At 41.7% G+C, this 144,179-nt stretch overlaps 1 protein-coding gene across 2 annotated transcripts; it reads left to right on the forward strand.

Moving 5' to 3' along the window:
* The first annotated feature begins 4,703 nt into the window (after positions 1 to 4,703).
* On the forward strand, positions 4,704 to 119,957 carry LOC147718253 (nicotinamide N-methyltransferase-like). 2 transcript variants are annotated; one of them, XM_086966658.1, is made up of 3 exons: positions 4,704 to 4,861; positions 15,453 to 15,660; positions 119,354 to 119,957. In XM_086966658.1, the coding sequence occupies exons 1-3, from the start codon at positions 4,714 to 4,716 to the stop codon at positions 119,823 to 119,825; spliced, it is 828 nt and encodes a 275-aa protein (XP_086822784.1). In that variant the 5' UTR covers positions 4,704 to 4,713; the 3' UTR covers positions 119,826 to 119,957. The 2 variants fall into 2 exon arrangements, with proteins under 2 accessions (XP_086822784.1, XP_086822785.1); XM_086966659.1 differs by having other exon boundaries at positions 119,372 to 119,957.
* Positions 119,958 to 144,179: the final 24,222 nt, after the last annotated feature.

Genomic DNA, 144,179 nt, shown 5'->3' on the forward strand with positions numbered 1-144,179 from the left:
TTGTAACAAGTCTTCGTTTGTGCTCATTTAATCACTAATAAGTAGTGACTTAAGGCAACAATCACAAAGTTAGTTTGGGGTTGCAAATGGCCCTATTTGCAGAATTTGGGCATTTGAGACTGCATCAATGCATTTGGGGATGCACAAAACGCAAACTGGTCACCAAATAGCAATTTGAGTTTTGCAATTCAGTTTTAGGAAGAGGCATGTTGAGGGCGTTCCTTCTTAATAATGAATTAGAATGCTATATTTGAATGTTTTGCGACTGAAATGTGTTCACAAAATATTCACAACTTACCACCAATTTAAAGGTGGTGGTAACCCATTCCCAAATGTAAAGGTGCTCTTCCCAGTTTGAGAATGGTTTGAAAAATATTTTTTAAGGGAAGGCAATAGTCCAACAGACCATTGCATATCCATAAAATCATCTGTTGCCTTTCAGGAAATCACTATTCATTACTTTAGTACATCAACCCAATGTTGCACTACTGTCCACTTTCAGGAAGTAGAGGCCCAATCAAAACTATTTTAACTAGTGTGGCACCTATTCTGAATAAACTGTGGTGCACCCCTGCTGTAATGTTACAAGGTACCACGCTCTTTAAAATGGTTGACGTTTTTCTTGCCTAAATGTCAAGTGGTACCTAAGTGGCACCTATTCTGAATAAAGTGTGGTGCACCCCTGCTGTAATGTTACAGGGTACCACGCTCTTTAAAATGGTTGACGTGTTTCTTGCCTAAATGTCAATTAGATGGCAATTCATCAGGACCAAAATGAATTCTGTCTACCCACGTGTAATAAGAATTGTGATAAGCCCCCCACTGGGGTCAATGGCTTGTAACAACGATTCCTGAAATGTGTTGACACTGTGAGGTGCAGTGTCCTAAGGCAGAATGAGGGGGAAAACTGATGTTAAAACAACCAGTGAGGTGCACCCAGCCAATTGATGCCCCCTCCTGAAACACAGCTCACAGCTTATCGCATTCAGGGGGCAGGTATCTCAGCCGCACTGGGAGATGTACTTCAGCTCCAACCCCTGTGTTGGATAGTGGTCGCCTTCTTGGAGTGATGAACAGATCCCACAAACAGGGTTCAATAATTACCATGGAGCCCAGTAAAGGTGACAGCCACCATAGGATGTGCGAATGTCAGTAGCCTAAACTTTTGTCATTGAAGATATCAGTGTTGTAAATACAATCATAATCAAAAGCCAACGTAGTGCATCAACATATCCTGAACTGACATGATGGATAAAGACAGCCCATGTGTGCCTAAAAGCTAAAATACATATTAATGGTCACTGATGCGGATGTGGGGCTAGGTGTCGATCCCACTGTTGGTGATGGTATCAGACCCAATACCAAAGGTAGTGTCCCAGTGGGGTGTTAGCTCATCTGATCCTTTATGTTCAGTCACCGCCGATCCCAGGGTATATACGTGGGGGGTACCAGAGTAGGGATTCTATCTATACAGTAGAATTCAAGGAATATTTTCAGTGAGTTCCTCTTTGTCGGAGGCCATCCTCAGCACCCACCTCTAATCAGTATGGAATAATTTGCCCTTGCTCATTTTGGGGTGTGCTTCCAGAATGACCCAGCAAAGTGCACCTGGTCGGTGTTCCAGGAGTTCAAAATGTGTGGTCATCTTGGTGTGGGTTTTGTGGCACCTGATGTTACTCCTGTGCTCGGTGATACATGTCTTTAAAGGCTTAGTAGTCATTCATAAGTAGCAGAGTCCACATGGACAGGTGATCATATGTATCAATGTTCTGTATTGCCGTTGGTGTGCTTCTTTAAATGCCACCTAAGTTCAGCAGAAAATACGATTTCTTTGGTTGGTTTAGTGAGAGGGCAGACGGTGCAGGCACCACATGGGTAGTGTCCCACAACTGGTGGAGGGTCCCAAAGGGGTCTCTGTGAGGTTATGTTTTAAACTCTTGACCTGGTGTGTATCGTATATCTTTGAGATTGCTGGTGAGCTTGGATGCAAACCTCGGGGTAGGCAGGTTGAGTGTGCCGGTGCTCAGGATGCCCCAATGTTTCCGTATAATTGTTCTAATCCTAATGGAATCTGGGTTATACGTGGTGACACACATGAGGCCCTCAGAACGATCTTTTCACCATGTTTCAAGTAAAGACTCGATTGTTGTTTCGGCCCCTTTTTAATGACAGTGCAATGTTGGGTCTAGGATATTCCCTTTTGCATAGGTTATCTGCTAGGATGGCTGCCTCTGACTTAATTCCTATAAGGTTTTATTTTAGGTCCATATCCCCTGTATTTTACCAGAGATGGTCGCAGTATTAGTGGTTGGCCGTTGGTAGTGATGAATAGGGGTTGATTGAACTTGCGGAGTTTCATTGCATGGAATTCTGAGGAGGTAAATTAAAACTCAGTGAGATTCTGTGGAGATCTACAAATGGTGAAAATCACCATGTTGCTCTGCAAAAATGATTTGTGAACAAAAAGGTACAGCCATCAAAATACATTAGGTATTTTTCAGTTGTTTTCCTTAAATTCAGTACTCACAAAATGCACTTTTGTAGTAAGTTCAGTACTGGGGTAGGAGATAAATGTAATACAGTGTTGTGCCTCCTAGAATGATTTTCATGGGCGGTTGTGACAATTCAAGGTGAGAAAACTGCCAATCAAGTAGAAAATCTACCAGGGTAACAATAAAGAAGCAACGCCCTCTGGCATGCCATGAGATGCCGCTTGCACTGATTTTGTAACCCAGAACAAGCTCCTGGTGCAAATCATTTTTTTCCAACTTCCTAAATTGGTTTGGGAATTTCAGTATGTTCTGTACTTTACTTTACTGCTTGAACTTAACACACACTTAGTTGTGGATTGCGTGCTGCTTGTGGCATAGCTAACAGGGATTTAACAGAAATTCACTTTGTGTTGTATTTTGACCTAACCAGAGTGAGTTTATGAGTTGGTTGGGATGTTGTCATCTCAAATTAATTAACCAATTTCAGATATTATTATTCAGAGGTTGGGAGAGAGGAGTGTCCAGCAATTATCATCCAAATTTCAAATTTCGGAACTTAAACATTTGATTTTTGGATTGAAAAATATCATGTTGACCTTATTACAAGTAACATTTATCCTGTAATAGTTGAAATAAGGCGACTGGAATATCTGTCACATTTGTGATCGGGTAACATGTCCTCTAAACTTTAAGCCTGAGCCCTTAGTCATTGTTTTAATTTCTGAAAGGTTCGGGAAGTTGCTAAAGTGTACCCATGGAGGTCACACTGAAGGTTGGCAAGAATTCCAGGTTCATACTGCTCAGCACTTTTTGCTCCAATCAAAATGGGTGCAGTGTGACATCATGTCAAAGGTGTGCAGCATTGCAGAGCTCTGCTCAGCCTTGCTCTGCCAGATGATTGCTGCTTCCAAAAAAGGAACTAAGTCCAAAGATAAAACCTCGAATGAGGGAAAGGCAATAATATTTTTTGCCAGGTGAAAAACTCTCCAGCGATGGCAACATGCAGGTTGCTTCCACTTAGAGCAGTTGCTGACAAAATCAGATGATCCAGCACATCTTGATGAATTTGCATAAAACTTTGAAGGAGCCCAATGGACCTTGTGAAAAGGTAAAAAGGTTGACTGTTTTTATTTTTTGATTTAAAGTTTTTGGTGCCGCTTCAACAAAGCACATATTTCATATAAGCCTGATGGCTGCTTGTGCTATAACTGCCAGGGGCTTTTTGAAAATGCTCTCAGATTGTTGTTTTGATATACCCAAAGAGTGTTTTTTGGGTTTGGATATAAGTACCCCCTCCCAATTGATAACCCTATCTTTTAAAGAAATATTCACAATGTTGCAATTCCCTACATTGGAACATTTATCAGATTTTGTGTGAATCTGATATCATGCACATGGTTATACTTTATAGGGGTGATAAATATGTCAGGCAGGGGAGTTTCACTCTGCTTCTGAAGGACGGACAGAACAGTAAACCCAAAATGACAGTGGAGCCAGACTTGGCTCTGCTGTTGGGATTACAATGTCACTTTGCACCTGCCCTTTCATGGCCCTCTGCTATGGGGTCTGGGAAACACCATACATCCTTGCAGCATATGGCAGGCACCGCATGGTTCATAGTATAAATGTGTATATTTTGTATTGAGGCTGGTGCTGCATCCGGCAGCACAGTCCTAAAAAAAATATATACTCTCCAATCAGCGTGAAGGCGGCCGCATCATAATAGTGGAAGTAGGACTTCCAACTCCTTGTCAGGCAGTCCCGTTTCCAATACGACTCATGTCCGACTGACATCATAATTAGGGCCTAAGTTTTGTGTATTTGTGTGATATCAATAATTTCATTGTACAATAAAAAAACACTAAAAACTAAAAGCCCAAGACCAAGCTTGTTAAAGAATGAATAGCAAGTGCATATTTTAAAGGACTGTTCCAAAAAAACTATTCACTATAGATGCAGAAATTGCATTGCTGTATCTGTTTCAATTAAGGTGATGGAACATGTGGCTCACTTTATAGCATTGTGCTTTGCAAACAGGATTCTAAATATGTATATGCTTACTCAGCTGACATCAAAGAAGAATAGAATTTGGAATGAGATTTGGAGCGCACACTAATGAAAAGTGATTTATGTTCATCAATAATTTGCAATTTAAATTATTTAATATAAGAATAGGTGCACACACAGAAGAAGTAAAGTTTGAAAGTTTTCATCATTGAACATGGATTCCTTTTCTAAGCTACAAGAGCTCCATGATAAACACTTGGATGCGACTGCGCCGGTGACTGCATTTATGGCAAAGGATTCTGCCTTCCATGATGATGCGATTACACGGATGTTACCTTCTTTCAACAAAATCTTCTCCTCAGGTCTGTTTTTAATAATAAATGTATTCTTATTTTATGTTGCTAGTATAATCAAAAGCAGGGATGAAGAATTGACATGAATGATCAAATGTAAATTTCTGTGCTTAGGGCAAAAACACATTGATAATGAAAAGTAAATTGTAAAATATATAAATATTTACCACTCATCCATAGTGTTGTTTACACTGTGTATTAAAAAGCAAGATGGACTAAAAAGAATGTCACTTATTTTCCCTGATGTTGCACAAATATTGTACGTTTTGAGAATATAGAATTGTAATAAAACACAGGAGGCTGTTTCTGCAGCTCAATACATAGAATGCACCAGAGACTGAGAAGCGACAATTTGTATTAAAGATCTGGTCCCCATAAATATTAGTGACATTAAAATTCTGATGATTCATGAATGCAATATACAAAAATATCACCCTAGTTGTTTTAATAAATCTTTTTGATCTCACTATTTCATGATAACACAGTTATACCTTAGTATATGTGTACACTTGTAGGTATTTTACCTTAGATTATGTAAATAGACTCAATATCACATTGGTCATAAAACCTAGACCCCCATGACCTTTAGCTTGCCGAGAGTGCACGTTCAAGGGCTGCATTCAAAGGTATATCTATGAGCCTGCAACATTTATGGAGGTGGCAGTGGTTTCCCTTGCCACATATTTAAATGTTGTGTTATATTGGGATAGTGTGTTAGATTGTGCATTAAATCACTTCTAAGTTGAATGAAAGTTAAACGTGTTGAGCTAATGTAAGCAGTACCATCAAATTACCACACAAAATGAGTTTGAGATGACACCTCATAACATAAATTGTGTCGCAACTAATATGCAGGGCTCCAGAATGAGGCCCCTGTAGAAATAGCCCTCATTAACAATTTGACTTTCAGTGCCCATGCAAAGACCCACCTCATGCACCAATAAAGCTATCCATGTCAAATAACTGGAAACAGGAAGCCCGTCCTATGAAGAAAGTCAGGCTTAGCAACCTTCAAGCAGGAGGGCCAGGCGATCATTGTTTAAGCATTGTCCTGCCCTTTGAATTCTATTTTTCTGGCGGTCAGGAGATATATCAGCAGAGACAAACCAGACGGCACCTCTGATCCAGATCCGTTGCCAGGGGAACCCTCCACCAGGATCTAGCACGACAGATCCACACTAATGTAAAGAGAACCTGCACACACGACTTGGACAGTGATGTCATCAGCATGCATGATGGGGAATCACATATAGCATAGTAAGTTTGTTGTTAGAGAGCATTGCATGTTACCAACACCAATAGGGGAACCATGCTGACTAGTTATCTCCATGTAGTTGATCAAGTTGTTGACAAGAAACCTTACTGTCTGTTAGGTTCCTGAACCTTTTCAAAATAGGAACCAGACACTAAAACTTTAAGGTATCATTACGTCCCCATGCTAACTTTATGAAATAAAAGATAAAGCTTTTCCTCAACCTCTAGATCAAATTCCCCTCCTGTTTCAGGTCCAATCACCATGCAGGACTCAATGACCAGACCGGCACAGGGAACAAGAAATTAGCTAGACACACTGAACAAGACGGTGACAAAGCATCTAGCAAAACCGTAGTTCCCCTACCAACCATTAAGATCAAGAGGAATTAACTCCACACATTTCAAAGGATTTCTTTACTTCGGGACAAGTCCACTTTCTCTATTTGTCCACATGACGTTTCAGTATCTTCTGCTGAAAGTGTTTCTTCTACTCCCATATCCACATTTTTATAGGAGTCATTTGTTTTTTGTCAGATATACACTCGCTTTTTGCACTAATTCCTGCCAGATTTTCTTACTCTTAGTAGGCATGCCATTAAGTAGAATAACTAGTGGTTAATTTTCTACACACTCTACACCAGTAGTTTCAACATTTTTCTTTAAATCTAGAGGTAAATATGCAACTCTTCCTTTTAATCCTCTCTCTGAATCTGAAGGAGGGAATTTACCTGTTTTAGGCTCCACACAGACCTGATATGGGTGCACACACTGAATAAGAATAGACTCATAGGTATTTAAATCTAACAGTTCTGGAGGAATAGTTACCAACTCAAGATTATTATGTACAGCTCTAGGAAGCATTTTATTCTCATCTAATTTATTTTAACAATATTTACAAATATGGTGATCAGAAACCTAATCAAAAACATTCTCTACCATCAAATATGTTGCAAATTCCTTCCACTTATCATTATTTTTTCTTTCACTTTTTAAATACAGATCAACTGTTTTAGTCTGATTTTTAAAGTGAGTTCGCTGACAAGAAATACAGGAATAATTTGGTCTTTCACCTGAAAACATCTTAAACTTTGTAATTTGTTCCTCAACGTTTTTTGTAGTAGTATGTTGCACATTCTCTTCAACATATTCTTCTGTTAATGTCTCAGTTTCTACACTCTATTGTTCAGGGCAAAAGTAAGAAAACTTAATTTCGTCACAAAACTTCACATCTGAAACTGACCCAAGGAAAAGAGCACTGTTCAACTCAATTAACTTTAGTGCTGGACTTTTTGCATAATACAATCTTCTGACTAACTTCCGCATTTGAGAATGATGTAGTGCTAACATCCTGAAATTATGAAAAACACTTTGACTTACTTTACTAGAAAGACAAGCCAGAGAATGACCTTGCAAACCAGTATTTTTCTCACTCTGCAAGGGTCTAGTCCCTGCAACATCTTCGTCTTTTGTTTAATACTTTTTTTACTGTATTCTCGTAAGAAATTCCATAAAATTGCAATAGATTCTTGTTGTACACTACAAATAATACTACAATCCCAAGTCTAAACTGGGGCTTTAGGACGTCTCCCTAGAACTTTCTAATCATCATATGCTCGACCATTGGTATCAACTGCATGCAATAAATCATTTGTGTAAAAATAACTCTTTTCAATAAAGAAAGGCTCTGAACTTGAACTGTGTTTCCATTCATTCCAAAAAAACATCACAAAAATGAGTTCTGTTAATTAGTCTCTTCCTCTTACTTTTGGCCTTCATTAAATGGATTGGTGTATTTAGTAATCAAATTCTGTTTAAAACTAAAATGAATAGTTTTCATTTGACTTCAAAAGCCTTTTGAAAAATAGATTCAATATGCTTCTTTTTATAAAATAGTGCTCTTTGTCTATATTTTTCACCTCTTTCAGCAAGTTGTGTACCACTCTATTATAATTTAATTTTTTTAACGTATTTCTTTAAACTGATTTGGTCTTCTTTTACCATACGTTCTATCTTTAGGTCTATATTTTCATTATTTTTTCTAGCTGAATCATTCTCAGTTGTTTACACATTCTGCACACCATTTGTGGGCTTAGAAAGTTTTTAAATAAATTTCTTAGTTGTCTTAGCGGGAGATGGTTTCTTTTTACCCACATGATGTTGGTCATCCAATGCTTGTTGAGTTTTCTTCAAGTAATTCTTCTTTAGCTGTTTTTTTCTCCTTCCTAATTTTTCAGGCATGATAACTTTATTTTAATGATGATAAACAATATCTGTAAAAAATAAACATAAATAAATGTATTTTAATAAATATACAAATTATACTTCTCAATTACTATACAAACACATTCAATATAAAACATCATTTAACCACTTTCTTTCTCTTATCACTAATTGAAATTGTAATTTAAGGTGTATAAATAACTGTATAGGAATGCAAAGGGAGTAACAGGATGTTTGCAGCAGTGTATGGATACTGACTGGGGAATTGTTGGCCTGAAACATAATTATGTACTTGGTTAGAGCGCTACATGCATAGTGCATAGGAGTTTGAAGCAGTCCATGTCATAAAGCCTGTCTCGCTGCATGAGTACTTGGACACTGCTGAATGATTAGAGTAGTACGAGGAGGGACACTGGGTGAGTTTATAATTTTTTGAGTTTTATTTTAGTGAATGTATTCGTACATGGTGGTGAAAGGGTCACCAGAGGAGCACAAGGGGAGTAACCGTGTATTTGCAGCAGTGTATGGATACTGACTGGGGAATTCTAGGCCTGAAACAGAATGATATTATTGGTTACTGCACTACATGCATAGTGCATAGGAGATTGAAGCAGTCCATGTCCTAAATCCTGGCTCGCTGCATGAGTACATTGATACTGACTGAATGATTGGAGTAGCATAAGGAGAGACACTCGGTGAATTTATAATTGCTTACATTTTCCTTCAGTGAATGAATTAATACATGGTGCTGAAAGGGTCAGTAGAGGAGTGCAAAGGGAGTAACACAGTATCTGTTGGACTGTATGGATACTGACTGCGGAAATGTAGGCTTGAAACACGTGTGATCGTAGTTAGAACACTACATGCTTAGTGCATGGGAGTTTGAAGCAGTACATGTGCTAAGGACCTGAATCGCTGCATGAGTACTTGGATAATGACTGAATGAATACAGTAGTACAAGGACACATGAAGTTACCAAATGCTTCTCTCCCAATGCTTCACAAATGCACACTCACTCACAGTATGATTCTAGACAAGCCACACTATTCACTAATCTAGAAGAGTTAAGTTAACTGAACACATTCCACATATTTCAATACTGCACTTTAGAGTAGAAGCCTGACACATTTTTAAATACCTAAGCAATGCCTGCTTTCAAATTCTACCAAAACTTGTCAACAGGATAGGTTTGTAACCAGTTATGTATCTGCAAACACATTAAGTACCCAAAGGCTTCTCTCACAACGGTTCCCAAATGTACACATCTCACAGAGTGATTCTAGACAAGCAAGGCTATCCCTTGGACTTTATCAAAACACATTTACTGGTCTAGAAGAAGTAAGGTGACTGCACACAATCCACATATTTCAGTACTGTATTTTAGTGACAAAGCCTAACTCATTTTGCAAATACATAAGCAAAGACTATTTTCTAATTCTACCAAAACTTGACAACAAGATAGGTTTTTAGAAGTTATGTGTCTGTAAACACATGAAGCACCCAAATATTTCTCTCACAATTTTCCCAAATGCACACAGACTCACAGTGTGATTCTAGACAAATAACAGTATCCCTTGGACTCTACCAAAAAACATTAACTAGTCTGGAGCAGGTCAGATGACTGCACACTTTCCACAAATTTTAGAACTGCAGTGTACTGTGGAAGCCTAACTAATTGTGCAAATACATGAGCAATGGCTGGCTTCTAATTATACCAAAAATTGTGAACAGGATGGGTTTTTGAGCAGTTATATGCCTTCAAAATCATGAAGTACCCAAATGCTTCTGTCACAATGTTTCCCAGATGCACACAGACTCACAGTGTGATTCTAGACAAGCAACTGTATCCTTTGGACTTTACCAAAACATATTTACTAGCCTGGAAGAGGTAAGATGACTGCACACATTCCACAAATTTTAGAACTCCACTTTACTGTGGAAGCCTAAATCATGTTTCAAATACATAAGAAATAGCTGGTTTCTGCAAACACATGAAGTACCCGAATACTTATCTCACAATGATTCCCAAATGAACACAATCTCACAATTTGATTATAGACAAGCAAGACTACTCCCTGGACTTTACCAGGAGAAACACATTAATCTTATTAAAAACACATTGCATACAACCCCTCACTTAATAATAACTCACCTTTCAAATTGATTTTTAGATTAAGAAGTATGTTAGTCACACACCAGAATTTCTTATACAGAATCTCTGTACTGTACTGTTCTTAAGAAAAATAAAAAATGGCAAACTTCCCCTCAAATTCTGCACACATATACATGTAAATATCAAATCACATTGCTTCCCACAGTGATTCAAAAGCTAACACACATTTCTATTGGCTACACATTTCAGCCCTTTCCAATTGACATACGTTTAAACTGTACCCCCAATCTGCTTACAATAGAAACAGGTCATGGAACACTCAACTGAGCACACAGGTCACAAGTTCAGCACACAATGTTGCTAGTCCAAACAGCAAGTGTGCTTGACTTTTCAAAATATCACCTTATCCTATGTAATGTTCCTTTCAAATAAGCATGGGCGAATTTTGCGAATCTCGCGTTCGCGAATTTTGCGGATTTGCGAACTCGCAATCCGCAAAATTCGCGAATTCTCGCGAATTTGCGGATTTTTTTTTTTAGTGATCTTTTGCACTTGCTAAGTGCTTTCATTGTTGCAAAATTAGTTACAACACCTGCCCTGCCCCAACTGACAATAATGAATTAGGGGCTGATTAATGTGTCACTGGATTTGAACTTCCAGCCTGGCTCCTGCTTGTCTCCCTTAGCTGTAATTCAGGACCTTTGTGGCATATGTGTAACTATTCTGAGGGTCAGAGCAGGGTCTCATAATAGTTGCAAGTAGGCAACTGAACTCTGGAGGGGCCCCTCAGGAAGCACAACAGGAAATGGCTACTAATGATGAGCTTGAACTTCTGAACCTGGTAAGTAGTTTCAGTTTTGCTAAGATCGTATTTCTGCAATTTAGCGCTTATTCGCGGGGCGCGAAGTTGAACTGGGAAGCCGCGAACTCACACGAACAGTGCGAGCAAGCCATAAAATCCGCTGCTCGCGGATTTGCGGATTTTGCGGGAACTTCGCGAATCTCGCGGATTGCGAATTTACCGAAAATCCGCAAAATCCGCGAGCGGAACGGATTTTCCGCCCATACTTACTTTCAAACAGTTTTTCTTAACCATTAGGAAACATGCTTTTAAAAAACAGAAACACACAGCCAACTTTTCAGTCTAGAATGTTGTCAAACAGCCAATCACTTCTTTTATTTTTTCAAAAGTGCATCTTATCCACCATGTGAAAATCTAACTTCTAAAACTGCCATTTCACATACAGACACCTTCTGAGTGCATCCAGACCTCCCTTCAAGATTCTTAGAGTGTGGATTGTGGGACACAGCTATATTTTCTGGAGCTAAAGGTATGCAGAAAATAGAGGCATTGACAAAGACCTAGTTTTGCCAAATGCAGACATTAAATGGATTGGACAGAGAGCGTTAAAGTGGCACCAATTGATCTCATTGGTTAAATCCTTTTTGCATTTCCAACACCCTGACCTCATAATTGTACACTGTGGTTGCAATGACCTAGGGACTTTGACTGGGGTAGGTCTGGAAATGCTTATGAAGGACACCTTTAGAGAGTTGATGTCACTTTTCCCCCAAACTGCCTTTATCTATTCTCCCATAAGCCAAAGGCAGAAATGGAACTGGTCCAATCAATGTTGTCACAGATTGGGAAAGCTAGGAAACATGCCAATACATCTGTTTCTGCTTTTCTCCGAGATTATAGGATGGGGTCCATTTACCACAACAATTTGCGTTTCAATATGGATGGCATCTATAGGAGAGATGGTGTAAATTTTACAGATGAGGGTAACAGAGTCTTCCTTATCAACTTTAGACTCTGCATAGGTATTTACTTGTAGGTGCGAAAATCTCTCAATAAACACAACGGCTCTTTTTAGAGCCACCCAAGATCTAAACACATAAGCTTGATGTATATCTGAAAAATATTACTTTTATTGCTTGGAGTTGTCCATTGGGTACTATATCAGAAATGATGTTCATCCTACTCCCACAGGCTCATGAGCTGACTAACAGTTTGGGACCTGCCCAGTTCCTGAGTTCTTTTGACCTTACCTCATGGTACTGGCAGATTTCCCAAACTGAAGAAGTCAAAGAGAGGTCAGACTCAAAAGGCCACTACCAACTTCAAATGATGCCCTTTGTGCTCAAAACTGCCCATGCCACCTTCCAGATGTCTATGAACCATGTTTGGGATGGAATGGACACCTTTAGGAAGTGCTGTTTTCAAGTATGGTACAGATGTCTTCAGCAACAAATGGAAGGACCACCTCTTTCACTTGCAAGAAATGCTGCAGAAACCTGCAAAATGCATATCCAACTATCAAGGTCAGGAAGTGCCAGATATGGCAGTGGTCTGTGGTACACTTGGGACACCGTGTGTGCGGGGGTAAGGTGCATCTTTTCCAGGCTAAAATAAAAACCATCAATACTTGGAAACTCTAAAAAGATTCAAACAGTGGCAAGAACCTTACTAGACCTAACAGGATATTGCAGGAAGTTTATTTCGGGACATGTCATTATTGTTGCTCTCTTGACTGAGCTGAATTTGAAGATGGTGATCTTGACAGAAACATGCCTGGAAGCACTTGGCTCACTAAAGCAGGCCATGTGCATAGCAACTATGCTCAAGATTCATGACTTTTCGAAGGAATTCATTATTGGAAGTGATGCCTCAGAGCATTTCATTTGACATAACTTTCACAAGTTAATGATGAGGGTCTAGACCAACCAGTAGCTTTTATCTCTAGGAAGTTACTCCCCAGGGAATAGAGGTGGAGTGCTACCGAAAGAGAAGCCTTTGCTATGGTCTGCACACTCATGACATTATTAATCACTCACTGATTCAGATAGACCATAGGCCCCCAGGTGGCTAATGCAAATGAGGGGTGAGAATCCACAATTATTGAGGTGGTCCTTCTTCTTATACGGAATGGGCTTTATGGGGGAACATACACCTGGGACACTAGTGCTGATGGTTATTTTGCCTTAGTGATGAGAACTCACAAGAGGATGGGTAGATCTACCCACTTTGAGCAGAGGAGACATGTGTTAAACCTGTTATCAGTATGGTGATGTACCCAAAATCTTTTGTCTGCTTGTCTCCAATTCTTTTTTGTTTTATAGGCTATAGGACTATGGACACTTTACCACTGTTAACCAGTGTTACCATGCATATGCTCTCTCCCTAAATATGGTTTAATTCACATATCCACAATTGGCATATTTATTTTACTGATATATCCCTAGGAATGTGCACTGCATGTGCCAGGCACCTGTAGATTAAATGCCACTAGTGAGCATTCAACACTAATTGTACCACCCACTTAAGTAGCCCTTTAAAACTTATCTCAAGCCCGCAAATGCAGAGCCTATGTAGGCTGTTTAAACTGTCATATGGATTTTGCATTTAGAACCCCTTGCCAAGTCTTAAACTCCCATTTTATTATTTTTAAGACAGCCCTAATGTAGACCTTAGATAGCCCATAAGTTATAAATGTTCTGGTAGTGAAAAACTCCCCTATTCGTTTTTCACTACTGTGAAGCCTACCCCTAGTAAAGGTTAACATAGAGCATTCCTTGTTATATCTAACAAGTGAATTTTCTATGTGAAAGGCAGTAGAACTCTCATATTTAGTACCAATGGAATTGTAAAGCTAAGTTCACTTTAATGGTAAAGTAAAATGTATCATTACAACTCTAAAAGTGAAACCTTTAGAAATAAGTTACTTTTTCTGCTTAGCTATGTGTGCCTCTCGCATTTCTCCAATGCATGTCTGGGATGCGTGATAGCTGGGGTTTGTGCATTCCTTCTGTACAGCTACACACAAAGGTAGCTTAGTTGTGACTTCATGGGGTAGTCTCATACTTATGCTTGAATACCCTGTGTTATGTCCCTACACAAAGGATTGCTTAACCCACTGCAGCGAGTCTTGAGCAAGGGCAAGAAGGGAGGACCTCTGTGCACCTCACACCCCTCTTTGATGTCTCCCCCACTGCAAAGACACCACTGGGTAAATGAACTGGGCTTCTGACCTTCCCAAGTGAGAATATTTCTTGACCTGTGGATAGACTGGCACGAGGAGGGACAGATGTGCTGCTCAAGGACTATAACTCTGCTGGTCTGCTGCTCTAGAATACATACTTGCGTTTCTGTTGTATTAATCTGCTGCCTGCTGCCTTCCTTGCCTGGGTGAGAAGGATTGAACACAGAACCAAAGAGACTCCAAGGGCTTGCTGGGTCATATCCTGGTCTGAAGTCTCGGGGACATCAAAGACTCCCAACCAGCCTGCAGCAGCACCTGCAATCTACCATCTGTGAGTCGGCCCTGCCAAGTGGTGCCAACCCAGTCCTGGACCCTTGGAAATTGGCCTGAGGTGCTGCTCCAATAGATTCTGTGCATAGCCATTGACTCAGAAGCTCAGAACCAGTGTACGCCTGCAACATCAGATGCATCACCGCCAATGAGAGGATTGATCGTGATGCCTCACTGACTCTGCAGCTCAGTGGCTACATTTCTGATGCATCTTCCACTTTTTGCTGCCCTTTGTTTCTTGTATTTCTGCCCCATCAACAATGCACTTAAGGAACTTTCAAACGGGTCAATCCTGATCCCTGTATCTGGACGAGGCTCCATTGTGGTTGGCCTAAACTTTAGTAGCTGTTCCAGTGAAGCATGACGAGATAGCCCCGGTTGGCGATTATGCTTTTAGGCACTACATTTCAATGTATTCTTTAAAAATTCATGACTCAAGTTCTACTTTTTGGATTGTTGTAGCTGTAGTCTAGTTTGTTCATGAAATTTCTCGCTTTTTTCCCAACCAATTGTGGTATCTTCTTGCGTGGTGTTTTCACTGTTTTACTGTTTGAGGTCCTGCACAAATACTTCACATGCTGCCTCTGAAAATAAACCTGATTGATATGTGCCAAGTTACTGGGGGGAGCAGAGAATATTATGATTTAATTACTTCAAAAATCCTAATCAATAATCTATTTCTTTTCATTTTTCTTACCAGGTGCTGTAAAAGGGGAGCTGCTGATTGAGCTGTCCTATGCTCCTTTCTTCCATTGGACCTTTCCTGCCTGCGACTATTTTTCAGACATCGTTCTTGGTGGCTCCACTGATCAGTGTGTTACAGAGATTGAGAAGTGGAGGAGAAATGAACCTGGAGCTGTGGACTGGAGTCATGCAGCAAAAGCACTTTGTGAGCTTCAGGGCAACAGGTATGTATTCTGCACCTGATGATGTATTACAAATGCCTACCTTTGCTTACCTTGCCAGCAATCCTAACGCCGAGGGCAGCAGATTTACTTTCATGAAATAAATTAAAAAAATTCCAGAGGTGAGCAGCAGGTTCATGCCACTTTTACTTTGTTGATACGAGAGATTTGTAAGGCGCTCATCAAACTGCTTTCCATCTTTGAACATGTAAGTGAGCAAGCATGTCAAATCTATCACTCACCATTTCTTAAAATGCAATTCTTTGGTGATTGTGATTTGGTATTTCGTTTTGTATCACAAAAAGTTATCAACTCATTCTGAATCACAAGTAGGAGAAGTCATGCATAGGGCATCTCCGTTGTCTTTAGGATTAGCATCGAGGTGTGTCCCTGGTTTGTTATTGCAATTGTGCTCATAAAAGTAAAAAAAAAAATACTTAATTCTAAAAGGAGTTGATAAAACATTCGAAGAGGGATGCTGTTCCATTACACAGTTTCCTCTCCAGGAAGTTCGTTGGGGTGCCTGCTTCTACAAATGATGTTCTCAAATGGGATTTAGTTTATAACAGTAGTATGCTGTTCCCTTTAACCCCTTCAGTGCTGATGACAAAGCCAGCTCGTCATGGGTGTTACCTGCGCTGTGTTTATGACGAGCTGGCTTTGTCATGAACAATGGGAATCCAGGAGCTTCAGCACCCAGCGGGAAAACCCATAGCAGCCAAGGTGATAATCATTCATCCTTGTGTTTGGAGCACGTCGATGGGAGTCACAAAAAGTGTCCTGCCTATTTAATATGCCTTAGCTCAGCTTTTTTTGACACTGGACGTAACTTGAAATCTCGCAATGCAACTATATCAATATATAGATTGTATTGCAGATAGTTCAAAAGAGCGTGGTGACCAACTCCCAACCCCTAGCTGTTTCTACACCATGCCCTTAGCTTAGTAGATGAAATGTCAACATTTTGTTGTCAAATAGTAAGAGAACCTTAAAAATGGAAACACTTCACACATTTCTAACCTATGTTATCATTGTACAATTGCAGCCATATCAAATCAAGAGCACATTTTAAGATAACAAATCTAAATAAATATTTAGGAACATATTCAACAAATGTTTTTGTAGTATGTTTAGGTCTACTTCAGTAGTACTTCTATCATAATATAAAAATGCTATTCACAAACCTTCATGTGGTGGTTCCACCTGTGCCACCCACATCTTTATCTTGTGCAGAGATCATCACCGGAGTCTCCACACGTATAAGAATGCATTTGAGTTGCAAATATGGGAGAGACAGGGAGGATTTACTACACTGGGGAATACTAACTGCTGAAGGGGAGGGGTTAAGGAAGTAGCATAGAGAATTTAAGGGAGGGTTAGATAGGGGTATTCACCCATCTACAAAAGAGTAAACCTTTCCCTAGCTGCACTTCTAAAGTTATTACAATTAAAAAAATGGATATGTACTCCTCATCAGAGGTAGTGTAAGCCCAACACCACACATGGCTAACAGCTGATAATGTAAACCCCCCCCATAGAATATATTTGGGGTAATAACTTTAATTAAACCCCCATGGAAAATAAAATGAAATGGAACTAAATATTTAAATGATTTGAAAATTGGAACACATTTATTTTAAATGTTTTAAAAAGTACATATATTTTTATCAAATATGAATATATTGCAATAGAGCTTTTTTTGAAATGAGATATAAATGTAACATCATTAAGTTTGGTAAACTTATAATCCAATATATAATTTTTTTATTAATTCTATACATAATGTGAAAAATACACTTAAGGACATTTATTAAACAACAATGAGTCTAAATACTAAGTCGGCTATCGCAGTTCAGAATCTCACAGTTTCAAAGAAAGGGCAATTCTATGACTTAGAATCTGATTTAGACTTTGGTGGATGAATATTCTTTCACACATATGACAGAGTATACTTTCCCTATTATCGCAGTATATTATATCATGGGTCACTTGTAATATGGCAAACATTATATTTCACCTAACAATCTCTAAGCAGACCCTGAGTACTAATATCAGACTAATTATTGGTCAGGAGAAGATTAACGAAAGCTGATTTCTTATTAACCAAGCTAAATGCTAGAAGAGAGAGACAGTCAAGAATACAATATCTATTATGTAGGTAATTAAAACCATTACAATATTCCATAACATAAAATATATTACATATTGCCTTCGCGGACTATTAAAAAAGATCAAATGTAAACGATTAATATTAAGTTTAAGAAACATTTAGCAATTTTACAAATTCCGCTAGTGTTGCTACATTATTCTTTCTTCACTTTCTTAAAATGGGTTAAAAATGTGATTATATAGCAAATTAATTGTGGGTCCTTTAAATTCATACTCATTAATATTGCCGATCTGCAGGTACAAATGCATTTTTCATTAAACTTTCTCTTAAGCAAATCCTGGCGGCTGCGCCCTAGGCCTGGGCAGATGCATATCAGGTCATTAAATTGTGTACTGCTTCTCCACATAAATCGCAATCTTTTCGGCCTGGGGTCCTCCAGATCGGTTGATCGGCATTGGACGGCATTTTCCCCATGCACAGCTCCAAATACTTAGTTTTCAGATGCGGCAGGAATGTTAAGGCCAGATATGCTGCTGGCTCAGACCTAGTGTATGCTTGTACGACCATCATGCGTGTGCACGTCGGCTTAAGATTGATTTATCTTCAATTAATGAGTGAGCTTTTGCCGCTTTTTTTATAATCATCTGAAAGGATGACAATGGCAACTTCCTTTGCCAGAGGACCTCCATCTTAGTTATTTTCAGTGAGAAATTAAAGTACCTTGCATAGTATGATTTTGAATCACTTTGCAGAGCTTACCAGAGTACAGAGTTAATATCTAGATCCCGATTCAGCCATATTTTATACCATTATTTGATTGTCTCATACCTTTAGTGTATTTCTTGTTGTTGTAATCCAAACTCAAGGCGTACTTGGGCTGGCGAGGCATTACATGGCGATGGAATACTCTTTTGTAGACTTGTGTTTGTATTTTGTCTAATAATGGCGCACTTTTCTCATGATGCACCACACTTCCATATGCAATAGTTGGTAGTAGTTTTGCTTTCATGACAGCAAGAAGTGGGACGAACGATGGGCCTTTTAGTCATTTCAGAATACTGCAAAAAGCAAACAGTAGAGCAGTTCCCTTCTGTTCAATTGTTTCCTGCTGCGTAGCAAAAGAAAACCTTTGGTCCAAATACATACCCAAATATTTGTAGTTATCAACTACTTCCAACTTGGGGTTGTCAATTATAAATGTTGGATGTTTCTGTCGACAATTTGGTATAATCATGACCTTTGTTTTTTTTATATTCATTTTCATTAGGTTTGCTTTGGTGTAAACGGCTAACTCATAAATTGATTGTTGCAATCCAACTCGCGTATGGCTTAGAAATACAACATCATCTGCATAGGACAAGTGTGTTGGTGGTAGTGTACCCAACCGCGGTGGGTGAGAATTGACCCTGTCTAACCTTGGTGTTAAGTCAGCCATAAATAAGTTGAAAAGGTGCGGGGCCAATACACAGACTTGTTTAAGCCCTTCGTTAGTGTAGATCCTCTGTGTGAGCCTCTGACCATCGGCAATCTTAACCTGCATCCAGGTGTTAGTGTAGAGATCAATGTTTGGGTTTAGAAGCATGTCCAGTAAGCCCTGATTCTTAAGTTTGGCCCATAATGTGTGTCGATTAACGCGGTCAAAGGCCGCTTTAAAATCCACAAAGCATAGGTGGAGTGCCTGTCGCTGACTTAGTCTTTTATCGGCATTTAGCCCTATCACTGATATATTTGATATTGTACCTGTGCCGCGTCCAAAGCCCGACTGATTCATGGGAATTTTCTTGTTTTCATCGGACCATTTTATCAAGTCTGTTAGAATCAGGGATGCATAATATTTAGCCTCTGCAATCTATCAACGCAATCAGGCGATAATTTGCAGGATCTGTGCAATCTCCAGATTTATATATTGGGTTAATATTCGCACCTCTCCAGCTTTCTGGGATTCTACTAGGGGTGCTGATCATCTGGAACAGACTACCCATCTTGCGTGCCCTGAAGTTGGGGTCCTGTTGATAGATTGCCTGTGGCACACCATTCGGACCCAGTGCACTATCAAGCCGACTTTTTTTTATGATCTGTAGAATTTCTGTTTCAGCATTGGGTGCTGTCAACTGAGATGCTTCTACTCTCTGCTTTTCATTTATCTTCGTCACGACTGTGGGCGGATGGTTTAGAATATTCATTGAGAATGTTGAAATTAAATGCTGTACCCATGCTTACTTAGTAACGCAGGACATGTTGATAATTTTAGAATTTCAGTCAGGAATATAATGGCAGACATATCATATTCGCAAATACAAAAAGCAAACCCATAATTTAGACATTCAAATTTCTTCTAAAAACAATATGCTAGGCAAAAAATACAAGGTCGACCTCAATTTCTTCAAATATTTCATAATTGGTGCAGGTTTTTGTACGCATACTTCCTTAGGCTTATTTTTGAATAAATGTAAACATCAGTAGTATCTTATTCCAAATGTCAAATGCAGGATTGTGGGTACCTGGGCCTTGATACAGTGTCAAGATATCGAGATAAAGTGTCAATTTATGCTATTTTATTTAGATTGCACTAACACATTGAAAACGATGAGTAAGATAGATTACAAGTAGGTGCTAAAAAAAGAAGAATTACTGATTACAAAGTAAAGAGCCTGATTTATATGTTGGTGGGGCAGGATCTCTATTGTAAAGGTGACAGAGTTCCCACCCCACCAACTTTGTGTTCTAGCAGTGATTATACCATGACTGCCATGACCAAATATCTCCAATTGCCGAAAGAAGTAAGTGTTGGTGGAGAATTGGCTATATGTCCATCTACCCAATTAGGATTGATGGACATATAACATTTTTTTACTGTCTGTCACTGCTAGACACGCCCTGGTGGTGAGGGAAAAAGAAAATCTTCCCACCACTTTGGAAATAACTCCCATGGAGCCATTATTTTTTTAATTGCAAAGGATGTTTTTAATAAAAACAAAAATAAAAAAGAAAATAACTCGTTGGTCATGTTGCACTCTGCACTTAACATCTGAAGACTGATAGAAACTGCTAGGACTGTGATTGCTGCCAATGCTTTATGAATGACCACCTGTTGGTGGACAATTATGAATCTTTAGTGCAGTACCTCCACCAGGGCGATAGATGAATGCATTCCATCCCTCTAGTGCTAAAATCAGCTGTCCGTTGGATTCTAAATCAGGCCGAAGTATATATTACTTTCCTAAAGATATCTAAGTTGCACTGTGGGTCAATAGGAGAGAATTACACAGTTTTGCTGCAGCAATAGAGAAGGACCTGTCCCCAAAAGTAGCTGTTTTGGCTCAAGACAAGTAAGCAAGAACTGGTTGGCTGAATACAAGGACCAATTTGGAGCATAGGATATAGATTTGCAAGTCAGTAACTGCAATGATGTAAAATCTGATATACGGGCTTTGAGTAAAACTCTGGAGCAGATAGGCATCCAATGAAGAGAACTGATGACAGAGATTGGCCATGGTAACATCACTTGCATACTTAACCCTAAACTATAATAAAAGAATGGCCATGGGTACATGCGAGGTAGCTCTGTTGCATGAAATATAAATGATGCCCCTGTTCTTCTAGTGAGTCAAGTGAGAGTTTAGAATAAACATAAATGTCCAGGTTTTGTATGACCCTTGCTGTAGTGGACGGGGGTAAACAGATTAAGCCCCACAAGAAGAAGGAGTGTGCAAACCCCCATCTCAGGCTTTTTGGACTAACAAGTTAAAATGTGTGGACTTCCACCAAGGTGGGAAAGCAAGGCAGAGTGAGAACATTTTTGCTTGCTGCTCTGAGGAATGCATCCTCTACTTCTAGACAAGTCAAATATGAATGTAGGGCCATATTTATCTTTTTTCACTCAGCTAGCCACCTTGCTGTTCTGCATGAAAGGGCAGGAAGGGCAGGAATTCACCACATTTAACATTATATGGCGCAATCCTGTCCTTTCCTAGCACTGTTGCAATTTTGACTGTCTAGTGAGAAATAGGGCACCTTTCCATCACAAGTGCCTCCATCGTAGGCAGAAATATTTTTGTGCAGAAAGGGACACCTTGTACCCTATCAATTCCTTTACTTTCTCCTACCCAAGAACTGTGTCCTAATTAACAAAATTGCAGTTGCAACTTTCCTCTCAGATTGCAGACAACTAATCACAGCATTTGTGTGGGAGCGTGGTTCCATGGATACACTGCAGTGGATCTGTGTCTCTACATATACGTAAATCAGGGTTCTGCACACCCTAGAAAACATTAGAAAAAAATAACACAATTTTTGTTTTTTAAAATGAAGTTAAGTTAATTAATGTTTGTATCCATTATTGTTTTTTAAACTATTTGTACATTAGAATATATATATATATATATATATATATATATATATATATATATATATATATATATATATATATATATATATATATTCACTGAAAAAACCATAGGTTATAGGCCATATATAGTTAGGAATTTGCATTTACAAAACCTTGAAAATTCAATGAAAAAACCATTGGTTATAGAACATATATAGTTAGGAATTTGCATTTACAAAACCTTATTTTACTCGCATAAAACCATTGAAATTCCATATATAGTTAGATGCGCTAACTATATATCGCGCACCCGCAATCCACTGCTGATGATGTCACATATTACATCATTCATGACATGGTCAGTGACATCACTGATGACATCACTGATGACATCTCAAATGACATCACTGATGACAACATCCAGTGACTGTATGTTTCTGTAAAGTTAAAATATGTCTTACATATTGAAGAATGAGTGGATGTATAAATGTCTGAATGAAGGATTTAGTAGGTGCATGACTGATTGTATGAGGGAGTGATTAAATGTGTCTCACTGAGTGTATGGGTTAGTGATTAAACTGTATTAATTTGTGCATCATTATATCTGTTGTTCTGTAAACTGCTGCATGTGTTGATCAGTAGCTATATGAGTAACTATATGGGTTATTGATTAGTTGCCCAAGTATTTGTATGGGAGACTGAGTATGTGTGTGAGTGGCTGGCAGGTGTGTGACTCTGTGCATAGATGTGTGAACAGCTGATTCACTAGATGTATGGGTTCAAAATTGCATGTGGAAACAGCTGTATGGGTGGTTGACTGTGTGCATGAGTGTATTGGTGAGTGAATGGATATCTCAGTGCTACATGTCAAAGTAAGTACATATGTAAAACACAGTACATGTGAGAGTTGACATATATAAATAACTGTATAAGAACTAGTGAATGTGTCAGTGGTTGCATGGATCATTGACAACTTGTATCAGTGATTGTATAAGAGAGAAAATATGTCTTAGTATATGTTTGAATAAGTAAAGTTTGTATAACTGTATACTAGAGGAAATGGAGGTGTGATTGATTGTTTGCATGACTGACTAGTTGTGTGAGTAACTCCATGAATGAGTGACAGTCTGTGAGTGTCTGTTTACACTGATTGTATCTAAGGTTATATTAGAGTCTGAAGAGGTTCATCGTATTATCACATGAATGATATCATCAGTGATGTCATTTGATATGTCATCAGTGATGTCATCAGTGATGTCATTTGAGATGTCATCATTGATGTCATCAGTGATGTCACTGACCATGTCATGAATGATGTAATATGTGACATCATCAGCAGTGGATTGCGGGTGCGCGATATATAGTTAGCGCATCTAACTATATATGGAATTTCAATGGTTTTATGCGAGTAAAATAAGGTTTTGTAAATGCAAATTCCTAACTATATATGTTCTATAACCAATGGTTTTTTCATTGAATTTTCAAGGTTTTGTAAATGCAAATTCCTAACTATATATGGCCTATAACCTATGGTTTTTTCAGTGAATTTCATTGGTTTTTTAATAGCAAATATCAAAAGCTGTAAAATGTCAAGTACGTGATAGGTAAAAACGTTTTCGTGTTTATGCACGCTGATGTGCTTTGAACGCTGCCCCCCTCCCCTCTTTTCTCTTAGTAGTACTCTCTCTTTGCAGATAGTGAAGAGTAGTTAACGCAGGCCTTTACCCCCGTTGTAATCTGTCGTGCCTGCTTGTCTCTCCATTTGATTGATTGTTATCCAAGCATTTACTGTTTTACAATTGATTCTCTTTGGTTCATTCTCTATTTACAAACAAGCACAAAGTCGCAATACTCTGTTTAGTCTTTGCAGATAGTGAAAAATCGTGAAAAATCGTGTAAAAAAATAAAAGTAATCGAGCAAAATCAGTAGGCCACTAATTGGATCTCTTTTTGACCTCGCTAAAATAGAAATATTAGGAACAACCCTTCATGAGAAATACGAAAATAGTGAGATGAACTGAGCTCCACACCATGAGGGCTGCAAGACAGCTCGGCTCCGTCACCCACCCCGCCCAAAATAACGACAAACCCGATGCAAATATTAAAAATATAGACAACACACCAGCAAAGAAACAGGGTAAAACATTTTATTAAATAACTATTTACATAACTATTTTATACTTTTTATTGCCCGATCCGGCTAGCTCAATCGATCGAGCATGAAACTCATGCACTCTGATAGCAAGCATTGCTACTGATGCTATGCAGACCAAAACTGGTTTTCAGTTTGTACATTTTTCTAGATTTTTCCATCCAAGGTTGGTTGACTTTGTAGAACGATGGCTTCAGATTTTCAACATACGGTGTGGTGGCGCGGACTGGGAGGGGGCGCTTCGCTCCTGCCCCCTCCCCAAGTAAGATTTTCATACGTGAAAGTACGTTAATGGTTTTGGTCCCTGAGTTGCTTCAATGTCACTGCCATTCTCAAATGGCATAAGTTCTGGATGTTGGGTGCCATAGTTCCGAGTTCTGAGCAGCGCTTGTAACACTGTCTGAAGCTTATTTCCACCTACTGCAGCTTCACTATTCTCAAAGTAAGTGAGTGTCGTTTGTGGACCTGACTGCATTTGAAAACAATGTGATATGTTACCTTCCTAAACCGCTTGACGGAGGCCCCCGAGGGGCGGTGTGATGGCCATGGACTCGGAGAAGACGCTTGGCTCCGACCTCCTCCCCAAGTCTTATAGCACCGGTGTAGCCTGAGATCGCCCCCGACATACGCGGCCGGCTCCCGGGGTCTGGCGGAACTTTTTGCCTTTTGATGACTCTGGATCACTTCCGGGTGCGCTAACGCGGCGTGTCATATAACGCATTACGCGACAACGTAGGTCAAGAATATAGTCAAAATGTCTCCACCAACCAGCGTTCGGAACACAACCCCTTTCAGCAGTCCAAAAAGTTCTGTAAAATGACAACAGAGGGGACAGGCAACAAGAACCGTCAGTCAAAGAGGGGAGGGCAAGTTCTTCTCTACCGGGTCATGTTGGGGCGCTACCGGAACTGATCGAATTGGTAGTCTACAGTGTTTCTGGATGTTTCAGACTAAAGCTGGCGTCAGCATGAGAGCACTACCATCTCGTAGGTCCGTCGTGGCCATTCCACGAGAAAACATGGCAGTGCTCCCCACCAGAAGCCTGCGGGAGTCGGGGGCCCCCAAGACTTTTGTAGAATCTTCACGGCTGAGGGGACGCTTTCGAGAATGGGACCCAAGCCCTATCAGGGAAGCGTCCGAGTTCCAAGGTGTCCCAGGGCCATTTTAGTGGACCAGGCCCAAAACCGAAGAGCCGTCCGCCATTTTAAGAGTCATGTGGCAGCCGCCCATCGCTGCACTGCAAGAGTGGGAGCAACTCAACAACATGGTGAGCGAGACGCTGTAGCCGCAAGAGCGGGCGCAACTCAGCTGGATGGCCGCCACCTGGGGAGGCCCGTTCACGCCGCCTCCCCCACGACCCCCCCGGGCCGCCCCACGCCAATTTTCGGAGCAGCATTGTAGGATACCAAAACCAGTGCAGCAGTTTACTGGACATCACCTGGGTGCCATCAACATCTCAGCGCGTTCTGCTGCCTTGGAACTATTCGCACAACAGACTGACGAGGCCTCCTCCGCACCACCCAGGACGCCCCACGTTGTTTTTCTTTGCTGCATTGTAGGATCCCAAAAACCAGTGCGGCACCCAGGTGACATCACCTGGGTGCCGTCCAGAACTCAGCACGTTGTGCTGCCTTGGGACTATTCGCACAAAAGACAGCTTCTGACCATTGTTGCTTTTTTTGTCAAAAATGTTTAAATGTTTGTTACAGTTTTTGTTCCGTTCGTTATATTTAAAAGTTAATAAAGTTTTATAATCCCACTTTGTTGGAGTGCTATATATTTTTAAAAAATCGGGTGAATGGGGCCTTGAATCGGGTTATTGTCATGTGTGGGCTTTGCAAGTGTACTGCTACAGGATCGGACATTTCAAACTCAAATGCACGTTCTTTTTCTTACCTTTCCGAAGCATGGAGCGCAATAGCAGGCAGAGAAAGGGTGATGCAAGTGTTGAACACTGCCTGGCCTGGAAGTTGCTGGCAGTGCCCCCCCCCCCCGCCCGCTCCTGAAAGAGGACACACACACACTGCCGCCCCGAGTACTTCACAGATCATTAAAAAACCATGCGCTTGTTCATGAGGCTTAAATGGTTTATCACCCCTTCTAGAACCCCTGCATCGACCCTCTGACGTTTCCTGGAAAAATTACCACGTAACACAATACCAAGCCCTGTCAGCTGAAACCCCCGAGGAATCGTGGGGCATATTATCAAGGGGGTTTATCTCCGCTTTTTTGGCTTTAAAAGCCAAGAAAGCGGAGATAAAATTATCTCCCTATTACCAAGCTGTCGCTAACACCAGTTAGTGACAGCTAAAAGGAGATAGCGACCATCTTGGGCCCCGCTTTGCATGTCAGTGATATTTATCACTAATGACATGCAAAGAGGGCGTGCCAAGATGTTACCGACTGGAAACAGTCCCTAACATCGCTATCTCCTATTACCAACTTTTGGAGATATTCGCGCTAAGCGCGAATATCTCCAAAAGCTAACACCTGACCTGAGCAGTTCTTAGCCATGTTATCCAATGGGAGGTGGATAACATGGCTAAGAGCATTTGCTCGATAATGCATGAATATCGCTGACTTTTCAGCGATATTCATGCATTGCGGCCGTTTTTTATCGCATTTGCGATAAACCTTGCTAATAGCAAGGTTTATCTGCGATAAAAATCGCCGATGTGCGGCGATAATTTTTGTCTCTAAACAAGTTAGAGACAAAAATTATCGCTAGTTGTTGGTAATATGCCCCCGGGTTTTTGCTTGCAGAAATCGGGAGGCGGGAGACTAGCACTGAAATCAGTAGTCTCACGCCTGAATCGGGAGGGTTGGTATGTCTGGATTCTCTACAGCTGGGGCCATAAACTACATCCGCAGGGCTAGGTGATAGCCTGGGTCCGGCCTGGACAATCGGACACAGAGGAAGAGGAGTGTCAGAGGGTGCGGTAGTGAATAGGGTGAAAGGGAGGTGTCGGGCGGGCACAGGGTGTGATTCTCAGGGAAGAGCAGCGCAGATGGGGAGAAGTATATGGCCCATGCATGAGAGAGAGAGCGGGGGTGACCAGTGCGTGGGGGAGATGCTTGCGAGGGTGGGGAGCCGTGCTGAGAATCGACAGCGTGCAGAGAGTGGGTCTGGTCAAGGCATCTAAAATGGCTGCCGTGCACGACAAAAGTGTGGCATTGGAAAAAAAGCAAGATGGCGCATACAATGTTTATCAATACGAATTAATTTATAACAATTATTTTTAACAATATATTTACTCGCAGTTTCAAAATGGCGGTCAACACTTTCTGATTTCCATCAAATCGAACGTTAACAGACGTCACACAGCAAAAAAAAAAAAAAAAAGCTCACGCACAGCCGCTGGAAGACATGTATCAACATATATGAGCCTCCTCAGCCACCCTCAGAAAACATAAGGGGTCAGGATACGTCTCCCGCATCCCCTTATACCTAGTAATTTAATTAAAACGAAACACAAAATGGCGAATTCCCGTTTCGCTACCAGTTTGCGGCCCAGTTCGCGGCCCGGGAAGCGCTTCTACCGTGAAAAATATATATTTTTTTATTTTCCCCACGGGACCCTTTAATAACCCCAACATCATTCCTAGGGGGTCAAGAGAGGTATACCTTGCCCCCTTTCATTAAATTCCCCCTTCGTTTTTCACCTGTTCTTCTCTCTCGATCCTACCGAGAGATAAGATGGCGGCCGCTCCGGACTGTTTAGAATGTTGACAGACACCGGAGAGCCAATCAGCTTTCTGCGCGCAAAGTTCCGTTTCGCGAAAAGTAAGCGGACCGGAGCGCAGCCCGGAGCGCTGTTACAGATATATATCTTGTTTTGAACGTTAATTTCTCAAAATCCACTGGAGCACATATATTGAGACCTAGCAAAGGCACATCGGGCTAACAGTCCCTACAATTTTGCCAAGTTTCGTGCAAATCCATTCAGCCGTTCGAGCTAAAAGTGAGGCCAAAGGCCCTATGGAAATTAACATGGGAAAAACGCGTTTTGGGACCCCCCTTTTTTCTCGGCCCCCCCTTGACGAAACCCCCCCAAATTTTCGGGGGCTACTCAGAAACAAAATGTGCCATTTTCCTGAAAATTTCAGCCGATTCCGTCCACAAACGCCAAAGTTATTAGACATAGAATTTTCAAAAGTTCCCTAGACAAATAATCCTAAGAATTTTCAAAAATCCCATAGGAAAAAAATCCTAACTATATATACCTACTGGCTATCGCCAGTAGGTAATATATATATATATATATATATATATATATTACCTACTGGCGGTCGCCAGTAGGTATATATAGTTAGGATTTTTTCCCTATGGGATTTCTGAAAATTCTATGCCTAATAACTTTTGCGTTCGTGGACGGAATTGGCTGAAATTTTCAGGAAAATGGCACATTTTGTTTCTGAGCAGACCTTGAAAATTTGGGGGGGTTTTGTGGAGGGGGGGCCGAGAAAAAAGGGGGGTCCCAAAACGCCTTTTTCCCATGTTAATTTCCATAGGGCGGTTGGACTCACTTTTAGCCCGAACGGCTGAATGGATTTTCACGAAACTTGGCAAAATTGTAGGGACTGTTAGCCCGATGTGCCTTTGCTAGGTCTCAATATATGTGCTTCAGTGGATTTTGAGAAATTAACGTTTAAATCAAGATATATATCTGTAACAGCGCTCCGGGCAGCGATCCGGTTCGCGAACCTTTCGCGTAACGGAACTTTGCGATGAGAAGCTGATTGGCCCTCCGGTGTCTGTCAACATTCTAAACAGTCCGGAGCGGCCGCCATCTTGTCTCTCGGTAGGATCGAGAGACAAGAGGAGGCCAAAACAAAGGGGGAAATTACCATAAGGGGGCATAGTAGATCCTCGTTGACCCCCTAGGTTTCATGTGGAGGTTTTAAAAGGGCCTAGGAGGGTCCAAAAAAAAAAATTTTTTTTTGCGTGGTAAGCGCCAAGTTCGCGAACCGGATAGCTTTCTGGGCAGCGAACTTTATGGATAAAAGAATGAAAGACTTTTCTAATACTGTATGTTAATTGTTTGTTGTTTTTCTTGTTTTTTTTTGTTTTCTTTATTTATTTATTTTTTTTATTATGATTGTGTTTCATACTTTATTAAATTTTCTAACATTTCATTGTCAGAAATGTCATAATTTATTATAGGGTGTAATTGTTTTTCATTTTGAAGCAAGTTGTCTACTGCTTCAACACATTGTAGAAGTTCGTGGTCTCTACTGTCATCCATAAAGTCATCAAGTTTGTCTTGGCTGCTCTCCTTCAGTTCAATCGAAAATGAAACTTGCTGCTCGCCTTCCATTTTGCCTGAAATTTGGATTAAAAAAATATATATTAGTAGAGATAGGGCACTGTTGGGATTAATTTTAGATAGGCAGTTTTTATCAGTGAATTTATCTTTTGGCAGTGTATAGTATGAGAGTGGAAATAGGACTAAAAAAAAGTGTATGTGATTTAACCAAGACACTACTACTACAGAGGGATAGTGTATATGTAGCAGAAAAAGTCTACTATATTAAGTCATAGTGCACAATATATTAAATTATAACTTACCTTCACAAAGAAGTTGAAGTTTTTTGAAGCTTTTGAAATAGGAGGTACAACAAGAAGTAGTAGTCAAAATGGCTGTGTTTCCTTCTCTCCCTTTATATATATACAGGTATATAACCAATCAAATGTCAGGTAATAAAAGTAGAAAATGAAAGTAACATTTTCATTGGTTGTCAATTCCAACAATTCAGATGTGTTTTGTGAAGTAATTTACCTCACGGTACTTGGAGAGGTCTACAGGCTAAATGGCTAAATGGAATTTCAATGAAATTTGTGAGAATGGAAGGGATTGTTATGTAGTATGAGCTAATCTATATTTGGTGAGAGTGTTTCTAGTCGTTATTCTGTAAATTACTTTCCCGCCTTTTTTTAGGACCGCTTTCCGGGAAGCTGCCCGGTTAGCGAACCTTAAGCGTCACGGGAGTCCACCATTTTGTGTTTCGTTCGCATTAAGATACAAGATGGAGGGCAAATAATGTTTAGAATGGGTAGAAGGGGTCATGGTAGACTTATCTTGACCCCCTAGGTTTTCTGAGCGTGGCTGAGGAGGCTTATATGTGCGGAAAAAAAATTTTTTTTAAAAAAATTCCGCGAGGTTAGCTTTCGGTTAGCGAACCGGGTAGCGCTCCGGGGAGCGAATTTTGTGGAAAATTAGTGAAAAAAGTTAGAGAAAAATAATAATTGTGAGTGATCAGATGTAGGGTAGCTCTGAGAAGAGCTTTTGGGTTTATGGTACATTTAGGTACTTATAAGTAGGTACCAATGCAGAGTCTTAAATTCAGAATGAAAATTCTGTTGCCCTCATCTGAGAAGTGAACTCCATCTCCTCTGTAGATATCTTGCATGTAGTAACGCAAGTTATTGTTGTACAGAGAGCCCATTCCATGGTCTCTCATGTAAGCTGAAACAGATTTGTTTACATGCTTCCTCGCTTTCTCAATTTGTGGACAAAATTGGTTGGACCACCTCCATTTCTGTCTTTGGCATATATTGGAATATACCAAGGCAGTTTGAGGAAAAAGTGCCATTAATTGCTCCAAGGTGTCCTTTAAAAGCATTTCCAGACCTACCCCTGTCAAAGTGCCCAAATCATTACCTCCACAGTGCACTATTAACAGGTCAGGTTTTGGCAAATGCATAAAGGTTTTCACCAATGGTATCAATTGGTGACATTTTAATCCTCTTTGGCCCAACCACTTAATTTCCACATCTTGTAAATTGAGGTTGTGTAAATTTCTGCTCTCAGCATACCTTTGAGCCCAGTGGATGTAACTATGTCCAACAATCCAGACGTTAAACATGGTGGAAGAAGGTTGTTCTGCAGTCAGATGAAGTGTGGTAATGAAAGGGCAGTTGAAACAGTAGGAGTTTCTAAAGAAAAAAAACTGTGGATTTACAATGCTAATGATTCATTAGCAGTGATTGGTGCATTTCCATTTCTGAAAACAGAAAGTTAGGGTGCATGGATGTGTTCTTTGAAAGATGTAATTTGAATGGTCAAGGAAGAAACATTTAATGAAAGATTGCACTGGATACGCAGGTGCACTGAGAGTTCAGAGTTCAATTGAAACATTGTTGTGTGAATTTGCAAACATGAGAGGTCTTCCAGGAGGTGGTTGCTATGGAAACAAGGCAGACAGGGCAGAGGGGGGAAGGGTTTTGATTTGAAAAAAGTGAGGGAAGAGGTATGATTGGCTAATATGAGAGATATGTGAAAAGAATATCTGTATTTCTGTGCTTTCAATAGCTGCAGCCTTTGGAGTGCATCCTTTTTCTTCTGCTGAAGACAATTTGGTGTATTTCTGAGACTGTTTTCAAAACTCAAAAAATATTTGCTAAGGTGAGAAAAGATTTATTTAATTTAGATAGAGAATAGTATGATTTAAGGAGAAAATGATGAAGAAAGCTGTGTTTTTAAAATGTGGTTTTGTCTCTAGTGATATACTAATAGAATTAGTTTCAAAGAGAAATTATAATTGCATATTTGGTGTAACATTCTGGCATGCAGTTACACAAGATATTGTAATACATGGAGGCCATTTCATGGTCTGTTATGTAAGCTGAAACAGATATGTTGCTTTTAAAAACGATTTAAGAAATCAATTACATTTCTAGATATGTACTGCTAGAGCTTCATAGGTTGTTTTGGGCCATATTTATAAGGTATTTGAGTGTCTAAGATGTTGTGTTCGCCTTTTAAAATGTAAAGTGTTCCTCATGGGACAAGTGTCTTGTAAATACGCTCCCACTTGTGCTTGGCAAATTTAGATTTTGATTATGGGAGTTACCTAGCCATGTTAATAGTGTCCCAAAAATGGTGCTAGGGCATTCCAGAAAACACTTTCATGTGTCTCAAGGACATTTTTAGTCATTTCTTCATGAATGCAGGTATACAATTGATTTATATGCTGTGTTTAAAAACGAATTTTGAAATGAATTAAATTTCAGGATATGTACTGTTAGAGCTTCATAGGTTGTTTGGGGTCATATTTAGAAGGCATTTTAGTGTCTTTGAAGTTATTTTTCCCTTTTTAAATGGAAAGCGTTCCTCATGGGGCCCTGAGCAGTTCTTAGCCATGTTATTTAATTGGAAGTGGATAACATGGCTAAGAGCATTTGCTGGAAAATGCATGAATATCGCTGATTTTTCTGCTATATTCATGCATTGTGGCCGTTTTTTTCACATTGCTTCATAGGTTGTTTGGGTTCATATTTAGAAGGCATTTTAGTGTCTTTGATGTTATTTTTCCCTTTTTAAATGGAAAGCGTTCCTCATGGTGCCCTGAGCAGTTCTTAGCCATGTTATTTAATAGGAAGTGGATAACATGGCTAAGAGCATTTGTTGGAAAATGCATGAATATCGCTGATTTTTCTGCTATATTCATGCATTGCGGCAGTTTTTTTTCACATTGCTTCATAGGTTGTTTGGGTTCATATTTAGAAGGCATTTTAGTGTCTTTGATGTTATTTTTCCCTTTTTAAATGGAAAGCGTTCCTCATGGTGCCCTGAGCAGTTCTTAGCCATGTTATTTAATTGGAAGTGGATAACATGGCTAAGAGCATTTGCTGGAAAATGCATGAATATCGCTGATTTTTCTGCTATATTCATGCATTGTGGCCGTTTTTTTCACATTGCTTCATAGGTTGTTTGGGTTCATATTTAGAAGGTATTTTAGTGTCTTTGATGTTATTTTTCCCTTTTTAAATGGAAAGCGTTCCTCATGGGGCCCTGAGCAGTTCTTAGCCATGTTATTTAATTGGAAGTGGATAACATGGCTAAGAGCATTTGCTGGAAAATGCATGAATATCGCTGATTTTTCTGCTATATTCATGCATTGTGGCCGTTTTTTTCACATTGCTTCATAGGTTGTTTGGGTTCATATTTAGAAGGTATTTTAGTGTCTTTGATGTTATTTTTCCCTTTTTAAATGGAAAGCGTTCCTCATGGGGCCCTGAGCAGTTCTTAGCCATGTTATTTAATTGGAAGTGGATAACATGGCTAAGAGCATTTGCTGGAAAATGCATGAATATCGCTGATTTTTCTGCTATATTCATGCATTGTGGCCGTTTTTTTCACATTGCTTCATAGGTTGTTTGGGTTCATATTTAGAAGGTATTTTAGTGTCTTTGATGTTATTTTTCCCTTTTTAAATGGAAAGCGTTCCTCATGGGGCCCTGAGCAGTTCTTAGCCATGTTATTTAATTGGAAGTGGATAACATGGCTAAGAGCATTTGCTGGAAAATGCATGAATATCGCTGATTTTTCTGCTATATTCATGCATTGTGGCCGTTTTTTTCACATTGCTTCATAGGTTGTTTGGGTTCATATTTAGAAGGTATTTTAGTGTCTTTGATGTTATTTTTCCCTTTTTAAATGGAAAGCGTTCCTCATGGGGCCCTGAGCAGTTCTTAGCCATGTTATTTAATAGGAAGTGGATAACATGGCTAAGAGCATTTGCTGGAAAATGCATGAATATCGCTGATTTTTCTGCTATATTCATGCATTGTGGCCGTTTTTTTCACATTGCTTCATAGGTTGTTTGGGTTCATATTTAGAAGGCATTTTAGTGTCTTTGATGTTATTTTTCCCTTTTTAAATGGAAAGCGTTCCTCATGGGGCCCTGAGCAGTTCTTAGCCATGTTATTTAATAGGAAGTGGATAACATGGCTAAGAGCATTTGTTGGAAAATGCATGAATATCGCTGATTTTTCTGCGTTATTCATGCATTGCAGGCCTTTTTTTATCACATTTGCAAGCATTTCTTAGCCATGTTATCCAATGGGAGGTGGATAACATGGCTAAGAGCATTTGCTTCAAAGGTTGTTTGGGGTTATATACCATTTTTGGGAAATTATTAACATGCCTATCTAACTCCCATAATCAAAATCTAAATTTGCCAACCGCAGGTGGGAGCGTATTTACAATAAATTTGCACCATGAAGAATGTAAAATAGCATACTAGATACTCAAATAACTTATAAATATGATCCAAAACATCTTATGAAGCACTAGTAGTGCATATTTCCAGAAATGTATTGGTTTTCATTTAATGATTTACTTCATTGGTAGGCCTTCACATGTTTTTTTACCTTGGTTTTTTTTCAGTGAAAATCTTATCTGCAACCATGTGTTGGCCTCACCTCAAATAAACAAAACAGGTGATGGACTGAATGTGGATCAATGACACACATTCACCCCAGTCCAAAGATCTGGGCCTAAACAAACCTTTAGATAGGCTACATCTTATCGTCATCCTGAATTAATGATTTAAAATATTAGGGAGTGATTTATGAGTGTTGTATGCCTGTTTTGTACCATTGAGTGTCATTTTTGTGATGCAGTGCTGGTGGAAAATATTTGCTATGTTAAATAATTAGTACAGCATTAAGTTTTAGATGACTGTTATTTATTTACTGTTTGGTAATAGTGGTTAATAACATTTTATATTATATTTTTTCACAGATTCAACTGCAGATTCTTTCATAGTTTGGAAAATGCCTTCCAGAAGTCGAATACGAAAGGCTAGAAAACGTCAAAGACAGCAGGATGATGTTTTATTGCAGCAGTCCTCTTCCCCAAATACTTGTCAAAACACCAAGAAAGGTCCGGGTAAGAGCACGAAATCATTCTTAAGAAATATTTGTAGTAAAAAAAATTTTGCTCAAAAAAATGTGTCTCTTAACAAAAAGAGAAGTAATTTAAATGGAAAGGAGAGACCCATCACAAATGTTACTGGTAGAGGAAGAGATAACTCTGTGCATGATAGTAGAAGGAAACAACAGTTTAGGGACATTCGACAACGAATGTTCCGTAATAGGATATTAGTTAATTTATTGAAAAATATTAAAAAGAAAGGCCAACAGAAAGCGGCATTTTATAGGAAGAAGAAAAATGTAGAGAAAATTATTGATCATGCTTTTGAAATCAAGCGAAAGTTGTTTATTTTGGTAATCAATAGAATTAGGAAACTAAGCAAGGTAATTTCTGATTTCAAAACAAAAAGTAGATGGAAGAGAGTAGTAAATCGTACTAACTTTTGTGAAGTTTTTTCTGGAGAATGGATGCATAGTTCAAGTTCTGAGGCATTTTTTAATGAGGAGACTTATTTTCAGGATAATGATTTGGTGCATGCAGTTGACATCAGTGGTCGAGCTTATGAAGTGAAGGATGGTTGTCCAGTTGAAAAAGAACTACTTGTGACAACAGAGACAGAAGAGGCGCTAAGTGATGAGGTTTTAGGAAGACGTCCTAAGGGTCCTGTGTACATTTGGAAGTGTAGTTCTATTTGCAGTGTGCGACAGGTTTCCATCAATTTGCTATGTGATTTTATACGGACATTTAATAAGAAAAGTTTGAAGCAGAAAATGAAGTTGTTGCAAGATTTAGATCCTTGCAGAGTGAGACAAATGACAGGTTTGCGTGGTCATTCACTGGCTTGTCTTTCCAGGAGAGTATGCCAGAGTGTTTTTCATCATTTCAGGATGCTAGCAGTGCATCATAATAAAGTGAGAAAATTAGTGAGAATGTTGTATTATGCTAAGAGTCCAGCAATTATGCTTAAACAGTTATGTGCTGCTCTTTTGCATGGTTCTGAAATAGATGTGAAGAATCTTTGTGAAGAAATTGAGTTTTGTTACTTTGGTAGTAAAGATGAGAATGTTCAAATTGACCCTGAAGTAGAGGGTAATGTGGAAGATAATGTACAGGTTTCCAGTACAGATAATTTTCAGAAGGAAATTGCCACGTTTCAGGTGAAATCAAGTGAGAGGCCTAATTTCACTTGTGTATGTTGTCGACGCACTTATTATAAGAATCAGACTAAGGTAGTGGATTTATATGCAAAAAGTGAAAGGGAAAATAATAGTGAATGGAAGGATTTAGCCACATACTTGATGGTAGAAAATTATTTTGATTTGGGATCGGATCAACGTGTGTGTACTTATTGTTGTAATAAATTAAACCAAAACCAGATGCCTGCTAGGGCAGTTCATAATAATCTGGAATTGGTTGAGATTCCTTCTGAATTGAAGGATTTAAATACTTATGAATCTATTTTGATTCAAAGTATCCATCCCTTTCAGGCTATTGTAAGAATGGAGCCAAAGACAGGGAAATTGCCTCCAGCAGATTTACAGAGAGGATTAAAGGGAAGAGTTGTTTATTTGCCTCTAGATTTGAACAAAAACATTAACACAATTGGAATAGAAAAAGTGGAAGAGGAACCTCTGGTTATCTTGGTTAATGGGGTTCCGACAAAGAATAAGAAAATATGGCAAGATTTAGTGGATGTTAGGAAAGTCAAAAAGGCAACAGTGTATTTGAAGAAAAATAATAAGTACTATAAGAATGTATATGTTGCAGAAGAGGAAGTAAGTGATGAAGAGGATAGCGATTTGTGTGCTGGCCAAATTGAGAAAGTAGAGGCCTCTAAAAGTGAAGAAATATATGAACATTATAGTGTTCATCCTTTGCATTCCAAGGAAGTGATGGGGAATGCTATTGAGTTGTTTCAAATGAAACAAGCCAAAGGGAGTCCCATTAGTGTTTGGGAGGAAAGTTTGGAAGCTCGGTGTTTCCCACAGCTATTTCCCACAGGTCAAGGAGGAAGATATGATGAGCGACCTCGTGAAATTCCTGCGTCTGAATACCGGACTTTACGATTGTATGCAGAAGATCCTAGGTTTCGGCAATGCATTCCCTATTTGTTTCATCTCCTGTTTGAAAGCGATCTGTCTGGACTGTCATATGCAGTGAACCACATCTTAAAAAGTGGTATACAGATGCGAAACATCTCGGCAAGTGACTTTATGCATAAAGTCAATGTCCAAGACAGTATTTTGGATTCTCACTTAATTAATCTCATGGCGTGTCAGCGTGGTACTAATGAGTACTGGTACCGTCGTCATGGTGACTTAAAATGTATGCTGAGGAACTTAGGAACTCCGACATGGTTCCTCACTCTGAGCTGTGCCGAGTATGGCTGGGATGACTTACTTGAATTTCTACGAGAGGCAAATGGAAATATTGAAAACATTGAATTCAAGACACCTGGAGAACTGTGTTCTTTGGATCCTGTGAATGTATGCAGGTACTTCAATCATAGATTTGAAGCTATGATGTCTTTCATCACAAATAAAAAGAATCCACCTCTTGGAGAGGTGTTGGATTTCTTCTGGAGAAAGGAGTACCAAGCAAGAGGTGCCCCTCATATACATATGTTGCTGTGGATCAAGGATGCACCTAAATTTGGAACAGATCCGGATGACTTAGTGATGAATTTCATCGAACAGTATTCTACGTGTGCTGTTCCAAACGCAACGGAGAAGAAAAGTCTAAGAGAACAAGTTCTACGTTTCCAAAGCCATCGTTGTGGAAAGTACTGTCGTCGTAAATTCAGAAACAAGGACAAGTTCTACACCAAATGTCGTTTCAACTTTCCACGACCGGTGATTTCTAAAGGAAGAGTGAACAGTTTGATGTCTTCGCTGCGACATAATGTGACGAGGAAATCACCCAAGAATACATACAATTTGAAAAGGAACGAAGAGTCCAAGTACATCAATGACTACAACCCAGTGATTTTGTCCATGTGGAATGCCAACATGGATATACAGTTTGTGGCTGACAACTGTATGGCTGTGGCTCGGTATGTGACATCTTACATCACCAAAAAAGAAAAGACCGAACTGAAGGATATGTGGGAGGACATTTCCCATGAAAAGAGCCTCAGCAAGAAGTTGTACAGTTTCAGTCTGAAGATGTTGTCGCATCGAGAAATCGGAGCTTACGAATGTTCTGATCGATTGTCTTCAGCAAGTCTCTATGCCAAATCCAGGAGTCTCGTTTGGGCGAGTCTTGGTCTTGCTGCAACGCGAAATCGAGTTCTTAAACCTGTTCGGGAAATTGAGTATTTGGCAGAAAAGGAACCAAACAGTACCGACATTTTGAAGACCAACATGTTGGATACATATTATCCAAATCGAAGCAGTCACCTTGAGAATATTTGTCTATATGAGGTTCTCCAAAATTATATATTCAAGAGGAACATCAAAGAAGATATTGAGAAAGGAGTGTATGCTGTAATTGGAAGTGAGGGATGCCTGGTCAAGCAAAGAAAATGCCAATTAGTAAACCATCGAAAATTAAGTGGCGAATCTCCAGAAAAAAAGGAGTTTTTCTATTTAGCACTTTTGCAACTTTTCAAGCCTTGGCGTGCAGAAGAGGAACTGCTTGGAGATTTCCTCTGTTACGAAGACTCTTTCAATGCAGCCAAGGAGTCCATAGAATGTCCTGCTTTTTCTAAATATCAAGAAATGCTAACTTTGGAAATTGAGCAGGAAGCAACGATTGCAGCCGAGATTGCCAGAGACAGTTCTCAGGACAGTCAGAGTTCTGTTTCATTGAGTCAAGATCCACTTGGAGGACCTATTATCGAAAATGAAGCTGCCACTGCTATGAATGAAGTAGAAAGAGCCATGGCACATGCTCAGGAGGATTCAGTTAACTTACAAGACTTGGAAAAACAACTCAACGTTGAGCAGAGGAAAATATATGATGAAGTTACCAAGGAAATTGAGCACGGATTAAGTCATGAGAAGAAAGAGTGCTCGTGTACGTCGTTGAAGCCTGTCCGACTGTACGTGAGTGGAGAAGCGGGAACTGGAAAAAGTTTCCTCATTAAAGCAATCTCTTGTTATTTGCAGGAAAGGACTGAGTCATCGCTGTCTTGTGTTGTCACCGCTCCTACTGGACTGGCAGCACATAATATTAAAGGTATTACTTTGCATCGTCTATTGATGCTGCCGGTGGAGCATGACAACAAATTACAATACAACAAGTTATCTGGAGATGCTTGCTGTGAAGTTTCAAGAGTTTTGAGGAAAATGAAACTACTTATCATTGACGAAGTAAGCATGGTTTCCAATGTCATGCTTGCCTTTGTGCATTTGAGAATGCAAGAAGTACTTAAAACTGAATATGATGTCTTATTTGGTGGGAAACACATTATTGTTTTCGGAGATCTTCTACAGCTGACACCAGTAAAAGGTCAACCTGTGTTCAAAATACTCACGCATGAAGATACCAGGAAGTGCCTAGGGAGCATTGGCAACGTCAATATATGGTTAAACTTCAATTATGCAGAACTGCATCAAAATATGCGTCAGGCAAAGGATGAAGATTACAAGAATATTCTACAAGATATTAGAATTGGAAAAGTGACCGAGCATGGGAAAGAAGCTTTAAATGCACGGTTACTGTCAAATTTGTATCCCAAACAAGATATTGTGCCTGAGAATATTTTTCAGAAAATTACTGAGAAGAAATCCGGGATATGTCTCATGCCAACTCTTGCAGAATGTGCCATCTTCAACAACAAAATGTTGAATTTAGAAAAGCAAGAGATTGTGAAACTTGAAGCTATCGACAAATTAGAGCATATGGGATCAACAATTATTTTGTCAGACAATTTGAAATCAAAATTGGATTCATTAGAGAAGACTATATCTAAAACAGCGGGTTTTGAAAAGACTTTGAATGTGTGTTTAAATTGCCGAATTATTTTGAGAAGGAATTTACATGTAGAAAGAGGTCTGGTAAATGGATCAATGGGTAATGTTGTTGATTTTGAGAAATACAGAAATAGAGATGGAATAGAATTTTTAAAAATTAAATTTGATGGCATTGAGGAAGTACAGCAAATTGGTCGTTGTTCTGCTAGGTTTTTGCTTGTTAAAGATTTATATGTTCGCCGTAAACAGTTTCCTGTTTGCTTGGCATATGCGGTGACAATCCATAAATCGCAAGGTTTAAGTGTAGACTGTGCATTGGTGAATATTGGCAGTTCTGTGTTCAAGGAGGGTATGGCATATGTGGCATTGTCACGAGTTAGAACTTTATCGGGATTGTACTTGATTGACTGTGATGTCACAAACATTTGTGCGGATCTAGATTGTGTTAAGGAATACAATAGGTTAAGAAGAGAGTATGCGCCACATTTGCCTCAATATCCTTTGTTTGAGAAACGTGTGGTAGGCCGCAAACGTAGAAATAGCAGTAATAGTAGGGAGGTTGTTGCAAAAAGACTAAAAGTCAATGAACCGAAAATTGTTAGCAGAAAGAAAGTGGATTCTGTTGAAGATGTTGTCGGTTTTCAATTTGAAAACAGTTCTGGTGTCAACTGCTATGCAAATGTAGTGGTTAATGTTCTCTTTTCACTAGAGAGTTTAAAAGAACAGATTCTGTTGAATTCTGAACAAATTTTATGCTGTTTGTTGAATTCTGTTTTCGAGAAATGTAGCAGTGATCGAACAAAAGTAGAAAGTGTGTCTGAAGTTCGTTATCTGTTAGATGAATGTTCAGGTCAAACAGACTTCTCTGAAAATAATCAGCAAGATTGTCAGGAGTTTTTAATGTATATGCTTGATATATTGCAAGTTGAGGGTGTAGATGTAGATCACCTGTTTGGGCTTTCTTATCAATGGCAGCATGACTGCGAGAACTGTATGGTATCAAGTACTACTAGTGTAGACTCAGAAAGATTTATATATTTAACTTTGCCAGACAGTAAATCAGTCTCCTTTAATAAGCTAGTAAATGCAGCGGATCACAACATGGAGTGTAGCCAATGTAAATGTGATATGATGTCAACATTATTTATACGTAGATATGGCCAGTATGTCATTTTAATGATGCAACGATGTAGGCCTGATGGAACAAAATTGTCAACTTTAATAAAAAATTTTGTGGCTTCTCAGCTGTCAATATCAGGGAGGACTTTTGTTACTGTAGCAATTATCTATCACGATGGTCCATCAACAACATCAGGACATTATACAGCTTACTTAAAGTCTGGAAACGGCTGGTCATTCTGTAATGATTCTGTTGTAACGTTCAAAAAAAAATTGCCGTTTGACCTTAAAAATTCTTACCTGGTGTTTTTAAAACCAAAATTTTAAGTAGAGGGAATGTAAGTCTGCAATGCTGTCTCGATTAAAAATTCAACTATATAAACCTAATGCAAGTAAGTCTGCTTCATAGTAAGCAGTATCAGTGTCATAGGAAAAGGAGAACATGACTGACAAAGAAGAGTAAGATATTAGTAGTCCAGGATTGTGAAAATAATCTCAAATATTTTATTTTTGAAAGTTGCGAAAATAGAAAATGTCGGGATTTGATTGGAAGAATTACAAGATTTGCGAATCGCGGCAACATGATTTGGCCTAGTGGAAACATGTGATATAATGAGAGAAGTTTTTTTTCTATGTAACATATTTCACGTATCGATGGAGGTTTTCTTTCAGAAAGTGGCGGGCTGAAAATATTTAAAGCACAACAGAGTGGATGCTGTTTATAGGAGATCCTTCGACGTCATTGAAAGTAAGTTAATTTTAAGAAGTTTTGAAATCAGATTTCTTAGGTTGTATGGGTTTTTTAAACACAGTCATTTTGATTGTGTTTTTTTTTCCCCGCTGTTACATGATGAATACCTTCAAGTCACTGATTTAAGTGAAATTTGATACATTCTGAGAACAGCAAAAATAAACCATTTAACATGTATAATTAATGTTATGCTTTTTGTCCTTATGATATACATTTAGAAATGTGTGGTACATATGGGTAAGGTGAGTTCTGTAAATATCAATTTTAATGCTTAGAGTGCTGTACTTCTGGGTAGTGTTTTTTTTTTATAAAAAAAAGAGGCCTCACCTCAAAGAAAGCTCTTGAAAGCACACATCTTATTTGCATCCTAAAACAATCATTTACAATGTTAGACACAATTTTATTATGACTTTACATCTTTTTTGCGCTGCTATTGCATCACTATTGTGAGACATTAGCAGTGCAAGAAAAACATCATGTTTCAAAATAGGCCTCAGTTCAGCAATATCAAGATACAGTTTCTTTCGAATATATATCTTTAGGATTGTGTAGGGAACGTAGAGAAGCAGAGACTTCTGTAAATGTCAAAGTTGTTGAAAAACTGTTTGTTTTTGAACCTTTTCCCTTGTCTTTTCTAATTTTTAAATACATGTTTTAATATTTTTTGAAATGTTTGTTCTTTGTTTTACAGATTGAAAGTATGAAAAAATATTTAAAAAAGGTAACAAGAATTATAAGGTAAATGTTTTCCACTCTTTTTACCCGCAATGCACTGCTGATGATGTCATTGACAGTATCTCTCATTTACTCTCTCTAGCTGTCTTTCTTTTTACATTATTCTCTGTTTACTTCCCTTATACTAACTCTTCTTTTTTTTTTAAAAAATATTTTTTTTAGTTCGCTTAAAGTTCGCGAACCGGTCAGCGAACTTGAAGCGAACCAAAAGAAATAGAGCTTGCCAGAGTGATAAACATTCTAGCAATTTTGTTTGAAAGGGGAGGTAGTTCTGAAAAGAACTGTTTTTTTTTGTTTTTGTTGTTTTATGTTTTTTTTGTAATTTTTTGAACATTTTTTGATTTTTTTGTATTTTTAGAACTGTTTTATGTTTTTTTTGTGTTTTTTAAGGAGGGGAGACAACAAAAAACAGGCTTTCAAAACGGCTCAACTGGAGCAAAAAAAAAGAAAATTACTTTTTGGGTGCATTAGGGCACTTATGATTTTCATATGCAATGTTCATGAGGTTGACACTCATGTTGCCATATGACAGCATAGCACCACAGTAAATACAAGACACCTTCATGTGCTGGAAGTTACGTTGGATGTTTGGCACAGTCTCTTGTGCCTCTCTTCCCGTCAAAGACAATGTGGATGTAGATCTTGCCACAGGAGTTGCCGTCGGATTGTCTACAAGATCCCTTAACTCAGCCCGGCTGTAGTTCAAGGGATGCCACCTGCTCATGTGACGGTGCATTGTATAGTTCCCCATACTGTACTTCTTTTCTGTGCCTCTCGACAATCTGTGGTCACAGATGAGGCAGGTGGCATATTTTGCATTCACTTTCTTGGTTCCAGGAGGGATGGTGAAAAACTGCCAGATGAAACTGGTTTTTCGTTTAGAAACCCGGGGCAACTCATCAACAAATTGTTGTCCCTCTCTCTCCTCTTCTTCTTCTTCCTCATCTTCCTCCTCTCTGTTAGTCATAATTTGACTGGGTGGTCCTCTCTTCTTATGGGGAGGTGGAGGTGGTGGTGGGGGTGCACCAGCTGCAGCAACAATGGAAGCCATTGTGGATCTTCAGATAAATGGTCTTTCTCTCACCAAGATGAAAGTCAGAGTGAGGAAATAAGGAGGGGTTTACTTGATTTGGGGAAAACAAAAGTTCTGAGCCAATGAAAAGTGTTATTTTTAGGTCACATGACCTAGTCATACATCATTTGGAAACCAAAAGTGAAATGAACCAATGAGAAGTTTGATAAACAAGTCACATGACCTGTTCCGCTTACGTTACGCGGCGCGCGCCGCGTCCCAGATCGCTTCCGGTTCGCGGTCCGGAGCACTTCCGGGAGCGCTAACGCGGCGCGTCATTAGACGCATTACGCGATAACGTGATACGTCGCGCTTCCGCGGCGCGTCACTGTTCCGCTAACGTAACGTTGACCGGTTCGCGGACTAGATCGCGGCATCAAGATGAGCTAACGGAAAGCTTCCCGGTTCGCGAACTAGAAGCGAAGAAAAAAAATATTAAAAAAAAAATTATCAATAAACATCTAAATATATTTTGGGATTTAAAGAATAATACATTTTACAGCTACAGATGTTAGCTTTTAAAAAACCAATGAAATTCACTGAAAAAACCATAGGTTATAGACCATATATAGTTAGAAATTTGCATTTAAAAAACCATTGAAATTCAATGAAAAAACCATAGGTTATAGACCATATATAGTTAGGAATTCGCATTTACAAAACCTTATTTTACTCGCATAAAACCATTGAAATTCCATATATAGTTAGTTGCGCTAACTATATATCGCGCACCCGCAATCCACTGCTGATGATGTCACATATTACATCATTCATGACATGGTCAGTGACATCACTGATGACATCACTGATGACATCTCAAATGACATCACTGATGACAACATCCAGTGACTGTATGTTTCTGTGAAGTTAAAATATGTCTTACATATTGAAGAATGAGTGGATGTATAAGTGTCTGGATGAAGGATTTAGTAGGTGCATGACTGACTGTATGAGTGAGTGATTAAATGTGTCTCACTGAGTGCATGGGTTAGTGACTAAACTGTCTTAATTTGTGCATCATTATGTCTGTTGTTCTGTAAACTGTTGCATGTGTTGATAAGTAGCTATATGAGTAACTATATGGGTTATTGATTGGTTACCTTAGTATTTGTATGGGAGACTGAGTGTGTGTGTGGGTGGCTGGGAGGTGTATGACTCTGTGCATAGATGTGTGAGCAGTTGATTCACTAGATGTATGGTTTCAAAAGTGCATGTGGAAACAGCTGTATGGGCAGTTGACTGTGTGCATGAGTGTATTGGTGAGTGAATGGATATCTCAGTGCTACATGTCAAAGTAAGTACATATGTAAAACACAGTACATGTGAGAGTTGACATATATAAATAACTGTGCATAAGAGCCAGTGAATGTGTGAGTGGCTGTATGGATCATTGTGAACTTGTATCAGGGATTGTATAAGAGAGTAAATATGTGTTAGTATATGTTTGAATAAGTAAAGTTTGCATAACTGTATAGTTGAGGAAATGGAGGTGTGATTGATTCTTTGCATGACTGACTAGGTGTGTGAGTAACTCCATGGATGAGTGACAGTCTGTGAGTGTCTGTTTACACTGATTGTATCTAAGGTTATATTAGAGTCTGAAGAGGTTCATCGTATTATCACATGAATGATAAAATCAGTGATGTGATCAGTAATGTCAAATGAGATGTCATCAGTGATGTCATCAGTGATGTCATTTGAGATGTCATCAGTGATGTCATTTGAGATGTCATCAGTGATGTCATTTGAGATGTCATCAGTGATGTCATCAGTGATGTCATTTGAGATGTCATCAGTGATGTCATCAGTGATGTCACTGACCATGTCATGAATGATGTAATATGTGACATCATCAGCAGTGGATTGCGGGTGCGCGATATATAGTTAGCGCAACTAACTATATATGGAATTTCAATGGTTTTATGCGAGTAAAATAAGGTTTTGTAAATGCGAATTCCTAACTATATATGGTCTATAACCTATGGTTTTTTCATTGAATATATATATATATATATATATTACCTACTGGCGGTCGCCAGTAGGTATATATAGTTAGGATTTTTTCTCTATGGGATTTTTGAAAATTCTATGTCTAATAACTTTGGCGTTTGTGGACGGAATTGGCTGAAATTTTCAGGAAAATGGAACGTTTTGTTTTTGAGCAGCACCTGACAATTTGGGAGTGTTTCATCAAGGGGGGGCCGAGAAAAAAGGGGGGTCCCAAAACGAGTTTTTCCCATGTTAATTTCCATAGGGCGGTTGGCCTCACTTTTAGCTCGAACGGCTGAATGGATTTGCACGAAACTTGGCAAAATTGTAGGAACTGTTAGCCCGATGTGCCTTTGCTAGGTCTCAATATATGTGCTCCAGTGGATTTTGAGTAATTTAGGTTCAAAAAAAGATATATATCTGGGCGGAGCCTAACCACACATCTGATCTGATTGGCTGTCAGCACTTCATCCAAGAAGTGTTGGCAGCCATCTTGGGACCAACATACATGATAGCACCTCATTAAAAAGCATTGTAGTTAATAGAGGGTTTTAGGACTTTAGTTACATTATAAATCATTTGTTGATGGTACCATACTCGTTTTAGGAATTGTGGTGGGTTCTAAGGTGATTTTACCATGTGAAAAAACCTTCTGCTGTGATATCATGAATATTGTTTGAAATAAAACTAATATCTCATGATTTTCCCGCAGTGGTTTGGAAGGGGATCTATAAGCTAAACTGAAAGCATATTTTCTGTAAATTCACATTATCTTTCTCAGTCATGTGAAAATGAAGTCTGACATTCTCAGTAAAACATGTACATCCAACAAGGACAGAGACTGTCAGTTGATTCCTTTGTGTTCTACTGCAGCCTCCTAGAGTGTTCTAAAGAACAACTAGAGCGCTAACAGTCCTACTTATTACAAAGGTATGGCACACCTGAAGCCATCTTGATTGGAATAAAGTGGTAACTCTTAAAACATTTAATTTAAAAAGAAACAACATGAGGGGGTATATTTTGCCATAGAAAGTATGATTAGTGCTGCAGAATGAAAAATTAGGGCACATTTTGAGTGACTTCTCAAATCCTTTTCTATTTCATTAAAACATTCTGACATGCAGTCTCCCAAAATGGCCACCAGAGACAAAAGAGCCCAAATGTAGCCCAAATATCACCCAGATGTAGCCCAAGTATAGCCCAATGACAGAATGTCCCAGAGTGTTCTAAAGAACAACTAGAGCGCTAACAGTCCTACTTATTACAAAGGTATGGCACACCTGAAGCCATCTTGATTGGAATAAAGTGGTAACTCTTAAAACATTTACTTTAAAAAGAAACAACATGAGGGGGTATATTTTGCCATAGAAAGTATGATTAGTGCTGCAGAATGAAAAATTAGGGCACATTTTGAGTGACTTCTCAAATCCTTTTCTATTTCATTAAAACATTCTGACATGCAGTCTCCCAAAATGGCCACCAGAGACAAAAGAGCCCAAATGTAGCCCAAATATCACCCAGATGTAGCCCAAGTATAGCCCAATGACAGAATGTCCCAGAGTGTTCTAAAGAACAACTAGAGCGCTAACAGTCCTACTTATTACAAAGGTATAGCTCACCTGGAGCCATCATGATGGGAATAAAGTGGTAACTCCTAAAACATTTAATTTAAAAAGGAACAAAATGAGGGGGTATATTATGCAATAGAAGGTATTATTAGTGCTGCAGAAAGAAAAATTAGGGCACATTTTGAGTGACTTTTCAAATCCTCTTCTATTTCATTAAAACATTCTGACATGCAGTCTCCCAAAATGGCCACCAGAGACAAAAGAGCCCAAATATCACCCAGATGTAGCCCAAGTATAGCCCATATACAGAATGTCCCAGAGTGTTCTAAAGAACAACTAGAGCGCTAACAGTCCTACCTATTACAAAGGTATGGCACACCTGAAGCCATCTTGATTGGAATAAAGTGGTAACTCTTAAAACATTTAATTTAAAAAGGAACAAAATGAGGGGGTATATTTTGCCATATGAATTATGATTAGTGCTGCAGAAAGAAAAATTAGGGCACATTTTGAGTGACTTCTCAAACCCTCTTCAATTTCATTAAAAAATTCTGACATACAGTCTCCCAAGATGGCCACCAGAGACAAAAGAGCCTAAATGTAGCCCAAATATCACCCAGATGTACCCCAAGTGTAGCCCAATGACAGAATGTCCCAGAGTGTTCTAAAGAACAACTAGAGCGCTAACAGTCTTACTTATGACAAAAGTATGGCACACCAGAAGCCATCTTGATTGGAATGAAGTGGTAAGTCTGAAAACACTCAATTTAAAAAGGAACAACATGAGGGGGTTAATTTTGCCATAGAAAGTATGATTAGTGCTTCAGAAAGAAAAATTAGGGATCATTTTGAGTGACTTCTCAAATCCTCTTCTATTTCATTAAAAAAATTCTGACATGCAGACTGAAACATGCACTTTGAATACCAGCAGCAGACGTCCCTGGTGAGCAGTAGCTTTACTACAGTGATCTAATGTGCAACTAGAGTGCTAACATTCAGAATTTATGGCAAATGTGTGACACATCTGAATGCCTTCTTGATGGAACCAAAGTAAACAAGCATTGAAAATGCAATAGATCTCGCCCTCGTTTAAGTTAAAGCCATTCTGTTTGTAATGAGGTGGCTTTTTAGCTTTGCTTTTATTAGTGTTTTTTCAACTTTCATGTAAATAACATGCATCTGTATGCATATAAGTATATGTATGCATGCATTTATGTTTGTATTTATATAGATATACAGATGATATATGTTTATATATGTATGTATATATATATATTCACTGAAAAAACCATAGGCTATAGACCATATATAGTTAGGAATTAGCATTTACAAAACCTTGAAAATTCACTGAAAAAACCATAGGTTATAGACCATATATAGTTAGGAATTCGCATTTACAAAACCTTATTTTACTCACACAAAACCATTGAAATTCCATATATAGTTAGTTGCACTAACTATATATCGCGCACCCGCAATCCACTGCTGATGATGTCACATATTACATCATTCATGACATGGTCAGTGACATCTCAAATGACATCACTGATGACATCTCAAATGACATCACTGATGACATCTCATTTGACATTACTGATCACATCACTGATGATATCATTCATGTGATAATACGATGAACCTCTTCAGACTCTAATATAACCTTAGATACAATCAGTGTAAACAGACACTCACAGACTGTCACTCCTCCATGGAGTTACTCACACACCTAGTCAGTCATGCAAAGAATCAATCACACCTCCATTTCCTCAACTATACAGTTATACAAACTTTACTTATTCAAACATATACTAACACATATTTACTCTCTTATACAATCCCTGATACAAGTTCACAATGATCCATACAGCCACTCACACATTCACTGGCTCTTATGCACAGTTATTTATATATGTCAACTCTCACATGTACTGTGTTTTACATATGTACTTACTTTGACATGTAGCACTGAGATATCCATTCACTCACCAATACACTCATGCACACAGTACACCGCCCATACAGCTGTTTCCACATGCACTTTTGAAACCATACATCTAGTGAATCAACTGCTCACACATCTATGCACAGAGTCATACACCTCCCAGCCACCCACACACACACTCAGTCTCCCATACAAATACTTGGGCAACCAATCAATAACCCATATAGTTACTCATATAGCTACTTATCAACACATGCAACAGTTTACAGAACAACAGACATAATGATGCACAAATTAAGACAGTTTAGTCACTAACCCATGCACGCAGTGAGACACATTTAATCACTCACTCATACAGTCAGTCATGCACCTACTAAATCCTTCATCCAGACACTTATACATCCACTCATTCTTCAATATGTAAGACATATTTTAACTTTACAGAAACATACAGTCACTGGATGTTGTCATCAGTGATGTCATCAGTGATGTCATTTGAGATGTCATCAGTGATGTCATCAGTGATGTCACTGACCATGTCATGAATGATGTAATATGTGACATCATCAGCAGTGGATTGCGGGTGCGCGATATATAGTTAGTGCAACTAACTATATATGGAATTTCAATGGTTTTGTGTGAGTAAAATAAGGTTTTGTAAATGCGAATTCCTAACTATATATGGTCTATAACCTATGGTTTTTTCAGTGAATATATATATATATATATATATTACCTACTGGCGGTCGCCAGTAGGTAGTTATAGTTAGGATTTTTTTCAATGTTAAATCTGAAAATTCTATTTGGAATAACTTTGGCGCCGGTTGACGAATCTGCCTGAAAATTTCCTCAAAATGGCCTCGCGGCGTTCCGGTCCTTCCCTGAAAGTTTGGGGGGGATTCGTCAAGCGGGGGCCGAGATAAAAGGGGGGTCCCAAAACGCGTTTTCCCCATGTTAATTTCCATAGGGCGGTCGATTTTACTTTTAGCCCGAACGGCTGAATGGATTTCCACCAAACTTGGCAAAATTGTAGGGACTGGTAGCCCGATGTGCCTTTGCTATGTCTCAAGATATGTGCTCCAGTGGATTTTGAGTAATTAAGGTTCAAAAAAATATATATATCTATAGCCGCGCTCCGGTACGCGCACCGGTACGCGCACCGGGCGCTTACCGCGACTTGCGTGCAGAAAGCTGATTGGCTCTGGGATGTCTGTAAACATTCTAAACAGTCCGGAGCGGCCGCCATCTTGTGTCTCGGTAGGATCGAGACACGAGAGGTGGCCAAAACAAAGAGGGAAATGACCATAGGGGGGCAGAGTAGACCCCCCTTGACCCCCTAGGTTTGATGTGGGGGCCATAAAAGGGCCCCGTGGAGCAAAAAAAAAATTTAAAAAAATTTTGATTTTCGCGGGGTGAGCGCCCGGTACGCGCACCGGTACGCGCACCGGTAAGCGTACCGGGGAGCATACCATGGGGAAAAAGAATGACAGTTTTAAAAGTAGCTGTTTAAAAAAAAAAATGTTTTGTTGTTTTTTTTTATACATACACATACATATATATATAAATGCATATGCATATATATATATGCATATATGTGTATATGTGTGCGTGTAGAGAGAGGTAGAGAGGTAGAGGTGTAGAGGTAGAGAGGTAGAGAGGTAGCGGTAGAGAGGTAGAGATTAGTAGAGAGAGAAGAAGAGAGAGGTAGAGAGGTAGAGAGTAGAGAGTGAGTAATAGAGAGTAGAGAGTGAGTAGTAGAGAGTAGTAGAGAGCAGTAGAGAGAGTAGCAGAGAGTGAGTAGTAGAGAGTAGTAGAGTGAATAGTAGAGTGAGTAGTAGAGAGTAGTAGAGAGTGAGTAGTAGAGAGTGAGTAGTAGACAGTAGTAGAGAGTAAGTAGTAGAGTGAGTAGTAGAGAGCAGTAGAAAGTGAGTAGTAGAGAGTAGTAAAGAGTGAGTAGTAGAGAGTGAGTAGTAGAGAGTGAGTAGTAGAGAGTAGTAGAGAATGAGTAGCAGAGAGAATAGTAGTGAGTAGTAGAGAGTGAGTAGTAGAGTGAGTAGTAGAGACTAGTAGAGAGAGAGTAGTAGAGAGTGAGTAGTAGACAGTAGTAGAGAGTGAGAAGTAGAGAGTGAGTAGTAGAGAGTAGTAGTGAGTAGTAAAGAGTGAGTAGTAGAGAGAGAGTAGTAGAGAGTGAGTAGTAGAGAGTAGTAGATAGTGAGTAGTAGGGAGTAGTGAGTAGCGAGTAGTAGGGAGTGAGTAGTAGAGAGAGAGTAGTAGAGAGTAGTAGAGTAGTAGAGAATGAGTAGTAGACAGTGAGTATTTGAGAGTTGTGGAGTAGGAGAAAGTAAGTAGTAGAGAGTAGTGGAGAATATTCCAAAGTTTGGCACAGCACCACTTTCACAATGAGTCCAATTAAATCATATCACTTAGAGTCCTTATTGAAGCGCTGAATCTTGGTGTATATTCAAATGCTTTTATTTTCCTTAAGTTTATGTACCACAGCCAGCCGAAAGGTTTCGTTCTGTACAACAGAACTTCTTCAGGGCGTTCTTATTTCCTTCAAGTTATGTCGGTATCCAGTTGTCATATAACTAGATATTTCTTCCAAATGTTAGACGAGACATAAGTATATTCTTATTCAAAGTGACTAGGTATCAATTTTACCCACACAATTCGGGCAGACTTGAGTAATTTATAGCATCCTCAAAGTCAGTCTTTCAAAAATTCCAAAGTATAGGACATGATAATCCAAATCCAAATGTTTCTCAAGAAAAGTAATTTACAATCGTTCGGAATATCGGTGTTTGGGCAGATATGATCCAGGGACCCCCAGTATGCAAGGGGAATTAGTCCCCCCTCTACAAACGCGCCAGTGGCCTGCATTGCAGAGAGGTGTAACAAGGGTGTGGCCTCATTACACTTCTCTGCAATGCAGCTCCCTCGCGCATACTGGAGGCTCCTGGTGGACCAGTTGACCCCAGGGACCCCCAGTATGCAAGGGGAATTAGTTCCCCCTCTGCAAACGTGGCAGTGGGCTGCGTTGCAGAGAGGTGTAACAAGGGGCATAGTCTCATTACACCTCTGCAATGCAGCCCCTGGCGCATACTGGAGGTTCCAGGTGGGCTAATTGGCCCCCAGGGGCCCCCAGTATGCAAGGGGAATTAGTTCCCCCTCTTCAAACATGCACGGGGGCTGCGTTGCAGAGAGGTGTAAAAAGGGTTGTGGCTTCATTACACCTCTCTGCAATGCAGTCCCCTGGCGCATACTGGAGATTCCTGGTGGGCTTTCAGGTCTTATATAGTTAGGAATTAGCATTAAAAAAACCTTTGAAATTCACTGAAAAAACCATAGGTTTCACACCAGTTATAGTTAGGAATTAGCATTTAAAAAACCTTTGAAATTCACTGAAAAAACGATAGGTTTCACACCAGTTATAGTTAGGAATTAGCATTTAAAAAACCTATTAAATTCACTGACAAAACCATAGATTTCACACCATTTATAGTTAGCTGGAAATTTTACTGACATAAAACCATTGAAATTCCCACGTTATAGTTAGTTGGACTCACTATAACTTGCGCGCCTGTAATGCACTGCTGATGACGTCACATATTACATCACTCATGACATGGTCAGTGACATCACTCATGACATCACTGATGACACCATCCTTGTGACAGAGTGACAGACCTAATTTCAGTGTAATGTAACGCTTGAAACACATATTCAAAAATAGAAACAAACATTTTCAAAAAAATGGAGATACCCAAACCAGTAACAACAACCAATTCAGTAATTCCACCATCTATATACACATCCACTCATTCACCAACAGTTCTATATAGTCACTCATATATATACTCACTCATCATATGTAGTGATACACCTATACATCCTGTTACACATCAGCAGTCATCCAAAAGTTACTCACACACATACTCACACATGCAAATAAACTATTGAACATCCATTTATTTGCATATACATTTATACACACACTACCACCTTACTTCTAAGGAAACTTACCCATACTTACTCTCTTAAACAATCACTTATAGAAACACATACTTATTTAAACAGGAACTCCTACAATCTCTCACTATATATACTATACTCACTTATATACATCAATACTCACATATACTAGATTAAAACATATGTCGTTACTAATGAAGACACTAGTGAGACAGTCATTCACTCACTAACACACACATATACACACTCATCCACCCATACAGTCCTGCACATATGCTGTCTTCAAAACACATACAAACAGTGAGTCAGTCACCAACCCCTGCAGCCACTTATACACAAAGAGAAACACTGATACAAACATTTAAATATTTAAACAATACTCGCTAATATATGTATTCACTAAGATACACGTAATAAGCCAGTTACCCAACCAATTTTTTTTTTTTTAAATCCATTTACACACTTATTTAAACATTTATTCTTCCATCGACCTTTACAAATACATATATAAAACAAATTTATTTTTCAGAAAGACACACATTCACTGGATGGTGTCATCAGTGATGTCATGAGTGATGTCACTGACCATGTCATGAGTGATGTAATATGTGACGTCATCAGCAGTGCATTACAGGCGCGCAAGTTATAGTGAGTCCAACTAACTATAACGTGGGAATTTCAATGGTTTTATGTCAGTAAAATTTCCAGCTAACTATAAATGGTGTGAAATCTATGGTTTTGTCAGTGAATTTAATAGGTTTTTTAAATGCTAATTCCTAACTATAACTGGTGTGAAACCTATGGTTTTTTCAGTGAATATATATATATATTCAGTGAAAAAACCATAGGTTATAGACCATATATAGTTAGGAATTACCATTTACAAAACCTTATTTTACTCACACAAAACCATTGAAATTTGCATATATAGTTAGTTGCACTAACAATATATCGCGCACCCGCAATCCACTGCTGATGATGTCACATATTACATCATTCATGACATGGTCAGTGACATCACTGATGACATCACTGATGACATCACTGATGACATCATCCAGTGATTGTATGTTTCTGTAAAATATGTCTTACATATTGAAGAATGAGTGGATGTATAAGTGTCTGGATGAAGGATTTAGTAGTTGCATGACTGACTGTATGAGAGAGTGATTATATGGCTGAGATACCCGCCACCCCCTCTCAACACAATCCCCAAGAATTGGGAAACCGGAAACAGTTCTGAACTTTTGGAAGGCGGGAGGGAGTTACCCTCCCGGCCGTATTTATTAAAATATGAAACAAAATTAAAACATTAAAATAACAGTTTCATATCATGTACAATTTCATATCCACATTACGATGTGTGGCTAACCTTAACATATTTCTAATACAAAGGTTCTCCTAGCCGATACTAACATCCTGACAAATGCATTCCAATTTGAAATTGTACATCCTAACGTTAAGGGCCAACAGCAAGGTCGTAACCGGTGTCAGATCCCTAAACCAGAACTCCCCCCTCACTTGTGAGGGGCGGCCGCACAGAGGACTGCACCTCATGTGCCATACCAATTTCCCTTGTCTTCACGGGGGCCCCTGTTAACTCGACGCCATCTACGTGGTCGTCCGAGGACTCGTGTGAGGTGTCTAGAAGGTAGCGTAGACCCCCCTCCCCACCCCACACAACTTACCACATCTGCCGTCGCAGATGTCCTGGCCCCGGGAAATTCCTAGGAGGGGCCCGTAGCCCCTCCTATCCAGGGAGGGGCCTTGACCGCCTTCCCTTTCCTTTAGGCGTCCCGTCCTTTAGAAGGGACCGCCTCCCGGTTGAGGGGCCAATGGCCACCTCCCCCCGGGCGCTCCCATCCATAATGGGTGACGCCCCCCCCTAGGGATCTTCAAATGACTGCTCACCGATAATGACCTTACCGCCCGACCAAATAATAAATACGACAAGATTAATTACTAAAGAAAGAAAGGACATTTAAACTTTAAGCAGATCAAGTCTAAATTCTCTAAAACATTACTGATCATACTGATGCAAGTCTTTAATAAAGCATACCGTGAAGAATAATCCACTTTATTGCGACCGAATCACAAACTTTATTCAAAACAACCTGTAAGAAAACAATTACTACGTCAAATGACTTTTATTCCAAAACAACTTGCTGTCTTCAGGGGCTGGTGGGTGGGTAAAAATTGGCTCTTCGTTCCGTCTCGAGCTCACGTGCAGCGAGGAGGTGCAGCTTCAGAGCACAGGAACAAGAGGATGCTTCCGTGGGCTATCGCTCCTTTTATTCTTCTTTGGGCGGGCGTAAACCCGCCTCCTCCTGCCTCCGGGGGCGTGGCTGACGGCTTCAGTGTCTAGGACAACCCACTCTTGGGCGGGAAAAAACGCGCCCCGGCTACACCGCTTTGGGCATACCAGCCGAGACGCGCCTCCCGCCCAAAATGGTTTCCCGGGGGGATCGGGGTACTCCACCATACGTTCGGGGGGACCGAGTGGTCGCCCCTTTCCATATGGCTGAGATACCCGCCACCCCCTCTCAACACAATCCCCAAGAATTGGGAAACCGGAAACAGTTCTGAACTTTTGGAAGGCGGGAGGGAGTTACCCTCCCGGCCGTATTTATTAAAATATGAAACAAAATTAAAACATTAAAATAACAGTTTCATATCATGTACAATTTCATATCCACATTACGATGTTTGGCTAACCTTAACATATTTCAAATACAAAGGTTCTCCTAGCCGATACTAACATCCTGACAAATGCATTCCAATTTGAAATTGTACATCCTAACGTTAAGGGCCAACGGCAAGGTCGTAACCGGTGTCAGATCCCTAAACCAGAACTCCCCCCTCACTTGTGAGGGGCGGCCGCACAGAGGACTGCACCTCATGTGCCATACCAATTTCCCTTGTCTTGACGGGGGCCCCTGTTAACTCAACGCCATCTACGTGGACGTCCGAGGACTCGTGTGAGGTGTCTAGAAGGTAGTGTAGACCCCCCTCCCCACCCCACACAACTTACCACATCTGCCGTCGCAGATGTCCTGGCCCCGGGAAATTCCCAGGAGGGGCCCGTAGCCCCTCCTATCCAGGGAGGGGCCTTGACTGCCTTCCCTTTCCTTTAGGCTCCCCGTCCTTTAGAAGGGACCGCCTCCCCGTTGAGGGGCCAATGGCCACCTCCCCCCGGGCGCTCCCATCCATAATGGGTGACGCCCCCCCCTAGGGATCTTCCAATGACTGCTCCCCGATCATGACCTTACCGCCACAGGCCGGATAGTTGACCGGCTATCCGGACCCCCCACAAAACTCCTACTTAAAGGTCATGTTGCAAACTCCTTAACCAGGCTACGAGGTCTCCTATGAGTAAAGAATTCCCCACCCGGGACAAATGGACCCCATCCTCTAGATACATATTGTCCCCCCTGATACAACCATGAGGAATCGAATGCAATGTACTGGTACGGAACAGTCTACCAAGCTTGTTATTAATCTTTTTCACAGAATGATTTAGAGCAGACACTGAATTAGCCCCCCGCCACACCTTTCGTGGAATCATATGGGACCATGCAATCGTGCACCCTGGAACCCTCCTCGCCAACCAACTTACTGTGGATAGTATCGCCTCGAGAAGTAGTCGTCTACCAGTGGTCACCAAATCATTGCCCCCGAGATGTACTATGATTATAGATGGCGGTGACCTTGTCCGCCCTAACAATCCCTCCAGAAAAGGTTGAAACTGGTCAATACAGAGCCCTCCCCTTCCGTAGAAGGTCACCCTGTACCCGTATTCCCCAGCTGTGTGAATCATGTCACCTGCTTTGAATACGTTCCCGGCACGCCTCATGTATGAGTGGCCCACGACCCACACCACTCTTTCCTCAGCCGGTGATCTCTGACCGCTGGTTCCCAGGTGTCGGGCCGACTGCACAGTCCGCCCGCCTCGTAGGTTTGCGAAACTGTAACCAAACAAAAACAAGAAGCGTGAGTACATGATATCAGCTTCACAACATGTGCAACCGCACATACCTTTTGTAACAGTTCGAGGACCAACGCCCCAACTGTTTCACTTTTTCCACACTCAGACCCCTGGCTGTAGCCTCAGTAGCAGCCCCTATCCGAAAGGAATGAGTCCCAAACTTGCCCGGGTTCAGGCCCGCGGCCGAAATTGCCATTGCAAGCACCCGCTGGAACTGAAACTTCGTCAGTGGGGTGGCATCTGCATGCCTCAGCAAGGTCCCTCCCCATGATGCCGCCCTCTGCGCCAAATACTCCTCAACGCATGCAACCGGGCACATGGGAGATCCAGGAATCCGCTGGACTACTACACTGTCCCCGATCGCGCCTTGATCGGTTTTGGACCTGACAAACGAGACAATCATCGTCTCCCCCTTTACTTGAATGTGCTCTCGGCACAGTCCACCCCCCGTATCCTGCTTATTTTTTGCCACCAGTTCGCTTACCCGCATAGCCCCATGAAATGCTAATGCAAAAGCGGCCCGGAATAAAACTGTTTCCGACTGGGATGAACATGTAGCAGGGAGTACGGACAGTAACAGGGCCAACCTATCCAGACCTATCGGGTGCCTTTCATCTACTCTGCGACCCTCAAGGCGTTGCCACCCACGCAGCGCTTTCTGTACCACAAAAGACGCTGTAGGGTCCTGGATACCATGAGCCCGCGCCATGAAGGAAATGGCGGCCCGATGCCTCTGGGCCGTGGCCACCGATTTGCCTGCCCTGCGTAATGACAGTAAAAACTTTATGACAAATTCTTCCTGGCCCCAAAGCTCTCCCCTAGCAGAACCCAAAAAGGACCAATAGGAACGGAACGCCCCTTCATATGCCTTCCTTGTCCTGGGTGCTAAACTCTCTCCCACGAGGTTTTGTAGTTCGGGGCACCGAGAGACCAGAGAGCTTCGGGAAATGGTGCCGCCACCGGGTCCGCTGTGGGCAGAAAACCCCAGAAGGCCTGCATACGGAAACGAGAAAGCGCATCAGCAGCCTGATTCAGCACCCCTGGCACATGCCTCGCTCTAAAGAGCACGTTCAATTGCATACATAGTAAAACAATTTCTTTGAGCAACCTCAGAATCCATTTGCATCGTGCTGCCTGACTATTGATACACTCAACCACGGTCATGTTATCAGACCAGAACACCACAGAGTGATCCCTAAACCCCTCAGGCCATGTTTTCAAAGCCACCAGAATAGGGAACAGTTCGAGAAAGGCAATGTTACTTGTTAGCCCACCCTCGTGCCACCATGACGGCCACGTTTGAGCCGACCAGTGATTGCCAAATATGGCGCCAAAGCCTATACTCCCCGCCGAATCTGTCCACAGCCCCAACTCATCGGAGGACACCGCCGGCTTCGTCCAGACAACCCGACCATTGAAGTCCACCAGGAATGCCAACCAAATGCGCATGTCCTGGCGAATCTCGGCCGAGAGCCTCGTGCGGTGATGCCCCTCTTTAAGACCGACCATGGCTTGTGCAATCGAGCGGGAAAAGGGGCGGGCCATTGGCATTATCCTAAGGGCAAAATTCAACTGCCCCACAGTCTGCTGCAATTGATGCAAGTTCACCTTAGTTTCTCTAATACATGCTTCAAGCGAAGCCCTGAATTTCCGCACTTTTTCTACTGGCAAACGGAAGCAACCTTCTTCGGAATCGAGCTCTATTCCAAGAAACTCGAGTGAAGTTGAGGGCCCCACAGTCTTACCTGGCACCAGTGGCACACCAAACTGACTCATCAAATCACAAAATTCTTTTAGAGCCTGTGCACAATCTGTGTCCCCGGCTGCCCCCAGAAACAGAAAATCGTCTAGATAATGCATGACATGCTGAAAACCCGTAATCCTTGTGAATGCCCATTGCAGAAAACAACTAAATTTTTCAAAATAAGCACACGATATGGAACAGCCCATTGGCATACATTTATCCATGTAATAGCGCCCCTGAAACATGAAGCCCAGGAGACGCTGATCGTCTGGGTGTACCGGGAGCAACCGGAACGCGGACTCAATGTCAGATTTGGCCATCAGCGCTCCGGGCCCCAGGCGATTCAACATGGCGACCGCATCATCGAAGGATGCGTACCGCACCGAACAAAGCTCTGGGTCTATTGCATCATTAACTGACAAATCCCTCGGGGCTGACAAATTATGTATCAGTCTAAACTCACCCGGGTCCTTCTTGGGGACCACTCCCAATGGCGAACAAACAAAATTAGGAACTGGTGGCGTGTTGAATGGTCCCGCCACCCGACCCCGGGCTACTTCTTTCCCAATCTTCGCTTGCACCACTGCCGTATTATGCAGGACCGAGAGTTGGTTCTTACACTGTGCTTTACCCTGAAAATTCCCCACCGGGATGCGGAAACCGTAAGAAAAACCGTCTCGCAACACCCCAGCGGAGACATGATCAGGGTATTCGCTGAGCCAAGGAATCATTGCCATGGTATCAACCGGTGTAGGTAAAGCCGCCCCTCGGACTATGTCATACCTGTTTGGCGCTTGCCCTACTACCCTTATCACCTATTTTGGCTCTGCACATGGTCTCGGGATGCGAAGACTGTCCACACCCCCCACATTCATGCATAAACTTGCATGACCCCTGGGGCCTCATACACTTTCCCCTGTTAAAGTTCCAGCATAACCCTTTTTTACCTGTATTGCCGTTCGGCCTTGGGTGATGCTCATTACTTGCCCCTGACCGAAAGGGCGCCCCGGATGGTTGGCGGGAAAGTTCACCCCGCCCCCCCCAACAATGGCGCCTTTAACATGCCTGATTTTTCCATTTTTTGCCACGAGATGGAGTCGTAACAATCCCACGTCAGGCACGTATCGAACTCTTTAGCCTTACGAAAAATATTATCATAACAAAACCATTCATTGCCAACATATGTCTGAGAATATTCCATAATACGTGACTGGTACACAGGTAACTCGGTCAACAAATCAGGTCTCCGTTCCCCCATAATCGAAGTGAATATGCCAAATGCTCTACCCCAGTTACCTATCGTCTCATCGACTCTAAAGGCGGCCATTTTTGCGCGCCAAACACTCGGATGCATGAGTTCCTTCTGAACTTTCACATGCTCAATCTCGTAATGGTCAGTTAGTAAGGAGAACATGTTTACGTATTTCTCAGCCCATATCCGTTCATTGACCTCCATCGGGATATGCTGAGCCAATTTCTCCCTTCTCGAGGGTACAGACCCCTTCCCCGCAATCGGCATTAGCTGCTTACCTGAGCCAGAAGCTGTAACCGCCATTGCCGCCGAACTCGTGCCAGCTGCGGGTTGCTCTACTGGAGCCTGCGGGGAAACAAACGGACAAGGAGGTTTCGCGGCCTCTCGAGACTGCCGCAACTGCCTCATTAATTGCTTGGCCTCCTCGGCCGTGTCCCCCGGAGCCACGGAACGCCCGCTGCTATTACCCAGCCATGCCGCCAACTGGGCGGCCAACTCCGGGGGCATGTCCCCTTCGTCCACTGGGGTAACCACAACGGGGATCCGCTGGCCCTCGGCAGGAGCCGGCGCGGGAATCTCCGCTGGTCTAGGAGGGCTCGCCGGGGGAGCCTCCGGAACTGGAACCTCGTCCTCGTTTGACCCATTCCTGGCCCTCTTCCTTCTTCCGACCGGGGCCTCCGTCGGGTTGGGTCTTTTTGGCCTTCCCGCACCGTCCCTGGCCGCCATTTTTCTCTTCATCTCTGCCATGTCTTTCACCAACATCCGGAGCATCTGGTCGGTGCTGACCTTTTTTGCGACTCTTGCCCGGCATTTTCCCACGTAGGTGAAAGGTCCTGACCCGATTTGTAATGCTGAAAGAGAAAAGAGAAAATTACTAAATTCAAAATTGGCTCTTCGTTTCGTCTCGAGCTCACGTGCAGCGAGGAGGTGCAGCTTCAGAGCACAGAAACAAGAGGATGCTTCCGTGGGCTATCGCTCCTTTTATTCTTCTTTGGGCGGGCGTAAACCCGCCTCCTCCCGCCTCCGGGGGCGTGGCTGACGGCTTCAGTGTCTAGGACAACCCACTCTTGGGCGGGAAAAAACGCGCCCCGGCTACGCCGCTTTGGGCATACCAGCCGAGACGCGCCTCCCGCCCAAAATGGTTTCCCGGGGGGATCGGGGTACTCCACCATACGTTCGGGGGGACTGAGTGGTCGCCCCTTTCCAAATGTGTCTCACTGAGTGCATGGGTTAGTGACTAAACTGTCTTAATTTGTGCATCATCATAACTGTTGTTCTGTAAACTGCTGCATGTGTTGATCAGTAGCTATATGAGTAACTATATGGGTTATTGATTGGTTGCCCAAGTATTTGTATGGGGGAGTGAGTGTGTGTGTGTGGGTGGCTGGGAGGTGTGTGACTCTGCATAGATGTGTGAACAGTTGATTCACTAGATGTATGGGTTCAAAACTGCATGTGGAAACAGCTGTATGGGTGGTTGACTGTGTGCATGAGTGTATTGGTAAGTGAATGGATATCTCAGTGCTACATGTCAAAGTAAGTACATTTGTAAAACACAGTACATGTGAGAGTTGACATATATAAATTACTGTGTATAAAAGCCAGTGAATGTGTGAGTGGCTGCATGGATCATTGAAAACTTGTAACAGTAAATATGTGTTAGAATATGTTTGAATAAGTAAGGTGTGTATAACTGTATAGTTGAGAAAATGGAGGTGTGATTGATTCTTTGCATGGCTGACTAGGTGTATGAGTAACTCCATGGATGAGTGACAATCTGTGAGTGTCGGTTTACACTGAGTGTATCTAAGGTTATATTAGAGTCTAAAGAGGTTCATCGTATTATCACATGAATGATGTCATCAGTGATGTTGTCAGTGATGTCATTTGAGTTGTCATCAGTGATGACATGACCATGTCATGAATGACGTAATATGTGACATCATCAGCAGTGGATTGCGGGTGTGCGATATATAGTTAGTGCAACTAACTATATATGCGAATTTCAATGGTTTTGTGTCAGTAAAATAAGGTTTTGTAAATGCTAATTCCTAACTATATATGGTCTATAACCTATGGTTTTTTCAGTGAATTTTCAAGGTTTTGTAAATGCTAATTCCTAACTATATATGGTCTATAACCTATGTTTTTTTCTGTGAATTTCAATGGTTTTTTAATAGCAAATATCAAAAGCTGTAAAATGTATTCTTCTTTTAAAGGAAAAATATATTTTATATGTTTTTAATATAATTTTTGTATGTTCATATATTTTTTTTTATAATTTTTTTTTGTTTCCCGTTAGCTCAATTTGGTGCCGCGACCCGGTCCGCGCACCGGGAAACGTTCCGTTAGCGCAACTGCCGCGTTCGAAAACAACATTGTGGCGCGTCGCGTAAGCGCGACGTTTCGCGTTGCCGCGTAATGCGTCTTATGATGCGCCGCGTTAGCGCACTCGGAAGTGCTCCGGAGCACGAACCGAGGCGCGATGCGCAGCACCCCGGAAGCGCTCCGGGTGCGTAGCGGGGCGCGTAACGTAAGCGTAAAAGGTCATGTGACCTGAAAATAACACTTTTCATTGGTTTAGAACATTTTGTTTTCCCAAATGATGAAAGCCCCCACCTTTTTTCCTCACTCTGACTTTCAACTTTGTGAGAGGAAGACCTGTTTCTCATTATTCAGTGATGGCATCAGTAGTAGCTGCAGCTGGTGGACCTCCACCACCATCACAACCACCTAGGAAGGAAGGACCACCTACACAGTTCCTTCGAAACCCAGAGGAAGAGGAAGAAGAAGAGGCAGAGGAGGTACAGCAGAGACAATTCTTGCCTTAACAGCCCCGGCATTCCCACCACAAAGACAATTTTATTTGGCAATTTTTTTCTTTCCCTCAAGGCCAAAAAAAGGTCAATGCCCGACATGTAACATGCCTCATTTGCAAAGGAATTCTGTCCCGAGGCACAGACAAAAAGTATAGTTTCGGAAACTATACTATGCACCGCCACATGCAGAGGTGGCATCCAATTAATTACAGTGTAGCTGAGGTGCGTCACCTCCAAGAAAACCCACCAACTCCTGTGGCCAGCACCTCGACACTGGAAAGTCTATCGGGACCAGAGGCGAAGGAGACGGTCCCCAGTATTCAGAACAATTTTGCACACATAAAGCTAGTGTGTATTTATTGTGGGGCACTACTTTGTTATGGGGAGAGGAGTGTCAATTTAATGAACAGAGCATATGAAAACCACAAGTGCTCAAAATGCCTCAAAAAGTAAATTTTTTTTTTTGCTCCTGTTGAGCCCTTTCTAATGCCTGTTTTTCGTTGTTCCCCCTCAAAAAAAACTAAAAAAATTTAAAATTTTTCAAAAAATACAAAAAAATAAAATGTTCAGAAAAATAATAAAAAAAATATAAAACAACAAAAACAAGAAAAAAAAGTTCTGGCAATCTCTTTTTTTTTGGTTCGCTTCCTGGTTCGCGCGCCGGTGCGCGAACCGGAAGCGAACCAAAAAAAAAATGAAAAAAAAATAAAGAGTGAATAGAAGGGAAGGAGACAGAGAGAATAATGTTAAAAGAAAGACAGCTAGAGGGAGTAACACAGAGATACTGTATAATAGATAATTATTCAAAGAAAAGATGTAAGAGGAAAAAATGGAGAAAAAGAAAATAGAAAAGGAAGTGAAAGAAAAAAGAGAGTTGAAGAATAATAAACAAGAGTTACTTGGAGAATGTGAATGAATCTTCAAATTAAAAAGAAAGAGAGTAACGGATGTGAGTAAGAGGTAGGGATAGAACCGGACTAAAACAACAACCCTGAGGGAAGGTGTTAAAAAAATAGTGAGTGAAAGTAAATAGGATTAAAACAAGGTGTATGATAGTGAATACGGTTAAAACATGTGGAATGACAGAGAGAAAAAACAGAAAGAAGAAAAGAAGAAGTGATAAAAAAAGAATAATTGAAGCAGCAAAAAAAATGTAAATAAGATAGTGTGCTTGAACTACAGGGAGAAAGCATAATGAACAACTAGTAAAAGAGTGAAGAGACAGAGACAGTGAGAGTAAGAGAGACGGACTGAGTAAAAAGGAGTGAGGAACTGTGAGAACAGAGGAACTGACAAAAGGAGTGGAAGGAGTGGAGTAAGTAAGTAATTGAAAAGGAATGAGGGAAAAAGCAAAGGAAGGAACCTGAGGGTTAAGGAAATAAAGCAGTGGAAGTAATAGAAGTTGAATGTGATAGAGATGTAAGGGAAAAAGTACTAAATACTTAGTTTATAGTTGTTGTTAACTCCATCACTTATAATTTTTTTACTATCAATCTGTGAAAGAAAGAACAAAAATTTGAAAAATATTAAAACATGTATTTAAAAAATAGAAAAGACAAGGCATAAGGTTGAAAATCATACAATTTTACAAAGAAATAAAGTTAGAGATAAACATTCAGAAAGGAAAATAAAGTAACGGTGAAAGACAGACAGAGTCAAAAAGAAATAGAAATAGAGTAAATTACTAAGAGAATAAAAAGGAGGATAGATTCAGTGACAGAAAAGAAGGATAGAAGAGAAAAATAAACTGAAGATGTGTAAGATACTAAAAGAATATGAGTAAGGTAAACTAAATAAGGAAAGGGTGAATAAGGAAAAGAGAGTGAGGGAGAGAGGGGATGGAGAAAGTGAAAGAAAGAGTGTCAGATACAGACTGAGTGAAGCAACAAAGAAAGATAAATGAGTGAAGGTGAGTTATACTAACTGATTGCAACAAAAAAGGAGAACCCCAAAAATTTAATTTCGAAAACAAAGGGAGGAAAGATGGAAAAGAGAAGCGAAGCAGAGGGTCTAAAAGCTAGAAAATGGTGCATGAGAGAAAAGAAAAAAAAGCAGAGTTGGAATAAGGAAACAAAGGTTAAAAGATAAGTGGAGTTAGAGAACAAGGGTGAAAGAGAATAAAACAAAAGGCAATGTGAGTATGTAAAGAGAATTGATATAAGGTAGTAAAAGACAAGTGAGCATGAGACACAATGAGTACAAATAAAAAATCACAATACAAAATATAGAATTAATTATACATGTTAAATGGTTTATTTTTGCTGTTCTCAGAATATATCAAATTTCACTAAAAACAGTGAGTTGAAGGTATTCATCATATAACAGCGGGGCAAAAAAAAACACAATCAAAATGTTTGTGTTTAAAATACCCATATAATATAACAAATCAGAAATCAGAACTCATCAAAAGTACACTTACTTTCCATGACGTCGAATGATATGTTATGAACAGCTTATACTCTGTTGTGCTCTAAAAAATCCGTGCCTACCACTTTCTGAAAGAAAAGCTCTTTCTTTTTGAGTAGTATGTTAGAAACAATAAATGACTTTTCGCTCTCTACCACATTTCTCCTCAAGGCCAAATCGTCTAAGAGCCATTTTAAACTCTTCGAATTCCTCAAAGCAAATCCCGTCATTTTCTTTTTCCCTAACTTTCAGAAAGAAAACGCCCAAAATCACTTTCACAATCTTGTACTAATAATATCTCCCCTTCTAGTTTACTCATGTTTCACATTTCCTATAACATTGATACCACTTACTATGAGGTACACTTACACTACCTCTATGACTTTTCCAATTTTTTCATTCTCTTGATCTCAGTTACTAACAAAGCAATTTAAAACAACAGAGTAAATCATATCAACTCTTTGAATCATTATAGGCCAGTTTTGTACCTCTATGACTACTTTACATTTCTATTTATTATGTTCACTCTAATTCACAAAGCAATTTAAAACAGCAGACTAAAATTTATCAACTGCTCCAATCTTCGTAGGCCACTTTCCTTCCCTAAAATTTTGGTTGTAAAAACACTAGGTAAGAATTTTTTAAGTCAAATGGTAAACGTTTTTTGAAAGTTAAAACAGAATCATTGCAGAATGACCAGCCATTTCCAGATTTTAAATAAGCTGTGTAATGTCCTGAAGTTGTTGAAGGACCGTCATGATATATAATTGCTGCAGTTACAAAAGTCCTTCCTGATATTGACAACTGCGAAGCCGCAACATTTTTAATTAAAGTTGTCAATTTAGTTCCATCAGACCTACATCGTTGGAACATTAAAATGACATACTGGCCATAACTTCGTATAAATAATGTGGACAGCATTGCAGACTTACATTGGCTACAATCCATGTTTTGATCGGCTGCTTTTACTAGCTTATTAAAGGATACTGATTTACTGTCAGGCGAAGTTAAATATATAAATCTTTCTGAGTCTACACTAGTAGTACTTGATAGCCTACAGTTCTCGCAGTCATGCTGCCATTGATAAGAAAGGCCAGACAGATAATCTACACCTACACCTTCATCTTGCAATACATCAAGCATATACATTAAAAACTCCTGACAATCCTGCTGAATATTTTGAGACAATTGTGTTTGACCTGAACATTTGTCTAAGAGATTTCGAATTTCAGAGACACTTTCTAATTTTCTTCTATCAGTGCTACATTTCTCTAACACAGAATTTAACAAACAGCAAAATCTTTGATCCGCATTGACCACAATCTGTTCTTTTAATGTTTCTAGAGAAAAGACAACATTAACCACTACATTAGCATAGCAGTTGACACCAGAACTATTTTCAAATTGAAAACCAACAACATCTTGAACAGCATCCATTTTCTTTCTGCTTACAATTTCGGGTTCATTGACTTTTCGTGTTTTTGCTACAACCTCCCTACTATTGGTTACATTTCTTCGTTTCCGGCCTACCACACGTTTTTCAAACAAAGGATATTGAGGCTAATGTGGCGCATACTCTCTTCTTAACCTATTGTATTCCTTAACACAATCTAGATCTGCACAAATGTTTGTCTCATCACACTCAATCAAGTACAATCCAGATAAAGTTCTGACTCGGGATAATGCCACATAAGCCATACCCTCCTTGAACACAGAACTGCCAATATTCACCAAAGCACTGTCTACACTTAAACCTTGTGATTTATGGATTGTCACCGCATATGCCAAGCAAACAGGAAACTGCTTACGGCGAACATACAAGTCTTTAACAAGCAAAAACCTAGCAGAGCAACAACCAATTTGCTGTACATCCTCAATGCCATCAAATTTAATTTTTATAAATTCAATTCCATCTCTATTTCTGTATTTCTCAAAATCAACAACATTACCCATTGATCCATTTACCAGACATCTTTCAACATTTAAATTCCTTCTCATAATGATACGGCAATTTAAGCACACATTCAGAGTCTTTTCAAAACCCGCAGTTTTAGATATAGTCTTCTCTAATGAATCCAATTTAGATTTCAAATTTTCAGACAAAATAATTGTTGCTCCCATATGCTCAATTCTGTCAATAGCTTCCAGTTTCACTATGTCTTGGTTTTCAAAATTCAACATTTTGTTGTTGAAGATGGAACATTCTTGCAGAGTTGGCATCAAACATATCCCAGATTTCTTCTCAGTAATTTTCTGAAAAATATTCTCTGGCAGAATGTCTTCATCTGGATACAAATTTGACAATATTCATGCATGTAAAGCTTCCTTCCCATGCTCGGTCACTTTTCCGATTCTAACATTAGTAGAATATTCTTATAATCTTCATCCTTCGCCTGATGCATATTTTCATGCAGTTCAGCATAATTGAAGTTTAACCATATATTAACGTTGCCAATGCTCCCTAGGCACTTCCTGGTATCTTCATGCATAAGTAGTTTAAACACGGGTTGTCCTTTCACTGGTGTCAGCTGCAGAAGATCACCGAAAACAATGATGTGTTTGCCACCAAATAACACATCATACTCTGTTTTAGGAACTTCTTGCATTCTCAAATGCACAAAGGCAAGCATGACATTGGAAACCATGCTTACTTCGTCAATGATAAGAAGTTTCATCTTCTTTAGGACTCTTGAAACTTCACAACAAGCATCTCCAGATAACTTGTGGTATTGTAATTTGTTATCATGCTCCACTGGCAGCATCAGTAGACGATGCAAAGTAATACCTTTAATGTTATGTGCTGCCAGTCCAGTTGGAGCGGTGACAACAGAAGACAGCGATGACTCAGTCCTTTTCTGCAAATAACATGAAATTGCTTTAATGAGAAAACTTTTTCCAGTTCCTGCTTCTCCACTCACGTACAGTCGGACAGGCTTCAACGACGTACATGAGCACTCTTTCTTCTCATGACTTAATCCATGATCAATTTGGTTGTTAACTTCGTCATATATTTTCCTCTGCTCAACGTTGAGTTGTCTTTCCAAATCTTCTCAGTTAACCTCATCCTCCTGAGCATGTGCCATTGCTTTTTCCACTTCAATCATGGCAGTGGCAGCATCATTTTCGATAACTGGTCCTCCTAGTGGATCCTGACTCAATGAAGTGGAACTCTGACTGTCCTGAGAACTGTCTCTAGCAATCTCGGCTGCAATTGTTGCTTCCTGCTCGATTTCTGCATTCAACATTTCTAGATATTTTGGAAAAACAGGACATTCTATGGACTCCTTGGTTGCATTGAAAGAATCTTCATAACAGAGGCAATCACCAAGCAGTTCCTCTTCTGCACGCCAAGGCTTGAAAAGTTGCAAAAGAGCTAAATAGAAAAACTATTTTCTTTCAGGAGATTCACAACTCAATTTTCGATGATTTACCAATTGGCATTTTCTTTGCTTGACCAGACATCCCTCACTTCCAATTACAGCATGCACTCCTTTATCAATATCTTCTTTGATATTCCTCTTGACTATGTAATTTTGTAGAACCTCATACAGACAAACATTCTCGAGGTGACTGCTTCTATTTGGATAATACGTATCCAACATGTTGGTCTTCCAAATATCTGTACTGTTTGGCTCCTTCTCCGCCAAATATTCAATTTCCCATACAGGTTTCAGAACTCGAATACGTGTTGCAGCAAGACCAAGACTCACCCAAATAATACTCCTAGATTTGGCATAGAGACTACTGAAGATAACCGATCAGAACATTCGTATGCTCCGATTTCTCGATGCGACAACATCTTTAGACTGAAACTGTATAACTTCTTACTGAGGCTCTTTTCATGTGAAATGTCATCCCACATATCCTTCAGTTCTGTCTTTTCGTTTTTTTGTGATATAAGACGTCACATACCGAGCCACAGTCATACAGTTGTCAGCCACAAACTGTATATCCATGTTAGCATTCCACTTGGACAAAATTACTGGGTTGTAGTCGTTGATGTACTTGGACTCTTCGTTTCTTTTTAAATTGTATGTATTTTTGGGTGATTTCCTCGTCACATTATGTCACAGCGAAGACATCAAATTGTTCACTCTTCCTTTAGATATCACTGATCGTGGAAACCCAAAACGGCATTTTGTATAGAACTTGTTCTTGTTTCTGAATTTACGACGACAATACTTTCCACAACGATGGTTTTGAAAGCGTAAAACTTGTTCTCTTAAACTTTTATCTTCCTTTGTGTTTGGAAAAGAACATGCAGAATACTGTTCTATGAAACTCATCACTAAGTCATCCGGATCTGTTCCAAATTGGGTGCATCTTTGATCCATAGCAGCATATGTATATGAGGAGCACCTCTTGCTTGATACTCCTTTCTCCAGAAGAAATCCATTTGCCTCTCGTAGAAATTCAAGTAAGTCTTCCCAGCCATACTCAGCACAGCTGAGAGTGAGGAACCATGTGGGAGTTCCTAAGTTCCTCAACATACATTTTAAGTCACCATGATGACGGTATCAATACTCATTAGTACCACGCTGACATGCCATGAGATTAATCAGGTGAGAATCCAAAATACTGTCTTGCACATTGACTTTATCCATAAACTCCCTTGCCAAGATATTTTGCAGCTGTACACCACTTTTCAGGATGTGGTTCACTGCATAAGACAGTCCAGACAGATCACTTTCATACAGTAGATGAAACAAAATAGGGAATGCATTGACGAAACCTAGGATCTTCTGCATACAATCGTAAAGTTCGGTATTCAGAAGCAGGAATTTGATCAGGTCCCTCATCATATCTTCCTCCTCAACCTGTTGGAAATAACTGTGGGAAACACCGAGCTTCCAAACTTTCCTCCCAAACACTAATGGGACTCCCTTTGGCTTGTTTAATTTGAAACAACTCAATAGAATTCCCCATGACTTCTTTAGAATGCAAAGGATGAACACTATAATGTTCATATATTTCTTCATTTTTAGAGACATCTACTTTCTCTATTTGTCCAGCACACAAATCGCTGTCCTCTTCTTCACTTAGTTCGTCTTCTGCAACACTTACAATCTTGTAGTACTCATTGTTTTTCATCAAATACAACGTTGCCTTTTTGACTTTCCTAACATCCACTAAATCTTGCCATATTTTCTTACTCTTTGTCGGAACCCCATTAACTAGGATAACCAGAGGTTCCTCTTCCACTTTGTCTACACCAATTGTATCAATATTTTTCTTCAAATCCAGAGGCAAATAAACAACTCTTCCCTTTAATCCTCTCTGTAAATCTGAAGGAGGCAATTTCCCTGTCTTAGGCTCCATTCGAACAATAGCCTGAAAAAGATGGACACTTTTAAGCAAAATAGATTCATAAGTATTTAAATCCTTCAGTTCAGAAGGAATGTCAACCAATTCCAGATTATTATGAACCGCTCTAGCAGGCATCCGTTTTGATTTAATTTGTTAAAACAATAAGTACACATACGTTGATCTGATCCCAAATCAAAACAATTTTCTACCATCAAGTATGTTGCAAAATCCTTCCATTCACTATTGTTTTCCATTTCACTTTTTGCATATAAATCCACTAACTTAGTCTGATTCTTATAATAAGTCCGTCGACAACACACACAAGTGAAATTAGGCCTCTCACTTGATTTCACCGTAAACGTGGAAATTTCCTTGTGAAACTTATCTGTACTGGAAATCTGTACACTCTCTTCCACATTACCTTCTTCTACTGGGTCAATTGCAACATTGTTCTCTTTACTAGCAAAGTAACAAAACTCAATTTCTTCACAAATATTCTTCACATCTACTTCAGAACCATGCAAAAGAGCAGTGCTTAATTGTTTAAGCATAATTGCTGGAGTCTTAGCATAATACAACATTCTAACTAATTTCCTCACTTTATTATGATGCACTGCTAGCATCCTGAAATGATGAAAAACACTCTGGCATACTCTCCTGGAAAGACAAGCCAGTGAATGACCATGCAAACCTGTCACTTCTCTCACTCTGCAAGGATCTAATTCTTGCAACAACTTCATTTTCTGTTTTAAACTTTTCCTATTAAATGTTCGTACAAAATCACAAAGCAAATTGATGGAATCCTGTCGCACACTGCAAATACTACTACACTTCCAGGTGTACACTGGTCCCTTAGGATGTCTTCCTAAAACTTCATTACCTAACACCTCTTCTGCCTCTTTTGACACAAGTTTTTTTTTTCAACCGGACAACCGTCTTTCACCTCATATGCTCGACCACTGGTGTCAACTGCATGCACCAAATCGTTGTCCTGCAAATAACTCTCCTCATTAAAAAATGCCTCACAACTTGAACTATGCATCCATTCTCCTGAAAAAACTTCACAAAAATTAGTACGATTAACTGTTCTCTTCCATCTACTATTTGATTTGAAATCATAAATTGCCTTGTTTAGTTTCCTAATTCTATTGATTATCAAAATAAACAACTTTCGCTTAATTTTGAAAGCCTGATCAATAATTTTCTCTACATTTTTCTTTCTCTTATAAAAAGCCACTTTCTGTTGACCTTTCTTAATATTTTTTAACAAATTGCCAATTATCTTGTTGCGGAACATTCATCTACGAATGTCCCTAAACAGATGTTTCCTTCTACTACCATGCACAGAGTTATCTCCTGCTCTAGCAGTAACATTTTTGAGGGGCCTTTCCTTCCCGTTTACATTGGCTCTCTTTTTCTGGACTAAAACATGTTCTGTAGTGATACTTTTTCGTCTGCAAATGTTTCTTAAAAAAGATGTTGTTGTCTTACCCGGAGTTGTTTTGGTGACTTGACAAGTTTTTATTGTAGATGACTGCAGCAAAGGTTTACCAAGGTGGGGTGTAAGTCGCTTTGCTTCTTTTCTTTTTCTTTGCCTTGAGGGCATTTTTGAATTTTTCAAAAGATCTTAAGTTGAATCTGTGGTAAATTTAAAAAAAAAATGTTATTAACCACTGTTACCAAACAGTAAACCAATAACAGTAGGTAAACAATTAACATAGACAAATTTAAAACCCACAAATAGTAGCAAGGCAAAGGAATGCTTCTACAATAATTTGCTTACTGGATGTGTTTAAAAACGTTTCTTGAAGTCACTTAGGTTTCAGAATATGTACTGCTTCATAGCCAGTATGGGGCATATTTACAAAGCCTTTGAGCCATTTTAAGTGAAAAAACACATTTTTAAAACACATCAAGTAAGGAAATTATTCTCCCAGATTCATGGGGGAAGTGACTTAAAATGGTCTAACACACATGGGGGCGTATTTACAAGGCCCTTGCACCACTTTTGCGTCACTAGTAACATGGGGAAAATAATGTGAAAGTGTCTCAAAGTCCTTGTAAATATGCCCCATGCTGGCTATGAAACTCTAACAGTACATATCAAGAAACCTAAATGACTTCAAGAAACGTTTTTAAACACATCAAGTAAGCAAATTATTGTCCCTGATTCATGGGGCAAGTGACTTAAAATGCCCTAACACACATGGGGGCGTATTTACAAGGCCCTTGCACCACTTTTGCGTCACTTTTAACATGGGGAAAATGGCTTGAAAGTGGCTCAAAGGCCTTGTAAATATGCCCCATGCTGGCTATGAAACTCTAGCAGTACATATCAAGAAACCTAAATGACTTCAAGAAACGTTTTTAAACACATCAAGTAAGCAAATTATTCTCCCAAATTCATGGGGAAGTGACTTAAAATGCCCTAACACACATGAGGGCGTATTTACAAGGCCCTTGCACCACTTTTGCGTCACTTTCAACATGGGGAAAATAACGTGAAAGTGGCTCAAAGTCCTTGAAAATATGCCCCATGCTGGCTATGAAACTCTAACAGTACATATCAAGAAACCTAAATGACTTCAAGAAACGTTTTTAAACACATCAAGTAAGCAAATTATTCTCCCTGATTCATGGGGCAAGTGACTTAAAATGCCCTAACACACATGGGGGCGTATATACAAGGCCCTTGCACCACTTTTGCGTCACTTTTAACATGGGGAAAATGACGTGAAAGTGGCTCAAAGGCCAGTTATAGTTAGGAATTAGCATTCAATGCACTGCTGATGACATCACATATTACATCACTCATGACATGGTCAGTCACATCACTCATGGCATCACTGATGACACCATCCAGTGAATGTATGTCTTTCTGAAAAATAAATATGTTTTATATATGTATATGTAAAGGTCGATGGAAGAAGAAATGGTTAAATAAGTGTGTAAATGGATGTTTTTTTTTAAAAGAATTGATTGGTTAACTGCCTTATTAAGTGTATCTTAGTGAATACATATATTAGCGAGTAACTTTTAAATATTGTAATATATGTATCAGTGTTTCACTTTGTCTATAAGTGGCTGCATGGGTTGGTGACTGACTCACTGTTTGTATGTGTTTTGAAGACAGCATATGTGCAGGACTGTATGGGTGGATGAGTGTGTATATGTGTGTGTTAGTTAGTGAAGTTTCAAGGGTTACATTACACTGAAAGGATGTCTGTCACTTTCTCACAAGGATGATGTCATCAGTGATGTCATCAGTGATGTCACTGACCATGTCATGAGTGATGTAATATGTGACGTCATCAGCAGTGCATTGCAGGCACGCAAGTTATAGTGAGTCCAACTAACTATAACGTGGGAATTTCAATGGTTTTATGTCAGTAAAATTTCCAGCTAACTATAACTCGTGTGAAACCTTCGTTTTTTTCAGTGAATTTAATAGGTTTTTTAAATGCTAATTCCTAACTATAACTGGTCTGAAACCTATGGTTTTTTTCAGTGAATTTCATAGGTTTTTTAAACTCTAATTCCTAACTATAACTGGTGTGAAACCTATGGTTTTTTCAATGAATTTCAATGGTTTTTTAATAGCAAATTTCTATAGCTATGTAATGTAATCTTTTTTAAAATGAATCCTATATTGTATATTTATGTAATACTTTTTTTTATGTATATTGTTCATAATTTATATATATATTTTTTTGTCTTGGAGCGCTCCCGGTGCGCGTACCGGTAAGCGGACCGGTAAGCGCAGTATCCCGGCGCGCCCCGGTACGCGTACCGGGGCGCGTCCCGTTAGCACACCCCCCAAAAAAATAAAAAAAATAATGAAGGAGTGAGCACAAAGAAAGGGGACAGAAAGAGTGGTGTAAAGAGAAAGAGAGCTAGAGGGAGGAACACAGAGAGACTGTGTAATAGATAGTAAGACAAAAAAAGGTGTTAGAGGAAGTAACTGAGAAAAGGAAAGACATGGGGAGTGACAGAGAGAATGGACAAAGAGAGAAAAGGATGAAGTGACAGAAAGGGACTGAGTGAACCAGAAAACAAAGGAAAGTGAGGGAGTGTGGGTGAGCAGGAAGACTGAAAGAAGTTGAATGTGGTAGGAAAGTAAGGAAAAGGGAAATAAACATGGAGGATAAGAATAAGTGAGAGATGCAGAGTAAGGAAACAGGGGTAACGTAGGGTGAGATAAAAGTATCATGACAAACTAATTTTTTTTAGTCACACTTACCATATGATTAATATAAACTTAATTATTTTTTTTTCTACACTTTGTATCTGTGAAAGAGAGAACAAAAAATAACTTATAATTAGTAGAATATATATTTTAAAATAAAGAGACAGGTCAAGAGGTTAAAAATCATAAAAGTGTATAAAGAAATAAAGCAAGAGTGAAGGATACAGAAAGGGAATTAAAGTAATGTAGAAGGACAAGAAGAGTGAAAAAGAAATAGAATAAAAGCAAATTACTATGAGTAAGGCAGATAAATTCAGTGACAAAGAGGAAGAGAAGATGAGAGAAATGAAGTGAAGGTAAGTAAGATACAAAAAGAATGTGACAGAGTACGAAAAAAGAGATGAGTGAGTAAAGAAAAATTAGTAAAAGAGCAAAGGAGGAAAAGACGGAAAAGGTAAATAAAACAGAGAGATTGAAAGCTGAAAAGTGGTGCAAGGGACAGACGGGATGCAGACAGTTGAAATGGGAATGAGGGGTTGTGAAAAGAGTGGAGTAAAAGAACGGGGATGAAACAGAGTGAGAGAAAGGCAGTGTGAGTGAGAAAAGAGAGCTGAAAAAGGGTGGAAAAAGGAAAGTGAGTGTGAGACAATGGGAATACAATATAAATTACACAAAACAAACTATAGAATAACTTCTACAACATGTTACATAGTTTATTTTTGCTTTTCTCAGAACATATTGAATTTCACTAAAAACAGTGAGTTCAAACTATTCATCATATGACAGCGGGGAAACGAACCACATTCTAAAAGATTGTGTTTAAAAAAAAAAACATATAAACTTACAAATCACATATTTACACGAATCTTTGATTCACTTACTTTTCCTTGAGGCCAAATAGTAGATGGTGAAGGTCCTTTTCATTGGAAATACTCTGCTGTTCTCTAAAACTTCCATTTCATCGACTTTCTATAAAAAAAAACTGTAAGAACATCTGAAATATGTCTCAATTTTGTCTTTTTCTCGTTGTGTTAAGTTATGACTCTTTCCTAATTCCAACACTATTCCTTACTGCCAAATAGTGTCAGATTTATCAGTCTATTTTCAAATTCAGAAATTACCATTTATCCGATGTTTTGAAAGAAAAGCTCATACCACATTTTCACAATATATAACTATTCATATTCTCATGTCTGGATCACTCATGTTCAACATTTCCTATAATACTGATATCACTTACTGATATCACTTACTATGAGATCCACTTACTGTACCTATATGAGAACTGGATTTTTTATATAATGTTCATCACTTTTACTCACAATATAATTTTAAACTAACTTTTATTAACCTCTTCCATGCTCATGACAAGGTCAGCTCGTCCTGAGGCACAGTGGAGCTGTGCTTATGACGAGTTGACCTTGTCAGGAACAATGGGGTTCACCAAAAGTCAGCACAGGAGGGGAAACCCCCTTAGCATCCAAGGTGTTAACTGCTCCTGTCTTTATAGGCCAATTACCTTTAGTTAAATTTCGGTTCTAAAAATACTAGGTAAGAATTTTTTAAGTCAAAAGGCAAACGTTTGAAAGTCAAATGAGTATCATTACAGAAAGACCAACCTTTTCGACATTTTAAATAAGGTGTATAATGCCCTGATGTTGTTGAAGGACCGTCATGATAAATAATAGCTACAGTTGCAAAGGTTCTTCCTGAAATTGATAACTGAGAAGCCACTAAATTTTAATAGAAGTTGACAATTTAGTTCCATCCTACATTGTTGAAACATTAAAATGACATACTGTCCATAAGTTTGTATAAATAATGTGGACAGCATTGGACACTTACATTGGGAACAAACCATATCATGATCAGCTGCTTTAAGTAGATTATTAAAAGACACTGATTTGCAGTCAGATAAAGTCAAATATATAAATCTTTCAGTGTCTATTCCAGTACTACTTGATAAACTACAATTGTCGCAGTCATGCTGCCATTGATGAGAAAGTCTTAAAAGATTTCCTACATCTACACCTTCATCTTCCAATACACCAAACATATACATTCAAAATTCCTGACAATCCTGCTGAATATTTTGTGAATTTTTTTTTTGACCTGAACATATATATAAAAGATTTCGAATTTCGGAAACACTTTCTATTTTTGCTCTATCACTGCTACATTTCTGAAACACAGAATTCAATAAACCACAGAATCTTTGATCCCGATTTTCAACAATCTGTTCTTGTAAAGTTTTAAGAAAAAAAACAACATTAACCACTACATTAGCATAGCAGTTGACACCAGAACTGTTTTCAAATTGAAATCCAACAACATCTTGAACAGAATCCTTTTTCTTTCTGCTTACAATTACAGTTTCATCTACTTTTTGTCTTTTTGCTACTACCTCACTGCAATTATTCTCATTTCTTCTTTTTCGGCCTACCACACATTTTTCAAACAGAGGATATTGAGGCAAATGTGGAGCATACTCTCTTCTTAACCTATTGTATTCTTTAACACAATCTAGATCTGCACATATCTTTGTCTCATCACACTCAATCAAGTACAATCCTGATAAAGTTCTGACTCGTGATAATGCCACATATGCCATACCCTCTTTAAACACAGAACTTCCAATGTTCACCAAAGCCCTATCTACACATAAACCTTGAGATTTATGAATTGTCACCGCATATGCCAAACAAACAAGAAACTGTTTTCGGCAAACATATAAGTCTTTTACAAGCAAAAATCTAACAGAACAACAACTGATTTGTTGTACTTGCTCAATACAATCAAATTTTATTGTTAAAAATTCAATTCCATCTCTATTTCTATAATTCACAAAATCAACAACATAACCCATTGCTCCATTTACCAGACCTCTTTCAACATTTAAATTCCTTCTCAAAATGATATGATTATTTGAACACACATTCAGACTCTTTTCAAAACCAGATGTTTTAGTTATGCTTTTCTCTAATGAATCCAATTTTGTTTTCAAATTTTCTGACAAAACAATCGTTGCACCCATATGCTCTATTTTATCTATTGCTTCCAGTTTCACAATCTCTTCATTTTCTAACTTTAACATTTTGTTGTTGAAGATGGAACATTCTTGCAGAGTTGGCATCAAACATATCCCAGATTTCTTCTCAGTAATTTTCTTAAAAATATTATCTGGAAGAATGTTTTCATTTGGATACAAATTTGAAATTAATCGAGCATGTAAAGCTTCTTTCCCAAGCTCACTTACTTTTCCGATTCTTACATCTTGTAGAATATTTTTATATTCTTCATCATTTGTCTGTCGCATATTTTGAAGCAGTTCAGCATATTTAAAATGTAACCATATAATAACGTTTCCAATGCTTCCAAGGTACTTCCTGGTATCTTCATGCGTGAGCATTTTAAACACTGGTTGTCCTTTTACTGGAGTCAACTGCAGTAGATCTCCAAAACAATAATGTGTTTTCCTCCAAATAACACATCATACTCTGTTCTAAGAATTTCTTGCATTCTCAAATGCACAAAAGCAAGCGTTAGATTTGAGACCATGCTCTTCAGGACTCTGGAAACTTCAGAACACGCATACCAGATAGCTTGTTGTAATGCAATTTATTATCATGCTCAACTGCAGCATCAGTAAACGATGTAGAGTAATCCCTTTAATGTTATGTGCTTCCAGTCCAGTTGGAGCGGTTACAACACAAGACAGCGGTGATTCAGTCCTTTTCTGCAAATAAGTTGCAATGGCTTTAACCAGAAAACTTTTTCCTGTTCCCGCTTCTCCACTTATGTACAGTCAGACAGGCTTAAATGATGTACATGAGCACTCTTTTTCTCATGTCTGAATCCATGTTCAATCTGTTCTGTGACTTCGTCATATATCTTTTTTTGCTCAACGTTTAGTTGCTTTACCAAATCTTTTAAGTTAACTGCATCCTCTTGAGCTTGTTCCAAAGCTCTTTTCACCTCATCCATGGCAGTTGCAGCTTCATTTTGGATAATTGGTCCTCCTGGTGGATCCTGACTCAATGAAGTAGAACTCTGACTGTCTTGAGAACTGTCTCTAGCAATCTCTTCAGCAATTGTGGCTTCTTGCTCTATTTCTTCGTTCAACATTTGCAGATAATCTGGAAAAACAGGACACTCAATGGTATCCTTGGTTGCATTAAAAGAGTCTTCATAAAGAGAACATCCCCAAGTAGTTCCTCTTCTGTACGCCATGGCTTAAAGAGTTGCAAAAGAGCTAAATAGTAAAATTCTCTTTTGTCTGGAGATTCGCAACTCACTTTTCAATGATTAATCAAATGGCTTTTTCTCTGCTTCACTAGACATCCTTCATACCCTGTGACAGCATATTTCCATTATTGATATCTTCTGTGATGTTCCTCTTATAACTGTAGTTTTTCAGAACTTCATACAAACAAGTGTTCTCAAGTTGAGTACTTCTATTTGGATAGTATGTGTCCAACATGTTTGTCTTCAAAATATCTGTACTGTTTGGTTCTTTCTCCGCCAAATATTCAATTTCTTGTACGGATTTCAAAACTCAGTTTTGTGTTGCAGCAAGACCTAGACTCACCCAAACGATTGTTCTTGATTTGGCATAGAGACTTGCTGATGATAACCGATCAGAACATTCATATGCTCCAATTTCTCGATGCAACAACATCTTCAGACTGAAACTGTATAATTTTTTACTTATACTCTTTTCATGTGAAATGTCTTCCTACATTTCCTTCAGTTCAGTCTTTTCTTTTTTTGTGATGTAAGACGTCACATATCGAGCCACAGCAATAGAGTTGTCAGCATAAAAACTGAATATCCATGTTAGCATTCCACATGGATAAAATCACTGGGTTGTAGTCGTTGATGTACTTGGACTCTTCGTTTCTTTTTAAATTGATGTATTTTTTGGTGATTTCCTTGTCACAGTATGTCGCAGAGAAGACATCAAATTATTTACTCTTCCTTTAGAAATCACTGGTCGTGGAAACGCGAAACAACATTTCGTGTAGAATTTGTCCTTGTTTTTAAATTTTCGTCGACAGTACTTTCCACAACGATGGGATTGAAAACATAAAACTTGTTGCCTTAAACTGTTTTCTTCAGTAGTTTTCGGAACAGCACATGTTGAATATTCTTCAATGAAACTCATCACTGTGCCATCCGAATCAGTTCCAAATTTGGGTGCATCTTTAATCCATAACAACATATGTATGTGAGGAGCACCTCTCACTTGATACTCCTTTCTCCAAAAGAAATCCAAAACCTCTCCAAGGGGAGGATTTTTTTGTTGGTAATAAAAGACATCATAGCTTCGAATATATGATTAAAATATCTGCAAACATTCACTGGATCCAAAGAACACAGTTCTCCAGGTGTTTTCAATTCTATATTTTGTATGTTTCCATTTGCCTCTCGTAGAAATTGAAGTAAGTCGTCCAATGCATACTCAGCACAGCTAAGAGTGAGGAACCATGTAGGAGTTCCTAAGTTTCTTAGCATACATTTCAATTCCCCATGACGATGGAACCAATACTCGTTTGTTCCACGCTGACATGCCATGAGATCGATTAGCTGAGATACCAAAATACTGTCTTGCAGATTGACTTTCTCCATAAAGTCCCTCGCCGAAACATTTTGCAGATTAGCTCCATTTTTCAGTATATGATTAACTGCATATTAAAGCCCAGACAAATCACTTTCATACAGTAGATGAAACAATACGGAATGCATTGACGAAAGCTTGGATCTTCAGCATATAATCTTAAAGTTCGGTATTCAGCTGCAGGAATTTGAACTGCTCGATCGTCGTATCGTCCACCTCAACCTTTTGGAAATAACTGTGGAAAACAACGAGCTTCCAAACTTTCTTCCCATACACTAATAGGACTTCCTTTTGCTGCTTTCATTTGAAACAAGTCAATTGCATTCCCCATTACTTCTTTGGAATGCAAAGGATGAACAGTATAATGTTCATATATTTCTTCACTTCTAAAAACATCAACTTTTTCAATTTGGCCAAATGAACAAACACTGTCTTCTCCTGTAGCTGTTTCCTCTGCTCCAACACTTACATCTTTGTAGTACTCATTGTTTTTGACCAAATACAAGGTTGCCTTTTTGACTTTCCTAACATCCACTAAATCTTGCCAGATATTCTTACTCTTTGTCGGAACCCCATTAACTAGAATAACCAGAGGATCCTCTTCTACTCTTTCTACACCAATTGTATCAATATTTTTCTTGACATCTAGAGGCAAATAAACAACTGTTCCCTTTAATCCTCTTTGTAAATCTGTAGGAGGCAATTTCCCTATCTTAGGCTCCATGCGAACAATAGCCTGAAAAGGATGGACACATTGAATCAAAATAGATTCATAAGTATTTAAATCCATCAATTCAGAAGGAATATCTATCAACTGAAGATTATTATGAACAACTCTAGCAGGCATTCTATTTTCATTTCATTTTTTCAAACAATAATTACAAATACGCTGATCAAAACTCAAATCAAAAGAATTCTCTACCAACAAATAACTTACAAAATCCTTCCATTCACTATTTTTTTCCAATTCACATTTTGCATATAAATCAACTAACCTAGTCTTATAATGAGTCAGTCGACAACACACACAAGTTAAATTATGCCTTTCACTTGATTTTACCTTAAACTTGGTAATTTCCTCGTCAAACTTTTCTATACTTGAAATCTGTAAATTGTCTTCCACATTACCATCCATTACTATATCCATTTCTACACTGTCTTCTTTGTTCCCAAAATAACAAAACTCAATTTCTTCACAAATAGTCTTCACATCTACTTCAGATCCATGCAAAAGAGCACTGTTTAACTGTTTAAGCTTAAGTGCTGGACTTTTTGCATAATACAACCTTCTCACTAATTTCCTCAACTTATTATGATGCACTGCTAACATCTTAAAATGATGAAAAACACTCTGACATACTTTTCTAGAAAGACAAGCCAGTGAATACCCATGCAAACCTGTGTTTTCTCTCACTCTGCAAGGATCTAACTCTTGCAAGATCTTCATTTTCTGTTTTACACTTTTCTTACTATATGTACGTAAGAAATTTCGAAGCAAATCGATTGAATCCTGTCGCACACTACAAATACTACTGCACTTCCATGTGTACACTGGACCCTTAGTACGTCTCCCTAAAACTTCATCAACTCATCTAATCTGATGTAATCTGAGGTAATGCAGGTGACATCATTGTAAAAGGATGAAATATATTTATTTAATGAGGCAAACACTAATAATTCCTTCACAAAATTATAAAAGGCATTCATTTACACCAAAATCGATTTTTAAATAACAATTTAGAAACACAGCACAGGTCCTATGTACAAACATTCCATGTCACTAGAGAAACTTCTCAATGTTACATAATGCAATTCCGCTATGCTGCAAAACCTATTTACCAATCATTATCCAAAAACATGACACAAACCAACCAGAAAGAAGCTCAAACTGCATCATAATCTGAGGTAATGCAGGTGACATCATTGTAAAAGGTTCAAATATATTTATTTAATGAGGCAAACACTAATAATTCATTCTCAAAAATATAAAAGGCATTCATTTACACCAAAATCGTTTTTTAAATAACATTTTAGAAACACAGCACAGGTCCTATGTACAAGCATTCAATGTCACTACTGAAACTTCACTATTTCACAAAATACAATTCCTCTATTGATTAAAATGTTTTAACCAAGCATTATCAAAAAACATGACACAAAACAACATTAAAAAAAACAATCTGCTTCCAAATCTTCTCCATAGAGCATACAAGTCTCTATCTAAATTAAATGAATAATTTTTTACCTTTACAAATGCTTTCGGAGATAGAGAACAATGTCAGACACACACACCAATTTTTCTTTAGCAGAACAAAAGGTATACACTCCACACACTGCAACCATGACTGGCACAGAAAACCTATGATTCTACACAGATATGCCTCATTTCAACCAATCAAAACTCTTCCCTCACTATTTTCAAACCAAAACCCTTCCCCCATCAGCCCTTTCTATCTGTTAGCATAGCAACTCTCTCCTTACTTAACTCTCAGGTTCAAAAGTTTATTCTACAATGTTGCAAATGAACTAAGCAAGGATGTTTGACCTCTCAATACACCAGCTTATCCGATTAAATGTTTCTTTAAATGACATTTTCTTAACCATTCAAATTGCTTTCACAAAACACAACCTTGCACCCTAACTTTTAGTTTTCAACTATCTGAATCCACCAATCATTGCTTGTGATTCAAGAGCAGGGAAACTCCACAATTTTTTTTGTAAACTACTACTGTTCCAACTGCCATTTCATTCCAACACTTCATATGACTGCACCAGAACCTTCTCTCATCATTGTTGCTTTTGTTTTGTTTTTTGCTTTTTGATAATGCTTGCTATGAACATTTGCAAGTTAGAGGATTTGTATTTTGGGAAACAGTGAGGTTTCAAATGTGATATTGAGTGGTTGTACATAGGTACTGCGTAGTGTTTCTTAATTGTTATTCAAAAAACGATTTTGGGGGCAAATCAATGGTATTTACATTTGGTCCTTATTTATGACTGCCTTGTGGCACTGGTGCGTCTCTTTTAAAATGGGACGCACTGGTGGCGCAAGGCCTTCATAAATAAGGCCCTGAGTTGCTGTGGTATAAACTTTAATATGTTGTAAATTAGTGTTTATATTGTTTTCTTTTTGTCATTACTTTGTTGTTTGCTAATAGTGGTCTTTAATGTGTTATTTTTTTCAGAACCACAGATTGAAATCAACATTTTAAAAGCAAGCAAAAATGCCATCAAGGCAAAGGAATCGAAAAAATAATATACGTAAAAGAACAAAATCATCAAAGGAATTAAAAGAATCCTCTACAAGTACTTCAAAAAACACCAGAAAAGCTCCTGGTAAGACAATTAAGTATTTTCGTCACAATGTATGTAGATCAAAAAGTAATGTTAATGGTAATAAGAAGATCCAGAAGCAGAGAACACATCTAAAAAGGAAGGAGAGGCCCTCAAAAAATGTCTGTATTGCAGCAGGAGATAAGACTATGGATAGCAATAGAAGGTTAAATCAATTTAGGGACATTCGTAGACGAATGTTTCGCAATAGGGTAGTTTTAAATTTGCTAAAAAATGAAAAGAAAGGTAAACAGAGAGCTGCTTTTTACAAGAAAAAGAAAAGTGTAGAGAAGATTGTTGATCAGGCTTTTGAAGTTAAGAAAAAATTATTTATTTTAGTAATCAATAGAATTAGGATACTTAATAAGGCAATTGATGTTTTCAAATCGAACAGTAGATGGAAAAGAATTATTAATCTGACTAATTTTTGTGAAGTATTTTCTGGAGAATGGATGCATAGTTCAAGTTCTGAGCCATTTTTTAATGAGGAGAGTTACTTTCAGGAAAATGATTTGGTGCATGCAGTTGACACCATTGTCCGAGCATATGAGGTGAAAGATGGTTGTGTGATGGAAAAAGAGAAACTTGTGTATAGAGATGCAGAAGAGGTGTTAAGTGAGAAAGTTTTAGGGAGATGTACTAAGGGTCCAGTGTACACATGGAAGTGCAGTAGTATTTGTAGTGTGCAACAGGATTCAATCGATGTGCTTCGAAATTTCTTACGTACATATAGTAAGAAAAGTCTAAAACTAAAAATGAAGATCTTGCAAGAGTTAGATCCTTGCAGAGTGAGAGAAAGCACAGGTTTGCATGGGCATTCCCTGGCTTGTCTTTCATGAAAAGTATGTCATAGTGTCTTTCACTATTTTAGGATGTTATCAGTGCATCATAATAAAGTGAGGAAATTAGTGAGAAGGTTGTATTATGCAAAACGTCCAGCACTTAAACTAAAACAGTTAAAAAGTGTTCTTTTGCAAGGAACGGAATTAGATGTGAAGAACATTTGTGAAGAAATTGAGTTTTGTTACTTTGGTGAAAAAGAGGACAGTGTAGAAACTGATACAGTAATAGAAGGTAATGTGGAAGAGAATGTAGAGATTTCAAGTACAGAAAAATTTGAACATGAAATTACAAAGTTTATGGTCAATTCAAGTGAAAGGCCTAATTTTTCATGTGTGTGTTGTCGAAGAACTCATTATAAGAATCAGACTAGGTTAGTTGATTTATATGTAAAAGTGATATGGAAAATAATAATCAGTGGAAGGATTTCGCAACTTATTTGTTGGTAGAAAATTGTTTCGATTTGGGTTCTGATCAACGTATTTGTAAATATTGTTATCAAAAATGAAAACAGAATGCCTGCTAGAGCTGTTCATAATATTCTGGAGTTGGTAGACATTCCTTCCGTATTGATGGATTTGAATACCTATGAGTCTATTCTGATTCAATGTGTGCATCCATTTCAGGCTATTGTTCGCATGGAGCCTAAGACAGGGAAATTGCCTCCTTCAGATTTACAGAGAGGATTAAAGGGAAGAGTTGTTTATTTGCCTCTAGATTTTAAGAAAAATATTGATACAATTGGTGTAGAGAAAGTAGAAGAGGAACCTCTGGTTATTCTAGTTAATGGTGTTCTGACAAAGAGTATGAAAATCTGGCAAGAATTAGTGGATGTTAGGAAAGTCATAAAGGCAACGTTGTATTTGGTAAAAAATAATCACTACTACAAAAATGTATATGTAGGAGAAGAGGAAACAACTGTAGAAGAGGACAGTGATTTCTCAGCTGGGCAAATTGAAAAAATTGATGTCTCTAGAAGTGAAGACATTTATGAACATTATAGTGTTCATCCATTGCATTCCAAAGAAGTAATGGGGAATGCTATTGACTTGTTTCAAATGAAAGAAGCAAAAGGAAGTCCCATTAGTGTATGGGACGAAAGTTTGGAAGCTCGTTGTTTTCCACAGTTATTTCCAACAGGTCAAGGTGGACGATATGACGTCCGACCTGTTCAAATTCCTGCAGCTGAATACCGGACTTCAATATTATATGCAGAAGATCCAAGGTTTCGTCAATGCATTCCATATTTGTTCCATCTACTGTTTGAGAGTGACTTGTCTGGAATTTCTTATGCAGTGAAACACATACTGAAAAGTGGAGTACAAAATGTTTCAGCAAAGGACTTTATTGATAAAGTAAAAGTGCAAGACAGTGTTTTGGAATCTCATCTAATTAATCTCATGACATGTCAGCGTGGTACTAACGAGTAATGGTACCGTCGTCATGAGGAATTGAAATGTATGCTAAGAAACTTAGGAACTCCTACATGGTTCCTCACTCTTAGCTGTGCTGAGTATGCTTGGGAAGACTTACTTCAATTTCTACAAGAGGCAAATAAAAACATTGAAAATATTGAATACAAGACACCTGGAGAACTGTGCTCTTTGGATCCAGTTAATGTATGCAGGTATTTCAATCATAGGTTTGAAGCTATGATGTCTTTTATTACAAACAAAACAAATCTAAGACATCAAGTTTTACGCTTTCAAACCCATCGTTGTGGAAAATACAGTCGTTAAAAATACAAATCCATGGACAAGTTCTACACAAAATGTTGTTTTGCATTTCCACGTCCAGTAACATCGAAAGCAAGAGTGAACAATTTTATGTCTTCTCTGCAACATACTGTGAGAAGAAAATCACCTAAAAATACATACAACCTAAGAAGAAATGAGGAATCGAAATACATAAATGACTACAACCCAGTCATTTTGTCCATGTGGAATGCTAACATGGATATTCAATATGTTGCTGACAACTCTATTGCTGTGGCTCTATATGTGATGTCTTACATCACAAAATCAGAAAAGACGGAACTGACGGAAATGTGGGAGGAAATTTCACATGAAAAGAGTCTAAGCAAGAAATTATACAGTTACAGTCTGAAGATGTTGTCGCATCGAGAAATTAGAGCTTATGAATGTTATGATCAGTTATCATCAGCAAGTCTATATGCCAAATCTAAAACCATCATTTGGGTGAGTCTAGGTCTTGCTGCAACACGAAACCGAGTTTTGAAATCTGTACAAGAAATAGAGAATTTGGCAGAGAAAGAACAAAACAGTACAGATATTTTGAAGACAAACATGTTGGATACATACTATCCAAATAGAAGTAGTCATCTTGAGAACATTTATCTGTATGAAGTTCCGCAAACCTATACTTTTAAGAGGAACATCACAGAAGATATCAATAAAGGTGTATATGATATAATTGGATGTGAAGGCTGTCTGGTGAAACAAAGAAAAGGCCATTTGATTAATTATTGGAAATTGAGTTGTGAATCTCCAGACAAAAGAGAATTTTATTACTTAGCTCTTTTGCAACTCTTTAAGCCATGGCGTACAGAAGAGGAACTACTTGGAGATTTTCTTACTTATGAAGATTTGTTCAATGCAAACAAGGATACCATGGGATGTCCTGTTTTTTCAAATTATCTGCAAATGTTGAATGAGGAAATACAGCAAGAATCTACAACTGCAGCAGAGACTGCTTGAGACAGTTCCCAAGACAGTCAGAGTTCTGCTTCATTGAGTCAGGATCCACTAGGAGGACCAATTATCCAAAATGAAGCGGCCACTGCCATGGATGAAGTTGAAAGAGCCATGGAACAAGCTCAGGAGGATGTAGCTAACTTCCAAGAAAAAATAACTAAACATTGAGCAGAGACAAATATATGACAACGTCACAGAACAGATTGAGCATGGTTCACCTCAGGAGAAAAAAGAGTGCTCATGTACATCATTTATACCTGTCCGACTGTACGTGAGTGGAGAAGCAGGAACTGGAAAAAGTTTTCTGATTAAAGCAATTGCAACTCATCGCTGTCTTGTGTTGTTACCGCTCCAACTGGGTTGGCAGCACATAACATTAAAGGGATTACTTTACATCGGTTATTGATGCTGCCAGTAGAGCATGATAATTAATTACAATACTACAAGCTATCTGGGGAAGCTTGTTGTGAAGTTTCCCGAGTCTTGGAGAAAATGAAACTTCTTGTCATTGATGAGGTAAGCATGGTATCAAATGTAATGCTTGCTTTTGTGCATTTAAGAATGCAAGACATTCTTAAAACAGAGTATGATGTGGTATTTGGAGGCAAACACATCATTGTTTTTGGAGATCTCCTGCAGCTAACTCCAGTGAAAGGACAGCCAGTGTTTAAAGTGCTTACACATGAAGATACCAGGAAGTGCCTAGGAAGCACTGGAAATGTTAACATATGGTTCAATTTCAAATATGCAGAACTGCTACAAAAGATGCGATAGGCAAAGGATGAAGATTATAAAAATATTCTACAAGATGTAAGAATTGGAAAAGTAAGTGAGCATGGGAAAGCAGCTTTACATGCACGATTAATTTCAAATTTGTTTCCAAACGAAAACATTCTCCCAGAGAATATTTTTAAGAAAATTCCTGAAAACAAATCTGTCATATGCTTGATACGAACTATGCAAGAATGTTCAATCTTCAACAACAAAATGTTAAAGTTGGAAAATCAAGAGTTTGTAAATCTGGATGCTTTTGATAAAATAGAACATGAAGAAACAACTATTACTTTGTCAGAAAAGTTGAAATCAAAATTGGATTCTTTAGAGAAGACAATATCTAAAACTGCTGGTTTAGAAAAGAGTCTGTATGCATCTTTAAATTTTCGTATAATTTTACGATGTAATTTACATGTGGAAAGAGGTTTAGTAAATTGAGTAATGGGCCATGTTGTTGATTTTGTGAATTACGGAAATAGAGATGGGATTGAATTTATAAAAATTAAATTTGATGATATTGAAGAAGTACAACAAATCAGTTGTTGTTGTGCCCGATTTATGCTTGTGAAAGATTTATATGTCCGCAGAAAACAGTTTCCTGTTTCTTTGGCATATGCAGTAACTATTCATAAATCTCAAGGTTTAAGAGTTGATAGTGCTTTAGTGAATATTGGAAGTTCTGTGTTCAAGGAGGGTATGGCATATGTTGCTTTATCTCGAGTCAGAACTTTATCTGGATTGTACTTGATTGATTTTGATGAGACAAAGACTAATGCAGATCTAAATTGTGTAAAAGAATATAATAGGTTAAGAAGAGAGTATGCTCCAAATTTACCTCAATATCCTCTATTTGAAAAGCGTGTGCTAGGCCGAAAAAGAAGAAATGAGAAAAATTGTAGTGAAGTTGTAGCAAAAAGAAAAAAAGTAGATGAACCAGTAATTGTAAGCAGAAAGGAAAAGGATTCAGTTAAAGATGTTGTTGGATTTCAGTTTGAAAACAGTTCTGGCGTCAACTGCTATGCTAATGTAGTGGTTAATGTTGTTTTTTTTCTCCAAAGTGTACAAGAACAGATTGCTGAAAATCGTGATCAAAGATTTTGTTGTTTGTTGAATTCTGTGTTTGAGAAATGTAGCAGTGATAGAACAAAAATACAAAGTGTTTCTGAAATTCGAAATGTTTTAGACATATGTTCTGGTCTAAATCAATTTACCCAGAATATTCAGCAAGATTGTCAGGAATTTCTAATGTATATGTTTGTTGTATTGCAAGATGAAGGTGTAGATGTAGAAAATCTTTTTGGCCTTTCTCATAAATGGCAGCCTGACTGCGGCAATTGTTCCTTTTCAAGTAGTACTACAATAGACACTGAAAGATTTATTTATTTGACTTTACAAGACTGCTAATCAGTGTCTTTTAATAATCTAGTTAGAGAAGAAAATCAAAACATAGTCTGTACTCAATGTAAATCTGCAATGCTATCAACATTATTTATAGAAAGATATGGACAGTATGTAATTTTAATGTTCCAACGATGTAGACCTGATGGAACTAAATTGACAACTTTAATTAAAAATGTCGTGGCTTCTCAATTATCAATTTCAGGAAGAACATTTGCAACTGCACCAATTATTTACCATGATGGTCCTTCAACAACATCAGGACATTACACAGCTTATGGAAAGGGGCGACCATTCGGTCCCCCCGAACGTATGGTGGAGTACCACGATCCCCCCGGGAAGCCATCTTGGGCGGGAGGCGAGTCTCGGCCGGTATGCCCGAAGCGGCGTAGCCGGGGCGCGCCTTTTTCCCGCCCTAGAGTGGGTTGTCCTAGACACTGACACGGCCGGCCACGCCCTCGGAGGCAGGCGGGGGTGGGTTTACGCCCGCCCTGAAGACGGATAAAAGGAGCAAGAAGCCAAGGAAGCATCCTCTTGTTCCTGTGCTCTGAAGCTGCACCTCCCCGCTGCACGTGAGCTCGAGACGGAACGAAGAGCCAATTTTGAGCATTGTAATCTTTCTTTTTGTCTTACAGATATTTCCGTCTGAGAATGCCCAAGAAAGTCGGGAAGCGGGTCAGTACGGATCAAATGCTTCGCATGCTCATGAAAGAGGTAGCCGACTTGAAGAAGCAGATGGCGGCTAAGGACGGGGAGGGGGGACCGAAACGGCCTTTGCCGGGAGTAGTCCCCGGTGGAAGAGGCAAGAGGTCCAGAAGGGGGGCACTCGGGGGGGAAACCCCGATTCCCGATACCCCACTTGAGGAGCCAACCCCGGTGCCGATAGGAGGGAATCCGATCCCCGTGGTGGTCACCCCCGTGAACGGGGAGGATATGCCTCCCGAGTTAGCGGCGCAATTGGCAGCGTGGTTGGGAAAAGATAGCGAGGGCACCACGGCTGACGACGCCCGCGCAGTAATGAGGCAACTGCGGGAATCTAGGGAGGCTGCGAAGGCACCATCTTCGGTTAACGCATCAGGCCCAGGTCCGGTGGCAGACGCAACGTCTGGTTCAGGTAAGCGACCATTGCCGATTGCGGGGGAGGGGTCTGTACCTTCACGAAGGGAAAAGGTGGCTCAGCATGTTCCACTGGAAGTTAAGGAAAAGATTTGGGCGAATAAGTATGTGAACATTTTTTCTTTGCTTACCGATCATTACGAGATGGAGCACGTAAAGTGCCAAAAGGAGCTCATGCATCCGAGTGTTTGGCGCGCAAAAATGGCCGGCTTTAAGGTGGACGAAAACATTGGTACTTGGGGCAGAGCGTGGGGCATTTTTACCTCCATCATGGGCGAGCGCAGGCCCGAGTTGTTGACCGAGTTGCCAATTTATCAATCACGTATCATGGAGTATTCCGTAGCATATGGGGGCAATCAGTGGTTCTGCTATGACAATCTTTTTAGAAAAGCTAAGGAACACGACCCATTTTTGACTTGGGATTGTTACGACTCCGTGTCATGGCAAAAAATGGAGAGTACAGGAATGTTGAAGGTACCATTGTTAGGGAGTAGCGGGGGGAATCTTCCCGCCAGAACTCTGGGACACCCTTTCGGACGGGTGCAGGTAACGAGTACCACTCGAAGCCGAGTGGCAACACAGGTAAAAGGGGGATCTGTTGGAATTTTAACAGAGGGAAATGTACGAGGCCACAGGGGTCATGCAAATTCAGACATGAGTGTGGGGGGTGTGGGCAGCCATCCCATCCTGAGTCCATGTGCAGAGCCAAAACGGGTGATAACGGTGGCAAGGGAGGCGCCAAACAGGTCTGATTTAGTCCGAGGGGCGCCTTTACCTACCCCGATTGATACCATGGCAATGATTCCTTGGCTCAACGAATACCCGGATCATGCTTCCGCTGGGGTGTTGCGAAACAGGTTTTCATATGGTTTCCGCATCCCAGTGGGGGATTTTCGGGGTGTAGCAAATTGTAAGAATCAACTGTCGGTCTTGCAGCACACGGCGGTGGTACAGGTAAAGATTGGGAAGGAGGTGACTCGAGGTCCCGTCGCCGGTCCATTCGATTTGCCACCGGTTGCTAACTTTGTTTGTTCCCCTCTAGGGGTGGTCCCCAAGAGGGACCCGGGTGAGTTTCGGCTGATACATAACTTATCAGCCCCACGTGGTCTTTCCGTGAATGACGCGATAGACCCGGAAGTGTGTTCGGTGTGGTACGCATCTTTCGATGAGGCCGTTGCCAAGTTGATATGGCTGAGATACCCGCCACCCCCTCTCAACACAATCCCCAAGAATTGGGAAACCGGAAACAGTTCTTGAATTTTTGGAAGGCGGGAAGGGAGTCACCCTTCCCGGCCGTATTTATTAAAATATGAAACAAAATTAAAACATTAAAATAACAGTTTCATATTATGTACAATTTCATTTCCACATTACGATGTTTGGCTAACCTTAACAGATCTCTAATACAGAGGTTCTCCTAGCCGAACTAACATCCTACAAAACATTTGACTTGAAATTGTACATCCTAACGTTAAGGGCCAACGGCAAGGTCGTAACCGGTGTCAGATCCCTAAACCAGACATACCCCCCTCACTTGTGAGAGGAGCGACCGCACAGAGGCGTACCTCAAGTGCATCTACCAATTTCCCTTTGTACTTGACGGGGGCCCCAATAAACTCGACGCCATTTAACGGTCGTTCGAGGACTCGTGTGAGGTGTCTAAAAGGTAGCGTAAACCCCCTCCCGCACCCCACACAACTTACCCATCTGCCGTCGCAGATGTCCTGGCCCCGGGAAATTCTCCAGGAGGGGCCGTAGCCCCTCCTATCCAGGAAGGGGCCTTGACCACCTTTCCTTTCCTTCCGGCGGCCTCTCCTTAGACAGGACCGCCTCCCCGTTGAGGGGCCAATTGGCCACCTCCCCCGCGCGCTCCCATCCGTAATGGGTGACGCCCCCTCATAGGGATCTTCCAATTACTGCTCACCGATCATGACCTTTCCGCCCGACGAAAATAAATACGACAATTCTACCTAATTTACTAAGAATAAAAACGAACATGACTTATTACAAGCATGAATACTGATCAACATTAGTGCAACATTACTTTATTTGCAAAACATACTGAAAATAACCATTCTTTATTGCATATTCAAAATTTCACGATGATCATCACAACCTGCAAGAAACAGAGTTACCAGATCAAAACTTTATTCAAAAACAACTAGCTGTCCTCAGGGGCTGGTGGGTGGGTCAAAATTGGCTCTTCGTTCCGTCTCGAGCTCACGTGCAGCGGGGAGGTGCAGCTTCAGAGCACAGGAACAAGAGGATGCTTTCTTGGCTTCCGCTCCTTTTATCCATCTTCAGGGTGGGCGTAAACCCGCCCCCGCCTGCCTCCGAGGGCGTGGCCGGCTGCGTCGGTGTCTAGGCCAGCCCACTCTAGGGCGGGAAAAAGGCGCGCCCCGGCTACGCCGCTTCGGGCATACCAGCCGAGACACGCCTCCCGCCCAAGATGGCTTCCCGGGGGATCGTGGTACTCCACCATACGTTCGGGGGGACCGAATGGTCGCCCCTTTCCATATGGCTGAGATACCCGCCACCCCCTCTCAACACAATCCCCAAGAATTGGGAAACCGGAAACAGTTCTTGAATTTTTGGAAGGCGGGAAGGGAGTCACCCTTCCCGGCCGTATTTATTAAAATATGAAACAAAATTAAAACATTAAAATAACAGTTTCATATTATGTACAATTTCATTTCCACGTTACGATGTTTGGCTAACCTTAACAGATCTCTAATACAGAGGTTCTCCTAGCCGAACTAACATCCTACAAAACATTTGACTTGAAATTGTACATCCTAACGTTAAGGGCCAACGGCAAGGTCGTAACCGGTGTCAGATCCCTAAACCAGACATACCCCCCTCACTTGTGAGAGGAGCGACCGCACAGAGGCATACCTCAAGTGCATCTACCAATTTCCCTTTGTACTTGACGGGGGCCCCAATAAACTCAACGCCATTTAACGGTCGTTCGAGGACTCGTGTGAGGTGTCTAAAAGGTAGCGGGAAATTCTCCAGGAGGGGCCGTAGCCCCTCCTATCCAGGAAGGGGCCTTGACCACCTTTCCTTTCCTTCCGGCGGCCTCTCCTTAGACAGGACCGCCTCCCCGTTGAGGGGCCAATTGGCTCCCATCCGTAATGGGTGACGGCCCCTCATAGGGATCTTCCAATTACTGCTCACCGATCATGACCTTACCGCCACAGGCCGGATAGTTGACCGGCTATCCGGACCCCCCACAAAACACTCCTACCTAAAGGTCATGCTGCAAACCCTTTAACCAGGCTAAGAAGTCTCCTATGAGTAACTCGTTCCCCACCCGGGACAAATGAACGCCGTCCCCCAAACACATACTGTCCCCTTTGATACAACCATGTGAAACAGAATGCAGTGTATTTGAACGAAACAATCTACTCACTTTGTTATTTATCTTTCTTACTGAATGATTCAAAGCAGTAACTGAAATAGCCCCCCGCCATACTTTCCGTGGGATCATATGGGACCATGCAATTGTGCACCCTGGAACTCTTCTCGCCAACCAACTTACCGTGGAAAGCATCGCCTCAAGAAGAAGTCGTCTACCAGTGGTCACCAAATCATTGCCCCCAAGATGTACTATGACTACAGACGGCGGTGACCTTGTCCGCCCTAACAAGCCCTCGAAAAATGATTGAAACTGGTCAATACAGAGCCCGCCCTTTCCGTAGAAGGACACGTGAATCATGTCACCTGCTTTGAATACGTCAGCGGCACGCCTCACGTATGAGTGGCCCACGACCCACACTTCCTTTTTCACAGCCGGTAATGTCTGACCGCTGGCCCCCCGGTGTCGGGCCGACTGGACAGTCCGCCCCGCCTCGTAGGCTTGCGCAACTGAAAAACCAAACAAAAACAAGAAGCGTGAGTACATCGTTACAGCTTCACAACATGTGCAACCGCACATACCTCTTATAACAGTTCGAGGACCAACGCCCCACACGTTTTACTTGTTCAACATTCAGACCCCTGGCTGTAGCTTCCGTAGCAGCCCCTATCCAAAAGGAATGGGTCCCAAAGTCGCCGGGGTCCAAGCCCGCGGCAGAAATCGACATCGCAAGCACCCGCTGAAACTGAAACCTCGTCAGTGGGGTGGCGTCAGCGTGTCTTAACAAGGTCCCCCCCCATGCTGCCACCCTCTGCGCTAAATATTCCTCTACGCACACAACAGGGCACATGGCAGACCCGGGGATCCTCTGGATGATTACGCAGTCCCCAATTGCATTCTGATCGGATTTGGACCTGACAAACGAGACCGTCATCGTCCCCTCCCTGACCTGAATGTGTTCCCGGCACAGTCCCCCCAGCGTATCCTGCTTGTTCTTTGCCACTAATTCGCTTACCCGCATAGCCCCATGGAATGCTAATGCAAATGCGGCTCGGAACAACACTGCTTCGTACTGAGATGAACATGTTACCGGTAGCACGGATAATAACAGGGCCAACCTATCCAGACCTATCGGATGCCTATCGTCTACTCTGCGACCCTCAAGGCGTTGCCACCCACGTAGCGCTGTCTGCACAACGAAAGACGCTGTCGGGTCCTGGATCCCATGAGCCCTTGCCATGAAGGAAATGGCGGCCCGATGCCTCTGGGCCGTAGCCACTGACTTGCCTGCGTGACGTAAAGAGAGCAGGAATCTTACTACACACTCTTCCAGACCCCAAAGCTCCCTCCCGGCAGTACCCAAAAAGGCCCACTGGAACGGAACGCCCCTTCATATGCCTTCCTCGTCCTGGGTGCTAAACTCTCTCCCACGAGGTTTTGTAGTTCGGGGCACCGAGAGACCCGAGAGCTTCGGGAAAGGGTGCCGCCACCGGGTCCGCTGTGGGCAGAAAACCCCAGAAGGCCTGCATACGGAAACGAGAGAGCGCATCAGCCGCTTGGTTCATCACCCCCGGCACGTGTCGCGCCCTAAACAGTACATTCAGTTGCATGCACAACAACACAATTTCCTTGAGCAGTCTCAGAATCAATTTGCAACGTGCTGCCTGACTATTGATACACTCAACCACGGTCATGTTATCAGACCAGAACACCACAGAGTGATCCCTAAACCCTTCTGGCCATGTTTTCAAGGCCACCAGAATGGGGAACAGTTCGAGAAAAGCAATGTTACTCGTCAACCCGCACTCATGCCACCATGACGGCCATTTTTGAGCCGACCATTGCGTACCCAATATGGTGCCAAAACCCATACTCCCCGCCGAGTCTGTCCATAGCCCCAACTCCTTGGAAGACACTGCTGGTTTGTTCCAGACAATTCGACCATTGAAATCCGCCAGGAATGCAATCCAAATGCGCATGTCCTGGCGAACCTCAGCCGAGAGTCTCGTACGATGATGTCCTTCCTTCAAGCCGACCATGGACTGTGCAATCGAGCGGGAAAAGGGGCGTGCCATCGGCATTACTCTTAAGGCAAAATTCAACTGACCAACCGCCTTCTGCAATTGATGCAAGTTCACTTTCGTTGCACGAATACATGTCTCAAGGGATAACCTGAATTTTAGCACTTTTTCTTTAGGCAAACGAAAACAACCTTCCACCGAGTCGAGCTCGATCCCCAGAAACTCGATCAAGGTCGAGGGACCCACTGTCTTACCTGGCGCCAATGGCACACCGAATTGATTCATTAGGACACAAAATTCATGTAAGGCCTGTCCACACTCAGAATCCCCGGCTGCCCCCAGAAACAGAAAGTCATCGAGATAGTGCATAACATGTTGAAAACCTGTCTTCCTCGTGAATACCCACTGCAGAAAACAACTGAATTTCTCGAAATAGGCACATGAAATCGAGCATCCCATTGGCATACATTTATCCATGTAATAGCGACCCTGAAACTGAAAACCAAGGAGACGCTGATCGTCTGGGTGTACCGGGAGCAACCGGAACCCTGACTCGATGTCCGATTTGGCCATCAGCGTCCCGGGCCCCAGGCGATTCAACATGGCAACGGCCTCATCGAAAGATGCGTACCGCACCGAACATACTTCCGGGTCTATCGCGTCATTCACGGAAAGACCATGCGGGGCTGACAAATTATGTATCAGCCGAAACTCACCCGGGTCCTTCTTGGGAACCACCCCCAGAGGAGAACACACAAAATTAGCAACTGGTGGCGAATCGAATGGACCGGCGACACGACCTCGAGTCACCTCCTTCCCAATCTTTACCTGCACCACTGCCGTATGCTGTAAGACCGATATTTGATTCTTACAGTCCGGTACCCCCTGAAAATCCCCCACTGGGATGCGGAAACCATATGAAAACCCGTTCCGTAACACCCCAGCAGAAGCATGATCTGGGTATTCGCTCAGCCAAGGAATCATTGCCATGGTATCAATCGGGGTCGGTAAAGGCGCCCCTCGGACTATGTCAGACCTGTTTGGCGCCTCCCTTACCACCGTTATCACCCGTTTTGGCTCTGCACATGGACTCAGGATGGGATGGCTGCCCGCACCCCCCACACTCATGTCTGAATTTACATGACCCCTGGGGCCTAGTACATTTGCTCCTGTTAAAATTCCAACAGATCCCCTTTTTACCTGTGTTGCCACTCTGCTTCGTGTGGAACTCGTTACCTGCACCCGTCCGAAAGGGCGTCCCAGAGTTTTGGCGGGAGGATTCCCCCCCGTTACTCCCTACTAATGGCACCTTCAACATCCCTGTACTCTCCATTTTTTGCCAAGACACAGAGTCATAACAATCCCAAGACAACAACGGGTTGTGTTCTTTAGCTTTCCTAAACAGATTATCATAGCAGAACCACTGATTGCCCCCATATGCCACAGAATACTCCATGATACGTGACTGATAAATGGGTAACTCGGTCAACAACTCAGGCCTGCGCTCCCCCATGATGGAAGTAAAAATTCCCCACGCTCTTCCCCAAGTACCAATGGTCTCGTCGACCTTAAAGGCGGCCATTTTTGCGCGCCAAACACTCGGATGCATGAGCTCCTTTTGACTCTTTACATGCTCGATCTCGTAATGGTCGGTAAGCAACGAAAACATGTTTACATATTTATCCGCCATTATCAATTCCTTGACTTCTAGTGGGACGTGCTGGGCAATCTTCTCCTTTCGAGAAGGCGTTCTCCTTTCGAGAAGGCGCAGACTCTCCCCCCGCAATCGGCAATGGCCGCTTACCTGAAGTAGACCCCACGCTTGTCGCCGAACTTGGGCCTGCTGCACTTCCAACCGCCGGGACCTGTGGGGGAACAGAAGATGGCGTCTTCGCAGCCTCCCTAGATTCCCGCAGTTGCCTCATCACTGCCCGGGCATCGTCAGCCGTGGCGCCCTCGCTATCGTTTCCCAACCACGCTGCCAATTGTGCCGCTAACTCGGGGGGCATATCCTCCCTGTTCGCAGGGGTAACCACCACAGGGATTGGGTTTCCCTCCTTTGGCGCCGGGGTTGGCTCCTCTCGTGGCGCTTCGGGAACCGGGGTCTCCCCCCCAAGTGCTCCCCTTCTGGGCCTCTTGCTCTTCCCCCCGGGAATCGTACCCTGTAAAGGCCGTTTAGGTCCTCCCTCCCCGTCCTTAGCCTCAACCTTTCTCTTCAGATCGGTTATCTCCTTCATGAGTATGCGGAGCATCTCCTCGGTACCGACCCGCTTTCCGACCTTCTTGGGCATTCCAAGACAAAAAGAGGGATTACAACGCTCAAAATTGGCTCTTCGTTCCGTCTCGAGCTCACGTGCAGCGGGGAGGTGCAGCTTCAGAGCACAGGAACAAGAGGATGCTTTCTTGGCTTCCGCTCCTTTTATCCGTCTTCAGGGTGGGCGTAAACCCGCCCCCGCCTGCCTCCGAGGGCGTGGCCGGCTGCGTCGGTGTCTAGGCCAGCCCACTCTAGGGCGGGAAAAAGGCGCGCCCCGGCTACGTCGCTTCGGGCATACCAGCCGAGACACGCCTCCCACCCAAGATGGCTTCCCGGGGGGATCGTGGTACTCCACCATACGTTCGGGGGGACCGAATGGTCGCCCCTTTCCAATCGCCTGGGGCCCGGGACGCTGATGGCAAAATCGGACATCGAGTCAGCGTTCCGGTTGCTCCCGGTACACCCAGACGATCAGCGTCTCCTTGGTTTTCAGTTTCAGGGTCGCTATTACATGGATAGATGTATGCCAATGGGGTGCTCGATTTCCTGTACCTATTTCGAGAAGTTCAGTTGTTTTCTGCAATGGGTATTCACAAGGAAGACAGGTTTTCAACATGTTATGCACTATCTTGATGACTTTCTGTTTTTGGGGGCAGCCGGGGATCCTGAGTGTGGCCAGGCTTTGCATGAATTTCGTGTCTTAATGAACCAATTCGGTGTGCCATTGGCACCAGGTAAGACTGTGGGGCCCTCGACCTTGCTCGAGTTTCTGGGGATCGAGCTCGACTCGGTAGAAGGTTGTTTTCGATTACCCAAGGAAAAAGTGTTAAAATTCAGGTTGTCCCTTGAGATATGTATTCGTGCAACAAAAGTAAACCTGCATCAATTGCAACAGGTGGTGGGTCAGTTGAATTTTGCCCTGAGAGTGATGCCAATGGCGCGCCCCTTTTCCCGCTCGATTGCACAAGCCATGGTCGGCCTGAAGGAAGGCCATCATCGCACGAGGCTCTCGGCAGAGGTTCGCCAAGACATGCGCATTTGGTTGGCATTCCTGGCGGATTTCAATGGTCGAGTTGTCTGGAACAGGCCGGCAGTGTCCTCCGAGGAGCTGGGGCTGTGGACAGATTCGGCGGGGAGTATAGGTTTTGGTGCCATATTTGGTGCACAATGGTCGGCTCAAAAATGGCCGTCATGGTGGCACGAGTGCGGGTTGACAAGTAACATTGCTTTTCTCGAACTTTTCCCTATTTTGGTGGCACTAAAAACTTGGCCCGAGGGTTTCCGTGATCACTCTGTGGTGTTCTGGTCTGATAACATGACCGTGGTTGAGTGTATCAATAGGCAGGCAGCACGATGCAAATTGATTCTGAGACTGCTCAAGGAAATTGTGTTGTTATGCATGCAACTGAATGTACTGTTTAGGGCAAGACATGTGCCGGGGGTGATGAACCAAGCGGCTGATGCGCTTTCTCGTTTCCGTATGCAGGCCTTCTGGGGTTTTCTGCCCACAGCGGACCCGGTGGCGGCACCCTTTCCCGAAGCTCTCTGGTCTCTCGGTGCCCCGAACTACAAAACCTCGTGGGAGAGAGTTTAGCACCCAGGACGAGGAAGGCATATTAAGGGGCGTTCCGTTCCTATTGGGCCTTTTTGGGTACTGCTAGGGGGGAACTTTGGGGTCAGGAAGAGTCTGTAGTGAAATTTCTGCTCTCTTTACATCAGGCAGGCAAGTCAGTAGCTACGGCCCAGAGGCATCGGGCCGCCATTTCCTTTATGGCAAAGGCTCATGGGATCCAGGACCCAACAGCGTCTTTCGTTGTGCAGAAAGCGCTACGTGGGTGGCAACGCCTTGAGGGTCGCAGAGTAGATGAGAGGCACCCGATAGGTCTGGATAGGCTGACCCTGTTATGGTCCGTACTCCCGGCAACGTGTTCATCCCAGTACGAAGCAGTGTTGTTCCAAGCCGCATTTGCATTAGCATTCCATGGGGCTATGCGGGTAAGCGAATTAGTGGCGAAGAACAAGCGGGATATGATGGGGGGACTATGCCAGGAGCACATTCAGGTCAGGGGGGAGACGATGACGGTCTCTTTTGTTAGGTCCAAATCCGATCAGGGTGCAATCGGGGACTGCGTAATCATTCAGAGGATCCCCGGTTCTTCCATGTGCCCTGTGGTGTGCGTAGAGCAATACTTAGCGCTGAGGGTGGCAGCATGGGGGGGGACCTTGTTGCGACACGCTGACGCCACCCCACTGACGAGGTTTCAGTTCCAGAGGATGCTTGCGATGTCAATTTCGGCCGCGGGCTTGAACCCCGGTGAGTTCGGGACCCATTCCTTTCGGATAGGGGCTGCTACTGAGGCTACAGCCAAGGGTCTGAGTGTAGAGGAAGTAAAACGTGTGGGGCGTTGGTCCTCGAACTGTTATAAAAGGTATGTGCGGTTGCACATGTTGTGAAGCTGTAATGATTTACTCACGCTTTTTGTTTTTGTTTGGTTTTAGTTGCGCAAGCTTACAAAGCAGGGCGGACTGTGCAGTCGACCCGGCACCTGGGGACCAGCGGTCAGAAATCACTGACTGCGAAAAAGGAGGTGTGGGTCGTGGGCCACTCATACGTGAGGCGTGCCGCGGACGTATTCAATGCAGGTGATATGTTTCACGTGGCTGTTTCTGTGTTGACCAGTTTCAATCCTTTTCGAGGGTTTATTAGGGAGGACAAGGTCACCGCCGTCTATAATCATAGTCCATCTTGGGGGCAACGATTTGGTGGCAACTGGTAGACGACTTCTTCTTGAGGCAATGCTTTCCACAGTAAGTTGGTTGGCTAGAAGAGTTCCAGGGTGCACGATTGCATGGTCCCATATGATCCCACGGAAAGTGTGGCGGGGGGCTATTTCGGTTTCTGCTCTGAATCATTCAGTAAGGAAAATAAATAACAAAGTGAGTAGATTGTTTCGTTCAAGTACACTGCATTCTGTTTCGCATGGTTGTATCAAAGGGGACAGTATGTATTTGGGGGACGGGGTTCATTTGTCCCGGGTGGGGAATGAGTTACTCATAGGAGACCTAATAGCTTGGTTGAAGGGTTTGAAACATGACCTTTAGGCAGGAGTTTTGTGGGGGGTCCGGATAGCCGGTCAACTATCCGGCCTGTGGCGGTAAGGTCATGATCGGTGAGCAGTAATTGGAAGATCCCTATGGGGGGGGCGTCACCCATTACGGATGGGAGCGCTCGGGGGAGGTGGCCATTGGCCCCTCAACAGGGAGGCGGTCCCGTCTAAGGATAGGCCGCCGGAAGGAAAGGAAAGGTGGTCAAGGCCCCTTCCTGGATAGGAGGGGCTACGGGCCCTCCTGGGGAATTTCCCGGGGCCAGGACATCTGCGACGGAAGATGGGTAAGTTGTGTGGGGTGCGGGAGGGGGTTTACGCTACCTTTTAGACACCTCACACGAGTCCTCGGACGACCGTTAAATGGCGTCGAGTTCATTGGGGCCCCCGTCAAGTCCAAGGGAAATTGGTAGATGCACTTGAGGTACGCCTCTGTGCGGTCGCTCCCCTCACAAGTGAGGGTGGTATTTCTGGTTTAGGGATCTGACACCAGTTACGACCTTGCCATTGGCCCTTAACGTTAGGATGTACAATTTCAAGTCAAATGTTTTGTAGGATGTTAGTTCGGCTAGGAGAACCTTTGTATTAGAGATCTGTTAAGGTTAGCCAAACATCGTAATGTGGAAATGAAATTGTACATAATATGAAACTGTTATTTTAATGTTTTGATTTTGTTTCATATTTTAATAAATACGGCCGGGAAGGGTAACTCCCTTCCCGCCTTCCAAAAAGTTCAAAAACTGTTTCCGGTTTCCCAATTCTTGGGGATTGTGTTGAGAGGGGGTGGCGGGTATCTCAGCCATATTTAAAATGTCATAAAGGTTAGAAACACTGCAATGATACTAAATTGACTTTCAAACAACATTTGCCTTCTGACTTACAAAATTCTTACCTAGTTTTCTTACAACCAAAATTTTAGGGAAGGAAATTGGCCAATGAAGATTGGAGCAGTTAATAAAACTTAGTTTGCTGTTCAAAATTACTTTCCGAGTGAGGGTGTTCAAGATACTAAAAAACATTTAGTTCTCATAGAGGTAGTATATTGTATCACGTAGTGTGTGATGTGAGTATTATAGCAAATAATATTAAAAAGTAAGCTAGAGGTGAAAATAAAACTATTGTTTCATAATGTAAAATATGTTGCAGATTTTCTTTCAGAAACTCGGGTAAATGGGAGATTAAGAATACTCTTGAGTAATTCCCAAAGAAAAGGACTTTCCATATACTATTTGGCCTCGTGGAAAAGTACGTGGATCAAAAGTGAGTTAAGATATTTTTTTTCTAAATTTTACATTATTTATTGAAAAGTGGTATGGGTTTTTTAAACACAATCATTTTGATTGTGTTTTTTTGCCCGCTGTCATGTGATGAGTAGTATTGAAGTCACTGTTTTAAGTGAAATTCATTATATTCTGAGAACAGTAAAAATAAACCATATAACATGTTGTACAAAATATTTTGTATTTTGTATTATCAAATATATATTATTCTTCCTTCTCTTATGCTCACTCACCTTTTTCTACCCTCTATCACTCCTTTTAACTCACCCTCACTGGCCTTCTCTCACTCTCCCTCACCTTCCCTTACCTTATTCCACTTCCCTCACTTATCTTCATTCTCCATTCCTTCACTGCCCTTTCCCTCTCTCCCATCCACCACTTTCCAGCTGTCAGTCACTCTACTTCACTCCCCTTCCCCTTCTTTCCTTTCTTTGCTCCCTCAATAATTCCCCTTCTCTCACTCACCTTACTCCACTTTACTCACTCCTTCTCTCACTCCCTCTGTCATCTCACATCCTCACTCCCCTTCCCTCACTCCCTCTCTCTTAGCCTCACTCTCTCAGTCCTCTCACTCTCTCATTCCTCTTCCATCACGCTCACTCCCTATAACTCATGCATACTCCCTTACTTACCTTTCTTTGCTCTCTCACTCAGTCCCTTTCTGTCACTCTTTCCTTCACTACCTCTATGTCCTCACTCCTTCACTTCCCTTGTCTCATGCTCACTTGCATTTATCCTCCCGCTATCTTCACTCTTTCCTCAACCTCACTGCCCTTCACTCACACTCCTTCACTCTTGTTCCCTTACTCCGGTTCCCTCAGTTATCCTCATTCATCATCCCTAACTCCCCTTCATCTTTCTCTCCTCACGTACTCACCTTTTCCCAGTCCCTTTGCTTCACTTCTCTTCCCCTTCTTTACTTCATTTGCTCCCTCAGTCATTCTCCTTCCCTTACTCACCTTACTCCCCTTTACTCACTCTTTCTCCCACTCCCTCTGTTCTCTCATATTCTCATTTGTCTTCCCTCACTCCCTCTTGTTAACCTCACTCCCATTGTCCCCTCACTGTCTTACGACCCTACATTCACCTTCACTCACCTTCCATCCCTCATTGTCATGAATCCACCATCACTCACTCCTGCTTCCCTGTCACTCCCTTTCTTTACTGCCCTTTCTTCCTTTAATTTTCCTAATGCACATTCCTTTAGTATCTTACTCACCTTCACTTCATTTCTCTCTCCTGTTCTTCTTCTCTGTCACTGAATGTATCCATGTCATTATCCTTTTAGTAATTTGCTCTCCCTTGATTTCTTTTTCACTCTCTCTGACCTTCACCATTCCTTTGTTTTCCTTTCTGAGTCCTTCACTCCTACTTTATCTCTTACTACTCTTTTATGACTTTTGATCTCCTGCTTTGTCTCTTGTATTGTAAAATCTATATCGTAAATATTATAACTTACTTTTTTTTTCTTTCATAGATATTACATTTACTGAAAATATGTAATTAAGTTTACATTACTTATAAGGTAAGTTTGACGTACAAAATGTACTTTCTCAACACTCTTTTCCTTAACCTCACTACTCTTCTCTCACCCACCCACACCCCCGTTCCCTTACTGCGCTTTCCTTACTTATTCTCAATCCCCACATTTACTCTCCTTTTCCTCACTCCCCTCCTACACTCACCTTCTTTCAGACCTTCTCCTTTACTTTCCTTCCTCTCTCTTCCCTTCCTTCACTCCTTCACTCTTTTCCCTTCCCTTACTCTCCTTACTGCACTCCACTAACTCCTTCTCTTACTCCCATTGTCCTCTTACTTCTACACTCCCCTTCCCTTATTCTCTCTCTGTTAGCCTCATTCTCTCTGTCCTCTTAGTTGCTCGCTCATCTTCTGTCACGCTCATTCCCTATAACTCAGCCACACTCCCATACTCACTTTCTTTCAGATCTCCTGTTTTACTTCCCTTCCTCTCTCTTCCCTTCTTTCGCTTCTTCACTCTTTTCCCTTCCCTTACTCTCCTTACTCCACTTCACTAACTCCTTCTCCTACTCCCTCTGTCCTCTTACTTCTACACTCCCCTTCCATCATTCTCTCTTTGTTAGCCTCATTCTCTCCGTCCTCTTAGTCTCTCACTCCTCTTCTGTCACGCTCACTCCCTATAACTCAGCCACACTCCCATATTCACATTCTTTCAGCTCTCCTGTTTTACTTCCCTTCCCCTCTCTACCCTACCTTCGCTCCTTCACTCTTTTCCCTTCTGTTACTCTCCTTACTCCACTTCAGTAACTCCTTCTCTCACTCCCTCTGTCCTCTTACTTACTCACTCCCCTTCCCTCACTCGCTCTCTCTTACCCCCGTTATGTCCGTCCTCTTAGTCTGTCACTCCTCTTCTGTTACGCTCACTCCCTATAACTCAGCCACACTCCCTCACTTATCTTTCTTTGCTCCCTCACTCAGTCTCTTTCTGTCACTCTTTCCTTCAGTACCTCTATCCCCTCACTTCCTCACTCCCTTTGTCTTACCCTCACTCACTTTTATCCACCCTCTTTCATCCCTCTTTACTCATACTCTCTGCCATTCTTTCACTACCGTTCTCTTAGTCTGGTTCCCTCACTACCCCTCATTCCATATCTTTCTCTCCTTTTCCCTTTACTTTCATCCCCCACTCACCTTCTCTCGGTACCTATGCTTCAGTCCTCTTCCCCTCTCTTCCCTTCCTTCGCTCAATCACTCTTTCCCCTTACCTTACTCACCTTACTCCACTTCACTCACTCTTTTCTCACTACCTCTATCCTGTCATATCCTCATTCTCCTCCCCTCACTCCCTCTCTCTTAGCTTCACTACCTCCATCCCCTCACTCTCTCACTCCTCTTCCATCACACTTACTCCCTATAACTCACCTATACTCCCTCACTTATCTTTCTTTGCTCCCTCACTCAGTCCTCTTCTCTCACTCTTTCCTTCACTTCCTCTGTCTCCTCACACCCTCACTCCCCTTGTCTCATGCTCACTTGCCTTTATCCACTCTCTATCACCACTCTTTCCTCAACCTCACTGCTCTTCTCTTACCCTTCCTCACCCCCGTTCCCTTACTCCGCTTTCCTCACTTATCCTCATTCCCCATGTTCACTCCCCTTCCCCTCACTCACCTCCCACACACACCTTCTTTCAATCCCCCTACTTCACTTCCCTTCCCCTCTCGTCCCTTTCTTTGCTCCCTCACTCATTTTCCTTTCCTCTCTCACTGTACTCCACTTCACTCACTCCTTTACAATATATAAATAAAATAGCTCTTTTTTGAGAATTGGAGGTAGTTCTAAAAAGAACAGTAATTTTTTCTTCTTTTTTATTTTTTTTTTTTTTTACTTTTTCCGAACGTTTTTAATTTTTTTTTGTTTTTTTTTTCACAACAAAGAAAAACTAGGGAATGCCAAACTGCTCAACAGGAGCGAAAAAAAGGGCAAAAATTAGGGCTGGGAGGGCAGCGGTGTTCTTCTCTTTTTTTCGAACAATTAGTAGGATACTCTGCTCCCCATAACAAAGCAGTTTGTCACACTGCTTACACCTAATGGTAATGTTAGTAAAAACAGGCTGAATGTTTGGTATCAGCTCTACTACTCTTCCTCTCCCCGATGATGTTGCTCCTCCGGTGGAAGTCGAGGCGCCATCTCTCGGTGCATTCCGTGCCAGCTCCCTGACACTCTCCCGGGCATAGTTCAGGGGGTGCCTTCTTTGCACATGCCTTATCATGGTAGAGTTCCCAAAACTATATTTTCTTGTGGGGTCACCCCGTGAAAGAATAGTATGGCATATCCTGCACTCCACCTTTGGAGCATTTACCTTCTCTCCTTGTGGAATGCTAAAAAACTTCCAAATGAAGTGCTGCTTCACTTTTGGCTGAGGATGGTCCTCCTTGAGAAACTCATCAGAGTATCATTGCTGCTTGGTGGTCTTGCAGCCATTCTTTGCAAAGAATTGAAGAGAAGAAAGGAATAGGTCTTGCTCTCTCCAAAGTGAAAGTGGTAGTGAAGGAAATGGGTGGGGTTTTCATTAGTTGTAAAAAAAACTGTTAACAACCAATGAAACGTGTTATTTTAAGGTCACATGACTTGACGCGCTTACGCTACGTGCTCCGGAGTGCTTCCGGGGCGCTTACGCGGCACTAACGTAGGCGCTTCCGGGGGCACTTACGCGGCACGTACGTTTGCGCTTTTTTGTTAGATTTTAGGAAATGCGTTTAAAGTTAAAATACGGTTATTTAAAATCAAAAATACTACTTTTATAAGTATGCCACTGAATGTCTTGCATTATTATTTACTTTGAATACATACTTATATTTTTTTTCGCACGCCGATATAGCGCTCTCGCTGCGTGTACGGGTGCGTTTATGGGTAGATTTTTGTATTTGTTATAAAGCATGTTTCTTTTACTGTATTGGTGAATGTTTGTGGACCTCCGTTGGAGTTCCATAACAAATAAATTCATTGACTTGACTTGACTTGGCGTTTACGGGTGCGCGCACCCTGCGCGCTCCGAGGTTAAATGGTAAAAAAAAAAAAAAAAAAAAACAGGAAAAATAAATTGGAAAATGTATTTTAGAAAAAAATAAAAAATAATAATTTTATAAAAAATATAATTAATAGTTAAAAAAAACAATTTGAAAAAAAAATTATTAATTCACTTTAAAAATCGTAGGTTACAAACTCGTTATAGTAAGGAATTAGCTTTTAAAAAACCTTTGAAATTCACTGAAAAAAAATAGGTTTAACACACTGAGATGTCATCAGTGATGTCATCAGTGATGTCATTTGAGATGTCATCAGTGATGTCACTGACCATGTCATGAATGATGTAATGTGTGACATCATCAGCAGTGGATTGCGGGCGCGCAAGTTATAGTGAGTCAAACTAACTATAACGTGGGAATTCCAATGGTTTTGTATGAGTAAAATGTCCAGCTAACTATAACTGGTGTGAAACCTATGGTCTTTTCAGTGAATTTCAAAGGTTTTTTAAATGCTAATTCCTAACTATAACGAGTGTTAAACCTATGGTTTTTTCAGTGAATACATAAAAATATAAAACCAACAGCTCCGGTAACAGAATTTCGTCGAGCCTGCTCGTGGGCAGTCAGAGGTGAGGCTACCGGTCGCCCATAAATCCGAAATGCCACCTTGTTTGTGCGAACAAACGTGCTCGGACACCTTAAGTTGCTCGTGTGCATACATTTATTTGCCAGGAAACAACGCGTTTCACCTTGCGGCTTGATCACATTTCAGCCGTTTCTATGTGTACACCCATTTTATCCTAAATCAGTCATTGAGATGGGACGCCCACCCATACGTGTGTAACAGTGTATTCAACATGGCCACCATTGTGTTATAGTTCATTCATTCTTCAAACTATGCAGGGTAATCACTGCAATATACAAAAAACAGAAAGCAGGACATTGCAGCTAATGAAAACATAAATGCAATAATTTTAACAAAATTTCAACGTTGTCACTATTGCTTCTGTTTTACCGAAATTCAAAGTTGCAAATGCCTGTTAAATAGACGTGCACGATCCAACCATCTATCTATAGCAGAATATCAAACAAACTTACACCCAAATGATGTAATACTCCTATAGAAGTAGATAATGTCAATTCAATAAAGTCATAATTGAATGTCCACGCGGCGACCATGCGCCCAAAAATGTAAATACAATTGCGCTATAGGTTGAGTCCCAGCCCCAGTGGGAGGTTTGTTCGTGTGGTTACATACGCCTATGTTCATTTAATCCCCAGTGGGCAAATGCATCAATGAAATCTTGATTCGATACCCGCATGTTTGGAAAGTCCAAGTCCCATGATCCACTGTTACCATAAATATCTGAAAATTAAAAACATAAAATCAAGAACTGGACAGTAGGCTGCAGAAAACTCATATGATCTATATACATGTTCATTCAGCAAGGTGTACTGCAAGTTCTTCATTAGAATTTAAAGCATTCGGAGTCATGCATTCAAAGTCAATTATATATTTTGATTCTAATTTATGCAATACAAGTTATCGATTTCCACCTCTGATTCCCAAAACAACCATATCTATGACCACCATCTTTAATAGGTTCTCATTTTGGAAGTGGCAATCATCGAAATGACGGGCTACGGGGTATTGTTGGTTGTTGTTTCTTATGGCCCGCACATGCTCCATCAGTCGTTTTTTGGCTCGGTGTATAGTACTACTCACGTACCACCTGTCACAAGGACAGATAAATACATAAACACAGTACATAGTGTTGCAAGTCATTGATTTGTTAATTACAAATTATCTTCCTGATTTAGAAATAATCAAAGATTCGCAGTCCACACTCTTCCTGCAGGCTTTGCAGTTTCTACAACATTTGAACAGTGCCTTTCCTTGACTTATCACTTTGCTGGTCACTGAATTGGCACTAATCTCATCTTTAAGAGATTTCCCTCTTCTGAAGGTGATCTGAGGGTTAGCATTTATATGGGGTTTTAATTGTTGATCCGTCAATAGGACATGCCAATGTTTTTTAAAAATTGTTTGAATTTCATGTGCCTGTCCATGTGCCAGGACAGGCACATGAAATTCGAACAATTTTTATATATGCATATATGTTTATATATATGTGTGTGTGTGAGTGTGCGTGTGTGTATGTATTTGTATATGTATATGTATATGTATGTATATTCAATTTCACCAGCATTAAGATCTCTTCATTGGCTGTCTATCTGCTCCAGAGTATATTGAAAGGTCTGTACATTTGAGATGCCATCTAAAGGTTCAAAGGTTCAAAATAAGCTTTATTCGATATTCAAAAAGAAATATCATATAAGCATACATAACAATAAAATTAAAAAAAATATCAGTGATTAAAAACATAGAATTTCGGTTTAAAAACATCAGTTGATCAGCTAAAAGTTAGAATGCACAGGTAAAAAAACGTTAAAAACAACATCAATATCACACAGACCATTCTAAAGATTTCCTGAACTTAAGCAATAGTTTTAAAAACTGTTCCATTATAGATATCATATCCCTATCTTCAAGTTCTTGTAGACGCTCAAAGGCGTTTTTACAGGACCTCACACCCCATCTCTTAAGTAGGGGTTTCAATAGCGCTTTCCTCGGAGTCACGTAATATCTACAGAATAGGATGGTATGGATGTTAGATTGTGATGAAGTATCGTCACATGGGCAAGGACAAAGAATCCGAGACCAGTCATTACATATAGGGAATGTTACAAGACAAAAGAAGGAACCCAGTCTGAATCTAGTGAGCAACATTCTAGAGTAACAAGAGAAATCCGTAGAAAGATATAATTGTAGTCCCTTATGCGATGTCACCCTTTGATATGCCTGGATATTTTTATATTGTTTTTGCCTATTCCATCTGATTGTTTCCAGGTAGGCCATTAGGGTCTTTCTTAGGATTTTCCTTGAGATATTTTCCAGTGACAAAGGGTCTGTGAACAACTCTGGACGCCCAATTTCCTCAAAGAAGTTCTTGACATAAGCCAGCCATTTAGATTGGTTCAAGTGTTTGGCCCCCTCCGGCTTTAAAATGTCTAATATCACTTCTCTATTCAAAGCAGTCTCGGGGGTGGTCCAGATTTTGTGCCAGAGAAGAAGGGGCTCAACTTTGATTATATCTGATATGTACGGCAGGTCTAATTCAATGTGCATCATATACACAGAAGTTGCTTTTGTTGTGGCCAGAAGGTACCTTAAAAAGTGATTTTCCACTTTTTGTATCGATGAAATGTTTTTATCAATTCCCCAAAGGCCGGCCCCATAGGTTGCTGTTGAGGCGCATTTTGCTTTGTATATAGAAATTAGCTGTTTTACCGGCCTCCCCCCTATTTTTCCCGCAAAGTCTCGAGCCTCGCCAATGGCTCTAACAAACGCGAGTTTCCTCTTCTCAACTGCCGATTGCCATGATACTTTTCTGTGCAGACAAATACCCAAGTATGTAAAAGCCTCCACTGTCTCCAGTCTTCGATCCTCAATGAATACTGGGCATGGGATTTTTTTTAAGCATGGGCGAATTTTGCGGATCTCGCGTTCGCGGATTTTGCGGATTTGCGAACTCGCAATCCGCAAAATCCGCGAATTATCGCGAATTTGCGGATTTTTTTTTTATGTTCGCACGGGTTTCTGCAAGTTCGCGAGGGTTTTGTACAGTTTCGCAAATTGCGAAATTGTACAAAACGCGTGCGAACTTGCAGCAACGCGTGCGAACACAATAATATGAAGAGAAAGAAGCTCCTGGCCACAGGAACAGCATGGGGATTGCGCTCATGAAAGTCAAGGATGCAAAGGCCTCTATCCAGCATCACAGCTGACTTTCCACAGTAGATTTGGGAAGAGGCACACCTGTCCAGCCTCGAAGACGCTCATGATTGTTTTTGGGCTAATGAATGAGTCACTGAATTTGAGCATCAACTAGTTCGAGCGCCCATGTGTGTGTTACTATGCAATCGCCCCGAAGGGTGCAGGGGTCCCTTGAATGAGCTGTCCATCATAGTGGGTGAATGTCGGGAAGACAGTGCAAACCGCGAGTGTGTGCGCGGGGCCAAACGTGCGGGGCTTCCATGCGAGTTCACATGCCTCTTGTGTGCATAAAAGGTCAGAGAAAGATCAGTTCAGCCTGGCCTGTTGTAACTATTTTAGGATGGCGCCGGCAAGCTGCCAGTGCCATCCTAAAATAGTTACTAAGTTAGCTTCAACAGGAAGCTCTAATAGATAAAATTGAGCACCTGCTTTATTTTATCTATTAGAGCTTCCTGTTGAAGCTAACTTAGTAACTATTTTAGGATGGCGCTGGCAGCTTGCCGGCGCCATCCTAAAATAGTTACAACAGGCTAGGCTGCAAGTTTTGAACTTTTGCCCCCGGAAAAATCCGCCGCTCGCGGATTTGCGGATTTTCGGTAAATTCGCGGGAGTTCGCGGATTGCGAATTTACCGAAAATCCGCAAAATCCACGAGCGGAACGGATTTTCCGCCCATGCTTAATTTTTTTATGCTTTTTGTTACATAGCATTGTATAAGTTTTTCCTATGTTCACTTTCAGGCCCCTATCATTCATGAAGGCAGTAAATGCCGTAACCGCTTTTTGTAGTCCCACTCTTGTCTGAGAGAGAATTGCCGCATCATCTGCGTATAGCAGGATTGGGATAGATTGACCTCCTACTTTTGGGAAGTAGCATTCGATGTTTTTCAGATGTTCGCCAATGGCATTTATATAGAGCGAGAAAAGCAGGGGAGCTAAAATGCACCCCTGCCTAACCCCTCTGTTGATGTTAAATCGTGGCGAGCACTCTCCCTTTGGGCCAAATCTGACTCTGGCTCCAGCATCTCTATACAAGGCCTTAATGAAAAGGAGGATTGGTGGATCTATCCCCAGTTGTTCTAAAGTATCCCATAATTGATCATGAAGGACGCAATCAAATGCTGAGGTTAGATCTATGTACGTTATGTACAGGCTTCACTTCTTGATGTCGACATATTTGGACGTGATCAGATGTAAATTGAGGGTCTGTTCTATTGTTCCTCTGCCTGACCGGAAACCATATTGTAAGTTTGAGAGTATGTTCTCAGCTTCCGTCCATTTGGTTATGCATTTCAAGATGATGCGCCCAACGATCTTCATCTGGGTATCGAGCAGGGATATGGGCCTATAGCACGATGGCGAGTGCCTATCTCCTTTTTTGTAAATAGGTATTACTATTGCCTCGGCCCATGATGGAAAAAGATCAAAAGCATTTACAGAGTTTAAGACAGAAGTCAGTAGGGGGGCCCAGAATTCTATTTCTGCCTTATACACATCTGCTGGGATGGCATCCGGGCCTGGTGCCTTCCCAGAAGGACTCTCCCTGATAGCCAGCTCAACCTCCTCATGCGAGAAAACAATGTTGCAATGACTCTCCCAGAGTGGTCTTATAATTGATGGAGGAATGAGCTCTGATGTAGAGTTTTTTGAGGATGTGGGATTGCTATATAGCTTTTGAAAGTAGGCCGCCCACGTCTCGCCAGTAATTGCCATGTCCAAACTCCTCTCGGGCATTTTTACCCATGGGAGAGGAGTATTGATGAATTTCCAAAAAGCCGAGATGTCCCGGTTTTCAGACATTGTCACCAAGTTCTGCCATGCTTCCGCCTTCAGTGCCTTTTTTCTATTTTTAATGGCTAGACGGTATCGAATTCTAGCCTGGCGTATTTCTATGAGTGGTTTTGGTGTGACATGCAACAAATTCTTTAATGACTTTAAAGCCCTGGAACAGTTTTTGTTAAACCACCCTTTTGAGGCAATGGGTCCTGACTTAAACTGTTGCGTCAGTAGTTCTTTTAAAGGGGCCTGTATTTTGATGAAGGCTTCACGAATGACATGGGGCTTTTCAGTGATAGACAGGCAGATATATACCTCCTCCCTCCTCTTGTTCACTAAATTTTTCAAAAGGTTAATTGGGTTAATTTTGTCCCATTTTACAGAGTATCCATTAGTAGCCCGTGTGCCCAAAAATGTAAATACAATTGCGCTATAGGTTGAGTCCCAGCCCCAGTGGGAGGTTTGTTCGTGTGGTTACATACGCCTATGTTCATTTAATCCCCAGTGGGCAAATCAATGAAATCTTGATTCGATACCCGCATGTTTGGAAAGTCCAAGTCCCATGATCCACTGTTACCATAAAAATTAAAAACATAAAATCAAGAACTGGACAGTAGGCTGCAGAAAACTCATATGATCTATATACATGTTCATTCAGCAAGGTGTACTGCAAGTTCTTCATTAGAATTTAAACCATTCGGAGTCATGCATTCAAAGTCAATTATATATTTTGATTCTAATTTATGCAACACAAGTTATCGATTTCCACCTCTGATTCCCAAAACAACCATATCTATGACCACCATCTTTAATAGGTTCTCATTTTGGAAGTGGCAATCATCGAAATGACGGGCTACGGGGTATTGTTGGTTGTTGTTTCTTATGGCCCGCACATGCTCCATCACCCGTTTTTCGGCTCGGTGTATAGTACTACTCACGTACCACCTGCCACAAGGACAGATAAATACATAAACGCAGTACATAGTGTTGCAAGTCATTGATTTGTTAATTACAAATTATCTTCCTGATTTAGGAATAATCAAAGATTCGCAGTCCACACTCTTCCTGCAGGCTTTGCAGTTTCTACAACATTTGAACAATGCCTTTCCTTGACTTATCACTTTGCTGGTCACTGAATTGGCACTAATCTCATCTTTAAGAGATTTCCCTCTTCTGAAGGTGATCTGAAGGTTAGCATTTATATGGGGTTTTAATTGTTGATCCGTCAATAGGACATGCCAATGTTTTTTAAAAATTGTTTGAATTTCATGTGCCTGTCCATGTGCCAGGACAGGCACATGAAATTCGAACAATTTTTATATATGCATATATGTTTATATATATGTGTGTGTGTGTGAGTGTGCATGTGTGTATGTATTTGTATATATATATGTATATGTATGTATATTCAATTTCACCAGTATTAAGATCTCTTCAATGGCTGTCTATCCGCTCCAGAGTATATTGAAAGGTCTGTACATTTGAGATGCCATCTAAAACATGGGTTGTAGCTATCCTATTTTTAACTGGAGCTAACCAACCTATGACGAGCGGAAATAACTAAACATAGCTGCACTGTTTATAATGCTGCATCATCTGTAATGATAACCTCTTCAAGTTTGATGTTTCAGAACACCTACTAAGGTGTTTCAATCCTGGTTTGAGTCTTATGTTATTTTGACTATTTCATATTCTTCAATCTTGTTCTATGATCCTCCGCTTCCAGTGTATTGCTGATTGAGAAGTCTCTTATTTTCTTTATGATTTATGTACACTGTATTGTAGGGTGTGGGATAGTGGGTTTAAAAAAGTGAGTAAAGTACAGTATAGCTTAGTATTATTTTACCGTTCCCTAGGTGCTGCACATAATTTTGCATTATTGTTTGTACTTTTGTATTCTTTGTAGGTTACTGTCTCCATACACCCTTGTTCATTCTTTATATTCCCTTCCTGCCTTTTCACACTTACCTTACACATACTTGCCCATCATACTTCACAGAACTGGTGGTCTTATCTTTGGTGAGTGCCCAGTCCTTGACTTTCTAACAAACCTTTGCTTGCCTGAGTAGAGCCATGTCACCAAAAAAAACAGACATCACCCATTTACTTCTGGGTCCCCAAGTGTGTATTGCAAATGTAAGAAAGTAGAGTGCTATAGAGAGGAGTAATGTGTGGTAGAGTGAAATGGCTTTGAGTGTTGTTATGTAGAGTAGAGTGCAATCGAGTGGAGTCGAGGGGAGTGGTGTGGTGTGGGTTGAAGTTGAATAGAGTGGAATGACATAGAGGAGAGCAGCATAGACGAGAGTGGTATAGAGTGGAGTGGCATACAGTGGAGTGGCATAGATTTAAGTGGTGTATAGTGGAGTGGTATAGAGTGGAACACCATGATGTGGAGTACCCAGTGTGAATTAGCAGGTTATAGATTATTGGAAAGTGTCAGAGACTTGAGTGGGATACAGAAGAGTGTTGTAGAATGGAGTGGTGTACAGTACAGTGTTATAGAGTGTGGTAGAGTGGAGTGATATATAACGTTGTAGAGATGATTGCATAGAGTGTATACGGTAGAGTGGCATAGAGTGGAACAGTAGAGTACAGTGGGGTGGAGTGGCATAGAAGGAGTTGTGTAGTTTGTCATAGAGTGGAGTATAGTGTTCTACAGTGGCATACAGAGTTGTACAGGGGTGTTAAGGGGCAGATTGAGCAGAGTGTTGTAGAGTGACCCAGAGGTAGGCAAAGTGTCATACAGTGGACCATAGAGGAGTAACACACCATGAAGTGAAGTAAGTGTATTAGCATGGGGTGCATATTTGTAAAGTAGAGTGCTGTGGAGTCGCGTGGTGTAACACAGAGTGGTGTAAAGTGTCATAGAGTGGAGTAGAGTTTTGTGGCATTCAGAAGTCTGGTGTGGTATGTAGTAGAAAGTCAGAAACTGCATTAAAGTGTTGTGGAATCGAGTGGCATGGAGTGAAAGAGAGTGGAGTAGCGGAGTAGCATTGACTGGAGAAGTGTCTCATAGAGTAGTGTAAATTGGGGTGTAGTGTCAAAGAGGGAGTTATGAAGAGCGTCACAGAGTGAAAAGAGTGACACATAGTTAGAGTAATAGAAATTATAAAGTTACATAGACTGGAGTACAGTGTTGTACATTGGACTAGATTAGAGTGTAGTAGAGTTTGGTAGATGTGAGAGGTGTAGAGTGTAATTGAGTGGAGAACATAGTTGTTGAGCTGAGTAGACTGCACTGGCATACACTGGAGTAATGTAGAGCCCAGTGCCATACACTGACTCTACATCACTCCAGATGTAGAGTGTTATATGTAGATGTAATGTGTTGTATCGTACAGTGTCATGGCATACTTTGGAGAGGCTTAGAGAGTTATGATGCAGAATGTTGTGGCATTTTGTGCCTTAGCATAAAGAGGAGTGGCGTGGAGTAGGATAACATGCTGTGGAATAGCATAGAGTGGAATAGCGTAGAGAGAAGTGTGATGAGTGGTGTACTTTAGAGGGGAGTGGCTTTGAGTCGATTGTTGTAGAATGGAGTGGGATAGAGTCAAGTGGAATACAGTACAATACAGAAGAGTGGAGTGGTGTAGACACAAGTGGTGTACATCAGAGTGGCTTACAGGTAAATAAAATATGAAGGAGTGGTGTAGGTTGGAGTGACTTATAGTTGAGTGGCATTTCATAGAGTAGAGTGGAATGTCATACAGTGGAGTAGCTTGTTGTAGAGTAGAGTGGAGTGGCATACACTTGAGTAGTGTAGACAAGAGTAGTGAACAATGAGTAGTTTATTGTATAGTGGAGTGCCATAGAGGAAATCAGCATTGGGGTACTTGTGTAGAGTGTAGGGACGTACAGTGAAATAACATATAGTGGAGTGGCACAGAGCAGACTGGCATACACTGGAGAAGGGTACAATAGAGTGGGATAGTTTGGAGTGGAGTAGACTGGAGTGCTATAAGGTAGAATACTGTAGAGTGCATTGATGTACAATATAATCAGGTACAGTAGAGTGGAGTGACATACACTGGGGTGGCATAGAGTGGAAAAGCCTACAGTGGCGTACACAACAATGAAATAGCGTACAGTGGATTGACGTACAGTGGATTGGCATAGAGTGGAGAGGGATGCATCGGATTACCATATAATGGAGTGGTGCACAGTGGCTTAGAACTTAGTGGAATAGTATAGAGTGGAATATCATAAACTGCAGTGGCATAGGAGTGAATATTGTACAGGGAAGTGGCATAGAGTAGAGTGGAGTGGTGTAGAGTGGAGTGACTGGTCATAGAGTGGTGGGTCATACCATACAGTGGAACGGTGTGCTGTACAGTGGAGCATGGTATACTGAAGTAGAGTGGCATGTGTCATAAGTTATAGTTTAAAAAGATGTAGTGTGAAAAATTGTTGGAATTGTGCATGACTGTAAAATCTGGAGTGCGGAGTAATGCAAGACAGTGCAATGTACTGCCTTGTGTTTCTCCAGGCAGATTTACCAAGCAACCCAGAGGAATGCATGTTGGGCTTGCGTTGTTTGGCAAATCTCATCAAAGTGGCCCTGGCGACACCCTGCTTAATGAAGTGGTAAGGCAATACACCCATAAATCTGTCTCTCTATGATATATTGTGCAGGGTACACCAAAGCGACTTTGCTGCAACACAGAATATATGCCAATGACGAAGCAATATGTATAGGGGGAATGGATTGTTTCCATCTTTGTGGCAGAATTTGTTCCCAGAGGTTTCAAGAGATTTGGCTTCATCTAGCACCATTTTCTAACATGGCTGTTCCGGCAATTGCAGTCAGAAGTCTGCTTTTCAAGTAGATGTCGAAGGGTTTGAGTAGATTTTGTACTCAAGCGGCAGCATAATCAATTAAAATGACTATGCACTCTTTCACGCCACATGATGCCTTTCACACTGATTTATCAGTGTTACTTGAACTACTGGCTCTAAATTGCAGCACAAACAGTGTGACATGCATATTTTCACCCATTTTTGAAACTCAGTGGAATCTGGCAAAGTTCCATCCAGCCCTGTATGTGGCTGGCTAATGGCTGCCTTTACAAAATTAAAGGCAGCCATATTCTTTTTAATATACTTTAGCTGCACCCTTGGTTAGCCCCTCAAATAGCGGTAATTAGTATTTTTGTTGTTGTTTGCTACCTATTACCACTTTATTAAAGTGGTAATAGGTAGATATGTATAGATATTTTCCTATATTTTTTTAAGTTAACAGAGAATATTTCCAGTACCTAGTAAGTACTGTGTTGTTTAATACATTTTTAAAATATTTTTAAGTAGCATGGAATTCTTGAAATTTCCACAGTACTCTGCACAAAACATATTTGAAAGACCTGAATATGTAGAAAATTGAAGTACACTATGTTAGTGTATTACACTGTTTTTTTTTTATTTTTGTCTGAATATTTAAATTTTTTGGTACTTCCGACGTAGTACTCAGTGAATTTTATAGGAAAAAAATATAAAAAATATATAGAAACTTTATATAATTGTTGCCTTCTTATTACCACTTAAATAAAGTATAGATATGATAAAATCTAATGCTTACCTAAATCTAAGCCCCTAACAGTCACACAAATTACTGTGTCCACAGATATCTCCATGTGCAAATGCCTAATGAGTTTAGAAATACTTGCCCTACTTACCTCTACTACCCGAAAGGATCATCTACACACCATAATCTAATAATTTTCTCAAATGTCATTAAAATCTGTTCAGCTGTTTTTGACCACTACTTGCAATCCATATTTCTATGTAAAGTTCAATAAAATAAAAACACATTTTGGGCCCCCTCTTTTTCCTTTGCACCTGGTTGACCAATCACGACATCACCTTGTATCCTCTGCAGTTGTAGTAGTAAAGTTATAGGTCTTCTTCGTTTTGTAGAGATTCATCAAATTGGAACAAAGTTATTAACTGACAAGAATCTGAGGAATTCCTGCCTCCGGGAAAGCCTAACTGTAAATTGTACATGCATATATGTGGACAATGTCATTACCTCATTTGGACAATTCTCTATAAGGGAGATTCTTCATTCTGGCGAGGAAGCTGGAAGGCAGAGTCCTGTTACTCCAGAAGAGAAGGGTTTGGAAAATATATTGATCTCACAACAATTGTATATTGATTACTGTGATCAGGAGAGGGAAGTGTCAGTTCTTAAGGTGGTGACTGTGGATCTGTTGAGGATCTTCAATCAATTAAAAGGGAGGTGAGAAATAAATAGGCATAACAATCAGATGTGGTATCCTGAGTCAAAATACTACAATATAAAGAATGAGGTGCAGAAGGGCAGTAATGCAGTTGTACACTGATATTTTGCTAAGCCTTGAAAATAATGTATCAGTAAAACACAAACATCATTCATATGCTTTTGTGTGTGTACACATGTATATGATGCATGTGTCTTTATAGAGAACATGCTATAAAGATTGGAAAAGTCACAATGATGTATAATGTCTATATCATACACATCCCATATTGGTTAGAGCCATACTCACTATAGGGACAGAACCTCTCACAGACTTTTTCTGTTTTCCAATAATTTGAAGATTTTTTTTCCAAAAGATGTAAACATTTACTTTACATCCTCAGCACAACATACCACAGTATCATAGTGGACATGGATGTATAATTGTAAATCCACATTGTATATAACCAGTTTTGAAAAATATGCCTTAACTTGTGAGAAAATAACATTGTTTAATAAATAATAGATTTACATTTTAAAAAGTTTGTTTTTTATTTTTAGGGACGCATGGTCTGAGAAGCAAAATATGTTACAAAGGAAAATCAAGTACGTTCTAAAATACAATGCCTGCAAGACTAACCCCTTGTCTCCCACCATCCTACCTCAGGCTGACTGTCTGATTTTGCCTCATTGTTTGGAGACCCACGTGACAAATAAAGATGGGTTCTACAGTGCTTTAAAAAATGTCTCATCACTGGTAAAAGATGGCGGGCATTTAATCATGATAGTGTGCCTCGATACCACTTATTACGTTGTTGGGGGCTTTAAGTTTCCCCATCTATGTATCGATGAGGGTTTTATAAGGAAAGCGCTTGGGGATACTAACTATGTTATCAAGGGGCTGCAGGTGTTTCCAAGATCTGTTAATAAATTGTATCATCTTATAGATTACAATAGTGTAATACTTGTTCATGCTCAAAAAAACACACCTGGTAAATGTAGTTATGAATCCTAATTGATAGACATATTGTCTATAGAGAGGAAAGGATTAGGTTGTGTCTGCCCTGAATCAAATCGCTTCTGTTTCCTCCTTTGTTGGACCTATTGCTGCTGACACCAGTGATGCTCTGCTCTCTGTCTCTCCTTAGGTCTTTGCTTTTGCTGGGACCACTTTCCCTTGGCTCTCCCAGTTTCTGATTTCATTATTATCCTCTTGTCCTTTACTGAAAAGTCAGACATGAAAAGTCACTGGATTGTTGCTCAGTCAATTACTGCTTGGAGGAGTGATGGTTTGATTTGATTTGATCATGCATTTGATTTAATTTGCAGCTGTAAAGATTATTAAAATCTTAAAATAAAATTATGCTACATTTTCTCAAAGAATTCTAATCTTGTGTGTTTTGTTCTGCAATGCTCTAAATCCTCTGTGTATTTGTCTATCCATTAATGCCCATAAATAGATGGTTGAAATATACAGTGGCTATTTTTCCTTAGAGAATAGCATATAGCCCTCTTTCCACTATCTATGAATTCTGAGTGTGTATTTTATGATATTTAAATACAGCTTTAAAACGCACTAATGGAATTTGGAATACTAGTAATTGTAATGATACATTTTGGTACTTTGTAGTCCACTATGTGATGCAGTGGAACCATCCAGTTCTGCAGACAAATTTTAGGTTTAAATAGTTTTTTAATAAATATTTTAAAGAACGTCTAGCAATGGAATTACTATAACCGTGGGGACATGCCCTCTCACTCTATTCCTTTAGCTCACTCTTCCCTTTATTTAAAGGCCCACCCTTTCTACCCACCACCCCACTCTAGCCACCCTACAACTTTTTAATGCCAGTAGTCATGTTATGAATCTTAACTGTTCAGCAATGTTTTGCCATCTCACAATTATTGGCAATCTAAAATGGCTGACTTCTATCTTGGCATTTTTTTTATCTGTCCTCCGTGATGGAGGTTTCAATCTGCTCATCATGTTAGTGGAGGTTTTACCATCTCAATTATACATGCAGAGGAAAACTCCATCCATCTTGATGGACAGTTTAGTGTCTTACCAACAGGTCTATTCCATTTCCAGTGTGCGATTGTCTGCCATCAGACAATACTCCATCAACAGTTCTCTGTCCTTCTGATCAGCAGCCTTGCAGGAGTGTAGTAATGGAGTGATTACATTGCAGCCCTGTTTTCCCTTGCTGTATGTATGCACATTACACACCTGAGATAAAAAGCACACCTCCTTTCATACCATGAGCTTTTACCTTTTTCTTTTGGAAGCTGCAAGAAAAAGGAGGTACCTGTTACCTTGTCCTTTTTCTCTATTTTTTTTGTATACCTCACTAATCTAAATATTTGTATAGTTATGTTTTTGCTTGCCTCATGTCTGGAAAAAGAAACTTTAGATTTCAGATACAGAATGAACTGTTATGCTGGATTGAGCTACAGTTGTTAGTGCTGTGGTACAACTTGTGCTAGCTTTTTAGACTCATCACAGCACCCTGCAACTCCCAACAAATCGAGCACTTGACCCAGCCACGTAGCGGACTCTAACGCTGCCAGCTGACACAGAAACTGCTCCACTCCTCGGACGCTCGCAGCGCGAGGAGTCAGGCCACGCCCACTTGCTTGGCCACGCCCCCCCCCCCCGAGTCGACTACTTAAAACGCTGATTGAAAGCGCCAGGTAGTAACTGACCACACTCATGAGGCGGAAGCCGGGAGAGCGCGTAGCGCATTGCTTTGCTTTTTAAAAATTGTATTATTGTCACTGAATAACGTGTGCTAGCTTTTTAGACTCACCACAGCACCCTGCAACTCCCAACAAATCGAGCACTTGACCCAGCCACGTAGCGGACTCTAACGCTGCCAGCTGACACAGAAACTGCTCCACTCCTCGGACGCTCGCAGCGCGAGGAGTCAGGCCACGCCCACTTGCTTGGCCACGCCCCCCCCGAGTCGACTACTTAAAACGCTGATTGAAAGCGCCAGGTAGTAACTGACCATACTCATGAGGCGGAAGCCGGGAGAGCGCGTAGCGCATTGCTTTGCTTTTTAAAAATTGTATTATTGTCACTGAATAACGTGTGCTAGCTTTTTAGACTCACCACAGCACCCTGCAACTCCCAACAAATCGAGCACTTGACCCAGCCACGTAGCGGACTCTAACGCTGCCAGCTGACACAGAAACTGCTCCACTCCTCGGACGCTCGCAGCGCGAGGAGTCAGGCCACGCCCACTTGCTTGGCCACGCCCCCCCCCCCCGAGTCGACTACTTAAAACGCTGATTGAAAGCGCCAGGTAGTAACTGACCACACTCCTGAGGCGGAAGCCAGGAGAGCGCGTAGCGCATTGCTTTGCTTTTTAAAAATTGTATTATTGTCACTGAATAACGTGTGCTAGCTTTTTAGACTCACCACAGCACCCTGCAACTCCCAACAAATCTTGCACTTGACCCAGCCACGTAGCGGACTCTAACGCTGCCAGCTGACACAGAAACTGCTCCACTCCTCGGACGCTCGCAGCGCGAGGAGTCAGGCCACGCCCACTTGCTTGGCCACGCCCCCCCGAGTCGACTACTTAAAACTCTGATTGAAAGCGCCAGGTAGTAACTGACCACACTCCTGAGGCGGAAGCCGGGAGAGCGCGTAGCGCATTGCTTTGCTTTTTAAAAATGGTATTATTGTCACTGAATAACGTGTGCTAGCTTTTTAGACTCACCACAGCACCCTGCAACTCCCAACAAATCGAGCACTTGACCCAGCCACGTAGCGGACTCTAACGCTGCCAGCTGACACAGAAACTGCTCCACTCCTCGGACGCTCGCAGCGCGAGGAGTCAGGCCACGCCCACTTGCTTGGCCACACCCCCCCTTCTCCCCTTTCTCAGTCAGCTTCTATAAAATGTGCATATGGCGGAAGCGCAGCGGACGAGCGCAGCGGGAGCGCCGTTTGCGCGCTGAAGGCGCGCCTAAGGCAAGCCCGTCTGCGCCCGTCCGCGCCAGACCAAGCCTAGGGCCCCGACCCCTGGCCGGCTCATATCGACCCCGAATCAAATACTCACAAAAAACTCTGTACCAACTCAGAGATACGTCAAACACCAGATGTAACGGATCTATTAGCCCGGAGCAGGAGCCTCTTAGCTGCCCTATCTGCGCCTACAAGGCTATGCCCTTATCCCACTCCGAACCTGCCGGCCTGGAGATGGCTCTACTGAATTGCAGGTCACTCCCTAAACATCGCGTTGAAATTAACCTTCTATTAACCGAGTCAAACTTGGACGTTCTGTTTCTAACAGAAACTTGGCTGTCCGGTAGTTCCGACCCGGACATTATCCAAGCACTACCTCCTGGGTATCTCATTAAAACCCTCAATAGACCTACAGGAACGGGAGGTGGCATCGCGATTATCTATCGCGACAACCTCACATGTCAATTCAAAGACAGCCCCATTCTCGACAGTGAAAATATTCTCTTTTCTTTACATCTGCCACCTTCCACCACGCTAACGGGGGTGTTAATCTACCGCCCGCCAGGACAGGTAGGACGTTTCACAAACTCACTCATCGATGTCATCTCCTCCCTGGCCTGTCGAACCCCAAACTTCACCATCCTCGGGGACTTAAATCTCCACTTCGATGACCAAAACAATAAACTCGCCACAGACCTAAAAACTGAACTAACTTCTCTGAATCTTCGACTACTCGGTAATAACCCCACCCACTCTAAAGGACATCTACTGGACCCCATCTTCTCGAACCTCTCCCAACTCTCTGCTCATATTCCTCTCCCTCTCCCCTGGTCTGATCATTTTTTGGTCCCTTTCAAATTCCAACTCCCAGGGAAGATCACGGATACCCCTCACCCACGGGCCCCGTCTCGCCCATGGAAAAAACTGGACGCTAACTTATGGGAACGCTCTCTGTCCTCCACTCTACCCATAGCTGACCCCGACCCCTCCAAAGCCGAAACTCAACTACACAACTGGATTAGCGACTCTCTCAATATAGTCCTACCGTTAAAAATCCTCCCTCCCATTAGGAGATCCTCCAAACTACCGTGGTTCACCGAGGAACTGCGCGAATTAAGACGGAAAGGCAAAAGGCTTGAACGCCAATGGAGAAAGAACTGGAACACTGACGACAGAAGTGGTTACAAAGCCCACATTAGGCTCTACAAAAATGCCTTAAAAACGGTACAGGCCGCCTACTTTGAGGACCAAATTGCAGCCGCAACCAACTCCGCTAAAGAGACCTATCGGATAGTCAAATGCCTCTCCAAAATTCAGGAACCCCCCTCACCACCCGACCTGGATGGCTCAAAATGCAACCAGATGGCCGAATTTTTTTCGAATAAAATCGAAAAAATTCTCAACTCCCTCCCAGCGGTGTGTACCACTCTAAGAGGCCCCCACCACCCGATCTCCCAAAACACCCCGAGGTTGCTCTCTTTCCCCCACATCACCACTGAAATGTTTCTCAACGTCCTGCACAAAGTCAAAAGCAGCGCCCCTTCAGACCCAGCTCCTATCAGTAAACTGAAACAAGTTGCTTCCACTATAGCCCCTCCGCTCACCAACTTGATTAACGCCTCCTTTGAGCTTGGCATTGTCCCAGCAAACTGGAAAAAAGCCACGGTTAAAGCTCTTTTAAAAAAACCGCATCTTGATCCAGCAGACCCATCAAACTTCAGACCAATCTCATTGCTGCCGGCAATGAGCAAAGTCGCAGAGAGAGTAGCAAACCAACATCTTTCTGAGTTCTTAGAGACCAACCACCTCCTCCGCCAAACCCAGACGGGTTTCAGACCAGGACAAGGGACGGATACCGCATTGTTAGCCGTGGTCGAAGAAGCTAGGGGCATACTCGACGCAGGAGGATCAGTGGCAGTGATCCTCCTCGATCTAAGTGCCGCCTTCGACACGGTTGACCACGCAACACTTGTTCACCGTCTTGAACTAACAGGAGTGGCGGGCTCAGCCTTAGCCTGGATCTCATCGTTTCTTGAGAACAGGTCTTTTCAAGTAACAGATGGGCACTCCATCTCCAAAGCTCAGGCACTCAAGTGTGGGGTGCCTCAGGGGTCCTCCCTGAGCCCCACACTTTTTAACGTGTACATGGCACCCCTTGAGGATGTTGTCAAACCTTTCGGGATTAAATCAATAATGTACGCCGATGACACCCAGCTCGTTGTTTCCCTAAACCAATCAGACAACGCCCTCACCAACTTATGTAGCTGTCTGGAAAAAGTACACCAGTGGATGTGCGAGTCTCGGTTGAAATTGAACGGGGAAAAATCGGAAATACTCCTCTTAGGAAACCCAAATAAAATCCCCACTCCTCTTCCCTGGCCACCATGCATGGGATCTCCACCACCCCCTAAATCTGAAGTAAAAAGCCTAGGGATATGGCTAGACCAGGAGCTCAGTTTCAAAACACAAGCGAGGAAAACTGCGGGAACGTGCTTCGGCCTCATAAAGATGGCACGAAAGATTCTCCATCTTCTCCCCCCTCAATCCAGGAAACTCTTGATGCAGGGGCTGGTGAACTCCAGATTGGACTATGGCAATGTCCTATATCTGGGGGCCCCAGTCTCTGTAGTCCACAGACTTCAATGTGCACAAAATGCTGCGGCCAGAATACTCACTGGAACCGCTGCAAGGAACTCCGCTAAGCCAGCTCTCAAAAGTCTGCACTGGCTACCAGTCAAGGAAAGGGTCGACTTCAAGACCCTGTGCATTACCCATCGAATACTGCACAATGAAGGCCCTCCCATACTCAGGCCTCTGGTGTCCCACCAAACATCTAGCAGACATCTCAGATCTAACTCCCTCTCCTTGGCAAAAATCCCCAGAATTTCGAAGGCCAGAACAGGTGGGCGCCAGTTCTCGTACAATGTCCCCAGGCTATGGAACGCCCTCCCACTCTCCCTTAGGCAGGAACATAACCATCTCAGATTTAGGAAAGGACTGAAGACTCTACTCTTCCCTTGAGCGCTTCTTCACTTGACTTCCCACCTTCCAGGATGTGTTCATCAGCGCTGGGATGCCCAAGGGTAGCTGAGCGCTCTACAAAACCCAAAATCAAATCAAATCAAATCATTGCCCAGAAAAGCCAAATCGGACAGACAATTGTCACAAGAGTAAATTCTCTAAGGGAGATTGTACTCACTTCCTGGACTCGAAATTCTACCAGACTCCCAGGAAAGAGGTAGTTCTTCTCTCATTCCCGAGAAAATCTTGCCCGGGGAGAAAAATATGTATGGAATCTTGCACACTGAAGGTTTTTCAGGAATCCCTGGTCAATTTGAGATTGGTTAGTTAAATGTCTGTACCACATCAAAGACCCCACCACCGCCAAACTTCCAGAAAGGAATGCAAGACATTGCAACCTGGAGGACCAACGGATGCCTGAGGCTCAACACAGAGAAGGCAGAGGTTCTCATCCTTGAAGCCACCCCCTCACCTGGTGGCCCACACCTGGTGGTCGACTGCCCTTGGAAGCCCACCTACCCCCTCAGACCACAGCAAAAACCCCAGCATCATACTCAACTCGACATTCTCCATTAAACACCCACTGCATCCTCCCCAAGACTTCAAATGGATCTCCCCCAGAGTCAAGGAAGACAGTCACCCACGCACTCATCACCAGCAAACTGGACTATGTGAATGTGCTCTACGTCAGCATCAACAAGCCCTTACTCTGCAAACTGTAGACAATACAGAACACCGCCGCCGGACCCGTTCTCAGCATTCCTCAGCATGAACATAACAGCACCTTTATTATTGTTAACTTAACACAAGTTGTATGTTAGTTTTATGGTTCTGTTTAAAAATTAAAGCATTTTTTCCCTGAGAAATACTAACATGTAATGTAATATCGAAGACAGCTCCCAATATATTATTAGTGTCTCTAACTTGTGTTCCACAACTACTTCAACAGAATTAGAGGTAATTGAGTACTTCTCCCACAATTCAGCATCCTAGTTAAAGTGCTTGTATGGTATTTTAAACCGGATTATGTTAAATTTGCCACTAACACCAGCTCCATACATGCACTGTCCTTATCTATAAAACTATACTGAACAATATGTTAATTTAGCCTGTTGTCTCTGACTCTCAATTTTAGTTATAAGTAATCAGTCCTCCATGGTGTTTATAGGTTAATACACGTACTGATGAATTCTCAGGTTGTCTCTAGCCTTTCAAGATAATGCTTGATGTCATACAAATATTATGAAATTATGGAGTAAGATTGCAATGGAAAAGATACATGTTAAATCACTATGAAGGTTACTTGCATTAACAATTCATATTCTAAATGACAATTTAGTCACATCAGTTATTTTGTTCAAGTAAGTAATAATACTGAGGATACATTTTGCAAAGGACATTGGTGTGTGTAGTATGGTCAAAGTGCAGCTGCCCTTTTTATAATTAAATTAAATAAACACAGTTTTATTTGAAAACAATAGCAACATCTAGGTGTCCAACATATTGATTTAAAAGATGGAGTAATGTGTCACTCACAAAAAAATTATTCTGACTTTGTGTTGGAAATTACTAAAGAAATAGGTAAAACAATGAACCAATGTACTCACATTCAATACTTCTAAATGCATTGTTTAATGACTTAATAGTTTTAAGTCATATCTATTCATTGCCTCTTACTTCATGGTATTTATATAATGTTTGTGTTGGAGAACCTCGTCTCTCACACAAAAGAAGTATTTATCTATGGTGGAAAAAATGTTTTATTAATTTCTTCATTAGGAACACATAAATGAGTTTGCAATATCACTAAAGATAATAAGACTCATCAACTCAACCCAGAAGGTGGCGGGAAAAGCAATTTTGGGGAGGATTCTCCATTGGGTGGATGAAAACCACATATTGTCCGATTTGCAGGCAGGCTTCCGTTCCGGCACGGGGACTATAGAGCAAGTGTTCAGACTGTTGCTTCTACACTGGAAGGTGGTGGAACTGGGCAAAGGCAGTCTATACCTGGCCTTCATAGATCTAAAGACTGCCTTTGACCTGGTTCCTAGGTAGGAACTCCGGAGGGTTTTACAGGGTCTCGGGCTGCCCCCTTATATCCTACTGCTTCTCATCGAACTACATAAAGACAACTGTGCCCAGGTGCGATTGGGGACTGAATGAGGGAAAAGACCGATAGGATCCCAGTAAAAAAGGGCGTCCGACAGGGCTGCGTACTAGCTCCCACACTATTTTCTCTGTACATGAATGGTGTGGTAGAGCACCTGCTTGAAGAACCAGCAGACGCCCCCTCCCTGGGGGCCTGAGGATCCCAACCCTATTGTTCGTGGATGACACCCTCCTCATTTCAAAGACTCCCCAGGGCCTCCAGGATCTTTTGAACCGTTTTCAGGACTTCTGCTCAAAAAGAGGGCTTGCCATCAATGTGGACAAAACCAAATACTTGATCATGCACCCTCCACGCAGACTTGGCCGTCCTCCAGTACTGAACTCTGTTCCCCTGGAGAGAGTTTCAGAATTCGACTATCTAGGGATCCGAGTGAGTGATGTCATGAGCTTTTTACCCCACATTGACAAAATGACCCTTAGCCACAAAAGGGTAGGGGGTGCTTTGTTGAGAGAGTACTGTAACTCCTCGAAGCAATGTGTGGCTCCAGTAATCAACATCGACAAAGCTAGAGCTGTCACAGCATCTCTCTACGGGGCTGAGCTATGGGGCCTTGGTAATTTGGAAGCCCTATCCAAGGCTGAGAACAAATTTTTTAAGGACCTTCTGGCCATTCCGCTGAGCATTCCACCAGTTCCGATGCTCTTGGATGTGGGCTGCAAATCAATTAAGGACCAGGCTCGCCTCCGACCCCTCCCTCTATGGGCTCGTCTGTGGAGGGTCCCCGAACTGAAATCACATTCGGATGGGCTGTCAGAGGTGATGGGAATGGGTGGCTGGCACAAGATCAAGTGGCTCAGGGACATTGAAAACCTCCTGGGAGATCTAGGTCTGGGGTCTTGCTGGACTACACGATCTGCCCCGCTGAAAGCAACTCTGAAAAAACTATATTGGGAGTGGGTCTCTGCCCAGCTCATTATCAACCCACGTCACTGCAATACTACCGCAGTCTATTTAAAAATAAAAGACGTTGTTGCTTATGAGCCATATTTGGATCTAATTACAATGTTAGCTGACCGGGCACTTTACATTAAATTTAGAGTAGGCACCTTACCTCTAGGAGACCTGCTCTCACGATGGAATACGCCCGCGCAGATGTCAACGTACTGCGCACTATGCACAACTATGGCTGAAACTGTGGCTCATTTCTTTTTTGAATGCCCTGATTACACCCGCCCAAGAAGACACTGGCTCAAACCTCTCTGTAGACAATTGGGAACTCGCCAGTATATGGTGGCCTTATGGATTTTACTAACCAATACATCCTCCCCTATAGTTTGTGGCATTTCCAAATTCCTAAAATGGTCATGGTTGATTCACTCAAAAAGACTGTCTATATCAATTTAATTCTTTTTTAAATAATTTATTGTTGTACAGTTTATAGAACTTTTATTCTACTTGGTTTTTAACTTGTACAGTTTTCTTGCCTCGATGTGCTATTTTATATATTCCTTGTAATGCTTTTATGATATTTGCATATCGAAATAAAGCAATCAACCAACCAACCACTAAAGATACAAACACATTCAAAAGTAAAGGTCAGATTGATAAATGTTCTTGAATCAATCAATATTCAAGAAGTGATAGTACTTCTTCTTTACATTATACGAATCAGTCATAATTGAAGTTTAAATCACTGCTCAAAATATCCAACTTTTGCACAATCCTTCAGTGGAGACATTATTCCTGCTGGCCTGGATCTGCCGGGTTTTTGCGAGTGAGGCGTTTGAGGCATTCGAGAGGAGAGGAGAGCAGCATGGTTGTAACGGCCCGCAGCAGCATTCCGGGGGTGAGAAAGCCGTGGGAGGCCGTAGTAAGCTGCGGGGAAGTGTGAGCCAGAATGTGAAAAAAAATGGGAGAACTCGGGAAAACCGGGAGTAAAGCCGGGAATCAAGAGGAGGAGGAGCAGTGGGCTTGTTGCTGCAGGCCGTGTGATCCAGGTGCGGGTGCTGCGGATTGCCGTTTTCCTCTTGCCGCTGTATGGGCCGGGATGCCCGCCACCCCTCCCAACACCACTTCCCCATGGGAGGAGACAGACACAGGTTTGAACTTTTGGAAGGCGGGGGGGAGTTACCCCCCCGGCCGTATTTATTAAAATATGAAACACATTTTAAAACTTTAAATTAAAACGTTTCATGAATCGTGTACAATTTTATCTTCCATTACATTTTGATGAAGACAAGTTCTTGGCTAACCTTAACAAATCTCTAATACAAAGGTTTCCTAGCCGAGTCTAGCATCCTGAAAATGCATAACATTTTAAAATAAAATTGTACAACCTAGCATTAAGGGCCAACGGCAAGGTCTTAACCGGTGTCAGATCCCTACTACCAAATTCCCACCCTCACGGTGTGAGTGGTGCATGCGCAGAGGACTTTACCCTCGCAGCCAACTGTAACTTCCCTTGTCGTAGGGGCCCCCTTTCACTCAACGCCATTTTAAGGTCGTCCAAGTTCTCGTGCGAGGTATCCGTAAGAAGGACAGCGTGGACTCCCCCCTTTCCCCACACTCTCTTCCACCGGAGCGGATATCCGGCCCCTGGGAAATTCGTAGGAGGGGCATATAGCCATCTCCCCCTGGGAGGGGCCTACGGCCGTCTCCCCCTGGGTGACCCATCGGTAGTGGGTGCCGCCCCCCGTGGTAGGGGCCAATGGCCACCTCCCCCCGGGCGCTCCCATCCATACTGGGTGGCGCCCCCCTATGGTCCTTGAAATCACTGCTCACTGATCATGACCTTACTGCCACAGGCCGGATAGTTGACCGACTATCCGCCCCCCCCACACCTCCTAAAGGTCATGTCTCCTCAATGCCCTTAGCCATGCTACGAAGTCTCCTATGAGTAAGTCATTCCCAGCCCCGGACAGGTGCACCCCATCATTCAAATAATAGTGATCACCCCAAATACACCCATGAGGAATGCTTTGTAAATGAGTAGAGCGAAAGAGTTTCTCAATCTTGTTGTTGACCCTCTTTACCGAGCGGTTCAACGCCGACACAGACAGACACCCCCGCCAAACTCTTCTGGGAATCGTGTGGGACCAGGCAATCGTACACCCCGGGAGCCTCTTGGCCAACCAACTGACTGCTGATAATATGTTCTCTACCAACACCCGTCTTCCCAACTTTACCAAGTCATTGCCTCCCAGATGCAGTATGATTACAGATGGCGGTGACCTTTGCCGCCCTAAGAGTTCCTCCACAATACTCTGAAACTGGTCAAAACAGAGGCCTCCTTTCCCATGGAAGGACACTCTGAACCCATATTCTTCATATGCGTGGATCGCGTCACCTGCTTTGAATATGTCCCCGGCACGCCTCACGTATGAGTGGCCCATGACCCATACCACTTGATCCCCAGTCGGTGATCCTTTCTCACTGGTCCTCTGGTGTTGGGCCGGTCCCAATTTTCGCCCCGCGTTACAGGCTTGCAAAACTGTAATCCAAACAAAAGACAACAAGCGTGAGTGCATTTCATCAGTCTTTTACAACATGTGCAGTTGCACATACCTCTTGAAACAGTTCGAGGACCAACAGCCTAACTGTTTCACTTCCTCTGCACCCAGACCCCGAGCCGTAGCCTCAGTAGCGGCCCCTATTCTGAATGAGTGGGTCCCAAAATCACACGGGTTTCAGCCCGCCGCAGCAATTGTAATTGCCAGCACCCTCCGAAACTGAAATCTTGTCAACGAGGTGCCGCCCTTGTGTCTAAGCAGGGTCCCTCCCCATGTTGTCAACCTCTGTGCCATGTAGTCCTCCAAATACCTTACTGGACAACTGGGGCTCCCTCGGGCGGGCTGCAGCACCACACTACTCCCCAAAGCCTCCTGGTCTGTTTTTGACCTCGCTATCGAATCAGCAGAGAATCGCCCCGTAATTGAACGTGATCCCTACATAGACCTCCCTCCACATCCTTCTTATTCCTTGCTACGAGTTCACTTACCCGCATGGCCCCATGGAATGCCAATGCGAAAGCCGCTCAGAACAGAATTACCTCGCTGGGCGAGGAGCATGTCTCATCCAGTTTCGCTAGTAGCAAGGACAATCTGTCTAACCCAATCGGGTGCCTGTTATCTTGTCTGCAACCCTCCAGGCGCTGCCAGCCGCGGAACGCCTTCCTGACTAAGAAGGAACCCGTCGGGTCCCGTATCCTGTGGAGCTGTACCATGAATGATATGGCAGCCCTATACCTGTTGGCGGTTGCCGCCGATCGGCCTTCCTTATGAAGTGCCACCAGAAACCGGAGGAAGGACTCTTCCTGCCCCCAGCTATGACCCCCTACCGGCCCTAAAAAGGCGCAATATGAATGAAACGCTCCTTCATAAGCTTTTCTCGTCCTGGGAGCTAAACTGGCTGCCACGAGGTCTTGTAGTCCGGGGCACCAATCTGCCATAGTGCTTCGGGGAACAGTGCTGCCACTAGTTCCGCTGTGGGTAGATAACCCCTGAAACCTGCATGTGTGAACGAGAGAGTGCATCAGCTGCATTATTCAGTACACCCGACACATGCCTTGCCCTGAATTGTACATTCAATCTCATGCATCGCAATACAATTTATTTCAACAGTCTCAAGATCCACTTGCAGCGTGCAGCCTGGTGATTAATGCACTCGACCACTGTCATGTTGTCTGACCAAAACACCACTGAGCGGTCCCTAAAGTCTTCCCGCCATGCCATCAGAGCCACCCAAATGGGGAATAGCTCCAAGAATCCAATGTTACCTGTTAGGCCACTTGAGTGCCACCACGCCGGCCATGTTTGCGCCGACCATCGGTTTCCAAAGATCGCACCAAATCCCACGCTCCCCGCCGAGTCGGTCCACAATCCCAGTTTGTCCGACGAGGCTGGGGGTTTGTTCCACACCACTCGACCGTTGAAATCCGCCAGGAATGCCAACCAAATGCGCATGTCCTGGCGAACCTCTGCCGACAGTCTAGTGCGGTGGTGTCCCTCCTTAAGGCCCACCATAGCTTGTGCTATGGAACGTGAGAAAGGGCGAGCCATCAGCATTACTCTTAAGGCAAAATTAAGCTGACCCACTGTCCGTTGCAACTGATGTAGGGTCACCTTATCTTTACGGAGACATTGTACCAAGGAAGCCCTGAACTTGGCCACCTTCTCAATTGGCAGACGGAAACACCCCTCCACTGAGTCCAGCTCAATCCCCAGAAACTCCAGTGAGGTAGATGGCCCCACCGTCTTACCTGGCGCCAATGGGACCCCCAACTCCTGCATGAGTGTGCAGAAGTCCTGCAGCGCTTGTGCACAGTCCTGAGTGCCCGCCGGACCTAGGAAAAGGAAATCATCCAAATAGTGCATCACCTGACTATGCCCTGTGGCCTCGGTGAACGCCCATTCCAAAAAGGAGCTAAACATTTCAAAATAGGAACATGAACTTGACCAACCCATGGGTATACATTTATCCATGTAATATTTCCCTTGAAACGGGAATCCCAGCAGGCGCTGGTCCTGAGGGTGTACCGGGAGTAACCTGAATGCAGATTCAATGTCTGATTTTGCTAACAATGCACCGGGGCCCAGGCGATTCAACAGAACGACTGCGTCATCGAAAGATGCATATCTCACCGAGCATACCTCGGGGTCAATAGCCTCATTTACCGAGGCCCCCTTAGGGGCCGACATATTGTGGATGAGTCTATACTCCCCCGGGTCTTTCTTCAGAACCACTCCTAAAGGAGAACACACAAATTCCGCAACTGGCGGGCAAATGGCCCTGCTACCCGCCCCAAGCTGACTTCTTTTGCTATCTTTGTGGCGGCCACCGCCGGGTTGTGCTGAATAGACAGTTGGTTTTTACAAAAGGGGCTCCCCCAAAAATTTCCGCTGGGATCTTGAAGCCATACAGAAAGCCATTCCTCAAAGTCCCGGTGGACACATGATCTTGAGATCGGTTCAGCCAGGGGGTCAACGCCAAGATATCAAGGGGCGAAGATGTTTGATTCCAAGGCACCACATCAATCCTGCTTGGATCCCCCCTTTCCTCCCACACCATTTGTCTTGGATCGGCAACTGGCTTCCGGGTGTGAGGAATTCCCACAGCCCGAACAAGCATGCTGGAACCTACACGTTCCTTGAGGCCTGGTACAGGTTCCTTTCTTGAATCCCCAACAAACCCCCCGTTTGCCTCCATTCCCGCTGGACCTGGTATGCGGATCCCCTCCGGCGTTCGCCCGAAAGGGCTGTGCCGGCTTCTGATGGAATGTCCCAGAAACGCTCGTGCTTGGTACCGACGTACCCGCCGGTCCCGGCAAGAGCTGAGCATGCCATGACACTGTGTCCAGACAATCCCATGTCAAAGCCTCATTAAACTCCTTCGCTTTTCTAAAGGTAACATCGTAACCCTTCCATTCATTTCCCCCGTACATTGCATGGAAATTCATGATCCTGTTCTGATAACATGCTAAGTCAGTCAATACCTCTGGTTTACGTTCACCAATAATTGCCGTAAAAATAGAATAGGCCCTGACCCAGTTCACCATGGTCTCATCGACTCTGAATTCCGCCATCTTGGCCCGCCATACGCTGGGGTGCCACAAATCTGTCTCGGTCTTTGCATATTCCAACTCACGATGGTCAGTCAAAAGTGAAAACATGTTAATGTACTTATCTCACCATACCATCTCTTTCGTAGCCATGGGAATGTGCTGCGATAAACTTTCCTGCCTTGAAGGTACTGGACCCTCCCCCACCAATGGCAACGCTCTCTTACCCGCTTCAGCCGTCTTCCCAGCCGTGTCTGTTGTCCTCGCCCGACCGTCCGTCGTGACCCCCGTCACTACCTGCGGGGGAATAGAAGGTACATTCGCCGTCCCGGCATCCCTTGGCTGCCGCAACTGCTCAATAATTAATCTGGCTTCTTCAGCAGGGTCTCCCACAGCCACTGATCCCCCTGCTCCTTTCTTTAGCCACGGCAATACTGCCGCTAACTGAAGTGCCAGTTCAGGGGGCATTTGGTCATCCCCAATTGGCGTGATCACTACGGGGATTGGTAAACCCCCATCCGGTCCTGGTACCGGGCTATCTACCGGCGCGACTGGGTTGTCTGCGCCCGGGCTCGATGGAGTTACTTCTGGGACTGGGACCTCACTGGAACCTGCCCTCCCCTTATTCCTCTTACCCTTACCCCCAGGGGCGACTTTCGGCAAGGCCGGTCCTATGACTCTTTTAGGCCGCCCCGAGGGGGCATTCTGAGCCACCATCTGTTTCTTGATGGCCGCTAAGCCACGACCGAGCTCATCCACTTTACCCATCTTTCGGTCCATCACCGCTACTCGGTTCACCAAGGTGCGTAGCATCCTCTCCATCTCGGAGCTCTTGCCCGCTTTCTTGCCAGACATGACTTCGGCTACTCCGTCCAACTTGATCCGCAAGGGTGACTCGATCTTCCACACACCTGGCACTGAAAGAGAAATAACAAAGATTACAAGTTCTCAAAAATTGCTGCTTGTTCCCTAGAGGGCTCACGAGCGACGAGTGGTGCAGCCTTCAGACCACTGGAACAAGAGGAAGCTTTGTTGGATTCCCGCTCTATTTTTCCAGTGCGGGAGGGCAGGAGCCCGCCTCAGGTACGCCCATCTGTGCGCGGATTTCCGGGCGGGTGTTTAGGACAACTCCTTCTGGGTGGGAAGGGCGTGCTCCGGCTACGCCGCTTCGGGCATACCAGCCGGGACACACCCCCCGCCCACAATGGTTTCCCGGGGGATCAGGGCACCCATCCATACGTTCAAGGGGACCGAGTGGTCTTCCCTTTCCATTCTGCCATTCTGCCGGGGCGTCGGCTGCCTTTCCTGACGGCTGCTGCTCAAAACACTGATCGCCGCCGCATCCCCGCCCGCTGTACCACCCTTTCCAGAGCAAAGGTGAGGCAGGGGGAGTGAGTCCCCTGTGAGGACAGGGAGAGGAGTAACAGCCGGCCAGCAGCCACGGGGTGAGGCGCTCTCAGTCCTCGGACTTAAAATCTCGCCAGAACTTGTTCCTCTCTCTTTTCTTCCATCTCTGTTGAGATTGCCAGGGGTCATTGAGTCTGCTGTTGGAACTGGGCAGGGCAAGGCGAGGGGAACAGGAATGGACATCAAACAGTCATGTTCTGTGCACCGTGCTCAGTGTGTGGATACCAGGAGCATTTGAGGAAACAAGCTCCCAAGCCACTAACCTATTAAGTTACTGCTGTGCTGGGTTGGCCGTTGGGTGAAGTCCCCCGCTTGGTCCCCCTTTGGGCTGGCGGGGAAGGTGGGGCACACAGCTGGAAAGGCCCAATCTTTTAATAAATTAGAAATCTAAAACACGTAAAACAACTACAGTAGGGTGAAAGAAGCAGATTGAAGGTCGTGTGGGCGGCACAATCGTCGCACTTGAGTGGGGAGCGGAAACCGTTTGTGTCACAAACCTTTACGCCGATATATATTGAATGCGTGGAACGTAAAGACAGGAAACAAGTCAGTTGAAAACAAGCAGAAGGGTAGTATGAGGTCAGGTCGCGTCCGTGGCAATACAACAGTTAAAAGAGAGACAAAAAAACGGAAGCGAAAAACCAATATGTTGGAGGAGGCAAGGAACGAAACATCACCAGAAACTGGTCTGGCAACCAAAAAAATTAGTACTCTCATAGAAATTGAAATACCAGAAAACAGAAACTCTTCTGGGTCGGAAATGAGTGGGCAAACATCAAAGCAATAAATCATTAAAAAGGCAGTTCTCTTATCAACCCAAAATTTTTACAAAATTCTCCTTTCAAAAAATGTGCGGGACGCCCTACTTTTAAATACAAAAAAGGTGTCAGGACTTCAATCACCTCTTCAACCTTTTCAATCAAATCAATCATCACAAACTTCAGAAGAGCGGATTGCAACTCATAAAGGGGGAAGCCCGGTCAAAAAAAGAAATACCAGTAGAGCAGTTACTAGTCCCCTACAAATAACTTCAACCCTGCAATCCAACAAAACACGGATGAGCGTTGAAAAAACAGACAAAACACAGACAAAAGACGTCGAGGTAGTTCAAATTCAGAGGCAATATGAAGAAATAGGAGGTCTGACGACGCACAAAAAGGAAATCAGGACAATCACGAAACCAGCTTGGATCTAAAGAGCGCCAATGGACCAATAAAAAATAAAACATAATTGGTAACTGTGCAATAGTTACACCACCAAAGATTCATAGCCAAAAAAGCCCGCTGGAAAAAACCCTGCTCAGGTGCACTAACTCCAACCAAGAGAGGAAGGGGGAAGTGCAGGAAAAAACAGGCTTTAAAACAGGCCCCAACTATCCCAATTCTAATTGTTGCAACATCAAACCACCAGCGAGAGTCACACACTGGGAGGGGGAAAATAAAGAACTGACCTTGGCATTAAACTTAGTTGAAAACCCACAAGAAATAGAAATCTCCTCATACCTTGGAATGGAAGAATGGGAAGGCCCTATGGCCGCTTATACCCAAGACAAAAGCAGGAGCGGGCTTAACTCCAAAACGAATGACAACATAACTGAAAATAATAAGGATTCACACGAGGGAGAAAAATTAACGAAACTCGAGATGAGACAACAAATCCTGCTGGTAAGGAGGAGCAACAACAAACGCTACTTAGGATATGGCATGGCATAGCTTGCTAAAAACAGTTCAACTATTGGTGGAAGCACTTCACTACCAGTCAGACAAGATGGACACCCAACTGACGCTTTTAGACACGCTGGCTGTCCTTGTGGTTGCAATTGATGGGAAGCTGGGTACATTAAATACACTATTACAAACAAGCATGACCAGGCTAAAAATAAGTTCCTGGGCTGTGGATGTGGCCCGATAATTGACAAACTGGCCACATTACCATCAATGCTGAGCGATCTATGCACATTAATAAAACAACCATCACTTGGAAAAGAGAGGCACTTGTGTAACGGACAAATAGACGCGGAAACAGATAAGCATCCCCTTGAAAGCTGCACCATGAACAAAACAGATAAAATGATAAACACTGCACTTCCCATACTCACTGAAAATTTTCACAATGAGTCAAAGGAGGTACAGATCTACAAGAATCCTAAAGGAGAGGTTAAAGAGACCAGAACAGCGGATGATGAACTGTCAGCAGATTTAATAAAAGAGAAGGCTGATGAACATTTAAATGCACAGCAAAGGCGGGCAAAAAAATGCAAAGGCAGAAATAAAAAAATAAATTTAGATCGAGTTGGATTCAAGCGTCTCTTCGGGTCAATGCCACAGTTTGACCAAGGTGAATCAGAACCCTCAAATACCATCAAAACTGACGATGAAGAAGGGGAGTCCAAAAAGGACACCAATATGACTGAAGAAGGAGAAGTTCCACATCAAGAAGAAACCAGCAGACCCTCTCCACCCTTATTGGGAAAAAAAACCAACAAGATCCAGCTCAAAGACATCAAGGAAAACAGAACTTTGCGAACTGCTCGATCATCAACGTAACAAGGAATCCTATTGAAACAAATGGAGTAATGCTCGGGAGCGAAAGCGCTCAGTAATCTATGACCAAAATAACGAGGGGGGATACGGAAGAGCCAGATGTGAACAAACCGGTACTAAGTAGACAAGCATCTATATCTACACATACAAGGGAAAGACATCAAGGTACACATATGGGGCGGGGGAACTGAACCAGTTGTCCTCAGGCATGGGGACGGGAACCAAAAAACAAACATAGGAGGACAACAGAAACTCCACCATGAAGGTAGCAACGAAGTGGAATCTTCTATATATCAAGCACTACCTCGAGAAGCGCAAGAACATGAATCAGGACAAGGAGGTAATATCAAAAACAAAAACAGCAGGAGGTCGGATGACATAAGAAATACAACAACAAATATTGTATGGTTTAATCCGGATTACATCTCGAAAGGAAGACATGATATATTGAATAGAGGGAACCTTTTACGGCTGCTTTCTCACATTCCATCTCTGGCTAGTGTGACTACTCTGGAATTGGTCTCCATTCATAACAGAAGACGGTTCAAAGGCAGAAAAAACAAAGGCAACATGGACAACATCTTTAGTTGCACATAACATACTGGCCTTGATTCAAACCTTCAAAAACCGGGGAATACCAATTGCCCCTTATGTAAAACCAAAATACCGATATCTATTAATTCTACAGTAACAGAAGGAGTAGAGAACCCCTGCAACAGATCTGGAATACCAGTACTTCGAGGAGCAATAGGGTACACTGAAACAAGAAGCACGGAAGATCTGAAAGCCAGGGGATATTCCCCAGATGGTGCATCAACAGGACCATTCGATCTGAGATGGATCGCTAGAACTATAAACAATCAAGTAAATTGACCAATAATGAATCTTCCTATATCAAGCAAGCATAACAATTACAGAATATGCTCATGAAATGTCAATGGTCTTGCCTCCAAAATGAATAATCCACAACTTGCCAGTTACGTAAGATCCTTTGATATTATGACCTTTCAAGAGACATGGCAAGAAGATCCCCCGCATCTGCTTGGCTTTCACCGTTTTTTCACAAGTGCGGTGAGAATTGCAAAATATGGTCATCTTCAAGGGGGATTGGCGACCTATGTTTCGGCGACAAGTGCCTATGAGATCAAGAAACTTGGACCAACCACTCCAAATATGAAGACACTAAATCTGCTTACTTCGGAACTAGGCAAGATGGGCTCAAACTTAATCTTCATTAACGCCTATGTTCATTCAAAAAGGAAAGGAAAGGTGATAAAAGAACTATGTAACTACCGGGAGGAAATTACAAACAAAACACTGACAATGGATGTCATGCTCACTGGAGACTTCAGTCTTAATTGGGTGGGAACCTCAACAGATGACGAGAACCATTTCTATAATATAGCCTGGAATATACCATATCAAGCTAATTCAGAAACATCCAAACACACTAAGTTAGACAAGCAGGCATTAGAGAATCTAGAATTCTATAACATTAGAGTACTAAATGGGAGATTCATCGGAGACACACCACCAGCGTGCACGTTTCACTCAACAAGGTTCAGTAAAATCTTGGATTATACATTTATGTCACTATCCCTCTTTCATCACGTCGCCTCTTTCCAAATAGGGGAAAAAAACGATAGTGACCACTGCCCCCAGGAAATTACATTGAACATCTGCAAGCCTAAATTTGAGCGGTCTCTGGTTCCTAATGACTCAATGTATACGGTCAACTACAAAAGGATTAAATATTCAGCAGTGAATGAGGGATGTTTCAAGATATGGCAAAACTGGACATTGATGGAAGAATTAGAGTAAGCAAAGTTGAGAAATGGGAGAGCTTCACAACACAATGGCAGGCTATTGCACAACTCTGAAACTCCAAACTGGACAAATTGAAAACAACATGAAGTCCTTTTCAAAGGAACATAAAGTGAAGATAAAACGTATAAAAAATGTATCTACCAAATAATACGCCAACTTAGGTACTCTCCAAGAGACACAGTGAAACATGACTGCCTACAGAAACTGAAAAAAACTAAATGGGAAGCAAATAGAGCAATGGAGGATAGCTTATGGGCAAAATTACATGCTGACATCAAACAGAACGACGGGGCGAAATTCTGGAAATCAATTAATTCCTTTTTAAATTCTAGGCATGATGGAGTATCCTCTAATATCACTGAAGTAGCGTGGGCAAAATATCTTAAAGATCACTTCACACAACAAAGAGTCTCCGATTTAGAGATAGAAAATGAGGACAACAAATCAAACCCACTGTGTGAAACTCTGTATAAACGAGAATGTGGCAGTACAATCATGAATAAAGGAGAGTCAAACCTACAAAAGATAATCATGCGCCAAATCAAAAAGGGAAGAAGAGACGGGGGCACCAGGACAGAACAGTATCCCTCCCATTCTTTATAAACAGATCAAAAGGTAATGGGCTGGAGCACTCGAGCCCCTATTCATGGAAAAAAAAGTTTAATGTACCACCTGCTTCCTGGGAGGGCTCAATTATTTCTCCAATATTTAAATCAGAGGATAAATCTCTACCATGTAATTACAGATTTTTTCGCCCTCATGGATAATGAGGCTAAGTACTTCGCCGGGATCCTCTTGGAGGAAATGCAGGCCTGGGCGACAGAAAACTCCTTAATCCCTGCTAATCAGATGGGTTTTGCTAAATCTGTTGGGACAATAACAAACATTTTGACTATGGGTCTGCTAATTGATAAAGCCAAAACTTGCTAGACCTACTGATTAACCTGCATAGTGAAACATGGATTCAGGTGAAGTTGGGTGACGGTTCTCATCTGTCCAGATGCATCCCAACCAATAAGGGTCTAAAAAAGGGATGTGTTTTGGCCCCAACTCTTTTTAATTTGTTCCAAGGAGATTTACTTCTGATTCTAAACAATTGCAATTCCCACACACCGAAACTAGGAGACCAAATACTACCATTGTTACTATATGCGGATGACATAGTTCTAATCAGTCAAACAAAGATATGGCTGCAAAATCTTGCGGACGCCACTCAGAGGTACTCAGATGGAAATCAACTGACGATAAATCTGCGGAAGACACAAAAAATGTCAATTAACAAAAAAGGGAAAACTCCATATAGCTGGTTTTGGAACAACATCCGCATAGAAGACACAATAGTGTACAAGTACCCAGGAGTTAAAATCGACACTAGTGGCCAGTTTACCACTCAGAAATCCAGCATCAGAGGAAAAGGCATTGCGATATCAATTTCTCTAAAAAAATTAAATAGCAGACTTTCTAGTCCATCTCTTCTGCCCCTGGCACAAGTTATAAGAGCTAAACTGCTGCCCACAATTACTTATGGGAGCGAAGTACAGAGAGAAAGGGATGCAGCGATTCTGGATAGAACTGAGGCAGCTGCATATAGGACTTCAGCTGCCAAAACATACTTCCCCGGCTCAACGCAGGCTGTAGTTTGAAGCAGTCTATGGCAGGACAAGGTGCCTACATAACTACTTAGGCCAAAGTGCGGAAAGCAGAAAAAGGAACCCTAAACAGCTACTTATGGTCAGAATTAGAGCCGTATCCGGCATCGCCATCCGCCAAGTATTTGAATAACTGGTGAATTTATGGTTACAGGAGCTGTGGAATACCCCTACTAATCATACTATGATCAAAAGAATAGTAAAGAAAACAATAAAACATTTTTCATGGATGGAAGATAAAGCGTGTGTTGCCAAGAGGTCACATGGGTGGATTATCCTAAGCTCCTACTCTAAACAAGGTCAACAGAGCTACCTTGACCTAGGGTACTCAAGAACTATAAAAATGAAGTTCCTCAACTATAGATTGGGCCTGTTACCTTGCGTATGCCATCTCCCACACTTGCTGAAGGATAATGGGGGTTCCCTCTGTCGTTTATGCGGCATGGCGCCTGAAGACATGCTACACTTGCTGTGCTCCTGCGATAAGCTGTTGGTGGAAAGGAAACGCTTGTTGAAATACCACTTTAACCAGCGCGGAATACGCTCATGAAGACAGGCAGTTCTTGCCTGTTTTGCACCCAGTGACCCGCATTCGAACTGTAGCTTGGTGAAGTACATGAAGGAGGTAGAAAAAGATGCAGAAATTCGACCCTTCGTTATGTTTTTAGAGGTTATCAAATCAAGCTGAATTATTTACTAGTTGTCTAAAAAGTATCCAAGTTAGGAAGGTGGGGGAAAAGAGAATACTGGATTTCGTCCCTTTGCTAAACTTTTAGAGGACATTAAAAACAATCTGATTATTTTTTTAATACTCATTAAAATTTAATAAATCTCATGATTTTTAATAGGAAATATAAAATAGAACATATATTTTATGTAGATGTAATATTATTCAAGTGGCGAAAAATGTATTGTATGTATATTAGTGTTTTTATGGAGGAATTGCAATGTTTTTAATTACCTATGCTAATAAACTACTACTACATGCTTTTCTGGATCATTATGAGGATCAGTCTAGTCTATCAGGCGTGTCAGAGCAGGTTGACAGGTTAGGCCTCACTTACCGTTTAACTCCTACAACTAGTAAAAAGTTCCTGCTTCTTCTCCACATATTATAACCGTCTCTGCTCCCGGTGGTGAAACATCTTGAACCGGGACCCACTGTTACAGTACAAAATGTTCAAAGTCCACAGAATATTGTGGGAAGGGGTAAGTCAATATTGAGACAGCTGAGTGTTGTCAGTGAAGGCCATAGTTTCAATGAAAGCGTGGGACACAATATCATGGAACGGTCTCCAGAGATTAAGTCCTGATAGTGGAGAAGCGTGGCTCAGTGGTTAGAGGCGGCAGACCCAGAAGCTGAGATCGGCCGTGGACCAGGGTTTGATTCCCCGCCTCGGCGGGTCTCGGGCTCAAAAATTCCACTGAGTCGACAATTCTCGCTCTGGTGCCTACTCGACTCACGGGGTCACACTCTGCGACTCTGGGCAATAGCTTGCTTAATCTCCACTACTGCCCCTCGCGGCGGGATGCCTGGCTTTCACCTTGTGGATACCCGGCCGGGGTATCTCACAGGGGAATACCAAGACGGGTTCCCTAAGCAAGCGCCTTGAGGCCCCTGGGTTAAAGTGCGCTATATAAATCGAAACACATTTACATTTACATAGGTTAGGTAATAGGGGTCCTTGAAGCGAACAATCAGCTTCTCGGCGAGCAAAACTACTAGTTGAATTTAGAGAGTGCAATGACCTTATTGTGAGGCAGATTTCATTCTTGTCCTTCCTTTATGGGCTGGTGCAGGATGGGTTTGAAGGTATTGGTATGGCTATTAGAGATTCAACTACCACTTTCCATAGACCTTCAACATGAGCCATCACTCTTCCATGCTCTTACACAGAAAGGGAGGCCCTTCAACCCCTGGAGACACCTGTTATCACTTCAAACTTTGAAACTGTGGATTCATCAGTCTCCTTCAGCAGAGGTCATTTGGCTGGATCAATGGGAGATGATTCCAATAAAACTACCACCAAGAAGAGCACGATCAACTTTTCTTCAGTGAGGTTCTAGCATTCACTCCTGGGGCTAATGTATTCCACACAATTGCCTTGGGGTGAAAAAAATCTATTGCGAACATGGACATCGAACCGCTGTGTCTTTAGCCCCTTCCGTGCGGGGCACATTCCCCCGCTGTGCTGGGGGGCGGGGCGTGTACAGCGCCCCAGTGCTCATGTCGAGGTCAGCTCATCATGAGCCACGGTGCTCCGGTGCTCATGTCGAGCT

Source organism: Lissotriton vulgaris, chromosome 4_1, assembly GCF_964263255.1.
Source record: "Lissotriton vulgaris chromosome 4_1, aLisVul1.2, whole genome shotgun sequence".
NCBI lineage: Eukaryota > Metazoa > Chordata > Amphibia > Caudata > Salamandridae > Lissotriton > Lissotriton vulgaris.

Bases quoted from the DNA above. Each gene is read 5' to 3' on its own strand.
- LOC147718253 (XM_086966658.1), top strand. From the start codon at position 4,714: ATGGATTCCTTTTCTAAGCTACAAGAGCTCCATGATAAACACTTGGAT. The intron at 4,862-15,452 runs GTCTGTTTTTAA...TTTTCTTACCAG, and splicing joins CAACAAAATCTTCTCCTCAG to GTGCTGTAAAAGGGGAGCTG. The intron at 15,661-119,353 runs GTATGTATTCTG...CATTTTAAAAAG, and splicing joins TGTGAGCTTCAGGGCAACAG to TTTGTTTTTTATTTTTAGGG.